Below are 123,835 nucleotides of genomic sequence, written 5' to 3'. Positions count from 1 at the left end.
ATAGCTGTCTGGTAACCTACAGTGAATTACAAATAGTAAATGCTATGGTTTATTATAAATGTAATGTAATCAAAACAAATTACTGATTAGTTTGTCCAGTGAGAATGCTACCTGTGGTATCTCCTAGCAGCAGATATTCTCAGCTTCTGTGGGCATGGTTGCACAGTTTGCACAGGAGCACCTATCCAAAATATAGAGAAAAATGGTAACATTCACCAAAATATAAAGCTTGTGAAATTCAAACACTGACAGACAGTGGAGCTAAGGTGGGTAAGAAGTAAGCTTGGCTACATATCAAGCGCATATAAGCTTAGTCTTTGACTAAAGATTACTGTTGCTGTCAGACATGTTTATGCTGATTTACATCTTTCATTGTAATACACAAAATACATTTACTACATAAAGGAAGATGTCATGATGAGCATCTCTGCTCAAAACATGGAAAAAATGATTTACTTTGTCAGCATCTATTAAAATATCTGACTAGTACTGACATTGAACACCTGTAGCAGTTCACATACAACAAACATTTTCATAGACTGTAAAAGTATATCTAAGGAGGCATGACAGATAACTACATTACACTATTCACAATAGTGCTTATTTACCAAAAGAGCTCCCAGTAATGACGAGACAGTAACGGTTAGCATTAGCTACCTAGCTACATGTTAGTAACTGTGTGCCAACACACATCAACAAACTGAAAATGTAATGTCAAAATACACAACATTGGTTACCAACCATTCAGAAACGTCCTGCTGCAGTTGTAGAGTTTGAACTTCTTCAGCAGCCTCTCCCTCTGGGTCAGATTCTGGATAAAAGTCGTGTGGTTGAACCAAATCGCTACTGACGCCAGGTCGCCGGTCACGGTCACCGTAAACATCAGAGCATGGTGCCAGAAGCCCGAACGGCATCCCCTTCTGAAGAGGGGCGTGGTCAGGCACAGCTCATTTGCATTTAAAGCTACAGACACAGAAACAGCATTTTCTGAACAAGGCTGAAAAAGAGGGGTTTACAGGCATGCTGAAATATAGGATCGGAGTGGATTTTTTAGCAAGAAGCTTCAAAGACATGTTTTGGGGACCTCTGAGACTTATTCAAACTTGTTGAAAAGGAGCATAATATGTCCCCTTTAAGTTTTAACCTCTCTTGTGGTCGCAACTCTTCTCTTGTTCCCTCTCTGTGCATGTACGAGCACTCTGATCAAGGTGTTCTGGAAGAGAGTCTCTAAGGTGGTGACTCAGGCTCCTCAGGTGAGAATGGAAATGGTAGATCGCAATGATAGCCCAAAACATGTTGAAGAATATGAATTTGAACCCTTTGATGATTGGATGCAGCGATTAGGTACTGATGACATCACTGAGAATGATGACAGAGAGAATTAGGAGAAACTGCATCCAGAGATGAAAACATTTTAGCAACCAAATCAGAGGTTGAAAGTAATTCCTTACTCTTATACTGTGTTGTTGTTTGCACTAAAAACCAAATCACAAAAGAAAAGGCCCCATTTCTCCCACAGTCACAACATGGCAAAGCCACAGAAGAGGAAGTCACACATTCCCCCCCCAGAGGAAGAACTAGTTATTGCAGGTAGTCAATTGCTACCAGCTGAGGACAATCAAAAATCACCTCACCTGAAGTCCTCACCACCCCTTTTAGTGAGGCAGCTCCAGAGAGAAAGCCATTCCAACAAACACTGTTGTAGGAGACTTGCCTGCTTCAGTGTGCTGTGCTAAACCAACTGCTTGCAAAACTCCAGAGCGACTGCCGGTGAGAAATTACATTGATTGTTTATTGTAGGCCTTTGTTTCTCTTTGTTTGATATCTTTGAAAATCAATTGATTGATTGTTGATAATTGAGTTGGTTGTTACATAGGCTATCATTTTGTAAGAATGTTTTGTTTGTATATTGTACTGCAGTATGTAATAACTGCCTATTATTTCTACTTTTTCAAAGGTTTTTCACCTAATATAAACTAAACCAATGTGACAAAACAGATCCTGAATAAAAAATAATAGGATAAAGAAAGTTTGTGTCTGATCATTGGATGAACTGAGTGAAGTCACAGTGAAACTCTGGGCAAACAGTTGGACCTTTTCAAGTTAGGGGACAGCACAAGTAAACATCACACATAACTTGACATATACTTAGCAGTTAAGTTTGATTTTTTTGTGATTTGTGTAATTTCTTTGATACGTTTGAATAATTTCATATAATCTGAGGTTGAATGATTACGTTATAAATTATTGTTTGCTGTATTCTATTATAATACTCTTAGTAGCATGTAACTTAAAAACCTTGTGTTTGATTGATTTCATGGGCCTTTAAAATGCTGCTAATTGAAGTTTTACTCTGATGTAATGACATAATCACAACCTCATAGCACCTATATTCATCGCTTGATTTTTAAAGTATATTTTTTTGGGGCTTTTGTGCCTTTATTGGACAGGATAGTAGAGAGAGATGGGAAATGGGGAGGCAGAGAGAGGGGGAATGACATGCAGTAAAGGGCCATCCGATTCGAACCGGGGCCGACTGCAGCGAGGACTGTAGCCTCTACATATGGGGCGCCTGCTCAACCCACTGCGCCACTCGACGCCCCATCGCTGGATTTTTAATTGTTCTGTAACAATGTGAAGGAAATCATGATATACAATAGGTTAAATATTATCTCAATGATTAAAAGAATACACTGAAGGTTAATACATATCTCAACAATCACATGGAAACAAGAAGGATGGTTCTGCATGATGGATTCCATACCACCATGCTTCGTAAGTGCTTGTAACCTCTTCATGGTGGTGACCCTCTACTGATGGATGTGTATTGATGTGGTAAGATGGCGCCAGTGTGCGTGGCCTGCAGTCTGTCTCTGCCAGCGTTATGTGTGTTTGTGCTCTATCTGTCACTTGTCAGTCTAAATGTGTACTCGCTACTGGTGTATGATCGCCAAACACTGTTGGACATTCAAGTTTCTGCCAAAGATCCGGTGGGGTCTGATCATGGTGGACAAAAGTCTTTGCCCCCTTTCCTATCGGAGATCCCAGCTCACCTCTGCCGCGCCCCGGCTCTATCCCTCCGGCGTAAACGCCACCGCCCCCGGGGTAAACGCAGCGGTTGACTGGTAAGGCTAAAGGCCTGTTTATCGCGCACTTCCAAGGTTTCTTGGACTAGGTATGGAGCGGTGCCTCCGCTCGTTATTTCTCAACGGCCCGGATGAGACGCTCCAGCCCTGCGGCCCCTGCTCTCCTCGGCCTCGTTGGCGCGGGGTGAATTTGTTCAACCTACGGCCTTTGTGTCGGGCCCCCCGGACGGTTACTACTGTGGATCCGCTGATTCCTGCCAGGTTTGGGCTCGTAAATGCTAGGTCGCTAGCGAACAAAACTTTCATCCTGAAGGATTTCCTTACTTCCCGAGGTACTGGATTTTCTCTGTGTGACTGAGACGTGGCTAGCTGTTGGTGAGTCCAGCGCCCTCACAGAACTTTTACCTGGGGATTGTTGCTATTTTAACTCCCCCCGGACCTCGGACCAAGGAGGAGGAATAGCGACTATTTATAAAAGTCATTATAAATGTAAGCAACTGTCTCTGTCGTCCTCCTTCACCAGCTTTGAGCTGAGTTTATTTGAGCTGGCTCGCCCTCACACAGTGTTGTGTGCAGTGGTCTACAGACCTCCCAAATACAATAAGGACTTCATAAGTGACTTTTACGATTTCTTGGCTGAAATTATGCCCAAGTATGACCGTGTCCTTATTGTTGGGGATTTTAATGTTCATGTGTGTTGTCCTGATAAGCCTATGGTGAAGGACTTTCTTAACCTCATTGACTCTTTTAATCTAGTACAGTCTGTTTCTGGTCCCACACAAGAACGCGGACACACACTCGATCTCGTTTTATCATATGGTTTACCTGTTTTTAACTTGGAGATCTGTGACTCATTGTTTTCGGACAATATGCCTGTACTGTTTGATGTTGTTGTTGCCGGTAACACAGTTAAACCTCGCGCTGCTGCTGCCCGGTGCTTTCGCGTCATTAACCCTTCCACTGCTGGTCAGTTCTCGGCCGTTTTTAATCAGAGCTGTGTCGTTCCTGAATCAACGTATAACGACACGGACGAGCTTAGTTCATGGTATCACTCCTCCTGCCAAATTGTTTTAGACACTGTGGCTCCATTAAGAATTAGGCTGCCTAAAACTAAATGTGAACCCTGGCTAAATGACACTACTCGTGCTGTCAGAGGCCAGTGCCGTAGAGCTGAGCGCAAGTGGAAGAGAGACAAACTGCATGTGTCTTTTCAAATGTTATGAGAGTGCTGGCGTAACTATCAGACAACTGTGAAAGATGCTAAAACTAAACATTTCTCTGATATTATTTTGTCAAACTGTCATAAGCCTCGTGTTCTGTTTAAGACTATTGACTCCGTTCTTAATGCTCGACAGACCGTCGGTATTGAGGCTTCGCCTGCTGTTTGTGAAGACTTTCTTAACTTTTTTATTGACAAGGTTGCTGGCACTAGGGCTCTAATCTCACCGTCTGCATATGACCCTTCAGTCTCTGTCCCCTGCTCAGCTGTCCTTGATAGGTTTGAGTCTGTGCCTCTGTCAGATTTACAGGACACTGTTGGTCATTTAAAGCCCTCAGGCTCTCCTAATGATGCTGTCCCCTCTCGACTATTTAAAGAGGTTTTTCCCACTGTGGGTCCATCTGTGCTTGCAGTTATTAACAGCAGTTTGTCCTCAGGTGTAGTCCCTAAAAACATGCAGTAGTGCAACCTTTAATTAAAAAAACAGGTATAGATTCTGCAGTTCTGGCAAATTATAGGCCTATTTCCAAACTGCCCTTCCTTTCAAAACTCATCGAAAAGACAGTCTACAATCAATTAATGTCCTTTCTGGAGGACCACAATATTCTTGAGGTCTTCCAATCTGGTTTTAAATCACTGCACAGCACAGAATCTGCACTTTTAAGAGTTTTTAATGATATTCTTTTAACTTGTGATTCCGGTGAATGTGCTGTTCTTGTACTTTTAGACCTAACTGCTGCATTTGACACTGTAGACCATGACATTTTAATTTCACGTTTGGAGCAGTGGGTGGGCATCAGTGGCATAGCACTGGAGTGGTTCAGGTCGTACTTGGCAGATCGAACTTTCTTTGTGGGTCTTGGTGACTCTGTATCCTCCTCTGCTCCTCTGTCATGTGGTGTCCCACAGGGCTCAGTCCTAGGCCCTCTTCTCTTTTCTTTGTACCTGCTCCCGCTTGGTTCCATACTTAGGAAGCATAGTATTTTATTTCATTGTTATGCAGATGACACTCAGGTCTATATGCCTCTTAAAAAGAATCAAGCATTCTCTGCCACACCCTTACTTGAATGTCTTGCCGACATAAAGGCCTGGATGGCTCTAAATTTTTTAAATTTTAACGAAAAGAAGACAGAAGTGATTGTTTTTGGTGGCAGCTCCGAGACCCTCTGTCTAGATCTAGGTTCCTTGGCTCAATACCTAAAATCCAGCGTCACTAACTTGGGAGTTAAGGTGGACTCTGACCTTAGACTTGACCATCAGATCAAGACAGTTGTGAAGTCAAGTTTTTACCAGTTGAGGCAGCTGGCCAAGATAAAGCCAATTCTTTCAAAGCAGCACTTTGAGAAAGTAATCCACGCCTTTGTCACCACACGGCTGGATTACTGCAATGCACTTTATGTGGGGGTTAGTGGGTCCTCCATCAACCGTCTCCAGATGGTACAAAATGCTGCTGCACGTCTTTTAACTGGCACACGAAAATATGGCCACATTTCCCCCATTTTAGCCTCACTTCACTGGTTGCCCATACATTTTAGGATTCATTTTAAAATTCTTTTATTTGCTTTTAAATCTCTCAATGGTCTCGCCCCTCCCTATCTCTCTGAATTGCTGCAACCATATTCACCCACCCGCTCTCTCATGTCAGTTGATCAGCTGCTCCTGAGGGTGCCAAAAACGAAGCGCAAGCTCAGAGGGGACCGTGCTTTCGCTGTGGCAGCCCCTAAAATGTGGAACGATCTGCCTCTGCACATTAGACAGGCATCTTCCTTGTCTGTTTTTAAATCCCTTCTTAAGACCCATCTCTTTTCCATGGCCTTTGACACCTTGTAAGATGTGATTTTATTTTATTGTTCTATCTTATTTTATGTTATTTTATTGTTTTCTCTTATTATATATCTGTTTTTATTGATGTTTTATGTCTTTTAATTTATCTTGTGTTTATCATTTTTATCATGTACAGCACTTTGGTAACTTCTGGTTGTTTTTTAAAGTGCTTAATCAAGCTGGATTGGATTGGCTTGGATACTGTACACGGGTTGAAGACACGGATAACTCAGCGTGCATTTGCTTGATTTACATATGATTCAAAAATTGATTGATTGCTGTATTTTGATTAGAAGCTGATTGTTATGATTTTATGTTACTCATGTTTTGAATAAGTTTTAAGAGTGTGTTTTGCTATTAATACTACTTAAAGTTAATCAACTGTATAAAGTAATTCTTTACATTGATAAGGATACATTTGGACAAGATAAGGTTCAAAATAGGTCTTTCCTCCTTGTCATTGAGGTTTTGGCCGTAGACCCATCTCTAGGTTTGTCCCTCTTTGGTCGACATAAGAGGTGTTTCTTGGCTCCTGTGAGTAGGAACATGTGATTTAGGACTTCCATCATGACCTCCTTTAACACTTTGGTGCTTCATTCCTCAGAGGGTTTGCCTCAAGTGGCCCTTGTTGGCTGGAAGGCAAAGACTGTCCGATGTGGGACTTGAACCGGGGCCAACTGTAGCCTTTACACATGGGGCGCCTGCTTAGACCACTACACCACACGACAGTAGTGTAGTGGTACGGGTAGTGTTTAACTTGCTGATACTATGCAATGCTTTAAATACAGTGATTTACATTACCATGTAAAACTTATATCCATACATGTTTTTTATGATTCCACTTACGTGTATTGTAATGTATAATGTCTTTCCATTCCTGGAGCATTCCCTAACAGGTTTGGCTAAATTTTAAATTATAGTTAATTGGTATTGATCTTATAATCAATAAGAGGGGATTGTGAGGGAATTTTCTCTTGTCTACCTAATGAATGACTGACTCAGGGTAAAAGGTCAGTGTGAGGCCCTAGGCCTCTGTGCCCCAGTTACTGCACTAAATCTTACAAACCTTGAGATGCTGAGGCGGCTCCTCCAGAGGAAGCTGTGGTTTGATGCTGATACTGATTGTGCCAGGGCTGAGAACAGATACCTTGGATGGTCAGTAACAAGTGGCTGGGTATTCTAAGAATCAGCACTTGGGCGTGTATAGTCATGTTTCCTTGTTTATGGTTAATGAACCAATAGTGTATTCACACATCCCTCTTCTCCCTCTTCCCTCTTGTATAAAGACTATACCCAGGGATTTCTGCTTCATAATTGAGGTGACATCATGCACAGAAGCCTATATTGATGAATCCTCCTTTTTCCTTGATCAAGCATCAATAAACATCCTCAGCATAAGACATCCTGGACTCCAGCACTCTTTCTTCACCCCCGATGATAAGAATTTCCTTAACAGAAGTAAAACTGCTTAAAAATATCTTTAATGCACAATGAACTGCTTTGAGCAAGTGTAGGGCACAAATGAACATTCCAATGTTTTCAGAGTAAACTGAGCACAATCTGCAATAACAGCATGTTTTTCTTCATATTCATCATAACTGAAAGTTGGCCACCCAGGAAAAATCATTCTGAGGCTTTCCTGAGAGAAATGACAGTTGATGTGAAAAATGAGTATGAATGAAATAAATATGCTTAAACATATCTTTAATGCAGATTGAACTACTTTGAGCAAATGTAGCGCACAAATTAACATTTCAATGATTTCAGGGCAAACTGAGCACAATCTGAAAAAATAATGTTTTTCTCTATATTCGTCATATTTGAAACTTGAACAGACAGAAACTCAGCCACGCAGGAAACATCATTCTGATGCTTTCCTGAGAGAAATGACAGTTGATGTGAAAAATTAGTTTGAATGTAAGTAAGTAAAAACAGCAGAACTGTTGTTTAATCTTTAATGCAGAATGATCTATTATGAATTAATTTCAACAATGAGCTAATGGACACATGAATTTCACTTAGGGGATAAATGAAGTATCTATCTATCTATCTATCTATCTATCTATCTATCTGTCTGTCTGTCTGTCTGCTCTCTGTCTGTCTGTAAGAGATTAGTTGGCTATTCCAGTGACTGTATAGGACTAATCAAGATAACTGCCAACTGATTATGGCCTACAACTACAAAAGACTAATTATCCTGTAAACAGCAAATGGACTGAATGATTACAATTCAGTGATAAATAAATGACACCAGTTATCTCTTTAAAGGTTGGATGGGCATGAAATGTTGTCTATTTGCAATGTATAAAATCCAGCACCCTGCTTTCATTCCCTAAGTCCACAACATGAATGTGTACTATTGCCATGCAATGGCACCTGTTGTTAACAGTTAACGTTAGCTTAGCTTACATATTAACAATGAACCGTTAACATAGTCCACGTTACTCATTGCAAAGCATTTTGGGGAAAAAAAAAAAACACATGGCCATACTACTGATAACTTTTTTAAACATGCAAATCCCCACACATTGGCCACCATTCCCATAATCTGTGGCAATGAAGTGTTTTGCAAAGCATCCGACACATTTCTCCAAAACAAAATCACTACTGTATCTTCACGCTGTCACGTGCGCAGGCCCTCTAATTTTTTCCTGAGGAATAAGATAAAAAAATGTCTTATGCCCCATTGAGGCTTTGTCTACCAGAAGCCTCACTGACCAGCCTGTTGCTAAAAACTCCAGTCTTAAGAGGACCCTCAAATTTGGATTCCTGAACATTAGATCACTGTCTAGTAAAGCATTACTATTACATGACTTGATTCTTGAGCATAAGCTGGATGATTGGTCTCTGTGAAACATGGCCTAAACCAAATGTTATCCTTCCTATTATTGAGGCTTCGATACCTGATTATACTGTTGAAGGAATGGGAGTTTATGCAATTGTTGTTATTATTTGCTGATGTTTAATTATTTGTGGTTACCCATTACAGTCCCTAGTAGTTGGAGGGACAGCAGTAGAAGATTATAACCATTTGTTAATATGAACGGTACAAGTCTTAAGCTGCTTTATTAAGAAAACAATGACAAAAAGACCAAAAACAAAGATGTAAGAATATGTCAGAACAGCACCCACCTGAAAAGTTTAAGAGGTTTAAGTTTTGGTATAAGAGGGTCTTAAGAATGTTGAAAACTGTAACTGGCTTTGTCTGAACATACATGAAATGGCTGACAAGTGTGACACTGACCTGGCTTAAAATGGCTGATAATAACAACTTCTGTCACTGTGTTCCAAACAAGAAGTGTGAACTAAGTTCAATCATAGTTCAAACTGTCAAGCGATGTAAATCAAGTTCAATCTAGTTCAATCTATCAGGCGAGAGTTGGCTCAGGACCCCGAATGGGGACCTCTGCAGGTGTTTCCTATGTACATGTGAGTACATATTTACTCATGTGTAATGTAGAATGGAACAGAGTATATAAACAGGCACTTCCTGCCACCCGTGAGTCTCTCTCGGAGAGGGTGCGGAGGCGATTAGACTGTTGCCACTCTTTCAGACTTTAAAACTGGTGAAAGTTGATTGTTTGTGAAAGTGAGTGCCTCATTCGTGGAGTGTTCCTGACTTATGCCGGTCCTGAGGACCTGGTCCTGATTTTTGAACGAGGCATTCCTTGTGAGTAATTGATGTCAGACAGATTTTTAATAATATGACGAATGTAACAAAAAATTTAAAGGTCACCTTTCTGTCTGTCATCAGCCTTGACTGAGGTTAAATGACAGCATTTAGGTGCTGAACATAGCCAGTTCAATCTTTTAATTTTTATTTTATTCTCTTGTGGCATTGCAAAAATAAATCTGTTCCTGAGGAAATTAAATTAGTTTAATAGCCCTTGTTGGTTGGTTTCATTCCGAGGCAACACCACTGATGATCTCAGGCCACACACACACACACACCACACAGCGTCGGGTAGAGAATCTGTGTAAGGACTCCTCAAAATCCAGAATGATCTGCTTTTATACAGTATGCAATCAGAGCGGAAGAAGTAGATGATGAATGGGGGGATACAGAACGAGCAGCTAACCCCTTGGTACCCAGTATCACATGAAGAGGCCAGATACACAGCTGCAGCCCCCCTGCCTCTTTGGTTCTTAACCAACCTTGTATTCCCAAGACTTGGAAGGAAGTGTACCTGGCTTCTGGCTATGACTTGTACAGAGAGGGCAACATAGATGAGGCAGTTCAGGAATACCTGACTCCTACAGAGTTGAAACTCAGTCTGATTTAGTTCCTGCCTCAGGATTAGCACTGACATCCACCAATCAGATAGCATTAACACATTCAACTAGAAGTAGTTACCCAACCCCCTTAGAAGCGAAATCCCTGCCAACAGTTTGGCAGGAACGCTCTTCCATTTTGTTACCTAGTACTCCACAGAAATCAGCAAGTTCCCCAACGGCTTTTAAGCCTGAAAGATCTTAAATATCATGTCCCAGAAAGAAATCCCAATAAATCTGATCTAGAATTTTTCATTCACTGCAAGGAGGTAGGAGTCTCGTCTCATATTTTAGCAAATCCTGCAAATGTAGGTTTTCCTTTTTTTTGACATCAGTAGGAAATGTAAACTGCCACCGGGAACAACTCCATGGTCGGCTCCAAAACCAATTTAAATTTCAGATTCAGCACAGGCACGGCAGCATCAAATACCTCAGGGCCAGAACTGGGCTCCTACACTGAGTCAATCTCAGAGACAGGCTCCCACTCAAGGTCAGAGACCTCCAGGAACTCATCCCTCGAGAGGTCGATATCCCAGACTCCCTTGAGATACAAATACAACCCTGAGGCCTCACGTCAACAACGAGACGTTCAAGAACATGACTGCAGAGTGGGATCAGAAATACAAACATCCTCAGACAGACCAACACTAGAACTCTTAAGAAAGCATACCTGGGGAAGAGAGGGAAAATGTTATGCAGATTTTAATGGCAAAATTTATAGGCTTGACACAGGAGCAGATGTTTCTATTCAACCTGATGGAATTGAGACAGGCAATAAAATTTTTGTAGAATTAGCAGATGGCACCTCAAAAACTCTACCTGAGATTGATCACAAAGGACTTGTAGGTCTGAGAGGCCCTGAAAACTTGATTGCTATAAAAGATTTAGCAAAAAGGTAGCATAGCTTAAAGAAGTTGACATTGAAGCTCAAATGGTTGAACAAATAGAAAAAACATCTATTCGATAAACAAAAACTTGAAGCTGTCCTTAGTCAGGGTAGTTGGGCTGATTGGTCCACAATATGATAGAACTGAACAAACGACTTGCACTGACGCCAGGCACTTGATTAATCTTTCCAGAACTGTGAGGACCCTCCTGAAGATGCAGTTCAAAACAATTTTGGACCTCAGCAATGGCTTTTGGTCCATCCCTATAGATCCACAACCTCAGCTCAAAATGTGTTTTACTTGGGGAGTAGATGCTTACTGTTGTAAGAGCCTTCACCAAGGATACAAAAATACCGCTAATCTTTTTCAGATTGCAGTTATGAAAACTTTGGAAGGTCTTGCTGTGGAAATTTATATAGATGATGTGTATTTTACACATGACTGTCCAGATAAAATTTGAAATGTTTGGAACCTCTTCCAAACCACATTCTGACTAGATTGGCTATTGCAGGATTCAAAATTGGCCTTAAAAAATGTGAGATTGGTAGAACAGAACTCATATATCTCGGTTTTAAAATCTCCCCTCATGGTTAAGAGATAACAGACTCATATAAGCAAAAGATCAGTGATTTCCCGGATGCGAATTCAGTGACCGATTTGGAGCGTTTCTTAGGTACATGTGCGTACGTGAGCAGTCATATCCCTAGGATGAGTGAAAAATCTGCCCCTCTCCACAAAGGCCCCCTAAAAATATTCCCTTGACAGAGGGACCTACAGCAAAGATAAGGTAAATGTAAATAAGCCTAAGCCCTACTGTCCCCACTGTAATGTCAGAGATCATTTCCTTGGTTCATGTACAGAGTCCTTTCTCCACTGTGTATCTCCACAGTGGAGAAAGGACCCTCGCAACTCATGCAGTCCTTGATGATGGTGCTGACAGATCTATTGTGCTCCCCCAAGCTGCCCAGAGTCCCCTATCATCCAGCCAACTGAGAGGTATGTTATCCGTGGAGCATTCACTGCAGAGAATCTTGGACTGTCAGAGCACACATACCCTGTGAAGCAACTCCAAGAGCAGTATCATTATCTCAGAGGTTTTCCATTACAGTCTATTGACCATGCATGCCCTCTTGTCCTCATCGGCTCAGACTATGCCCATCTTATAACAGCCACAGAGCCCATAATCATGGGACCCCCTGGTGGCCCATTGGCACATACCAGGCTGGGATGGGCTCTCCAAGGGCCAGCCAGCTTAGTTCAAACCCAACACACTGTCTCCTTCACTCTTACTTGTTTCAAAAGTGAATTGCTAAGGAATGTGGAAAGACTCTGGCAGAGTGACGCTTTGCCATATGTGAATGAAAAGACAGCCACAAGGTCAAAACAGGACAATCTAGCTATCACTCTACTGCAGTCTACAGTTAGAGCAGAGATAGATGGTGTAATGCGCTATGCCACTCCACTGTTAAGAGCTTCCAACATCCCTGTCCTTAAAGCTCCAAAGGAAGCTGTCTTGCCCCGTCTCTGTGCTACAGAAAGACGCCTGTCCAAAGATCCCAAACTTTCTGATAAATACGAAGAGGAGCTGCATAATTTTCTCCAGTCTGGATATGTTCAAAGGATTCCCAGTGAACACGTAGATCAACCACAGGAGACTTGGTATTTCCCACATCACACTGTTGAACATAATAACAAACACAGAATTGTATTCGACTGCTCCTTTGAATACATGGGACAAAGCCTGAACAACTGTCTACTACCTGGCCCAATACTGGGTCCCTCTCTCCTTGGAGTCCTACTCAGATTCCGCCAACATGCCATTGCCATCTGTGGAGACATCAAAGGCATGTTCCATCAGGTACGCCTGTTAAATGAGGACAAACCCCCTACTGCGTTTCATATGGAGAAGTATGCAGCAAGACCAGGAGCCCAGCATTTATGAATGGCAAGTTTTGCCATTTGGAACGACTTGTAGCCCATGCTGTGCCACATATGCACTCCACAGACTTGTCCAAGATCACTGTGATGGAAATGAGGAGGTCCTTCAATCTGTCCAACATTGTTTTTATGTCGATAACTGCCTCCAAAGTTTCCCTTCCCCTCATGAAGCCAAATCCCTCATTGACAAAATGAGACCTTTGCTTGCTGATGGTGGGTTTGACATCAGGCAATGGGCTAGTAATGATCCAGCTGTAATACACCATCTTTCCCTTGATGCAAAATCGAAAACTAGTGAATTGTGGCTCTCAGACAATGGAGACCCCAAAGAGCTGACACTTGGCCTCCAATGGAACTGCTTTACAGACGTGCTGGGTTACAAGAATAGATCCATCACTTACCATCAGCCTACGATGAGGAATATATATAAAGTGCTGGCAAGCCAATATGATCCTCTGGGCTATGTGACCCCTTTCACAACCCATACAAAGATCCTGGTACAAGATCTATGGAAGCAGGAGAGAGGATGGGATAACCTTATCAGAACAGATAGCTTGTTGGAGAAATGGCAAGCATGGGAGAAGGAACTGAAAAATCTCCCTGACATTCACTTTCCTCGCTGTTATCTGCCCCCTTGTACCAACGCAGCTATTTCAGACACACCATAATTCAAAGGAATATAAAATAACTACTTACATTGAAGGTCAAGTCAAAAGTCACATGGCAAACACCTGCAAACACCTGACAAACAAAGGTGTTTGGGAACAAAGAGGAGGAAGTGATCCTCAGGCCTCTATTTATAAGGTGGGAGGTACCACCATCCTGAGCCACCACTGGGTGCCTCCTCCTAGTGGAGAGGAGGAAACAAACTGGCACTTTCTAACACCACTGGTGGGTGGGCCTCAGTCTCAATAAATCAGTAAACTCAGTACAGTATATTCCAGGTTGTCCTGGCGACAAGATCACTGTAAACTTTCTGAAAACCACTGCATCATTCTAAACATTGTTTTTTCCCTCAAGCACATGAGCACCCAGGCTGTGTGCCTCTCTCTCTCCCTTCTCCTTCTCTATCTCCTTCCTGTTACTCTCTGCATGTTCTCTCCGCTTCCAGAGCTGTAGAGTCTGGATCTGCAACTGCAAACCACCTACTGCCTCCATGATCCTGTTTAACACCTGCTGCTAAACCTTCTAAAATTTACTAAAATTAATAATGATAATTATTATAAAGCTGTTGTTACTATTTTTATCTGTAGGAGCACTACAGTTACCATTACATTACTATTGCTGTTACTGCCGCTAGTATCACTATTATTAATATTGCTATCATTGCACGTTCTTATTATTTTCCACTGTGCTCTCTCTTGCTCTCTCTCTCTCTCTCTCTCTCTCTCTCTCTCTCTATCTATCTATCTCTCTAACCCAACGTCCGAGGCAGATGGCCGCCCACCCTGAGTCTGGTTTTACTAGAGGTATCCTTGCCACTGTCGCCTAGTGCTTGCTCTTGGTGCTTGCTCTGTAACTAATATCATAAAGAGAAGGTCTAGACCTGCTCTTTTTTGAAAGTACCTTGATATAACTTGATATAACAACGGAAAGTTTGTCTCAAAACTCTGTGTGTAAAATGGAAATCCACAAGCGTAGAATTGAGATCCACAAATGCTTTTTTGCTTTACAAATAGAAAATTGATTTACAAATGTCTATTTGAAAGCTGTAAATATTTATATATTTACAAATGCTTTTCATTTATTTCTAAATTAATTGAATGTATTCACAAATAATTTTTTAATCTTTGTATATTGTTTGTGTATTTGCAAATCCGTTACATTTGCAATATATTTTTGGGAATTTGGGAATTTGCAAATATCTTCTTAGTATTTGTATAAGGTGAATTTTATTCATAGATTACACATTTACGCATGGATTATTAATCTGTTCACAAAAATAATATTTAAACAAATCTACCTCCATACTTGAAATAACAAAACTGATTAAAAGGATATGAGGTTCCTTATACTTATTATTATTATTATTATTATTATTATTATTATTATATATTTAATTTAATTTATTTATTTTTGGAATATGAGTCAGTTACTAGACATTGTGATCCACACTCCATTCCAGTTGGTGGCGGTAATGCACCAATTCGTTGTTTGCCAATCGCCAATAAATTTCAAAGCACAATAAGAGCTAAGAACTACATCACCCACACTGCATAGGGTGTCAACGTCATCATAACAGGAAGTCGTAACGGTCGTTGTAGGTGAATGAGTTGAGCAGTGTGGCAGTAAAAAAAAATAGTGTATTGTAAATCACTGTCTGTCGGAGAAACGGTTCCCCATCTGACAGCGCCCATGGACGACGCCCAGGAACAACACAACCACATTAGGAACAAGTAATTTGACGGGTGAGCCTTTGTTCCCTAGCTTCATCCTGGTGGAGCGTTCACCTATGATGGAACGGGCGATGGAACAGCTCAACGTACAGCTCAACCGGCTGACCCGTTCCCTCCGCCGGGCCAGGACCGTGGAACTCCCAGAAGGTAACGATATAGTCTTCGAAGCTTGACCCGCGAGCAACCAAAGATGGTCTTGACGTGCTCCCACAGACACAGAACCCCGCGTCGGCCTCTGTCAGTCTCACCGATAGTAAAGACTAGTCCAGTCGAGTCTGTGGAATTAGTTTTGATATTCCTTGTTTGTATTCAGTTTGTGACTGCCAGCTGTCAAAGCATACAGGAGTTTCAGTCTGTCAAGTCAGACTGAAACTCCTGTATGATAGGATTGGGGGCTCTATTTTTTTTATAATTAAAAAATATGCTAGTGGAATGCTTAAAACTGGACTGCTGATGAGAAAGCAGATTCCTGTACAATGTCTAGTAGGTGTTTGCAAAGTTTTTAGTCTGAAATATGACAAACTCATGTCTTCTTAATGTGTTCTTATAATGACTCATTTACTGCTGCTTATCCATTCTAGTTTATGTAAGATTAGTTTGGGAATTACATAGCATAAACATGATTGCTATGAATATTCCCAGAATTAAAAAAAAAAAGTTAGCTTTTAGTTCAGCAGTATGAGTAATGAGAAAATAGAACTCAAAACACCCTTTTTGATCCCCCACTTCCTGTTGTTGCTTTATAAAAGCATAATTCAACTCCTCCAATACTGTGATGTACCCTTGTGTCTTCACTATGTTGTTTCTAATGACAAACAACAACAACAAACTTACCATCAATCACAAAAACAGAGCCATTGTACTCATGGTTCTCTCATTCCTCTGTTCACATACATCAGTCATGTCACAGATACGAGCTTTAAAATAGAAGTGGTACATTGTAGGGTGAGGGTCCATATTGTTTGTATAGGCCTTTTCACAGCACAAATTTTGTCTTGTCATAGTAGGAAAAGCACAGGTGTTGCTCATAATATTAACAATGGCTCTGTTCTATTCCAGTGTCCCAGTAAACCATGATGGCAGTGTGACAGTGAGCCAATAATAATAGAAAACCAGGCCCCCGAAACTGAAGCAGCTGCATGGAAAAGAGTAGTGCTGCACAATTAATCGAAATATAGTCAAAATCGCAATATCCAAATCGCAGGAGCTGTAATTATTTGGTAAAATGTGTACAATTTTTATTCTCCAGACATAAAGGAACATGCTTGTTTCGTATGAGACCCATTTTCAGTGAAAATGAAATGCAAAAACTATTAATCCAACTGACATTGTGACTCATATCACGATCACAATATCTGTCATATCAATATAATTTTGTTTTGCATATCGTGTGTAACGGGGTTCAATTTGCTCCTGAATATTTAGTTTATGATATCCCATTAAATCTCTTTTTCAACATAATAGTTACAGTCTCTGCATTGTGTAGTAGTCAGTGCAAGTAATAGCTGGCAGTTTGGTTGACTCCAACGCTCCAATGAAGAGACACAGCTCCGATGTCGATTCACTGATTTGCTCACAAGCACTTCGGGATCTGGGGGATACAAGCCCGGTCTCAATAAAACAATTTAATATATTCACTGTCTCTCTTAGATTAGATACATTAAAATATTAATATTTACAGATATCATTCACAGTCACTCACTCACCTGGGGGATACAAGCCCGGTCTGACTTGTTCCCCTGGTAATGGACTTTATATAGATGTATTGTTACCTTGGTAACCTAGCTCTATTTATGAAATTACTAAATAACGTCAAAAAAATATATAAGAATGACAAAAATATGTATACTTTACACAAACTAAAGAAGATAAATATACTGACAAAATTTAATTCTATACAAGGTTATTGTTGCGTATTGAATGTAACATGCTAGATCGACATGTTACACGTGCTGCCCTGGAAGAGTCATAATTCGTTTTGATATTTACATCTTTGCTTTTCTGTCTATAACATAAAAATATGTGTGCTGTGAGAAAAGCCTGTTGTGTGTATCTCTGTGTATTCCATGTGAGACATGTACATTTGCAGGCATTTTCCCACTCTGGGAAACATAAATGTGGGACACCCAGTTTTTCCACAGAGTTTCTGCTGTGGAGCACAGCATACCAAAAACAAACACAGTATATCAGACAACATGAAGTGACTGTGTGTGTGGGTTTGAAGAAATCCACTGCTCACTGTTGTACTTATCTCGTAATTGTTCATGTGAGTGTTTTGGGGCGTAACATCCAATAAATCAATCACAGGTCAGTTGATCATATATTTTGACTGACCAGTTAGAGCAGTCCTCGCACATGCATGCAGCAGCTCTGTGCGCAGATGCAAAGAAGGGCTGAGCGAATCAATGTGCTGTTCGTGAATAGATCCTCAGTTTATTATGAAACTGTGGTGGACAAAAGTAAGTGATGAAAGAACGCTTCTCTGTAGAGTCTCGTGCAAGAGACATCCATATGAAATATGACACCGTTATATAACACACAACATGTCACAAAGATGCTCCGACCCTCTGAGGCTGTGTTATAATGTTTCACCTGACTTATCCAACATCTAAGAGCATTTTCAGCTCACTCTGCTTGTGTGTAACAGGCAGAGTGTACGTGCACTATGCGTGCGTGTATGTTGGCACATATTACTCTCTTGACAGTGCTCCTTAAAATTACAGTGCAATACTGCGCCACTGACTTAAGACCAGGTTAGCGCAATGACTTTCCACTTTCTCAAGATAGCAATGCGCCAACAACTCACCTGACCACATCTAATTTTAAGACCAACACGCCCATGGGCACACAGATAGGCACAAGTGTATTTGCTATTTAATCAATGTGGGTGCTGGACGGAAAAATGACAGCTGCGTTGGTCTAACACTAGCAAAGACACTTGCGTTACGCTTTGTTCTGGGTGTAAGATAAGGCCAGTAGTGTCTATTAAATTTTGTCAAGTTTTGTCTGATAGTTTCATTCCTCTTCTGGCTTGCTCTCCACAGACAATGAGACTGCAGTGTACACACTCATGCCAATGGTCATGGCTGACCAGCACAGGTAAGCTTGTGGCATGTTTACATATTTTTACCAGTAGTAACAAGTCTCATTGTGTTTTTCCATTCATCTTTATGTCTCCTACCATTAAGTAGAGGTATAGTGAATTTGTGTGTATGTCTTTAGAAGAAATAATTTACTTGTTCCATCCTGTGTCTAAAAGGTCAGTGTCAGAGTTGCTGCTCAACTCCAAGTTTGATGTGAACTACGCCTTTGGACGGGTGAAGAGAAGTTTGTTGCACATTGCTGCCAAGTAAGATATTTTTCACTCACACCCTTTCAGGACTCTCTCTCTCGTCCAGCATATTTCAGAATTTGTTACAAAGAGATGTTGAGTAGTTGGGAGGCAAATGTCTGTATGACATGTAGCATTGTGTCTTTCCATTCCTTGTCCAGTAGGGCTATTTACTATATACCAACACTACCATGACACATCACAACTGATGGTCTCAAACACATAAAGAAGACAAGAGATCCCACTAATTTACTCTTGATGAGGCACACCTGTTGATATTAAAGACCTCATGAAGCTGGTTAAGATAATGCCAATATTGTGCAAAGCTGTCATCAAGGTAAATGGAGACTAGTCGAAAGTAGTAGAAAAGTAGTAGTAAATCATCAGTTATGGAAGTTGTAGTTTGACAAAAAAAAAAAAAAAAAGCTGAAATCAATTAGATTTTTCTAGTGGTTTTGGAGAAAAACTCTCCATAACAACTGACTGGACCCATTTCGCTTAGGTTAAGTTTATATATATATATATATATATAAATATTTTTTGGGTTGAAGGTAATTTGATTTGGGAACTAATGTACTACAAGGTCTATTGATACGGCTGAACCTAATGATTATTTTTAACATTGAAGAATTTGCCATTTTTATGTAGCTGCAAGATCTACAGATGGGAAAGTAATTGAATTTTAAAGGTATGGGCGTATATGGAGATCAGAAACATCAGTATAGAGACCAAAAATCTAGTTTGGTACATCCTTATCCTCCTGATGACAATTAAAAATGTTAAATACATATATTATTATTCCATGTAAGTCTGTGTCTTGTATATTACCCAAAAGCAACATCATGTTTTCACACATAACTATATTTTCAGAACACTTTGAAATCCATGTGTTCTTTTGGTTCATACATTAAGCTTTATTTTGAAAAACATACACACCTGCTCACTCAATTATTCATATCATCCAGACTTTTCTCATGGTCATCAGTCATGCTCATCTTGATAAGTGTCTGGGGTCAGTCTATCCAAATTGTGAAAAACATAGGATTGATAATTGGGGTCTTTTTTTTGAGTAGCAATTAGTAGTTAGCTATTAACTTAGTAGTTGGAATGAAAACTGTGTCTAGTCAGGTCTATGGATTATCCACAGAGGAACAGTGTTTCAGGAAAGAGATGTCACTATTGAATTCTTCAAATGTAATTTTTCAGTGCTAGATACTTCGAGGGAGGGAAATTGGAAAGTAGATGAAAACACTGTTTGTTGCTGATAACACTGACCTGTCACATTGAGAAGAAGGGAGTATGCAGGACAGCTAAGTTGCCCTGTATTTTCTCTTTACAGCTGTGGATCAGTGGAGTGTCTCGTTCTGCTACTAAAGAGGGGAGCCAACCCAAACTACCAGGACATCTCAGGCTGTACCCCTCTGCACCTTGCTGCTAGGAATGGGTATGCGCCTTGTAATACATTTCATATCTATTTAAATGTTGGTGTTGTGTTCAGTTTTAATTCAGTTTTAGTATACATTTTTCTTGTGACACTTTTGAGTTCACTTTTGGATATTCCAGGGTTTCCGAGCTGTTATTTTCTCTTTGTACTGTAGGTGTAACAGCAGGAGAGCTGCCAGTGCTTTTAGGACTAGCTTCCCTGCCATGAGTAGCAGAGCTGCTAACATCTTCACCACTGTTGCCACTGATTGCGTTTAAAACACAGTGGTTTTGCCTGACTTTCAGATGATTGATGTCTGTCCGTATTTGGTTTTAGAGGGATTTATAAGGATTTATTTTAATCGAAAGCTTTTATTGCACCTAACGTTGTCAGCCTGTCTCTCACCTGCTCTGCTCTAGAGGAGAGTAGAAAAACTGTAAATGACAGAAAAACGCAGCAGAGACTCACATTGAATTGAAATTAAAGAAGGGCACATAAATAAGGTAAAGAAATATTTTGTTTTTTTTAATTTAAAAACAAATTAAATTTGATGGTTTTTTGGGGAGCAAGGTGTTGCATTTGGCTGAATTTGAGCTCCCAGAATCCTACTGTCTACCTCTACATTCATCCTCTTGCTTCTGTAAACAATTTATAAACACCAATGTGCTAATTCCATCATGAGCAGAATGTTAAGACCGGCATACTGTGAGTTGTGCCCTACCTGGAGACCCTTGGCTGGAGCCCAAGCAGCTGAGGTTGATTGGTAACCTTGACAACAGTCACTCTAAGTGGGACCTCTCGGAGGCGACGTCGTTGTTCCCAGGATAACCAGCTCTGCCGATGTCTCTGAACTTTAGTGGCATTTGCCAGCAGACTTTCCGTCTCAGGCACTCTTGCTTACTGGTAGGCTTCTCTGCCGGCAGTCGTGGTCAGATATGTTATTTGCTTGAGGTTTGATGCAGAATAAACTCTAATGCACTTAACTTTTGCTAGATAACTTGGCCGGCGTTGACCAGATGACTCCAAAACTGTCAAAAATCTTAAAATTAAAATTTGATAATAATTAAAAGTTACAAAATTTACTCTGAGGTACTTCTGCTGTTTTGGTTCCATTAGTTTGGACTTGGCTTATAAAATGATAAATCGTGCTAGACAAAAAGAATGTTACTTGGAGCACGTGGCAGAGAAAGAACAAAGAACATGGACAAACAATTAAGTGCAAAAGGGCAAAAAGCAATGTCTAAGAGTTGTGGCTAACAGCCTATATGTAAGAGCAGATGGCTAAGAGCAATATGTGAAATTATCACAACTGTTTTAATCTCCTGGAGGCTGGCGCACATTTCAGAGGCATCTCCTTTGTTTCAGCTTAGAGAAGAGAGTTATTTTCCACAATAATTTAGAATTGTTCAATCAGTTTTCCTACAAAATGTGCACATCCGTCTTCCACCATGACTATAAAACATTGAATGGCACAGCTGATCAAGCAACATATGTGACTGCTGGGCACTATTTAGAATTGGAATGTGGGTTATAGTTTCTGACTCTGGGGGAGAGGGTTGTGTGTGTATGTATTCATACATGGCACAGAGAGTCCAGAATTCACACTTTAGTGATAATAAGTCCTGTCAGTGTTACTTTTCTTATATAAGAAACAATCAAATATCAATACAGATACAGTCTTATTGTTACAAAATGGAGATTTAAATTATATTCTCCAATTTGCCTGGTTGTCCATTGGTTGATCCTTTGGATCTGACCCTTTGACCCATGATCTGGCTGTTCAAATCTCTGACATGCTCAAAGCTGGTCTGTTTATGAGAGAAGGGTCCTTTGTCTCTGTTTCTTATCACTTTGATAGTTTGATAGTTTGATAGTGGGAAGAGTAAGAAAGTGTCAATTTGGGGTCAGTAACTCAGCATGTCTTTACTGTGAACTTCTTTAATGGCTTGTGATTGATACCAGACCAGGTATGTCTGCTACACCTCTTTACTCCTCATATCAACAGACAATTCGCCCCTAATATAAATGGTTACTCTCAACTCTCAATCAGCTCTGAGCCACGTTAGCCCTTTTGTGCATGCTGAAACAACACACAGCTACCCAAAAAACATGCACTCACTGAACACTTATTAGGGACTTTTAGGTCTTTTTTAGGTCTGCAATTACAAAATCATGTGGTAGCAGTTAAATACATAAAATCTCGCAGATGATCCAAATGATCAGATCAGAATGGAGAAAAATATGATCTCAGTGACTTGATGATTGTTGGTCTCAGGCTGATTTTAAGATTTCTGAAACTGCTGTTCACCTTGGATTTTCACATAGAGTTTACTCAGAATGGTGCAAAAAAATAAACATCTAGTGGGTGGCAGTGCATGGATGGGAACGCCTCATTGATGAGAGAGATCAAAGGTGAATGGCCAGTCTGGTTTGAGCTAAGTAGATGTTTATGGCACAACTTCACTTACTTCCAAGGTGCAAGGAGAAAGGAAAAAGTCTAAAGAACTTCCACCAATTGATCCAAATGCAGTCATGTGTACTTTATACATTGAGTCCTTATACACAAATATTCACCACCAGCAAGGCCTAGACACATTGGAACATTTCCTTAGCACCTGACGAGTGAGAACACCCTCTACCACTTTCCTTGTTAATTTGGCCTCTTTTGTTCTTAAGAGAAACTATTTCTTTTTTTAACGACATACCATACCTCCACACCTCCACCTAGTCCTTTTGTCAGTCACCTGGAAAAAGAGATATTATACAAACCACAAAAAACCCTTCCTCCTTTTTATAATTTCTTTGAAGCATTATATTGATGATGTGTTTTACTTCGGCGCACCTCACAAAAAGTGGAGATAAAATAACAGTTGCGCCAGTTGATTCTTCTGGAAGAGCTAAAAAATTGTGCGCGCTTGGTTTCCACTTATTTAAGTGAGCAGAGAGCAAAAATTGTAAGGGATGCTGCTGTAATGGCTGATGAATATGTTTTAGCCCATAGTGATAAGTTCCAAACTGAGGTTAAAACTCACACACCCCTGCAGCGTTCTCGCTTTTCTAGTAAGATTCCTTGTAGTAGTTCCTCTCCCTGTGCTTTTGCTAACAAAGTCTTCAGCTCTAAAAATGGACGCTCGAATACGATTTGTTTCTACGACAAGAAGCCAGGCCACATTGTAGCTGACTGCTCAGCTTTAAATAAGAAGCAGAAATCATTATCCTTTGGTTTTCTTGCATTGAATGTACAACAGTAACCAGAGGCTGATGCATTGGGCCAACATTGCCATCGCCATAAAATGTTGGGGCTGATGCTCTGCCATGAGTGTATGAATAATGTCACATAAGTGCCATCTTTATGGGGGGAAGTGTTACATAGTGTTGGATTCTGTTTTATTTTGGTGTTTCGTGTTGATCCTGATGCTGATCCCTCTTGGTGGATCGCCTCATTGACACACACTTGTGCTGACTAGTGGGCTGAGTCTATTTAGGCCGGCCCTTAGAGTCAGCTCTCTCTTTCTCCCTCCTGCTGCAGCAGCACCTTTGTGCAAGGTATCTATTTTCTTTTCAGTTTCCCCCATCTATTTTCAATAAACTTTCATGCAGTAAACTTCCTTCTGGTGTTGTGTCACCAGCCGTAACATAAGCCTTTTCTAGTATCGATCCTGAGATGTCAACTCCCTGGCTAACAAGTGTGATGAACTGGAGGCTCTTGTGAAGAACCAGCGAGCATATCACAAGTGTAGTCTCATGTGTTTCCCGGACACCTGGTTAAATGACAATACTCCTGACTGTTTACCTGGCTTACCAGCATGACTGGACAGACGTCAGCGCAAATGGAAAGAAAAAAGGTGGACTGGTTCTGCTTGTGAGCAAAAGATGGTGCAGCCAGGTCATATCACAGTGAAGGAGAAGATCTGCTGTCGGGATGTTGAACTGTTGGCAGTTGGTCTTGGACCATACTATGTACCAAGGGAGTTCTCTCACATTGTCGGCATTGTTTGTTTACATTCAACCACGAGCGGAGCCTGTAGTTAGCTGTTGACTGTCCCACAAGGGAAAATAAGACACTTGATCATATTCTGGTTTTTCTTCAGCCTTCCTACAAACCCTGTTTACTGAGGCAGGCTGCAACCATCCACTCATTCAGGAGCTGGACCCTGGAGGCCAGTGAGTCTCTAAAAGACTGTTTTGAGTGCACAGATTGGAATGTCCTGTTGGAGTCACAGTAAAATACTGCCCTTCACCTGTTAAATTATCAACCTAATTATAACCAACATCTAGTACATGTGGCCTCCTCTGTCTCTCCATGCAGTTGCTAAAATGGTTAAAAAAAGGTTTATATATATATATATAAGTTTATATATATTTATAAATATAAAGTTATATATAAAGTTCTATATTTTTTCATGCCTATGTCATAATCATATATCAGTTATATATAGTGTTGCTATTATCAGTATGACTATCAACAAATGTTTCCCTGTCTATATCTGCTGGGAACCACTCAGTCATGAGTGAAAAACAGGCTGTGCATCAAAGGGTTAAATCATGTATTTATGATGTTCTATTGAAAGTAATAAATTGCCACTTTTTGTTACATATACATCTGTTTCAGTACTTTTCATTGAGATAACAGTATTATATAACGATATATATTTAGAAAAGAGACCAAAATATTATTCAAAATACATTTTTAATCTTTTGAATATTCAAAACATTGCGCACATGGACAGTGCCAGTACCAGTTAACCTCCTGTTCTGATAACAAATGACAAAATTCAAGGAAAATTAAAAAAAAAAAAAATAGAACAGAACAAAGTAGATCAGTGCATGATCTTTGGTCTCTTGTGATAAAGACGTCAGAGCAGTCACGGCAGGTTGAGTGAAGAGATGCTCGGACTGAGCCCGAGACACTGATTTGGAAACAGCGTGACATTTGCTTCCTTCGTGCTCTCGGATGGTCTCGAGTTTCATCGTTTTATTGCCAACCACAAATGAATTGGTGCGCTGCTTTTCTTTAGCATATCTTCTACAAACTGATGATACCCGTCGCCTCCACACTGCGCGGGCTGGTTTATACTACTGCGTCAAGTCACGACACAGAGACTCTGCGTGGACGTGAACCCCCGACACAGAGCCTCTGCGTCCGTCAATGTGCACCTCCAAAAATGTCTAGGCATTTTATAGCAGCAATTTTTTGCTATATTGTGACAAACATTTACCTGCCCCATGGCATGTAGCCCTCCAAAATTAAGTCGCCAGGAGAATATTGTAGTCGCATTTGGCGAGTGGCGACCGTTAGTTTACAGCCCTGTTTTAGAATATTGGGATATATATCGTGTATCGCGATATAGCCTAAAAATATTGCGGTCTTACTTTTAGGCCATATCGCCCAGCCATAGTGGTGGTCCATGGTTTGTTGTTTGGAAAGCAGTGTACAGTGTCCATACAGAAGTTAATGCAGTCCGTGGTACATTCAACCATTCTATCAAGGTCAGTGTCCTTGCCATTATCATTTTCCTGTGACTCCAACAGTACTTTCTAATTTGTGCACACAAAACAGTCCTTGAGAGACCAATTGGCTTCCAGGGTCCAGTTCCTGAATGAGCGGGTATTCATGTAGTATCCATTATTTTATTAAATGAAAAAGGGCACACCCTTGAAAAGTTCAACGGTGTAGCCCGACAGAATGATTCACTTAACTGTATGAAAATTGCTTGGTATGTATAACACATGGAGATTTACAAAAAGTTTCTTCAAGCCATAACGTAAACCCAATTGGAAATCCGCCATTTTGAAATTAGTGTGCAATTTTGGCGCATTTTTTTTTCCATTTCACGTGCTACAGTTTTAATCAGATCAACTCAGTACAACCATATGACCTTTGAAAAAACTTTTTCAGGCTCGTTCTGTGGCTGCCTGCTGAATTTGACAACAGGAAGTTATTGTAACTCCAATATACAGTACATTATCCAATCTGCCCCAAATTTCATAAAATGCATAATGCCCTCATGATGCGTCACTGTGAAAATTGTGAGTTTTCAATGAATGGCCTAGCTGTGGTGGTTTGGCAAACTGGATGCTTCACCATGAAACCGGAAGTTGTTACAACTATAATATACACTCATCGGCCACTTTATTAGGTACACCTGTTCAACTGCTCGTCAACGCAAATATCTAATAGGCCAATCACATGGCAGCAACATGTCAGCACATGGTCAAGACGATCTGCTGAAGTTCAAACAGAACATCAGAATGGGGAAGAAAGATGATTTAAGTGACTTTGAATGTGACATGGTTGTTGGTGCCAGACCGGCTGGTCTGAGTATTTCAGAGACTGCTGATATACTGGGATTTTCACGCACAACCATCTCTTTTAGGGTCACCTAAAATAAACAGTCAGGGAGAAAGGGGTGTATAGTCTGGTACTTTTCTCTATACTGATATGAATGGCAGACCAGAACTCCTTAATTTTTTGGCAGCCCCAAAGCATGTGTACTAGAGTACCATCTCCATCACGACACCTCCAGCACTCTGAACTGTCCACCAATCCCACCTTATGCAGCCTGGATGGTGTCCAATAGACTCTATAATTTTGATTTTAGAAAGGTCCCCATGTTTTATTCAGTTTGGCAAATGAACCATTTATGGCTCAGAAACTTACAGACTAAACATTATAGTTTACAAAAAAGGACTTGGGGACAAAAATGGGTATGCATTGAAAAATCTAGGATAGTTTGGGGAGGATGTTCATCTTTACAGAGTTAACCCGGGCTACAACCCGATACTTTCAGGGGGCAAGAACCACTGTGCCATATGCTGAGAGTGAAAACATGATGATAAAACAACATGTTAGGCACCACAAGGCCTCCCGTGTCAACTGGCCTCTGCGGTTTCTGGAGGTTCATTTGTTGACGTTTATTGTTCCACAAGAATTTATTACAAGATTGATCAAATTGTTCAAAGTAGTGTAAAGGAATTCATACTGTGAGAGCATGCAGTAGGTAGTTAAATTTTGGAGTGCAATTAATTTTTATAATGTTTGCCTTTCCCAAGAGAGAGGGTCCCCCTGCCTTCTGAGTTCAAATAGAGGAGAGATGATGCCGTTGGTGAGCACAGATGCTTTGGGATGTATCAGACTAATCCAATCTAGGAGCTTTTTTCTGAAACCAAAACATTCCAGGGTGGAGAAAAAATATTGCCACTCAACCCCTAACAAGTGCCTTTTTTGCCCACATAATATCAACAAATCTTCTAATGTTGTCTGCTGAGGGGTGGGAGCATATGAATCCAACCTGGTCTGGATGGATCAAGGAGGTTATAACCCTGTCCAGGTATTTTAGATAGTATCTCACTGTCACAGGAGGTTAAACTAATGGGTCTGAATTTCTTACAGTTTAAAGCAGGAGTTGGCAAGTAAGTTTGGCCATCTACTGGTGGGCCATAACGTAATCAAAGGCTAAATTCAAGAAATGAATGATAAAAATGCCACTGGATTTTGCGACGCACTGTTTCTTGTTGTAACTGCTGGATAAAAATAACTCTGTGAATGAAATGAGTTGATAGATAGATAGATAGATAGATAGATAGATAGATAGATAGATAGATAGATAGATAGATAGATAGATAGATAGATACTTTATATATCTCGTAGGTGGAGTTCATGTGTCAGTTAGCTCATTGTTAATAATAACAGTTAATAATAATTAAACAATAATAATTAAATTAGTGCACTTCCTTTGGCTGAGTCTTTGTCTTGGAGGTATTTACAAGGAGTCAGTTCTTGTTGCTCCATTCATTGAAGTCCATCGTCAGATCCCTGTACTCCTCTTCCTGCCCATTCCTGATACGCGCCACAATATCTGTGTCATCCGAGTATTTCTGGATGTGGCAAGACTCAGAGTTGTATTTAAAGTCGGCTGTATACAGGGTGAACAGGAACAGAGCCAGAACAGTCCCATGTGGAGCCCGGGTGCTGCTCATGACTGTCTCTGAGACACAGTTACCCAGCCTGACCTACTGTGGTCGTCTTGTCAGGTAATCCACAATCCAGGACGTGAAGCAGGGATCCCCCCCTCCCTTCCAGTTTGGATTTAGGCATGGGGGGTTGGATGGCATTACATGCACTTGAAAAATCAAAGAACCTAATCCTTATGCAACCACTTGGCTCATCCAAGTAGGAATGGACCCGGTGGAGCATGTAAACGACAGCATCATCCACTTCAATATGTTCTTTGTAGGCGAATTGTAGGGGGTCTAGTGCATGTTCAACCTGTGGCCTCAGAAGGTGGAGAAGTGGCCGCTCCAGGGTTTTCATGATGTGTAATGTGAGGGCCACCGGTCTGTAGTCATCAGCCAGTCTTCCTACTTTAGGTACTGGAACAAGTTATGATGTTTTCCACAGGACCAGGACCCTCCCTGTGTGTAGACTTAAGTTGAAGATCCTCTGGAGAGGTTCAGCCGGTTGGACTGCACAGTCCTTTAACAGCCTCGGACACACACCATCCGGGCATGTTGCTTTTCCAGGACGTAGCCTCATCTCCTTCACTGTAAAGGGCAGGACACTTGACCCCAGTGTGGAGGGAGTTGCAGCTGCATTGTCAGGTTTTGAGGGAGATGCCGTAAGAGAAGCTGCAGCTGAAGCAGTGGGAGAGAGAACAGGTGAGGCTGTGTCAAACCTGTTGTAAAACAGTTTGAACTCATTGGCCATGTCCACATCACCTGATGTTGCCTGACTGTTCTTGTCTTTATAGCAAGTGATGGTCCTCATCTTCTTCCACACCTCTCTGGTTTTGTTGTGCCGCAGCTTCCTCTCTCATTTTCTTTTGTAGTCCTCCTTCACCTGCTTTAATCTCCTCTTCAGCTCATGTTGCACACACCTGTCTCCATCCCTGAAGGCCTCCTTTTTCTGGTTGAGGAGGGTGTTGATGTCACTGGTGATCCAGGGTTTGTTGTTTGGAAAGCAGTGTACAGTCCAGCTGGTATTACAGTGTCCATACAGAAGTTAATGTAGTCTGTGTTACATTCAACCATTCTATAAAGGTCAGGGTCCTTGCTGTTTTCATTTTCCTGTCATGTTCAGGAAATTAAGGTCATCATCATTAATGGTCATGAAATGCTCTTAAGACCTGTGTTTTAATTCCCTTTACACATTGTGAATAATTTAAGATTTTAATTTTGAGAATGACTGACAGCTTCTTTGTTACAAACTAACTTATTCTAATATTTTGTTGACATACTTTTACTCTCAATTATTTCTTTGGCCTCAGTGACCCCCCTCCTTATGAACAACATAGCTTCTTTTTCTAAATCATTTGCGTTCTGTATGTATGCTATTACATTTAATGTAGTGGAGTTAGCTAAACAATTAAGCTAGCAGGGTAGAGAAAAGGTCGCTATCTGAAAGTTTTAAGAAGAGAATTGACAGTGAAAATATGGCATACAAAGAAGAATGGAAAGACAACACTTGCTTTCACGATTGCAAAGCTTGTGTCTTATCTGCAATGAAGCTGTCACTCTTTGCAAAGAATATATTAGACGGCATCATGAGATGAAGCATGCCACATTCAAAGTGGCCTTTCTACTCCATACAGAGGCACGAAAATGGAAAATTGAAGCACTGACGGCATGCTATAAACATACAGGAGCAGGATCCTATAGGAAGGTCTCACAGCTCAAGAGAAAGTGACAAGTATGTTGCTGAAAGCATCTTAGTTGCTTGCATGGCACAACAGGCATTCACTGATGCAGAGGTTTTCAATGGAGGTTATGGTGACAATTTTGGAGGAACTGGCAACTGACAATTCGATGGATGGTATCATTGCCTCAGTGAAACAGGTGCCCCTTCTGCAAGGTCTGCTACCTTCTGCAGAAACCCTGTGCACAAAGTTATTATTAGTGGTCTCAGCCAGGCCAATTACTTTTCCCTTGCAATTGACAGGAGCTCTGACAGCATGGATGTGTCACAACTGAACTAAGACTTGAACCCAAATGCACGACTCCAAGACAAAGTACCAATCAACAATATTTTAATAAGTAGCAAAGGAAAATCACTCTAACAGAGGAATATATATTCAAAGTACCCAAATAAAAAAATCACACTTTCGAGGAAAACCAACAAAAAATTCAGGACACAGGTAAAGAAAAAGTATCAAAATAATATACAGAAAGACTATGGCAATACGTAACATCGAATTCAAAACCTGGCGTGGGATAACGTGGCTGGCGTGGTTCTCCGGCAAGACGAACTGGCACAGGACAAAGGGAAACGCAGACTATATACACACAAGGTAATGGGAAACAGGTGGAAACAATCAGAGTGGGGCAGACAATCAGACCAGTGGGAAACACACAAGGGAAGGAGGAAGTTACCTGAAACGAGAGGAGAGTTAGGTTTTCAAAATAAAACAAGAAGTCACGAGACAGACAAAACTAAACATAACTTAACGTCTCTTCATGGACATGACAGGATGTAGCCCAGATGTGCGTTGATGTTAGATATTTTGATGGAAAAGAGTTCAGGGAAGAGCTGCTGTGTCTTATTCCATTGGAAGAGCACACTACTGGGGACATTATATTTACTAAACTGGAAGAGTTTAGCCTGCATTCGTTATCATTTCAGAATATTAACGTGATCATGACGGACAAGCCTCCAGCTATGGTGTGAAAGCACAGAAGTCTGGTGAGTGGTGCGTGTCATTAAATTTGTCATACGTACCTCAAGCACCCAGCACCACCTATTCTGACAACTTGTAGCAACTTCTGGAGTCAGAAGAGGCCGCCCATGATGACCTGTTCATAATGACGTGCGCTAGATAAAGCATTGGACCTGTTTTCTGTGCACTACTGGATAAGGTCAGGCGTTAATGCAATAAAGATGCATGAGAGGAATCGTTTGGCGCATAATGTCCTTGGGAAACTGCCTGCGAATTGCAGTGACATCCATATCACCAGACATTCAAAAAAATCATGACCAGTGGGACATGCCAGTTGAGTCAGTGGCAAAGTTTGCACCCAGGCTCATCTCTCTCCCCTGCACCTTCACCCAGCTCTCCCGCTGCTCTGCTCTCCTCCACTTTGTTAACAACTCCTCCCTGTCTAATGTTACTTGTCTAATAAGATTACATTAAAAGTGTGAGTAACGTAACGCTAACAGTGTTATATAGTTTACACTCACATCACATCTGATTACAAGTGTGAACATTAAGATACTATTTGTTACCGAGTCAGTAAATGAATTAATGAATTAATGTACAATGATGTGAAAAAAAAGTTCAGTGACTTGACTGACAAAATGTGAGTCGAACATCTTCTTGATTCATGGTCTGTGATGATACTGGTACTAAACACTTTCCTTTACTGTTTCCTCAGACAGAAGAAGTGTATGGGCAAACTATTGGAATATAATGCTGATGTCAACATCTGCAACAATGAGGGACTGACTGCTGTGAGTGGACTCTAATCCTGGTTCATGTTGTACTGAATGTCTCAAAATCATTGTACTCATTATTGCAGCATTACCGAGGTGACTGGTGGTTAATCAACTCCTGTAGTCAATATAGTGACTGTCCATTTGAACCTGTGCTGCAGATCCACTGGCTGGCAGTGAACGGGCGGACGGAGCTCCTCCATGATCTGGTCCAGCATGTTTCCAATGTGGATGTGGAGGATGCCATGGGACAAACCGCTCTACATGTAGCCTGTCAGAATGGACACAAAACTGTGAGCCAACTAGAAAGTACACAGTATATATAATATATTAGAAATATTGTGTATTGTGTATTTTTTAGCAGAGCCTTGACTTCAACCATAGCCACTGGGTAGCCTTAAAGTTGGCTGGTTATGACTGGCTGTGGAGACAAAACACGACTCGGCTATGGCTGTAGCTGTGATTGTGACTGGCTGGATAGAAAAAAGTAAAATTGGGCTAGACAGGGTTGTAAGACAGGATTTAAACTTTATACCTCTATCAGATATGAAAGATTGTGTTTTCAGGAACGACTTCTCCACAATGCAACCACATCCCTTTCATTTCACTGTACCTGCTCGTTCATATTTTGGTAAGAAGCCTCGTTTTGATCTGCTCCCATTTACCCTGCTGAAGTTTGCAGTCACTTTAAACAAGGCAAGCCTTGTTTTAATCTGCTCCCGTTTGCCCTGATAAAGTTATTGCATTATGAGGCTAATACAAACCCAGCACTAACTGTAATTGTTTCAAATAACCCTAACCCTAAAAGCCTTCCAGTGTTTTTATGGACAGAAACCCCCCCATATCTTAATAGGGCTTTTATGGTGAAACATTTGCACATATATGCAACAACAGCCACTCATCAAAAGAATGAATGACTCCCATTCTTTTGATGAGTGTTTTGCTGTGCTCACAGCTAGTGGATGTAGCTATTGTCAGAGCTTGGCTTTATGTGAAAAAGAGGGAATTCAGAATTCCCTTTTTTAAAGGTGGATGCAATATAATGCAAATGTAATATGTGGGAATGCAAATCTACAACAAAACACTAAAAATTCCCATTGTGAACTATAAGTTTTGCTGTTTCCAAAACTTTTTCCTCAGTGTCACAGAACACATCTGATTTTAAGAATAATGATATTTTTTATTTATTTTATTATTTTTGTAGTTTTAGCTCTTTTAGTCTAGTAATTCTGAAATCTCAACATTTACTTTGGTGAGCTCAGTATTAATCATAACTGATAAAAAAGATTACCCAAACCACAAAAATAAGACCCAGTTTGTAATAATTATCCTTTGAGAGAGATTTTCTTTGTTTTATAACCTTTTATCCTGAATGTAGAAAGGAGACACCAAGATAATTTTGGTAAATCTTAAAAACCTAATTCGAATTGTTGATTGTTGACACCAGTTTTTTCCTTGTTATTCTGTGTGTCAGTGAAATATTTCCCAGCATGTGATGTGTTGTGTCCGCTCAGACGGTGTTGTGTCTTCTGGACAGCGGAGCTGACATCAACCGGCCAAACGTCTCTGGAGCCACGCCTCTTTACTTTGCTTGCAGGTGTTGTCATCAGTGATGTCATTGTAATGTTGGTGATTAATTGCCAGTATTTGGCACTTCATTGCTACAGTTCTGTTCAGTTTTACTGAAACTTGTCTTTCTTCTGTAGCCATGGCCAAAGAGACACGGCACAGATCCTGCTCTCTCGAGGTGCCAAATACCTTGCTGACAAGAATGGAATCACTCCTCTGGATCTCTGTGTGCAGGTGAGGATTTCATCACCTTTTGACCTTTCATGCATTTAACTCCTTTTCCTTTTTGTGTTTTGTTGTTTAGTTTATACTGAGCTCCTGTGGTTCCTGTTCCTGCTGTGTGTTTTTAGGGTGGATATGGAGAGACCTGTGAAATTCTCATCCAGCACCACAGCCGACTGTTCCAGACCCTGATCCAGATGACACAGAATGATGAGATTAAGGAAAACATGGTATAACCAGATTTTATGCCACCACACTGGTGATAGCCAGAGGCATATTGTTTTAGGGTTGTCCGTCTGTCTGTTCGTCCATCCGTTCGTCCATCGCTCTGTCCGTTGGTCTGTCCCATTCTCGTGGACACGATATCTCAGTAACACCTTGACAGAACTTCTTCAGTTTTGGCACAAACATTTACGTGGATTCAAGTATGAACTGATTAGATTTTGGGGGTCAAAGGTCAAAGGTCAAGGGCCTGGTGACCTCACAATACACAGTTTTGGCCTTGTGAACACAATATCCGAGCACGGTTGCAAATGGTACAAAAGTGAGCTTCAGCTGGGACTCTTTTGTTTTAATGCCTCCACGCCGGCAACAGCCAGGGCCAGAGGCATTATGATTTCAAGTTGTCCGTCCATCAGTCTGTCTGTATGTCTCATTCTCGTTAAAGCAATAACTTAGTAACGCCTTCACTGAACTTCTTCAAATTTGGTAGAAATGTCCACTTGGACTCAAGGATTAACTGATTAGATTTTGGGGGTCAAAGGTCAAAGTTACAGTTACCTCACAAAACAGTTTTGGCCTTGCGAATGCAATTTCTCCATAACTCTTTAAAGAAATCCCTTCAAATTTTGCACACATGTCAACTTAAAGCCAAGGATGAGTTGATTAGATTTTGGTTTTCCAAGGTCAAGGTCACAATGACTTCAGTGACCTTTTAGCCATTACTCAAGACTTCAAACAGCGAAATTTCATACAAATGGTTAATATTTTATGTGATTCAGGATAAACAGGGATTTAACCTGAAACTAGTTTAGGTGGCAAAGGCATACAACCGTGAGGCGGTAATTCTAGTTCTCTACATTCATTGATGAGGCTGTGTGTGTGTGTGTTAAGCTCAGGCAGGTTTTGGAGCATGTCTCTCAGCAGAGTGACAGTCATTACCAGAGGATCTTGACCAGTCTTGCTGAAGTGGCTACCACCAATGGGCACAAGCTTCTCAGGTGTAATTGTACCTATTTACTACAATATTTGACTTGCTTCCTTTTTCAAATGTGTTTTATGTTGCATGTATATTGATCTAACTTTTTCATTCATTTCTGTAAATACAACGTCCATTCTAGGTTTTTTCTTTTTCCCTTTCATTTCAAAAAGCATTGTTATATCATCCGTAGGTAATAAAATGGATATACAAACCATGAGAAAAGAAAGAAAAATATACATTAAGATTGACTCATAGTCCATTTCTTTTCATCTTCTAGGAAAAACAATACAAAAAGCAATACAACTATATACATCCAGAGAGGGAGAGTTAAAGGAAAAAATAAAAAATTGAAAAATGATAAGTGTTCTGTCAATTCATCATCTTAACAACATCAAGTCTCAGGTCTCTTAGACATTCTTCTCAGTGATGTATAAAGATGGTCTGTATTGGATCACTTTCCAGTAATTCTGAATGTTTTGGCATTACTGAGAATGACAGCCACAATATATTCATCCAATTTATGCTCTTTTATTAAAGCTTTTGAAAACTGACTTCACTCTAGTTTTAATTGTACTTATTCATAGTTTTATAGGTAGAAATCATCTAACAATTTGGATAATCAGATTATTCACTTTCTTTCTGATGGGTTAGGGTTAGGGTTAATATAGATTGATATCAGTCTGATGTCTCTTTTCTCAGGTACATGAGCACACCAGAGTCTGGATGTGGCTAGCCTTGCTTAGCATAAAGACTGGCAGCAGGAAAGAGCCTGGCTCAAAGTCACAAAAGGAAAACATTTCAATATCATGTCTCCCTACATTGCAGCTATCTGTGTTAGTATGTTAAATTTTTTGTTGTTATTGCAAATGGATTGTTGAGTACTGCTAACAGTCCCTCTTTTTCCCTCTGTCCCTTCTCAGCCTGTCCAGCAGTTATGAAGCTCAAATGAAGAGTCTGCTGAGAATTGTTCGTATTTTCTGTCATGTTTTCCGCCTTGGGCCTTCAACACCGAACAATGGCAACGACATGGGCTACAATGGGAACAAGACGCCTCGCAGCCAGGTCTTTAAGGTTAGTAGGAGGTCTATGCACACAGGGTTCCCATGTGTCCTAGAAAAACTGGAAAATCTCTTTTATAGTCTTAGAAACCAAACAGAAATTAGGAAAACTGAGAGTAAACTGTTAGATCTTCACAAAAGGTTGCAACTGCAATTATACTATGTCCAGGGACCAGATGGTTAGAATGGCAAAGGTGAGAGTATATTTCACAAGCAGTGCTTCATTAAAAGCAGCTGCTCGCGTGTTGTAATCATGGTTATATGCAGTTATATACGTGAAACAGGCAAATTAAGTTTTGTATTAATTTAATACTACAAATAATAAGTTACTAGATCAATGGGAAAACAGTCTCAGTGTGCTATTCATGAATACAAAAAAAGTTGTATAAAATTACCATTGCACAGATCCCCGGGGTCAACGGAGAAAAAAAATCAATGTGAAAATCTGTACTCTCAGTTTACATCTCCATGCGCATGGTTTATAAACCTTGCTCTTGGATTTGTAATCTGTAAAGTTTAATCTTAAAATATATTATTAACTTAACTTAACTTCTGAATCCATAATACTTGAAAATAAACAATATTCACAATGTGGCATGTGCATTGTTATTCTGTTGTTGCAGGCTATCTGCATCTCACCACATAGTATAAGAGATAACTTATCTAGGTTTGTCAGTGCTATTTGCATTTGTAGAGATTAGGTGCCTCTATCACAAGAGTGTTCAAATGGCTCACTTCGGGGTATTTTCCTTCACAGAGATTAACGCTAACCATCCTGGATAACTCGTATCAAAAAGCTGTCAATCAACTGGCTCTGTAAAACACACACTACATAACTACTGCTGCCAGACCTGGTGGTCTGCGAGTGACCCCTTGTGGTCCACGAGTAAATTTCTTAAAATATTTTATATTTGTTTCTCAAATTGTGTGCAAGTGACCACAAAGCCTACCAGAAATACATTAACAATATTAAATCCACTCATATGTAAATTCAAACATTATTTTCTAAATTGGCTGTTATGCAGTGTTGTTGAATTACAGCAAGGTAACCGGACCATTTTGTGACACTGCCTATTAATGTAGCTTCGCCAGTTTACAGTTTATGTTTTATGATTTATGTCAAAAACGATTGTGATGTTTGAAAGTAAATGTGGATCAAGCTCATGATTAGCCTGCCCTGGGATTGTGCTAAATTACACCAGTTCAGTAGCCTACTCACTATCAAACATGGAAAACTGACAAAATCATGGACAGTGACTTAAGACCAGGTCAATCAAATGAAACCTCTGACACAACAAAAAAGCTTCACCAGTAATGTAGTCACCACGCCTGAGACTCGTAGTGTGTTTGATGACATCCGGCCAGTGTTCATACATGTGGCAGTTTTTAGCTGCAGTCCAAGACACTGGTCAGTCTTTCCAGTTACAGTCCGCCCATGGAATGAGAGACAACCTGAGGCCCGGCGTGGGGGGGTCAGCTGGTCAGCAGCATCTATACTTTCAAAACACTTACATGCATCACCTCATAAATAAATAACAGCTTTTCCAAACGGATACTCCATATGAACTAAACAAAAAGTGTGATTGGTTGTTACACAATTTGTAACCGCATTGTGGTTGAAGAATAACGAAGAGCAAACAAACATCTGAAAAAAAGCATTAAACTGGCAGAAAGATATTAATCACAACTTCCGGTCAGGACTTCAATGAATGACAATCCAATCAGAGTGGAAACAGAATGCAGATCGTGATTAAGATTGTGGATTTGATTCTACCGAAAAAGATTGTCATATGATGTTTTTGCCAGATCAACCAACCCTACCAGGGGTCTCGCAATCAAAATGATAACAAACAACAAAGTAATGTGGGATCATGGGAGTTGTCTTCACCACCATTGCCATCATTGCACTCAACTTCTACTGGTCAGGATTCCTTCTGTGTCTATCGTTTAGGAGTAATCAGAAGGTCAGTGGTTCAATCCTACCTCCTCTGGTTCTCTGGATACTGAACCCCAAATTGCCCCTGATGTATCATTGGTGTATGAGTGTGTGTGATAGAGATGCGCTGTGTATATAGCAAGTGCTGTGTGAATTGTTGAATGTGAATCGTAGTGTAAATCGCTTTGAGTGGTCATTATGACTAGAAAAGCGCTATATGAATGAAGTCCATCTTCATCTCCAAAACAAAAAAAACAAGGTGATTAAAACTGGTTAAAATACTGAATGAATCAGTTTCACCTTAAAATAAGAACTTTACAGGGGGGCTGCGAACCAAGCTGCCATTCTGCTCAGCTTGTTATTATGTTTTGTTATGGGCAAGCAATCACAATCGTGCCGACCAGGAAGTGAATGAAATTTCATACGATTAGTGCTGCTTGTAATGAGACATCTTTGTTATAGACTATCCTTGTTTCTGCTGGTTTTTGATGCGAGAGAGCAACTATAACCGAGAGTATAGCTGCACTTATACTGTGAATTTATTAGGCTCTTGACGTCAAGAAGGGAGCAACATCTAATTGGCATGTTTGTGCACACTTTTATTGAATGATGGTGCTCGATAAAAACATAGAGGATGGTCTTTTCTCAAAGTTTGAGTGTCTGTAAACACACTGGGGACACATATTTACAGTATATTTAAAAGATATGAAAAAGTGCATTTTGTACCTATTTAAAGGAGAAGTAATAATGACATTCTGGTCTGACACAATTGCAGATTTCTTTGGCAAGAAAAATCAATTGATCCACTTTATGGACTTTCAGACTAGCTCTGTAGAATCTGAAAATATCGCCACCTGTGCAGAACACTCTTTTTGATGCACTGGTTGCTTGGACAGAGCAGAACTGTTGTCTCTTTAGAGTAAGTTAATAAATATTTAGTTACGTAACTAAATTTTTTTTTTTTTTTTTTTTTACTTAAAATAACAAAAGTGGTCTTAAGGCAGAAAAAATTTGTTCTTGATCATACAGTATATGTATATTCCTATTTTAGTATTTTTTTTCATATAGCATAAGGCTATTTTGCTTTACTCATCTGTGGCTAGATGCAGTCTAGCCATAGGTGACCAAATCACAGCAGGTGAGTGCAGTTGTTGAGTTGCAAGTTGCACCATATTTTCGCCCTAAAACAAACAAATATGACGAACAAAATATGCACTTTAGGGCATTTTTCCCCAACAAAATCTAGCCCAGTCTTGACTGGTAATCTGTGTTTTACAGTCTGATATAAAGTCTCCAAAATAAAATTAATACAAGAGCTTGTTCAAATAAAAGGACTGTAGTGCAAACTACATTTAGCAATCCAACAGAAAAATAAATCCCACCCCAAGATGCTTGTGCTTCAAGTGCTCAAGCATGGCGGTAATGCAGTCGTAATAAGCCATTTCTTATTTGCAGATCTTGCAGAGCACCATGTTGTTCGGTCTCTGCTTAAATACTCCCACATTTTAGATGATTGTGGGCAATTTGGCTACAGCTTGCTCTTTTGTGGAGTCCATGCTCTGACTAGGCGCAGCCATTTACTTCCTCCTTGTGATGCACGTTACGTAAATCGTCATATTTAAGTAATCGATTACGTTGATTGCACCGAAGCGTCGCCCCAGCCCTACACAAAAAATTCACTTATTTGAGCAGCAATCCTTTTTTGGCATTTGCTGTAAATATGGGGAATGGTGGTGTATATTTATGACTTTACGGATTGTACCATGCATCTAAAGTGTGCATCAGTATCTTAAATCCATGTTGTCCACAACTTTGAACAGCCTGAGTGAAACACTCCTGGCTTATTCCTTTGAAAGCTTTTTGTCATATTACTTCCGCAAGCACCAACATTTACCGACAAATTTTACAGATAACTGTGCTTTGATAAGTATCTGAATGTGCATAGCCACTGCTACACTTCTGACTTGAATCCTTTTTTGGCACCAGCTCATCCCCCATTCTGTTAGCTCATGTTGAATTGCTTTTTAAATACGTCATCCTGAAAGAAATCCTATGACAGAGACACATGATATAATTTGGCGGATCAGCACAGTCATATATTATGAATATATATATATATATATATATATATATATATATATATCGACTATTTTAATCTTCAGACATGGTGACATGATCAGTCAGGATCTAATGTTCTTTGCTCCTTGCAGGTCCGCTGTTACACACACACAGTCGAGGTTCATACAGTAAAATAGTTTGGCAGCCATCCTCCTGAGCTCCGTAAGAGCTATTGAAAAAATTACAATTCATAAGCTAAAGGTTTAATTCGATGTCCCCTTGAGAGTTTCCTCAATCATTTTTATAACTGCAGTTTTTAGTTTTGCTTCTTAAATGTCCCATGATATGTGCTGCAGTGACATTGCTGTGTGCATAGAAAAGTTTATAATCTAGCTTCTCTAATCTTTTGTCATATATCAATGTAACATACACGAAAGACATCACCTGAACAGCTTGCACTGTTCAGCATAATTTAAAAAGCAATATAGCTGACCTAGAGGGACTGGTGGAGGTGGAGTGTAATGTCTACAGTAACTGGCATATGTCAACCAGGTCATGAGCCATGCATCTCAAGCCTGGTTCTTCTGCTCATTCCACTATCATAATGGGTATCATTACATTATTCAGGTGCAGTCATACAGTAGGTAGCCTCAGTAATCCCTGTTGTCGATGACGGCCTTTAACATGGTTGAGTTTAGCTTTGCAGGACCCACACTTTACCAAACAGAAACACAGACATTTATTAAATTAGTCCAAACATTTCTTTGTTCTGTACAGTTTGCATCGTCACACACGATGCTGGTAACACACGATGCTGGTAACATACACATTTGTTAACATAAAGACCACATAAGAGCTTGATAAATAAAAAGTCAGTGCAGCCGTTACAGCTGTGATGTTAATGACCAGGCTAACTCCTACAGTAAATGTAGACATTGTACACAGCCTTACATTGGTGAATACCCTCTGACATGCAGAAGAACTGACAGTAAACAAGTAATCTAAGCATACAGCTGTGTGTCAGCTACAACAATTAGCTTGCAGTTTGCCTGTCAACCAAATCATTTAAGTAGCACCGGCTATCTGCTGTAGCTAGCTAACGATTAGCTATGATTTTGGGCAGGAAAATGAAACGCAAATGTTATAATGTCATGCACACAAGAAGACCACAAACACAGACATAACTTAAGAGTTAACTCACATACCTGTAAATCACTGTGCTTTTATTGTTGAAGTCAGTTAGGACGTCACCTCCTTGTCACCTGTTTGTCACCAGGACAGCGGCTTCTGTCTCCTCTGCTCCGTTCACATAGTTTTATCACCAAAGTAATAAATATAGGGTAATATATAAAAGTTATTATTATCCCACCACTTTATGTTGTTGTCAGGTCAAAAAATTAACATTCCTTTTATTATGTGTCTGCAGTGCAATAGCATTGAAGGCATATATTATTATTCTGTATACTTATTTGTCTTATTCCTCTTCAGTATCGTCTACCTTAGCACAGAGACTTACAGAATTTGAACATGAGATTCAGAATGATGGGAGAACCTGCCACCTCTCTCATCGACTGCAATACAAATTCAGGAGGTGATTTCCCGAGAAATGCATAAGTGAAATTTTTCTGTAACTCGCTACTTTGACCACATTTTTGGCTCTAGAAACAGCAAAGCCAGATATGCAGTGCACAAAGGTCTTGTGCCGGCCATGGTCCGCTCATGGTTCTGATAAGAGTTTGAGAGGCTCACCGAGCCCAAATCACACCCAGATCTAAGTCAGACACACACAGACACACACAGACACACACACGCACACACACACACACAGGGAGAAAGCTGTTAACAAGTTAGTGCTCGCAGAGAGAGAGATTACAGTTCAGACTGGACAGTACAACAGTAGATAGATAGATAGATAGATAGATAGATTCTTTATTTATCCTCTAGGGGAAATTCATGTGTCCATTAGCTCATTGTTGATAATAACAATAATAATGATAATAATAATAATAACTAGAAAATTCCAGGGAAATTTTGAGTGCCACGGTGGCTACTGCCGGGATGAGTACATGATTTATTTTCAGTGTTCAGAAGTCACCCTGATCATATTCTGGTTTTGAGAAATGTCTTGATATAAAAGACTCTGATATAAAACAATATCACATCCCTCCACCATGTATTATGTGGGAAATATCTCATATTCTGTGTTGTTTTTTTTAATAAAACAAGAGGCAACATGTCTTCAAACTGGCATTTAAAGGGTTAAAATCCTGAAAACTAATAATCATTTGGTAAGTTTGAGCAGAACTGAAGTGGTTTAAGAGATTTATGCAAAAAAAGCAGAAAAAAATATTGATATATGATAATTTTATAGCATTTTCTTTGTGTGTCCTTTTTTGGACGCAAGGAACCCCAGAGGGTACAAAATGTGTTACCAGTGTATAATAGACCTGTAACAGTAACTGACATTAGATTTGAAAAATATGTCAAAAAAGACACTTTCTGGCAGAAATCCATACCTTCAGCTGTAACACAGCCAAAATGATCAGCAAATCAAAAAAGAAAAGTGAAGAAAATGTCCAAAAAAGGACAGAGGGACCCCTGAGGGTTAATAAATCCCATGAACCGCTATTTAAATTACCACTATTATGTTTTTTTCTGTGCTAAATTTAACATTACTGGGGAGGAGAGCAACGCGACTAGAAGTGACAGCGAGAGAGGGCTAGTAGCTTCTCCTCTCCTCTGTCTCAGCGGAGACCGTCACAACTTCATTCACTCTTTTAACAAAACAAAAAAAAAAGCAACGAAGGAAGCAGTAAATGGACTTACATATTTAAGACCTAACTAAATGTAATTTAAGACCTAACATGCGGCTAATGTAAAGCTAGCGGAGCTTGGAGAACCCGAAACAGAAGATTAATAGATGCCTCAGCTATTCTAGCTGTAGAGGAGTGCCTCGGAGCTGAGCACCCGTGGCACTAATTAGTTTAGTCCACTTCTTTTGGCTTAGGTGTTGTAAAGCCTGATGGCAGTGGGAACAAAGGATCTCCTGAACCTCTCTGTTCTGCAGCACAGTGAGATGAGATGTTTGCTGCACCTGTAGCTGCTTCTCCGCCAGAATGTGGATAGGATAGTTGGTATTGTCCAAGATGGTCTCCATTTTACATTTCATGCATCTCTCCACAACAGTCCTGGTGGGTCCAGACTCACCAGGACATTGTTCATATGCACATGTTCATATGTGACATGCTGCCCCGGCAGACTGCAGCAGAAAAGAGTATACTGACCACCACTAACATGTGCAGCATTTCACTGCAAACGTCCTGAGCAGGCTGAAGGGTTGGCCTAGACCTCCAAAAGTCAATGACCATCTCCTTGGTCTTGGAGGTGTTCAGAAGGAGGCCATTCTTGCCGCTCAATTCACTGAAGACCATCGTCATATCCCTGTATTCCTCTTCCTGCCCATTCCTGATACTTGCCACAATAGCTGTGTCATCAGTGTATTTCTGGCAAGACTCAGAGTTGTATTTAAAGTCGGCCGTATACAGGGTGAACATGAACGGAGCCCCACAGTCCACTGTGGAGCCCCAGTGCTGCTCATCACTGTCCCTGAGACACAGTTACCCAGCCTGACATACTTTGGTCATCTTGTCAGGTAATCCACAATCCAGGACTCGAAGCAGGGATCCACCCCCATCCTTTCCAGCTTGTCTTTAAGGATGGGGGGTTGGATGGTGTTAAATGCACTTGAGAAATCAAAGAATACAATCCTCATGTAACTACCTGGCTCATCCAAGTAAGAATGGGCCCAGTGGAGCATGTAAAGGATGGCATCATCCACTCCGATATGTTCTTTGAAGGCAAACTGTAGGGGGTCAAGTGCATGTTCAACCTGTGGCTTCAGAAGGTGGAGAAGCGGCCGCTCTAGGGTCTTCATGATGTGTGATGTGATTCCCAACGGTCTGTAGTCATTTATCTCAGCCGGTCGCCCTATTTTAGGGAAAGGAACAAAAAATGACATTTTCCACAGTACTTGAACCTCTCTGTTTGTAGACCGGGCCTGTTGCCTTCGGGGGCCTGTTGCCTTTCCAGGACATAGCCTCTTGAGCTCCGCCTTTACCTCCTCAGTTGTAAAGGACAGGAGACCTTCCTCTCTACTTTCTTTTTGTAGTCCTCCTTCGCCTGCTTTAATCTCCTCTTCAGCTCATGTTGCACACATCTGAGCTTCTCCCTGTCTCCATCCCTGAAGGCCTCCTTTTTCTGGTTGAGGAGGGTCTTGATGTTACTGGTGAGTACAGTCCTTGCTGGTATTACAGTGTCCATACAGAACTTAAAGTAGTCTGTGGTACATTCAACCATTCTATCAAGGTAAGGGTCCTTGCTGTTATCAGTTTCCTATGACTCCGACAGTACATTCCAATCTGCGCACTCAAAACTGTTTTTTAGACACTCACTGGCCTCCGGGCTTCACTGAAAACAGACTTTTCCACTCAGCTACGTGAAGTTCTTTTGTCTAATCAGAGATAAAGGAAGCAATTGGTGTTTTTTCCGAGAGGCTAACGAGTAGAGACGCGCATTAGCAAAGCTGAAGACGACATCTCTTTGCTCACTAATAAGGAAATATTCCTTTGAAAGAAAGTCCAAGAGCTCACACTGAAGCTGGATGACCTCGAAAACAGACATCGGAGATCAAACCTACGGTTAATCGGTTTGCCTGAGAAAGCCGAGGACAGAGAGGCGGTCATATTCCTCCAAACATGGTTACCTGAAACCTTTGGACCAGACACATTCCCGAACCCCGTGTTTATTGAACGTGCCTACCGATTACCCGGCCAGCAAGTTCCTAACGGTCCCCCCAGGACTCTCATCATGAAGTTCTTCACTTATCAAGACAAAGTTCGGGTGATGAGAGGTAAAGTGATGTACTGGGACCACCAGGTTATGTCTTTTCCGGACCTGTCTGCAGAGTTACAGAAACAACAAAGACAATACAGCTGCATGAAGCGGCGACTCCCGGACTTACACATTGACTTTGGACTTATCTTTCCAGCCAAGATAAGGACTTCCCACCAGGGCAGCCGACACCTGTACCACACACCAGAGGAGGTTGAGGTATTTATTCAGCGTGTTTGCCAAAAGAAAGACAGGTAGTCAATTGCCTGCCAACCGTCACAGCGCACACGTCTATATTCTTCTTTAATGAGCAGCAATTAAGGACAGTGCCTTTTCATTTAAATGCTTTTCATCATGGTCACAGGTGTTTCTGTTTTTGCTATTTACATGCATTTTCTGCTTTGATACTGAGTTGGGTGATCTAATTTATTGTCACCAGGGTCGGAGCAACTGACCGGTATATTTAAAGTAGGATGCTTTTTTCTTGCTCCTTTAAAAGGATCAGTGAGTATAACCCAGTTATAGTGGGGAGGGGGTAATCTGTGTAAATTCACTCACGGGGGGGGGGGGGGGTTTGATGTGTTTTGGTTGTTATGATTTTTATATTGCTCTGTTCTTTGAGTTGTAAGGTGCATTTTTTCACAGGAAAGGCAAAATTCTATCAACAGGGCTTTACCATAATGACATTGTCTAGTGAATGAGTAGGAATCTTGAGATAATCTCTTGGAATGTTAGAGGCCTTAGGAAATTAATTAAATTAAAACAAGTAATGAACAGACTTTTCATATATAAAAAAAAAAAAACTGATTATGTTGGTTAAAATATTAACTATATAACTATTTTCAGTTGAACTCAACTGAAACATCCGCCTCAATAAGATGGGAGGCTTTCAAAGCCTATATTTGGGGTCAGATGATGGGCTACACACGAAATAAATCAAATAGAAAATATTTGCAGATTTTAGAGCTGGAAAGGGACATAAAGGAGCTTGAACTGGGAATAAGTGTTGACAATAATAGAGAGAGACAACAAAAACTAACAATTCTAAGAGCAAAATATATAAGCTATCCACCAGTAAAGCCCTAGCAGGCTTAATTAGACTGAAACAGACCTATTACGATCATGGAGAGAAGGCAGGGAAATTACTGGCATGGCGTGTAAAAACACAACAAATTGAGCAAGCAATCACAGAGATTATGTCTGCAAATAGAGACAAAATTTCAAGTACCCAAAAAATTACACACTTTTTGAGTCATATTACACACAGCTATACTCATCAGAATATTGAATGACTCGTGAAACTCTTCAAAAAATTTTTAATCAACTAAAGCTACCTTCACTTAGTGAGGAAGCCAAAGCTTAACTAGATTCCCCAATTACAACAGCGGACATATCGGATGCAATTGGCAGGATGAAAAGGGGCAATGGCCCTGGGGCCCAGATGGACTACCTATCGATATACAGTAATAATAATAATAATAATAATACATTTTATTTAAAGGCGCCTTTCTTGGCACTCAAGGACACCGTACAGAGTTACACAAATTGAGATTAAAAACACATTAAGAAGAAGCAACAATAAAAATGAAATATAAAAATAAAAACAATACAACAGTATATACATTTTTTTTAAGAACAAGTTACTATCCCCACTACTAGACATATTTGAAGAAAGCATCAATTAATAGATGGTCACTGTTGCCAATTTCTATGATAGGACGTATCAATATTCTTAAAATAAATGTTCTTCCAAAATTTCTTTACCTCTTTCACTCCATTCCTCTGGGTCCTCCCACTCATTTCTTTTCAGAAATGAAAATCATGTTTTGTAAATTCATTTGGAACAATAGGCGGACTAGACTTTCGTTTATTCTTGCTTTATCTCCCTTATGATAGAGGAGGCCGGAAACTCCCAAACCTTCAATGGTATTATTGGGCAGCCCAACTCGCTACTGCCTCTTGCTGGTTCTCACAAGAAACACCACTGTCCTGGGTGAGCAATGAGAGAAATCTGACATTCCCTCTCCCACTCAATTTATATTTGTTTTCAGCTAAATTAAAAGAATTAAAGAGGTCAACGAATAACGAACAACAAATACAATTTGGGTGTGGTATGAGGAACATAAATATAGAAATGCAACACCTGTAATATCCCAATTTACACCAATCTGGGGTAACAGTGATTTTACACCTGGTAATCAAGACATGGGCTTCAAAAATTTGTCTGACAAAGGCCTACACAAAATTGCAGATTTATTTGATAACAATATTCTCATGTCATTTGAAGATTTGAGACGAAAGTACATACAAATAAGAAACTACATATCTAAGGCACAAAACTATTTATATTTACCTACTCTCACCTCCATGGAAGAAATAGCAGTAAAACAACACTCTAAGAGCGGCCTGATTACAAGTCTTTATAAAGCAATCATGGATGGCTCACGGGTCTCCTCAGATAATAAAAGACTGGTATGGTGTCAGGACTTAAACACTGATATCTCAGTCGAGGTCTGGCAGAAGACATGCTTGAAATCTCAAACACAATCAATGAATACCCATTTTAAATTACTTCAATATAAGTGAGAATTTAAATAACACCAACCCCGTTAAATAAAATCAATCCTAATCTTCCAAACACGTTACAAATGTGGAAGAAAGGACCCATTATATCATTGCCTATTGGACTGTCCACAGGCGTTCTGGATTGAGGTGCTGAATATGCTTTTACATGCCACAGGTATAAGGCTATCAAGGTGCCCTAAACTGTCTATTCTTGGTATTTTTCCTGTAGACTGTAAATTGAGCAAGGCAAACAAGAAAATGAGCATATATGGCTTGTTACAAGCAAAACATACAATAGCCAGATTGTGGAAATCCATTAACAAACGAAGCTTATAAGGCTGGCTTGCAGGACTGTCAGACTCTCTTATGCTTACTGTCTAACTCACATTTAAGATGAAGGGTAAATATTCTATTTTTGGTACGATGTGGAGATCTTTTATGACATTCTTAGAAGGGGAAAAAAGTATTAGAGGCCTGCTCGCCTTGAACATCAATCAACAGTATTATTTTAAGTTTGTATTTAATGTGCTTTTCTGTCCTTATAAAAGTGAACCACTAGTATAAAGATATTACACCTCCAGATAATATTCATTTTGGAGTTGGTTATATAACTCATTGTATTGCCCTGTCTTTTCAGTGTACTTAGGATGAGCCTTACTGTAACTGTTCTGTATTGCACCTGTCTTGTTTGTTGTGTGTATTGTTAAAACTATAATGTGAAAAAAACTAATAAACACAGATGTTTAAAAAAACAAACTTTAAAGCCAGGAGTTCTTCCTTTGTGTGCATTATTTTCTCCATCATCGGGTGAAACAGCGACGTTGTAGTACCTCAAGGAGGACCAGTCCCAGCCTGGTCAGATGCGTACACGAACTGATGAAGCCTCTTGGATGAGAGGTGAAACGTCTTCCCAGACAAATAATAAAGTCCAGTTGTTTTTTCGATTTAAAACTCCTTTAGGATACTATGACCTGGACAAATGAGAATATACACAGGTCCAGGCACAAATAGTTCCAACACAGACGTAGAATAAAAAACATCGGCAAAAAATATACCAATATAAACAAATATATTGCAAAAACTACGAGCTTTGCTGACTTGCTGCCACTTGTTGCAAGTGCATCATTTGAATACAGCAGCAGACATATTGAATTTACTTTGAGCTAAAGGAACTGTCCAACCATCATAGTAGCTCTCCCATAGACTGCAATACAAATTCAAAAGCTGATAGCAAACAGCAGGTCTCAGCAGGTGCTACTAACACAGTATCCGGGCAGAAATTGACAAAGCTGAAAGCTGAACTGTCTAAAACTATTTTAATAATAAATTGCCAACTGAGTATATTAGTAATTATCAGGTGTATGCTCAGGCTCCAAAGTGCCTAACTGCAGTTAATTGCTTGGTTTCATTGTTGTTTTCACCTGGGAACTGATATATCTGGTAAGCTAAAGATGTTCTTCAATTTTATAGTTTTAATATAAATAAATAATAATATAAATATTATTTTTACCATCCTATAACATGTTTTACCCCTCCTTCCCCATTTTTAAAATGTAACGCGGTAACACCTTTACTCAGAAACATTTTAACTGACTTACTTTGTTCTTTTATCTTTGAGCACATTTTTACATAGTGATTTACTTCTACTTCTACGTCTTGCCATTAATACTATCACGTTCTGACATGCTGACGTCAGTGTGGTGTCCCTTCTCCTGTCAGTTTCTGTTACTGGTAGAGTTTATTGCTGCTCTGTCTGAACACAGTTAATGTTGCTGTTTTCTTCATCACAGAGTCTAACTACCTGCTGTACATTTAAACTTACACTAGTTCTGCTCCAGCACCCAGAGCTCTCTGCTTCTTTTAGCTACTTTCACTAACTCAGCAGTTGTTTACATACTACTCAGACCTTTGCAGTTAGCACTAGCTTCTCTCTCTCTCCCTCTCTGTCGCTCACTCGGTGTGGTGTTGTTGTAACTGTAGCAGACAACACACACACACACACACACACACACACACACTACTAACACAGTATCTGGGGAAAAATTGATAAAGCTGACTCTTATTGGCTAATTAGACTCATTACCAATTAATTGGTTGATTTCATTGCTGTTCTCACCTGGGAACTGATATATCTGGTAACCTAAAGATGTTCTTTAATTTTATTGTTTTATCATATATTATTATTATCATGGTATAACATGTTTTACCCCTCCCTCCAAATTTTCAAATGTAAGGCAGTAATACGTTTATTCAGAAACATTTTAATTTGGATAACCTTAAAAATAAACGATTCAACATGGTAAGAGGGAATTAATGGCTGTTTTACAAAACCTTATGCTATTTATACTGCCAAACACAGAAGCACAGACACTTTCAAAATAAGAGTCTCAAAAAGGAAGGTCATAAAAGTTTGATATTAGAAGCTATCCTCGATATGGGGATATATAGTGGTTTAGCTTTATTGAAGATCAACTTCCCTTAGGGCATGTGCGTGTGTATACATGTCTTGCTATGGTTGTGGGGACAAATTTGGGTTTGAAACCATCAGTGTGAGTTTATTTTGGCCAGTCGTGACAGCTTCAAAAATCTTTTTGAGGGACACCTGCAGTGACCGAGAGGTGTACACACACCAAGCAGCAGGCACATTCAAAAATTTTTCCAGGAATTTTCTAGTTTTCACTATAATTCCATCAATAAGTAAAATAATGACAGACAGACAGTTTTCATGGATGCCTATATTTTCTCTTTGATTTTATGTACCTTTCACCTCCTGTCTTTCTCTCTGCAGCCATTGGAGTTACTATGGCACTCTCTGGATGAGTGGCTCGTGCTTATCTCCACAGAGCTGGACAGGAACAGGAAGAACCCCTCTTCCTCCTCCTCCAGCAGCGAGATAGCCTCTCTGCTTCTCAAACAACGGGAGGTTGACCATTCTGGCTCCACACCAAAGCTTCCCTCCTTGCTGGACCCTCAGATCGTCATGGACACGGAAGTGTGCGCCGACGGGGAAGACGTCATCTCCATGACAGCCAATCGGCTCAGTGCTGTGATCCAGGCCTTCTATATGTGCTGCTCCTGTCAGATGCCACAAGGGTTTGTGCTCTGCTTCCATCTGTCAGCTGTCATATCTTTCTCATGTCTAAAGAAGCATCATTTAACATAGACAGCATGAAGTTTCAGCTTTGGTCAAAACAGACCTCTGGCAGCCCATACTGTACCCAAAATCACAATTTTAATTTCTGGGGGCTCACTACTGCTAGTATCAGACCCACCACTACAAACATGTACTACTGCTGACACTAGTATTACCACTACTGTACTACTTCTGACATACTGCAACTGCTATAACCACATCTACAACTATAACTACAACAGGTGGTACTGTTAGAGCCATTGCTGCTGCTTCACAACTGAGATTAGTACTACTGTCCCTACAACCACTGTGCTACTGCTAACACACTCATGACTACTACTGCTGCTCTACTGCTGGTACTATCAGTTTTATCACAGCCACCACTGGTTTTGATGGTGCTACTACCACTACTCCTACTGCTCTTATGGTGACAATAGAATTACTACCACATCTACTTTTGCTGCTACTGCCACTTCTACACTGCTGTTACTAATGTGAAGCCTGCATCAAGAGAAGCTCTGTATCCTCTGTAGAAACCAAGTTCATCTCTGTTCTGCTGAGCTTCATGTATACTTGTGAGCAGTAAAAAGGACATATAAATACCTTATTTGCAAATGTCTTTATAGATAATGATTTCATGTGGCCATCTAATACAATTGGCACACTGATTGCTACTGCCACTACAGTTGCGACTACTACCACAACTACTACCTCTACTACTTTAGCTACAGCTGTTACTGCTTCCCATAGACAACCAGTGAAGTGTGATTCATTGATGCAGTAATCATGTAATCTTTCACATTCATATTAGGGATGCAACGATTATATATTTTGATGGTACGATCAAAGTCAGAGCAATAATCATGGTTTGATGAATATTATTAATTTCTTTATATTTGACTACTGATGTATTAAATCACATGAGCATTCTTTACAGATTTTAATGTGTTATTTACTGCTTCCATTTGAAACAAAAATAATACAGCAACCAGCAAGATTTTTTAAAGAAAAAAATATTATTACAAATATAAGATTAACTTTAATGATCCCCCATGGGAAAATATTACAAATGTGGGTTATATGAGCTGAAGAAGCCGTAACGCGGATGCAAAGCCAGGGCTAAGCTAAAGGCTAGGAAATAGAGATATAAGCCTTTCCTTGCATCAGTCCTCATGGGAGCAAAGGCTGCAATTACACTCGTGACATGACATGCAAGTGGGAGTAGAACAGCCAGCTAAAACAGGGAGCAACAACTTGGCAAGCTACACCTGACCTGTTGTATAATGGCCTCAGACACGACAGAACCTGGCACTGCGGAAACTTTATTGTCAAAGAGGAGCAGTACGCCGATTGTGTGAAACTATTTTGGCTTTAAAAAAAGAAGATTCTGCACAGTGTCAGGTATTGTACAGAACCTGCCTTACTACCGTTGCTACCTCACGGGGCAACACTACTAACCTGTATCAGCACTTAAAAAAACACCACAAAACCATGTATGATAGTTGCATTGCTAAAATACCGACCATCAATGTGTCAAGTAAGCCAATTAACACCCGACAAGGATCACTGACCGAAATGTTTAAACGCATAACTCCATATGAACGTAATTCAAAACAGCACAGGGAAGTTACTCAGGTAATAAAAGAGTTCATAGGGAAAGATATGATGCCTCTCAGTGCGGTGACCAAGCCTGGGTTTACAGCTTTGATAAATGTTGCCATACCGGAGCTTGATAAAAAATGCAAATTGAGATTCCCAGCGGAGTTGAAAACAGTGGCTTTTTCTGGTCAAGCCGTACAGCGGAGCCCTATCAGAGTCTTACGGTGCATTTCATTAATGAAGACTTTGACCTCAAAGCTCACTGCCTTCAAGCTGCCTTCATGCATCATCTTATTTCATCATAAGATATAGGCCTAGCTTATAAGAAAGAACAGTTTATGTTTAATCTATCTAATATTTTGTTAGTCATAATATAGAATGATTTATTGCTTGTGTTTGTTGAATAATACAAAAGATAAGGAACTTAAAAAAATAATAGTATATTACATCGCAATCACAATATTGAAAAAAAAAAAAAAAAGCTGTTACATTACATTCCCAAATTGTTCAGCCCTACTAAGAAATATGTTGAACTGGAGGAACTTGTGAACAACCAGCGAGACCTGGTTAAACAACAACACTCCTGACCGTTGTGTGGATTTACCCGGCTTCACTGCAGTACGAGCGATCAGAAATGCCAGAGCAAGGGAAGAATAAAGGTGGAGGACTGGTTCTGCATTTGAACAATAGATGGTGCAACCCCAGCCACATCACAGTGAAGGAGAAGATCTGCTGTCGGGATATTGAACTGTTGGCAGTCAGTCTTGGACCGTACTATGGGGGAGTTCTCTCACATCATCATTGTTGTTTACATTCAACTAGGAGCAGAGCCTGTCGCGTGTGACATCATTCATGAGACCGTTGTGAGAGTACGGACCCAGCACCCTGATGCATTCATTGCAGTATCGGGGGATTATAACCATGTGACTCTCACCTGACAGTTGAATGCAAACATCAAGGAGATCTACACTGCTACCACCACTTGGCAGATCAGATCATAATCTGATTTCTTCAGCCTTCCTAAAAGCCCTGTGTACTGAGGCAGGCTGCAACAACCCACTCATTCAGGAACTGGCCCCCGGAGGTCAGAGAGTGTCTAAAAGACTGTTTTGAGTGCACAGATTGGAATGTACTGTCGGAGTCACAGGAAAATGATAACAGCAAAGATCCTGACCTTGACAGAATGGTTGAATGTACCACAGACTACATTAACTTCTGTATGGACACTCTGATACCAGCAAGGACTGCTTTCCAAACAACAAACCCTGGATCACCAGTAACATCAAGACCCTCCTCAAGCAGAAAAAGGAGGTCTTCAGGAATGGAGACAGGGAGAAGCTCAGGTGTGTGCAACATGAGCTAAAGAGGAGATTAAAGCAGGTGAAGTAGGACTACAAAAAGAAAGTAGAGAGGAAGCTGCCTCACCTGTTCTCTCTCCCACTGCTTCAGTTGAAGTTTCTCCTTGACATCTCCTCCACAACCTGACACTGCAGCTGCAACTCCTTCCACACTGGGGTCAAGTCTACTGTCCTTTACAGCTGAGGAGGTGAGGGCGGAGCTCAAGAGGCTACGTCCTGGAAAAGAAGCAGGCCCGGATGGTGTGTGTCTGAGGCCGTTAAAGGACTGTGCAACCCAGCTGGCTGAGTCTCTCCAGAGGATCTTTAACTTAAGCCTACAAACAGGGAGGGTATCGGTCCTGTGGAAAACATCATGTCTTGTTCCGGTACCTAAAGTACGAAGACCGGCTGAAATAAGTGACTACAGACACACATCAGAGCTATTGTGGCGAGTATCAGGAATGGACAGGAAAAGGAGAACTGTGATCTGACGATGGCCTCCAGGGAATGGAGTGACAAGAACTGCCTCCTTCTGAACACCTCCAAGACCAAGGAGATGATCATGGACTTTTGGCGGTCTAGGCCCACCCTTCAGCCTGTCAACATTTGAGGAAAGGACATTGAGGTGGTGTACAGTTATAAATACCTAGGTGTGCACCTGGACAGTAAACTGGAACTGGTCCCTGAATACTGATGCCATCTACCTGAAGGGGTAGAGCCAGTTCTTTTTCTCCTCAGGAGGCTCAGGTCCTTTGACGTTTGCAGTGAAATGCTGCAAATGTTTTATCAGTCAATGGTGGTCAGTGTACTCTTTTATGCTGCAGTCTGCTGGGGCAGCAGCATGTCTGACATTAACACAAAGAGACTGGACAAGCTGGTAAAAAAGGCTGGGTCTGTGCTTTGCAGGAGTCTGGACTCACTCAGGACTGTTGTGGAGAGACGCATGCAATGTAAGATGGAGGCCATCTTGGACAATACCAACCACCCTCTCCACAACATTCTGGCAGGACAGAGAAGCAGCTACAGCTGCGGCAAACATCTCATCTCACTGCTCTGCAGAACAGAGAGGTTCAGGAGATCCTTTTCCCCACTGCCATCAGGCTGTAGAACACCTCAGCCAAAGGAACTGGACTAATTTTATTATTATATGTTTATTATTTTTTATAATAATAATAATAATAATAATAATATAATAATAATAATAATATTATTATTAATTAAATATGATTTTATTATTATTATTATTATTATTATTAATGAGCTACTGGTCACATGATTTTCCCTTACGGCAGGTGTTCTCAACCTTTTCAAACCCCCTGCCCACTTGAGGAGAAGCTGTCCATCAGCACTACATAAAATGGGCTGCCTGCAATAGGCTAATTTACAAATAAATTATTTCAAATATATAATAGACAGTATGTGTGTGCGCGCTTTTGCACTATATGCAACATCCACTGCTGGCTCATACAGCGGCTTTCATCCCGACACACATCCACAGCTGATTTATGAAAAAATTACACTTTTTAATCAAATTGATAAGCCAGACACAAATTCAATTTGATTATATTGTAAATTCAGCGTGTAAGCATAACTAGAAGAAAAATATTTAAATAAGTAAAGCAACAATTGCAACAAAACAAAATTAAAACATTGCACTCTCACTTATTGATAACTATAGAGCTGCAGTGGATCGGTTCAACAATAGGCCAACAATATGTTGACTCACCTAAGGAGAAGGCTGATGTTGCATAGCGGCCACCAAATGATTATTGTCTGGCACAATGGGTGACAGTGGGTGACAATGGTTCTCAATCGAAGATCTGGCTCCACATTCATTTTATTTCTACATTTAGTTTTAAATGCCACAAGCACAGAAAATCTAGTCTAACAGCTCTGTCGGACAAATCAGGATACTCGGAAGCAACATGAAGCCAGATGTTTAACAGTGAACAATAAAATTGCAATATGTAATTTAACAAAATAAATATCAACACCTACAGCCATACTATCAAAGACCTTCAGGATGTGCGGCTTTGGAGTCCACTAGTCTAGAATCTAAGTCTAGGGAGAAAAATCCCCATAGTATAGACAATATGCCTTATAACCACATTTATAATATTGAGACTGTCTCCCTCCCCCGCCATACTACTCAAATGTTATCTTTCCTCTTATTGAGACTTCCCCACCTGATTATACTAATGTACATGCTGCTCAAGCCACAAAGCAAGGTGGGGGTGTGGCTTTAATCTATAAATCAGATTTCAGGTTAACGACTAAATGGGAAGTGACCTTTAACTCTTTCGAGGCTATTATACTGAAATCTTCTTCATCAGCTAAGATCAGCCCTCTCCAGGATGACAGACTACAACCATTTCATCTTGTGGTGTTTACAGACCGCCCGGCCCTTATTCACTGTTTTTAGATGATGACAGATTTTAGATTTATGCAGGGTTTTTCAAGGTACTTGGCAGGTTGTTCCAAGCATCTTGGTGAACTTGCCACAGTTCTTCTGTGGTTTTAGGCTGTGTTCTCTGTACATGTAATCCCAGATTTACTCCATGATGTTGAGATCAGGGCTCTGTGGGAGCCATACCATCTGCTGCAGAACTTCTTGTCGTTCCTGAAAATAGCTCTTTATGAGTCTGGCTGTATGTTTGGGGTCATTGTCATGTGCAGAATGAATTTCTAACTGAACAGATGCTTCTTTATAGTGTAGAGTGCTGCAGGAATGACTCCTAATACCCGATTGATTTTTTTTTCTCACTTTTTCGTTAGATACCTGAAAAAATGTCTGCAGTTAACACAAATTCAAGACCTTTTCACAGTTTATTCTACAACATGTAATACCTCAGGAAAGTTGAAGTTTAGTGGTGATGACATTGAAGTAATGTGACCGTGGTGCAGTTGGTTTATAGCCTAACAGCTTTTTACATCTGCTGATTGTATTAAGGCTTCAGGCCTCATAAAGTGGTGTTCATTAGTGAAGATTATCCTGCTGAACAAAATGTGTCAGTATCATATACTTTTGTTCATCAGTTTATTTTCTACGGTAATCCAAAAAGCCAATATAAAAATCCCATTGGCTGTTCATTGAGGGAACCAGGGTGATGCTAACATCTGGCCTATAAAAATACATCATCGCTGCAGCACACTATTGCATGATGGATAAGAATCTAAACATCTAAATTGCCTAAAATGTTTTCACAGTACTGTATATCAGAATGATCCAAGGTATAACTCTATTTCTCAGTACCTAGTTTGCAAGAATATGAGACAGCTCCCACTGTGACCAGCCATGCCTTATCTACCTCCTGTTTGCTCCCAGATTTATCTCTTTGTTCATTCCCAGCTATAAATTCACAATTAGATAATTAAAGATGTGTAATTAACAGCCGTTATTGTGCTTGCTCTTTTAACTCTACTTTCATCAAAATTCTATGATAAGTGGTGTCTTCTATTATTTCTGTTTGAAGCAAAATCTCTTCACTGAAAATGATGTTGGACCATGAGTGTTCCAATTGTAAAACACATGCTGTTGCTGAGTTGTTGCTGCTGACTGTCTCTTTTATTCTTTCACTCCATCTTCTTTACTCTTCTCCTTACTCTCTTCCTTACCCAGAATGACATCCCCTCGCTTCATTGAGTTTGTCTGCAACCACGACGATGTGCTCAAGTGTTTTGTAACCAGGTGAGTCATGGTGGCCCTCTGCCATACATCAACCTCCTCACACAGTACCTAGAGGCTGGGTATTGATCCAGTACCTTCTTTCCTCTTAATTTGTTTGCACTTTTGTTTCTTTGCTCTCTCACTTCCTCCTGTCTTGTTTCTTTTTCTGTTCATCTCTCTGCATCCTCTTTTTCAGGAATCCAAAGATCATCTTTAACCACTTCCACTTCCTCCTGGAGTGTCCTGAGTTAATGTCTCGCTTCATGCATATTATTAAGGGCCAGGTAAGACAATGAATGGAAACTAATTTCAATGCATTGTGGAGTGTCAAAGTACAAATTGAGTGGCCAGAGCTGGAGGTACATTGTTTTCAGGTTATCCGTCCGTACATACGTCCATCCAATTCTTGTGGATGCAATATCTTAGTAATAGTATGATGGAACTTCTTCAAATTTGGCACAAACATTGACTAAGATTCAAGGATAAACTATTTAGATTTTGGTGGTCAAAGGTCAAGGTCACAGTGATCTCACAAAACGCAGTTTTGGCCTTGTGAACGCTATATCTCTGTAACACCTTGAGGGTATTTCTTTAAATTTGGTAGAGACATTCACCTGCACGCACCTCACGGTGACCTCACAAACCATGATTTTGGCCTTATGAACACAATACCTTGAGAACTCAAGGGAATCCCTTCAAATTTGACACAAACATTCACTTGGACTCAAGGACGAACTGATTACATTTTGGTCATAGTGACCTCACCAAACACGGTTTTGGCCTTGTAAACATGATATCTCGAGAACTCTTCAAGGGAATTTCCTCACATTTGGCGTGAGATGGTAATTCTAGTTTTAATGTGGACAAGAAAACTGTCAATTATTTTTATGTTATTATTTAAAATAGATTGTGGTTGTTCATAATTGTAACTTAGATGAAGATTTTGGGATATTTTAAGACAAATGTATCCCTAAATGGAGATAAAGGTTCACTTACTTTATATGCTAACTTAAGTGTAACAATAATACATTTACATAACAAACAGAGAAAAACAATTAATTGAATTTATTAAATGACCACGATCATTTCAACACCATACCCCAGCATGCATAGCCCTGAAATGATCAGTTAATTAATTGATTAGTTGGTTGGTAAATAATAATAATAATGATAATAACAGGCAACCTTTTTGATAATCAATTAATTGAAGTAATAGTGATTCCCCTACCACTGCCTCGGGGCCTAACGGCACCCCCAAACAGCACCCCCAAAAAATCTAAGAAATAACTTTTTCTTTTTTAAAGTAAAAGAAAAAAACAAAATATTGCATTTATCTTATTAACCTAATTTATGTGCACTCATTTCATTTTAGTGCGAGAGTCTAGTTTTTGTTCGTTTTACTCTCAGCCTTCGTATGAAAATGTACCCACAGAGCATTTTATTTGGAAATCTATATTTATTGCTCTCAAAATGGCCTCAGTCTTTGTGGTATGGATTCCACAAGATGTTGGAAACATCACCTTTCAGAGTCTGGTCCAGTGCATTACATCATTTCTGCAGATTTGTTAGCTGCACATTTCATCTCTCCTGTTCTCCTCATCTTTAGCTTTTTTTTTTAAAGTATATTCTTTGGGCTTTTTATACCTTTATTGGATAGCACAGTAGAGAGAGACAGGAAATGGGGAGGCAGAGAGCGGGGGAATGACATGCAGGGGCCGACTGCAGCGAGGACTGTAGCCTCTACATATGGGACGCTTGCTCAACTCACTGCGCCACTCGACACCCCCTCATCTTTAACTTTTTAACATGGAGCATTATCATTCTGGAAGTAGATATTAGAAGATGGGTAAATTGTCACCATAAAGGATTATGCATGGTCAGGAACAACACTCAGGTGGGCTGTAGCCAAAGAGCCAAGGAATAATTCCCAACAACATTACATCACCACCAGCCTGGACTATAGACACAAGGAGAGCTGGGTCCATGTATTTGGTGTTGATGCCAAATTCCAAGAAATCAAGATCCATCAGACCAGACTATGTTTTTCCAGTCTTTAACTGTCCAGTTTCTGTGGGCATGTAAAGCAACTGCACTCAAAGTGCTTTAAACTACAATCCAAATTCGCCCATTCACTCACACATTCATACAGTGCTTTTTCTAAGGATTCAGAGCCAACTGCGGGTCTCACATTTCAGTTCTTGGCTCATAGGAGTGGAACCTGAGGTAGTCTTCTGCTGTTGTAGTCCATCCACCTCACGGTGGGGCGTGTTGTTCACTCTGAATCTTTTCCGCTTACCACAGTTGTAAAGAGTGGTTATGTGAGTTACTGTAGCCTTGCTGTCAGCTCCAACCAGACTGGCCACTCTCCTCTGATCTCTCACTTCTGAACACTGGATGTTTTTTTGTTTTTGGCACCATTCTGAGTAAACTTCAGACTGTTGACAATCTCAGGAGATCAGCAGTTTCAGAAATATGCCTGTATGGCTCCAAAAATCATGTCTGAGATCATATTTTTCCCTCATTGTGATGTTTGATGTGAACATTAACTAAAGCTCCTGACCTGTATCTGCATGATTGCATTGTACTGTTGCTGTTGCTTCTTGTCTCTCAGACTGTCAGTGGGCCGTAGATGAATTTAGTCCTAATCTGTTTCATTCAAGAGCCAGTATTGTCTGTCTGTCTCTGTCTGTCTGTCTGTCTGTCTGTCTGTCTGTCTGTCTGTCTGTCTAATGGGGTAGTGCAACAGGTCAAGCAGGTAGGTAAAGTTATGAACTAGAGGTATTTTGGCTGCAGTGTTTGATTCCACAGATGTATACAGGTTGTTTAATAAGACTTTGCTCTGCTGTGAGTCGTGTGATGTTCATTCACTCTTCAGTAATCATATTTGACCTGCAGCGTTTGAGCCTTGTTATGTTTTAATTGTGGAATTTAACCTGGTGAATTTGATTTCATCTTCTCATTCTTCTTTTGGTATGCCCTTCAGCCCCTGGGGAAAACACCTTTATCTCTCTTCCACACTAATCCTTCACTCTACCGCTAATGTTTAGAGAATAAAAGCATATATTATGAAAATAGACGTTGACTTAATCTTTCTATTAGAGACGACTGTAGCACTGAAGGCTTTCCGAGCTGTCAGTTGAGGTGGAATCCACAGTCTGAGCATTAAAAGCAAAGCAAAGTAGTAATTAGTTCATGAAATGTTCTGTGCATGAAGTCTTGTTTTCACTCTCAGCCCTTTAAGGATCGCTGTGAGTGGTTCTATGAGCATCTGCTGGCTGGCCAGCCAGACTCAGACATGGTTCATCGTCCAGTCAACGAGAACGACATCCTCCTCATCCACAGAGGTACAAACTGTCCTCACCGCCATAAACTTCTACTGTTCATGTATAAAGAACACACCAAAATCCATTTGCAGATACAATTTACTCTCCAATGTAATCATGCCTGGCTTGTTGGGAAATGCACACAGAATAAGTTTCTCAAGGTTAATATGTGCCAGTTGTTGGTTTAGGACAACATTAATGCCAAAACCCTTCACCGCAAGACTTAAAAGCAAGGGGCTGCATTAGTGTGGATGTGTTTTTGCAGATATTGGTAAGACTATGAAAAGCATTTAACATATATCTAAGATTGGCCAATTTTGGCAGCCCCATTATGTCAATGCAGTGGTCTAATGGAAATGAATAAGTTCTTTCGGTCTAGACAACTGATGGTCGTGGAGTTCATTCCTGATTTGTTTGGCAACACCTGTGGTTACTGTTGATAACTGCTAGTTTAGAGTTCTGTTCAGAATAATATTGACGACTGAAAACAGCAAACATGCCTTAAGTCCTTCTCTGCATCATGTCCAGTACATCATTACATACATGCATCATTTCCTGTGTCAGTCCCATGTAGAAAAGGCAGACTCTGCCAGTAACAAAATAGACAGGCAATTACAGAAAATGAATATGTTGAAAGGCTATTGCTGAAAAGATGCCAATCATAAATAATATCAAAAATCACTTTTGATATAGTGAACATGAGGATTTAAACAAAGTAACTAGTGAAAGACCTTCATCATCACCAACTTTCAGAGTTCAGAAGGTATGAATAGAAATCTTGTGACTCAAGATTAGTAAAAAATTATAGTGATCAAGAAGAAACTTGAGACATTATAAGCGTTAAATTTCATTCCTTATCCTTTCACATTTTTCCAGCAACTTCCACTGTGGGTGATGGTTGTGAATGGTAGAAACCAACTGCAAAAGTAAAGATGCTGCTTGTTGCAAATTGTGTGATAAAGATGTCAGGTTCTACAGTGTATGGAATTTTGCCAATAAGTAAGATAATAAATTTTTAATCTCACTTCCAGACTCCATATTCAGGAGTAGCTGTGAGATGGTGTCCAAGTCCACCAACGAGAAACTCAAACAGGGTATTGCTGTTCGCTTCCATGGCGAGGAGGGGATGGTGGGTTTCTGAATTCATGACACTGCATGAGTATCACTCATTAAAACTCCTTTTCTGTTGGCCTGTTTCAGCTGTCAGCTGATGGATCAGCAGTTCTCTAGTTCCACATCTCATTTAATCCAAAGTAGAGTCATCATGTGGTTTGTGTTGAACTTGTGTTTCAGGGTCAGGGTGTGGTTCGGGAGTGGTTTGATATCCTGTCCAATGAGATCATCAACCCAGACTATGCTCTGTTCACTCAGTCAGCCGATGGTACGTGATGTTTTCCTTACTGCACCAACATTAATAGGACAAGCTGACTCTTTAAAATGTGGAAAATGAAGGTGTGTTTGTGTGCATGTGTGTCTGTGTGTCTGTGTGTCTGTGTGTGTGTGTGTGTGTGTGTGTGTGTGTGTGTGTGTGTGTGTGTGTGTGTGTGTGTGTGTGTGTGTGTGTGTGTGTGTGTGTGTGTGTGTGTGTGTGTGTGTGTGTGTGTGTGTGTGTGTGTAATTTACAGGTACCACTTTTCAGCCCAACAGTAACTCCTCAGTGAATCCAGACCATCTGAACTACTTCCAGTTTGCAGGTCAGATCCTGGGTTTGGCTCTGTACCACCGACAGCTGGTGAACATCTACTTTACCCGATCCTTCTACAAACACATACTGGGTAAAAGAACACAGCCATATGTGTAGATAAGGGTCAGACCAGTGTATTGGTTGAGAATATATGGAGGCATCTATCTTTGACCCTACACAGTTTACATTAAAAATCATCTCTACTCAGTCAAACTTGAATGTTCATGTATCATATACACACTGTGTATAATTTCACATCACAGATTATTTTCTGTAGTATTAACTGTAGTTCAGGTGATTGTTGTCAGTATATGGGCAGAGTTCACACAGGATCTGCTTGTAGCTAATTCAGCATGACCATTCGCTGACCCAATTGAGATTGTATACTTCCAGTTTACATCACCTGAAGCTTCTAGGAATATCAGACTCTTGGTGATAAAAAACAGAAAAATGACAAGTACAAGGATCAGAATATCCTATCAGCATGGTTATAATTTCAGTCGAACACTGACACGCTACATGTCCATTCAGGTATAGATATTTTCCCTGTGTTGAAAACTTGCTTACATACAGGCAAAACAGCTGAATTCACAGCTCAGTCTTTGTCTTTCATTTATGTGTTTGGTGATTTTGTCAGACAACATTGTGGTTATAAAATCAGGATTTGACCACAGGCTATCCAGCTATATACTAGGTTTAGACGGTTGATATGCAGCAAAGGGCCACGGGTTGGACTTGAACCCGGGCTGCTGTGGTTAGGACTACAGCTTCATGGTGCACAAATGACTGTGAATTACTGTATCAATGAACTAAAGATACAACACTTACTGCTTTCCGCTTTGGTATGTATTAAAAAATGGAGCATTATGTATCTGAGTTCCTTCAGGTTTAGGAGGTTTCTGGCTCCAGTGATCATGATGTTCCATACTATATTTGATATTTTTGTGTTCTCCAGGTATCCCAGTGAACTACCAGGATGTGTCGTCCATCGATCCAGAGTATGCTAAGAACCTCCAGTGGATCCTGGACAACGACATCAGTGATCTGGGTCTGGAGCTCACCTTCTCTGTAGAGACAGACGTGTTTGGGGCGATGGAGGAAGTACCACTCAAACCCGGAGGGACCAGCATCCTGGTCACCCAGGGCAACAAGGTCAGTCACCACAAACCCAATCAAAGGCATGATACCATACAGTGTCAATATAATGCAAAATGCTTGGGTTAAAGGACAAAGCTCAGTGCTAGGATAATGGTTTATGTTACATTTTTTTCTAATTCTTGTTAAGGTTTTGAGTTAATGAAGTTTCCTGCAAAAATTATAATTTGAAACTAGAAAATTCCAGGGAAATTTTGAGTGCCACGGGGGCTACTGCCGGGATGAGTACATGATTTATTTCCAGTGTTCAAAAGTCACCCTGATCATACTCTGGTTTTGAGAAATGTCTTGATATAAAAGACTCTGATATAAAACAATGTCACATCCCTCCATCATGTATTATGTGGGAAATATCTCATATTCTGTCTTGTTTTTTTTAATAAAACAAGAGGCAACATGTCTTCAAACTGGCATTTAAAGGGTTAAAATCCCGAAAACTAATAAACATTTGGTAGGTTTGAGCAGAACTGAAGTGGTTTAAGAGATTTATGCAAAAAAAGCAGAAAAAAATATTGATATATGATGATTTTATAGCATTTTCTTTGTGTGTCCTTTTTTTCAAAAGGATTCAAGGTACACACTGACTTTTCACCTTTCTTCTTTGGGGCCAAAAATAATTATTTCATTTTTTTTCTGTGTTCAGCTGTAGAAACTTTTGGCACATCCACACAATCACCGCCTGGTGATGGTGTTATGTAGAGTTGTGTGCGATCTGCATAATTATGGTGAGATATTATAAATGAGGTGTTGGTTTTGTGAGTACCAACTGTGTGACTTCAGTAATGATAAATGGATGAACCCTTAGGTGCTGATTCTATGGATTTGCACTCCACAGGAATGATTGGTTTCTGAATCTAATTAATCACACACTCTGAACATGCCACTCGTTTATTGCAGATTATGATACTGCTACATGCAGGTGTGTGGTTTCTATATAAAAGAGAAGAAACAGAATATGTTCAAAATTATGAATAAGCAATAATAATAAACATAAACAATATGACCTACATACACAGTGAAAGAGTAAGGTGATGATAAACAACACAAATTAATGAATGAGAAGTCCTCGTGACCTTTAGAGAGCATCAAGGCTAACAATATCTTGGCTCCAACTTATTCCTGAGGTAAAACACACAGAGATTTTAAAAACGTTCAATAACAGCACAACTGCCCTTTAACTTATTCTTCTTCTGGTGAAGCCATTCTTTTGTTGATTTAGGTTTGTGCCAAAATTGACTGGTATTTTGACTGTTCATAATTACCTCAACCTTGATTAAAGCCCTAGTTCCAGCTGAAGATAAACAGCCCCAAAGCACGATGCTGCCACCACCATGCTTCACCGCAGGTATTGGGTTCTCAACAGTGTTGTTTTTGTGCCAAATATAGCTACCTTTTGGAATTATAGCCAAAAGGTTCAACCTTGGTCTCATCAGACCATATCACATCTTCCCACTTGCTTTTGGGAGACTTAATGTATTTTTTTGCAAAATTTAGCCAGGCTTGGATGTTTTGGTTTCTGACAAATTGGCTTCCGTCTTGCCACCCTACCCCATAGCCAACACTTTTGAAGAATATGGGAGATTGGTGTCACGTGTAGTACACAACCAGTACTTGCCAGAAATTCCTGCAGCTCCGTTAATGTTGCTGTAGCCTCTTGGCAGCCTCCCTTACCAGTTCTCTTCTTGAGTTTTCATCAATTTTGGAGGGACGTCCAGTTCTTAGTAATGTCACTGTTGTGCCATATTTTCTCCACCCATTGATGACTGTCTTCACTGTGTTCCATGGTATATCTAATGCCATGGAAAGTATTTTGTATCCTTCTCCTGACTGATACCTTTCAACAATGAGATCCCTTTAATGCTTTGTGTGCTCTTTGTGGACCATGGCTTTTGCTGTAAGATGCAACTAAGTAAATGTCAGGAATATCCTACAGGAACATCTGAACTTTATTGGGGGTTAATCAGAGTCACTATTTAACATGAGTTTGAATGTGATTGGTTAATTCTGAACACAGTGACATCCCCAATTATAAGAGGGTGTGCACACTAAGAAATGAAAGTACAGGAATGGACCTAAAAAGGTAAAATGGCTTTGTTGCTCCAGCTGTACCCTAACAGGGTACTTCATAAGGTACCCTACTAGCTGTACCCTAGCAGGGTACAGCACTGTACCTTTGAACAGTGGTACATTTTTGTATCTTCTTGTTTGTACCTCTAAAAGAACATTTCTGTACCCCTAGTGACAAAAATATACCTTTATGTCCTGGTAAAGTTCTAAAACGATTAAGATTACGTCACAAAAACCTGGCTTTTTAACAGGGGTGTTTAGACTTTTTACACTCTACACTCTGCCTGTTACACACAAGCAGAAAGTGCTGAAAATGTGCTTCAGATGTTTGGATAAGTCAGGTGGAAAATTACAATACAGCCTCAGAAGGTCACAGCTTCTTTGTGACATGTGTCGTATAACGTAACGTGTCATGCGTGTCTCTTGAACATAAATGAGGCTCTGCAGAGAAGTTTCTTTCTTACTACCTGGTAAATCCTCCACAGTGTTCCCCTTTCATCACCTTGACTACTGATTTATTCACACTTCTCATCATGTAATTTAAAAGAAGTTTAACGCTGTGATGTGATGTGCAGAGCATTGATTCACTCAGCCCTTCTTTGCCCCTCAGGACACAGAGCTGCTGTGTGTGTGTCAGGACTTGGTTCACTGGTCAGTCACAATATGTGATCAACTGACCACAAATAGAATGTAACTCTGTGTGAAACACTGCGCCATTATAATAGCAATCTGCAAAGATGCCAGCGCGCCTAGCTTTGACAGGGAATGGGAGATGGCATTGTAATTGGTTTAATGCATGTTACAACCAAAACACTCCCATGAATTATTATTGAGTACAACCTTTTGAACCATTTGAGCCTGGTGTAGCAAATCACTGCTAAATCCACTTGCACTATGGGCTTTAGATCACTGTGCTTTGGACTGTTAAAATAGAGCCCTTAGATTTTATCTGTCAAAAGTCTGTGAGAATATTTGACATTCAGTTTTCATTATATTCTTAAAAGTTTTGAATATTTTTTTGGTGCCATGTTGAAGCTGTGTGGCTGAAGGTGGCATTAATTAACATCCCACTTCATTCATAGTTGGTCTTGTATGATCGATTGATCTTTCTCCTCCAGGTTTTTGTCTGGAAGAGTCCTAATTAGAGAGTGCAGTGCTGTAGGTTTCCTGCAGATGGCACTGTCAGGTAAATTAGAGAGCAGTCCAACAGGAGCAGAAAAAATAACTATATGTGAGTTATGCGTGTTTCTCTTGTCTAACACTATATTTGAGGGATTTGATGGTTCTGTGTGTATTTCCTCTCTCAGGCCGAGTACGTACAGCTGGTAACGGAGCTGAGGATGACACGAGCCATCCAGCCTCAGATAAACGCCTTCCTACAAGGATTCCACACTTTCATCCCCCCCTCACTCATCCAGCTTTTCGATGAGTATGAATTGGTTAGTCATCCTCTGACCTTCCTGCCTGTCTTTACCTTTCCTTCTCCTCTCTTCCATCATATTTCACAATTGGTATTGTGTATATATATTATATATTTGCTCCTCTGTGCCTACCAGCCTGCTTGGGGGCAGGGGGTGAGGATTGTCCTGTAAATTTTGGAAAGCATCTTATTTCTGATGTTTTCGGGGGTGGCTCTAACATAGGTGATTTAATGTTGATTTTTGCCTTTGAGTTAGAGGAACTCTAGAAAATATGTTTTCCGTGTGGGAAGTGTGGGAATGAGACCATGGTGTTGTTGTGAAAGATATGTTTGAGGTGTGTGATGTGTTTGCTGGTCCATGAGGGAAAGTTGATAGGTTTTCTGTTTAATAAGAAGTCAGGATTGTTCCAGATGGGAGTGTGCATGGTAGGTGAGATTGTGGTGTTTGTTATTTGGGGAAATTACCACTAGGCTGTCAGAGTTGTAGCTATGGTGGGGTTTTTGAAGCATGGGTGGTGTCTGATGGAGCGGCTAATAAATGGTAAATCTGAGATGAGGATTTCTTTGCATAATGTTTGTTCTGTCTATGCAGGGGGTGTCAGATAGATTGGGGTTGGTTCATTTATAGATATATTGGAGTTGGTGGGCAATGAAGTAACAGAAAGTTTGAGTCTAGACCTCCATGGGTTTTTAGGTTTTTGTAAGGTAGATAGTTTGATTCTAGGTGTTTTGTTTTTCCAGTAAAACTGTGATTGTTGAGTTAAGAGATTTAAACCATAAGAGCGGGGGCTTGAAGGGGATCATTGAGAATAGGTAGTTAACCCTGGGTAAAATGGTCAATTTGAATAATTTACCAATATAATTTATCAATATCCCTCATATCCTGGTAAATTCATGCAACATCAACATTTTTATATAAAAAAGGCCTACCAGTGTTGCAGTTCCCCTTTTCCCCTTGTTCTCACATTTGAAACCAACTCCTAGCTAAAATAGCACCTCAACCAGCTACAGCAGTAAAAGGCTGTTAATCCAGTGACATAACAGTATTAACAATCATTATCATCATTATAATTAAATTAACAATAATATAAGGGTGATGACCAGGCTACTAATGTCTTCATTTTAAGGACAAGGCCATTTGATCACAGGGCACCCCATCTAGACTACTACAGCGGCCATTGGTTTGAGTCTGACCCATGGCCCTTTGCTGCCTGTCATCCCCTCTCTCCCCAACTTTCCTGTCACTCTCTCACTGTCCCTATCCAAATAAAGGCAAAAACTGCCCAAAATAATAACTTAAAAAAAAAGAAAAGAAAGAAAGTAAGAAAGAAAAAGAAAATTTAGATCACAAAGACCACATGCCAGGGCACAAAGGGCATTGAGTTATTTGATTCCTATAAATAACTTGACTTTATGATTTTAAATAAATAAATAAATAAAATAATACAAATGACATGAAAATCTGAAATTATTCACTTTTTACTATGAAAAAGGTTTTTTTAAGATGCAGTCCATTATTATGTATCAATTAAGATGCATCATGTTATCACATATCAATTTACCAGCATCTATGAATATGTAAATATAATTAATTTCAGAGAAACTTATCACTGTCAGTTCATTTAAATTAGACATCAATAAGAATTGTTATATATACAGTGGTATGAAAAAGTTTAGGCACCCCTGACAATTTCCATTATTTGCATTTATAAATCATTGGGTGTTTGGATCAGAAATTTCATTTTGATCAATCAAATAACTGATGGACACAGCAATATTTCAGTAGTGAAATGAGGTTTATTGGATTAACAGAAAATGTGCAATATGCATCAAAAAAAAATTAGACAGGTGCATAAAATTTGGGCACCCCAACAGAAAAATCATATCAATATTCAGTCGAGCCTCCTTTTGCAAAAATAACAGCCTCTAGATGCTTCCTATAGCCTCTAATGAGTGTCTGGATTCTGGATAAAGATATTTTGGACCATTCCTCCTTACAAAACATCTCCAGTTCAGTTAGGTTGCTGAGCATGGACAGCCCACTTCAAATCATCCCACAGATTTTCAATGATATTCAGGTCTGGGGACTTGGATAGCCATTCCAGAACATTGTACTTGTTCCTCTGCAAGAATGCCTGAGTAGATTTTGAGCAGTGTTTTGGGTCGTTGTCTTGTTGAAATATCCAGCCCCGGCGTAACTTCAACTTTGTGACTGACTCTTGAACATTATTCTCAAGAATCTGCTGATATTGAGTGGAATCCATGCGACCCTCAACTTTAACAGAATTCCCAGTACCGGCACTGGCCACACAGCACCACAGCATGATGGAACCTCTACCAAATTTTACTGTGGGTAGCAAGTGTTTTTCTTGGAATGCTGTGTTCTTTCGCCGCCATGCATAATGCCCCTTGTTATGACCAAATGACTCAATCTTTATTTCATCAGTCCAGAGCACCTCATTCCAAAATGAAGCTGGCTTGTCCAAATGTGCTTTTGCATACCTCAAGCGACTCTGTTTGTGGCGTGTGTGCAGAAAAGGCTTCTTCCGCATCACTCTCCCATACAGCTTCTCCTTGTGCAAAGTGTGCTGAATTGTTGAATGATGCACAGTGAGACCATCTGCAGCAAGATGATGTTGTAGGTCTTTGGAGGTGGTCTGTGGGTTGTCTTTGACCGTTCTCACCATCTTTCACCTTTGCCTCTCCGATATTTTTCTTGGCCTGCCACTTCTGGCCTTAAAAAGAACTGTGCCTGTGGTCTTCCATTTCCTCACTATGTTCCTCACAGTGGAAACTGACAGCTGAAATCTCTGAGATAGCTTTTTGTAGCCTTCCCCTAAACCATAATGTTGAACAGTCTTTGTTTTCAGGTCATTTGAGAGTTGTTTTGAGGCCCCCATGTTGCCACTCTTCAGAGGAGAGTCAAAGAGAAGAACAACTTGCAATTGGCCACCTTAAATACCTTTCCTCATGATTGGATGCACCTGTCTATGAAGTTCAAGTCTTAATGATCTCACCAAACCAATTTTGTGTTCCAATTAATCAGTGCTAAGTAGTTACAGGTATTCAAATCAAAAAAATGACAAGAATGCCCAAATTTTTGCACAGCCTATTTTTCACGTCTGATTTAATTTCATACAACTTAATATTGCTACACTAAAAATCTTTGTCTGGAAAATACCCCAGTGCTCAGCTTTTATTAGAAAATGAATGGCATGCCACTGTGATCATTTTCTGTGAAGACAGAGTAAATTATTATGCAGCCTCAGAGGGGTGCCTAAACTTTTTCATACCACTGTATATATTGCACGCATGCAAAGACGTGTGTGGAAACTGAAAAAAATAAGCATTAACCTCTTAAACCCGACTGACCTGGTACCGGTTCAGCAGAACGGTGCGATACATAAGTGCCTGTAAAAAGTTGATGGAACGCTGTGATGGTCTCTTTTTTTTAATGCTTCTAAAAAAAGAGGCTTTAATGCTACCAAAACAACAAGTGCAAGTGTATTAAGTCCAAAGAATATTTGTTTGGCAATGTGACGGTACATGTAATACGCTCGCTCCATCCGACCATGCTGGGTGTCATATGAAACTAGAGAGCCTACTTGAGTTGAGCTACTAGAGTAGCCTGAGCTAACTCATGTCAGCCGCAAAGCAAATACGGGCCAAATTTCTCAATTTACAGTCCACATGTCAAATTTTGGGTTTAAAGCTAAATATTTCATCAACTCCCAAAGTGGTTCTGATCAAAAGCAACAAATATTGTTTCCTTACTTTTTTGTGGTCATTTTAGAGTCCTTACGATACGATTTCCCAGTCAAGTCGGCCAAGATGGGGACCCTATCCAGGCAGAGACTGAGCCCCAAGCCTGAATTTCATACACTGTCTTTTGTTGCCATCTAGCACGCGTTTGTTGGTACTGCCGTTTAAACTCAGCGCTATCGTTTTCTACATCTCGCAAGGTTTTGAACAGTATGTCACACTCCTATGAGACATGCTTCCTCACGATACTACACCTGTGCGTAAGGACAAGAGATTTTCACCGCAGATTGGGATTTCACGCGTGACACATGTAACTTTGTATATAGTATGTTTTATGTTTATTTTTCACTTAAACCATGTCTACGAGGTAGAATCAACATTATATAGCAATTTAGATGTCCTGGAAGAGAATCAGTCAAAACCGAGACAAAATGATCGTGCACAATGGTAGAATCTGATGGTGCACAGGGTAAATGATATAATGTAATGATGCTATATATATTTGTATATATTAGTTGTTTTTTTTTTGTTTTTTTGTCAATTGATGTTTGTTTTTTGGGGTTTTTTTTATTCTACATCGTCGTTTCGACGATTGAGAAAATAATGTACACAAAGGAAGAACTCCTGGCTTTAAAGTTTACCAGATATGGCGTTAAACATCCCATACATGCAGAGCCGGGGCTAAGCTAAAGGCTAGGAGATGGAGATATAAGCCTTTTCTACCATCTATCCTCATGGAAAATGTCAACTCCCTGGCTAACAAGTTTGATGAACTGGAGGCACTTGTGGAGAACCAGCGAGTATATCGTGAGTGTAGTCTCATGTGTTTCATGGAAACAACACTCCTGACCGTTGTGTGGATTTACCCGGCTTATCTGAAATATGAGCGGACAGAGAGACGCCGTTGAAAGTGGGAAGAATAAAGGTGGAGGACTGGTACTGCTTGTGAACAATAGATGGTGCAACCCCGGTCACATCACAGTGAAGGAGAAGATCTGCTGTTGAACTGTTGGCAGTTGGTCTTAGACCGTACTATGTACCGAAGGGTTGTTTACATTCAACCACAAGCAGAGCCTGCAGTCGGGTGTGACATCATTCACAGACCCAGCACCCTGATGCATTCATTGCAATATCGGGGGATTTTAACCATGTCACTCTCACCTCTCACCTGACTGGCTTGTTGACTGTCCCACAAGGGAAAATAAGACACTTTATCTGTTGCATGCAAATGTCAAGGAGGCCTACACTGCTTCAACTCTACCACCACTTGTCAGAGCAGATCATAATCTGGTTTTTCTTCAGCCTTCCTGCAAGCCCTGTGTACTGAGGCAGGCTACAACCAGCTACTCATTCAGGAACTGAACCCTGGAGGCCAGTGAGTCTCTAAAAGACTGTTTTGAGTGCACAGATTGGAATGTATGACCCTGACCTTGATAGAATGGTTGAATGTACCACAAACTACATTAACTTCTGTATGGACACTGTAACACCAGAAAGGACTGTACACTGCTTTCCAAACAACAAACCCTGGATTACCAGTAACATCAAGACCCTCCTCAACCAGAAAAAGGAGGCCTTCAGGGATGGAGACAGGGTTAGGTGTCAGGTGTGTGCAACATTTTATGCTGCAGTCTGCTGGGGCGGCAGCATGTACGACATGAACACAGAGACTGGACAAGCTGGTAAAAAAGGCTGGGTCTGTGCTTGGCAGTAGTCTGGACTCACTCAGGACTGTTGTGTAGACACGTATGCAATGTAAGATGGGGGCCATCTTGGACAATACCAACCAGCCTCTCCACAACATTCTGGCAGGACAGAGAAACAGCTACAGAAGCAAACGTCTCATCTAACTACACCGCAGAACAGAGAAGTTCAGGAGATCCTTTGTTCCCACTGCCATCAGGCTATACAACACCTCAGCCAACGGAAGTGGACTGATCTAATTATTGTTTATTTATTATTATTATTATTTATTATATTAACTGTTAATATTATTATTATTATTTTTGTTATTGTTATAATCAACAATGAGCTAATGGACACATGAATTTCCCATAAGGGAAAAACAAATCTATCTATCTATCCATCTATCTATCTGTTGGGTCTGAGCTCTACCTCATGAGCTGGACACCAAATATGTTGGATTTTGGTTGTCTATCAATTTATTGGCTATCATAAATTAAGAAAAATATTAATATTAAAAATATTAATGTTAAATAATAACTCAGTTATATGGTTTTAGTCTCAATTTATTACCATTAATCTGGAACTCTGATTAACCATTAGCTTACTAACTATAACCAAATTACCATATCAACAGTAAGTTAAAGTTGAAGGATTGGAATTCTACAAAGTAGAGGTTGGCAATATTCACACTTGTGCAACATTAAACACACCAATAGTTATACTTAAAGACATTTATTTACAATGGGGCAGAGTAAAACACAATGTCTTATGTAGTATATACAGGTGTGTGTATGTGTGTGTGTAGGGGTATGTGTGTGTGTCTGTTGGGACACAAACAATGGCAAGATGGCCGATTCAAAGTGGTCACTGTGACCACCTGACCTGAACAAAGAAGACTAGGACAAGATAGCGGTAAACAAAGAAACTACTCAAAATGGTGTGTGTGGGAGGGAAGGTGTGAGTTTCTTGGTTAGCCTAGCTCATGTAATCTAAAGGTACCAGGTTAGAGGGAGGAGGTTAGCTTCATGCAGGTTCTAGAACTGAGACGTACTACTATGTGTGTGAACATACGAGTACCCGATTAACTGTATGACTGACCACAACCTAAGCAAACATTACAACAACAAGCCATCAATCAACAAGTACATTAACAAAGTTAAGACTTCTGCTGCTTAGCTATGCTGTGCTGGGAAAGGTTAGGCCCAGTCAGTTAACATTACCCAGTCCTTGGAACAAACAAAGAGGTCCTTTCCAGTGTTGTTGTAAAGTCCATTGAGTTTGGAAGCATCCTGGTGGAGTAAATTTCTGTCTGGTTGTGTTGCTTTGCTTTTATCTCCTTTGTTCTCCTCAAAGAGTTAGCTGTTCCACGCTAACTCTGCTATGACTCCTGTTGCTTGGAAAATCAGCTGCCCTTGTGTCATAGCTGCTGATTCTGAAAAGAATTTGGTTCACTCTCAGTTAATCCGAAGCAGGTTGATGCTGTTGAGGAGAGATGAGAAGAGTGATGGCAGGCTACTGTGAGCAGGCCGGCGAGAGAGCTGGTTTCTCAGGTAGCAGAGCTGACCTGGGCTGGGGCCTTGTTGCCCTTTGAAGAGCCGAGAGGAGAGAGCTGGAGCTGCTCTCCAGAGCAAGCCGAGAAGAGAGAGAGAAGAGGGCCAGAGATCTGGTTTTGTTTGGTGACACCCTTGGGGGTCACATGTCACACGCTGACCCACACTGGCTGGCCAGTAAGGTCAGTGGGGGGAAGGGTCATCCCCAAGTGTGAACGGTGAGGAACTGTGGAGTGTGAGTTCCTTTGTCCAGTGGAGCAAAGAAACATCTGGTCTCTTGAATGATGAGTCCCAACATATCTATCTATCCATCTAAATGAATTGGTTGAGTGTTGTATTTTTGTCCACATAGCCTCCTGTAGTTGAAATCATTAATATTTTGTAGCCAGATTTCCTTTCAAGAGGTAAAAAATGCTTTTGGCGCATTTTGGGTACCTTGGCTATCCAAGTGTACAAATGGAGAGTCCGCCTGGCCCCATCCTTACTAAAATCTTTGTAGAATTTGTATGCTTTGTGTTATTTCCACCTACTTTGTTACGGTTGTAGTCTTGCAGTTGCTGAATGAAATCAGTGGCAGTGGGATCATTGTTATCATGGTGTTGGGTCCGGTAGGAGCACGTTTAGTTACTAACTATGAATTCTGAATATCGCTGAAAAATCATTGATTTACTACTTTAAATTATTAACAATTATTATTATGGTAATTAATATTAATTAATAATGCGGGGTACCACCCGGAAATCGGGAACAATAGCCAAACCAGTTTATAGTCTCATAACTTTAATAGTTAACTCAGAGTAATGTGTCTCTAGGGTCAGTGGCCACGAGTATCTAATGAAGGATTAAGTTCAAGCTCTGACCCTCTCAATCAGTCACGGTTAACAATAAACATAAACAATAATGACCAAAAGAGCGTCTCTTTAAACTACAATAATGTTTATTATAATCTCCACAACAGTTAACAAAGTTAACCAAAGTCTTGATTAATCACACTATGCTACCAACCAACCAACTAACCATCCAAGAATAACAGCTATACAATCAACCTATACAAATGAGGCGTGTGTGTCTGCGTGTGTGTGCCTGTCAGTGGCGATTGCTCTAAGACTGCAAGGGAAGCTCAGCTTCCCCTAAAATGTCAACAAAATAAGTGGTCAAATATGTTCTGTTGTGTGAACATTTCATTGACTAAATATGCGCTAGAACACGTTCATCTTTTGTTCAGAATCAGCTACTTATCACAGGTAACCGACACGACTTCTTCTCATTCATCCCCACAGCGCCACAGAGCTTTACACAGTGTAGACGCCGAGCGTCTCCTGACTTCAATGGGGAAGCAGAGAGTGGGTTGTTCTACTGCAGCGAAACTAGACGGTCATTGGATAAATGCTGAGCTTTGTCCCGCCCATCGGACGCTCAGCGTCTCTGGGGGTCTATGGGACAGTGGGCTGGCCCGGACGCTCGGCTTCTGCATGATGATTGGATGATCTGTCTGAGGCTGAGTCCCTTTTTGATTGACAGCGAAATGAGCGAATCAGCGATCTTGAAGTATAAGCATCCACCGGAGCAGTTTTTCATTCCGTTGTTCGGAGTTGATCTGGAGACGTTACTGATCCTCAGCGACTTTGTCTTTGTTAAAAACGACTAGCGTTGTGTTTGGCGACTCTCTTCTGTCACTCTGCAAATTTACATATAAATAAACAGACACATTTTATGATGTAGGCTGAAAATGAGCTTCCCCTCCTTATAAGACCAGCAGCCGCCACTGGTGGCTGTGTGTATAGGTGAGTGTGTGTGTATATCTGTATGTGCGTGTGTGTGTGTGAATGTGAGTGAGGCGAGATGGCGGACGTGATCCGTAGTTTGTGTTCAGTTAAACATGGGGGGAAATCTCAACTCATCCAGCGAGGGGAGAATCTTCAAACTCTGCGGGGGGAAAACACACGTGCACAGGGTTGGTTACCTCCTTCAGTAGACTGGCTGACAGAGAAAGCGGGCTATCTCTGTTGCAGTTACAATGGAAAGGTCATGGTCAGTGTGTGCAGTTGACCTTTATAGATGCAGTGATGTCATGGCGAAGTCGCCGGGGTCCCCTGCTTCTCTGCCAATGAGAAGCGTGTGTTTGTGACTCACTTTGTGAACCGCAGAGCCTGCTAAGAGTTGGAGTCTGTGAGGGGCGGTTTTTGGCGATCTTTTTTTGTTCAGGTCTGGGGCAAGGAATCAGGCTCTGAGGTCAAGCTTCAGAGGATACAGCAGGCCGGAGCAGGCCTGCTTTTGGCCAACCACATGTTCAGGCCCAACAATGGTGTTATCCACTGCCAAAATAAAAATAAATTCTAAGCATGTAAAATAAAATAAAATAACAATAATCCTTTGGTTTGTCACAATTTAATCAGCTATCCATAGTGACCAAGCTCTTGCAAATGGAACTGATGGTTGTGGAACTATTGATCCATTTTGGGTATGTCAGTCTATGCGAGGCATACCCCCAGCATCCCTAGGGCTTAAGAGGTTAAGAGGTAGCAGTAACATTTAAATGAGAAAATTACAGTGATTTATCATCTCTGAGATCTGCAGTAAGTTTGAGACAGAATATTGTTACAGGAGTGGAGCAGCTCCTTTGAGGAACAGATAAGTACATAGGTTGTGTGAGTGGCGGGCGAGGGAGAGAGAGAGAGAAAGAGAGCAGTGATGCTGGCTGCCGGAGTAGAGTTAGCTAGTTAGAAGTTAGCAGAATAGTATATGCGAAACCATTTCAAGCTGTGCAGACTACAGCTGTGACGCTTTTAAAGCAACCTCTAGATTTTGATAGTAAAATGATTACATTTAATGATTTTCAGCGCAGATATTGGTAGGGACATTTGCAAACCTACGCCCTTGGTTGTTCTCTATGGTTTTGGAAAGTGGCTTGAAGTTAAGATTGACTAACTTGGACAGCCAGGAAGAAATTTGAACTCAAACTATGTGATATTACCAGTGCATAAGGAGAGTGGTGGTGTCTGTCACATCCCAGCAATCAGGGGTGAGTGAGAGAATGATGGATTTGAATCAGTTGATTGTGTAGTCTCATAATTGAGCAAAAGTGTTTATGAGATAAATAGTTTCCGGTAATGAAGAGGGCAGATTTTGTAAGTAAAGTAAAATGTCATCTGCATGAAGGCTGATTTTATGCTGGGTTTTTTCTGTTTGATACCTATGATCTTTCTGTTTTGACAGATAAATACTGTGAGTGGTTCAATGAAGATGGTGAATAATGATGGAGAGATTGGGCATCCTCGCCTAGTACCCCTGTGAAAAGTGAAGCATTGCAATATTAGTCCATTGCTGGTGATTGTGGCCACTGATGATGTGTAAAGAACTCTAACCAAGTGAATAAATGATTCACCAAACCCAAGTCACCAAAAGTGTTGAAAACAGAAAATCCCAATTTACTTTGACGAAGGGTTTTCTGCGTCTAGTGAGACAATGGCTCTCGGTGATTTAGTTTGAGATGTGTAGTGCATTAAGTAAAACAGTCTTCATAGATTGTTAGATGAGTGTCGCCCTTTGGTAAAGCCGGTTTGGTCTGAATGGATGATTGATGGAGTGACTCATTCAATATGTGACACTAGGGCTTTGCTAATGATTCTGTGTCCCTATTGATAAGTGATTGGGGGCAGTGACTTGATGGGGAGCTGGAATCTTTATGGGTCTGAGAGAGATATTGAAGCTGTGGTAAGTTTAGATCTTTCTTTAATTTCATCCGCTACTCTGATGAAAATGGGGTCTAGAATATTCCAAAATTGTTTTTTGTAGAACACAGCAGGGAAGCCATTGGGTCCTGATGATTTATTGTGGGGATTGAGTTTGAGTGCATTGACGAACTCTTCTATTGTAAATGTTTTTTCTAATTAATTTATCAGATCATTTGTTAGTTGTGGTAGGTCAGTAGTATTTAGGAATGTGTCAATGTTTATTTGGCTTGGTTTTTGATTTGATGAGTATAGGTTAGAATAGAAATCTCTGGAAGTCTTGTTTCTTTCCTCTTCTTCCCTGCTGACTTCATAATCATTGAGATCGTTGTGCTCTCTTTGTTTTGCTTGATTTGATTGGCCAGGTATTTTCCAGATTTATTGTTGTATTCAAAATGTTCATGTCTGAGTCGCCGCAGCATGAATTAGGTTTTTCTATTTGTGTGTTGATTCAGTTGTAATTTATATTTTCTGAAATCATTTTGGTTCTGTATTGTAGGATTGTTTGCGTTGATGTTCTCTAGTTCATTAATCTCTTTTCCAAGTAAATTTCCTGTTCATTGTCTTTCTTTTTCTTGTTTGTGGAGTATGAGATGATTTTTCCTTTTAATACGGCTTTGCCAGTTTCCCAAAACAGTGATGGTGTTATGGTGAATCATTTATTTTGAGGAAGGAGGTCCACTGTCTTTCAATATAACAGTTAAAGTCAGGGTCATTGAGGAGGGATGTGTTAAGTCGTCCAAATGACGAAAAACAGTATAAGATTGAGCAAAATCAACAAAAGAGCGTAATACGATAGCCATTAGTTTATTTTCATATAATATATAGCTTCATATTGCACAGCCCTATTGGAGGGAGCAACTCACTCCCAACTTGAAGGAAGCAATCCACCAGTAAAGCTGATGTTTTATTAGCTGTTTTCTTCTCTTTAAGCATCTGTCTCTCAATTTGTAGTTTGTCTTCAAGCTGTGTGTGTGTGTGTGTGTGTGTGTGTGTGTGTGTGTGTGTGTGTGTGTGTGTGTGTGTGTGTGTGTGTGTGTGTGTGTGTGTGTGTGTGTGTGTGTGTGTGTGTGTGTAGGAGCTCCTGCTGTCAGGGATGCCAGAGATCGATGTGCAGGATTGGTGCAGGAACACTGAGTACACCAGTGGCTATGACACTCAGGAGCCAGTCATCCAGGTGGACTCTTCTTCTATGAACCTGACTTGGAATGAATCCTAAAGACCACACAATTATGTTTCACTTGAATCATCTGGGTTTTTAGAAATGTTGATGTTTACCAGTTAGATTGTCCAAACCTTAGGCAAAGGTTGTTACCTTATTGCATTTACAGATTAGTTTTAAAAGAATGCAAGGAAAGCTAAATTTAACAACCAATGACAAGCATAAGTATCATTATTTTCCATTATAATAAATGTTTTAAATATCAGACCGTAAAGAAGAGTTAACTGATATTTTCCTGGATAATTCTTGTTCTGCACTACAAGAGCATAATTATTCATGTCATAAGGGATGCAATATCTCATCAAACTTTAAACTATTTCTAATTTTCAATACAATTTGTATTTGTTGCAAGCATCTTACAGAAGGTAAAACATAGGGTTGCCTGCATTCTTCTTCCTCAGTCTTTACCTATGCATATACACTGTTGCTCATAAAGTTGGAATAAATATTCCAATAATAATAAATATTTTTTTTAGCGCCAAACAAATGTTATGCATGAATTCATTTCAACTGGGTATTTGGGACACATAATGTAATCATTGCACCTGGTCAAAGGTGATAACTGATGCATTTAAATAGGAATAAACAGAGGATTGTGACTGAAAAGAAAATTATTCCAACTTTATGGGCAACAGTGTATTTTGAGAATCAGATTTGCCCACACGTTGGATCTTTGCCACTAGGGGAAATTCATGTAACCAAGCTTGCAATGCTTAATTTTTAACTGATTAATTAATTAATTACATTCCAAGGTTCCAGTCTATATTGGATTGGAAAACTCCAGTTTTTCATCCTCCGTCATGCTTTTGTTTCCTATTTTCATTTTAAGTGCATGAAGTAGATATATAATTTCCTCCCAGCACTTTGAATGTTTGAGCATTATTTTATATTTTGAACATAGTTAAAAAAAAAAGTTTCTGTACCAGTGATCAAATGTTCCCAACTTGAAAGAAAATACCAAATCTTTCAAGAGTAATTAATTTTCTTGGAAAAAATATGAGGAGGATGAAGAAGATGGTTGTTTGAGGAGAAATAGTACCCCAACAATAGTCAGTTGCAGGACCTGTTTTACTCTACCACAGGTTAGGCACCAACTTCTTTATGGATAAACAAAGCAACCTAACCCTCTGGTTTATCTGATTCTGTTTGTCTTTCTGTTAGCCATCAGCTAATCATTCTGCATTTTTTGCAGTGGTTCTGGGAGGTGGTGAAGAGCCTGACCCAGGAGGAACGGGTTCTTTTGCTTCAGTTTGTCACAGGAAGGTTTGTCTGCTGGACATTATACACTTAAATGAGATAGAAATGTGTAAATGTCTATTGTAATAAAGTATCTTTCTGTATCAGTTCCAGGGTTCCTCATGGTGGCTTTGCTTACCTGATGGGTGGCAGTGGTTTACAAAAGTTCACTGTCGCTGCAGTGCCATACACCTCCAACCTACTGCCTACCTCTAGTACCTGGTAATTACCCTATTCCTCTCTCTGGCATTCTCTTTCTATTGACTGAGTTCTATACAAGCCTGTATTATGCAAGCCTGGTCTTGGTTTTAAACTCTTTGACATGTTCATTCTATTATCCTTGACTTGTCTTGACTGAACCCAGCCCTCTTTGGAGCTTTACTGCTGCGTCATACTTCAATGCAGAAAAATTGTTGAAATGTTAAATGGGTCACAAGACTTGAGACTCTTTCGGGTTAAATTGGTAATTTGACAACTATTACAGTTTGCACAAAATTGCAGTTTACGTTTTGTATAATTTTTACACCATTACAGACTTTATAATGGGTGTGTATTGCACAGAATGTTCAGAGCTAAAGTGGATGACATCATCGCTAGAGTGGGAGAAGCTCTAGAAAAAATTTGGTGTAAATCGTCCTTACAGCCACATATTTCAGACTTCACACATCACGGCCTCCTCGATAGTTGACAAATTCATACTATTTTCGTAGAAAGTGTCCAGCTAAGCACAGGGACTTACAGAATTTGAATAGTGAGCCTAAAAGTGATGGGAGTTCCCGCCACATCCCCCACTGACTGCAATACAAATTCAGGAGCTGATTTCCAGAGAAAAGGAGAAGTGACTGTTTTTTGTAACTCGCTCCTGTGGCCACATTTTTGGCTCTAGAAACACCAAAGCCAGACAATCTGTGCTCAAAGATCTTGTGCCAATCATGGTCAGCTCATGGTTCTGATAGGAGTTACTGTTCTGTTCAAAAATAGCAGTTGTTTGAGAGGTTACAAACACAGCTACACAGACACAGACACATACACACACACACACACACACACACACACAGAAAGCTGTTTACAGTTAGTGCTCATAGAGAGAGATTACAGTTCAGACTGGACAGTACAACAGAAAATACAGGAGCAGACATATTGCATTTACTTTGGGCTTTGTGCTACAGGAATTGTTCAACCATCTTAGTAGCTCTCCCACAGACTGCAATACAAATTCAGAAGCTGATAGCAAGCAGCAGATCTCAGGTCTCAGCAGGTGCTACTAATGCAGTGTCAAGGCAGAAATGGACAAAGCTGATTCTTATTGGCTAATTGGACTCATTAACTCTTACCCCTTTTACTGTCAAGTATGAGAGCATGTATAAGGCAAATCAGCACCGTGCATTTGTGTGTGCTTGTATGTGTGTGTGCTTGTATGTGTGTGTGCTTGTATGTGTCAAAATTTCTCCAGGAATTTTCTAGTTATTATTACCAATGAGCTACTGGACACATGAATTTCCCCAATGGGATAAATTAAGTATCTATCTATCTATCTGTCTATCTAATCACTTGCTACTCTTGTAGCTTATAGTCAGCCATCAGTTCCCCATTACAAGTGCTGGTATTGCATATTTTTCTTTGTGTGTCTTTGCCATGTAATTACAATAATAATTTCTTCGTAGTTTTTCTGAAAAGAAAAAAGGAATTATAATTTGGTAAAAATTAGTTGTCGGAGGAACTTCTTTAAATTAAATGTTAAAATCTTGATGAGCTAGCCTGTAAACAAATTTAACTTTTTTTGCATATTTAGCTGACTTTAAATTATAATTTTTTAACTGTAATTATTTGGAAATAAATATTTGGAAGTGCACCAATTGTACCAATTGACACTGTCTTCATATTTCCTGCAACTCTTATGAAATTACATTTCCATTTGCAGGACCCTTTCAATGAATTACAGAAACTAAGCTCTCTCCCTAAACTCTGTTTAAGATTAAGGACTGAGTAAACAAACACAGCACTAGTCACTCTACAGCCTTAACAGTTGATGAATTTTACTGAGCACTAGAGGGCAGTATGTTTCTTCAGTGTATACAGATGGCTCTTTTGAAAAAAGGGAGAGATCTCTGCATAGCAGAATGTTTATCAGGTAATTCATATCAGCACTCCTACATTGGCCAGATATTAGCCATCATAACAACAATGTTACACAGTGTTGACCGTGCCAGCCCACCCCTTTTTTGTTTTCTCTCCTATCTGCAGTATCAACATGCTGAAACTACCTGAATACCCAAGTCAGGAGATCCTGAGAGACCGGCTGCTGGTAGCTTTACATTGTGGGAGCTACGGGTACACCATGGCGTAAAATATGTTCCTGCTACTGTGAAGGTCTGCAGACTCATGGAACACTCCCTCCTCCACAGACAATTTTGTAGTCAGGCACTGCTTCAGACAAAAAGGAAATCCAGATTCTTATTAATGACCTGCTATAGAGGCAGAACAGACTTAACTGAGGTTCTGGGTCTCTGCTCTCTGTTAGAACTTCAATTTTTTTTTTATTGAAGCTGGTGTCTGGTAATTTATGCAAATCATTAAATTTGACTATTTTCATGCATACATTTATTTAAGCAAAAAAAACCAACCCAAAAAACCCTCTAATTTAAAGCACACGGGATAATAATCACAATAAAAACATTCATGCAAGCTTACTGATAGTCAAATATTTATTCCATTTAAGCAGATATCCAATCAATCAAAGTGCATCATATTCTTATCACATGTTTCGCGGTGCAGATTTCTTTAAAGGGCCCGCATCAGGCCGACGTACCAGCACGATGGTTAAATCGAACAATTTAGTTTTTGCCTCAATTTTAAGTTTGAAATTTTAATTTATTTTATTATCTTTTTTGGGGGGGGGCTTTTTATACCTTTATGATGCACAGTAGACAGAGACAAGAAATGGGGAGACAGAGAGCGGGAAGGGCTGCAGTAAAGGGCTGTCCGATGCGGGATTCGAACTGGGGCCGACTGCAGCGAGGACTGTGGGGCGCCTGCTCAACCCACTGCGCCACTTGATGCCCCAATTTTCATTTATTTTAACAGCCAATTTTAACAGTCCTTTTATTTTGTTTAACAGAACAAAAGAAACTTCTCAGATGCTCCAATATTAAAATATGATGGAGATCATTGATAAATTGAAAATCATGTAGAAACATGAATGCTTTTAGTTAGCAAAAAAAAATTCTTTCTTACCTACTTTCCAGATGACAAAAAATTAAGGAACTTTGGAAAGATTATCTTGGCAAAACCTTTTTTTACATCTGCTCTGAAGTCATAAACACAGGAGAGAAAGCAAGTTGGTTTACTGATTTTTCTTGCCTCTCAGGGCTTCCGTATTTCCCTATGAATTAAAAGTCCACATCAAGTTAGCCTTCTACCATTAGTGACAACAGCCGTGTTTCCACCGCAGGAACTTTCCCCAGGAACTTTTTGAGGAACTATGTGCGTTTCGACTGCAGGAACCATGGTCTAAATTTAGTTCCAGGATAACTGATCCACCCATAAAAAGTCCCTGGTCAGAGGGTAGTACTTTCCTAAGGTTCAAGAACTTTGGGGGGTGTGGTCTGCAGTGCTGAACATTTCTGACTGGTCGAGGACTCGCTGTATTTTATTTCACCAGCCATGTTTAAAAGTTTGCAGAGCAAGTAAACACCAAGCAAGCAAACGCATTTTCCACACAGCCAAACAGGTCTGGGAGAAGGTGAAAAAACTGAAACAGGACCACAATAACCGGAGCATATAGTATGGGATCGTCCTGTACCTATTTGAAAATAAAATGCTGCGTCCTGAATTGAATATATACGGGACACAATTTGTCCCGTATTTTCATTCATGTTATGTCCTCAAAGTGCTTTGCATAATGTAATGTCAAGTAGGCTGCGGAGGAAACACAGACAACAATGGACCACAGGAACCTTTTATTTCATGAAGAAAGTTCCAGGTACTTTTTGGTCGAAACGCGTTTAAGCAGTCTTTGCCTTGACTACATGCAACATTTGGGAAGGCTCAAAACTAGTCAGCCTAGTTTATAAGTTTATATAATAGTTTATAGTTATCCTAGCTTGATAACTGTACCACTGATTCCTACTACGTGTTACCATTTATTCACTTGCTCAGCAGGAATGTCTGATTATTCATTCCTGCTGAGTCAGTGGCAGCTCATGCACACTTACTCCTGTGTTTGTCCAGCATTATATAAGCGAGGGTGTTAATCCAGCGTTAGCTGTCTCTCTCATGGGTCCAGATGTGGTGACAGCAAATGACCAGACCAGAGAGCAAAACTGACCTTTAAACTGCTGGGCTTGAAGTGATATAAACTATTTTAGTACCCTCCCAGGGCCATAGCAAGGGTTAAGGACACTTGAGGTCATGTGTTTTTTTTTTTGTTTTGTTTTTTTTTTGTTTTGTTTTTTTTTTTTTTTGTTTTTTTTGGGGGGGGGGCTCAATTAAAACAAACTAACACAGGATGGGTACTTTGCTGGTTGGTTCCAGACAAAGCAAAGGATTCAGTATATCCCCATCAGAATTCCAGTACTGTGTGTTTGAAGAACAGTTTAAAACAGCATTTAGACCATCATGTAAATAAATTTATGTAAAATATATGTTGTGTGATTTTGGGTGGTGGATTCATAACCGTAGTATTTCTTAAATTCGGACTATGGTTCTGCGCCCACCAACCATGATATTGCACCAATCAAAATACAATACAGACATTGTCAGTTGGTAAAAATTGATGCAGACTGGAGAGTACAAATAAAGGGGGGTGCTGTCACTGCAGGAAAAAAAGGTGAAAACCTTTTTCTTTTGGGTAATTAGAAATTTGACCACATAAGTAAACATATTAAAATAAATGCCATGGATAAATATTAATTGATTTCTTAATAAGTTTAATTTCAGTTTGACTTCAGTTTATCTAAGACTGTACTTATCGAGCTGTGATCGAAAATGTGTGTCTGTCAAGGATAAACTGTAGACTGTATTTAACATTGTTGTTGGTATTGGAGATACTGTATGGCCAAGGTGTCTACCATTTGTCTACATTGCTGCCTGAACACTCCCCTCCATCCCTGTATTATAAAATGCATGTGTCATGTGTTTTATTGTGGATTCTTTGTCATTTAAAGTCAGTATTTTGCTGTCATCTGTATTTGTATTTTGTGGATAACAAGTGATAGCTTTGTCTTTTACGAGGAACTATACAACATATCTACAAATGTTTGGCATGCAGTGCCAAAAAATAAAAGCTGGAACTGTTTAAATACATTCTTTAATTTGTATTTTGCCAACACAACGATGCTGAAAATGTGTTTTAATTATGTCATGAATGTATTTGCTAGCTTAGTTTTCCTTCTTTCAGTTTGTAAAGGGAGTATACATTTAATATGTACAATACTGTTATTGAGCAGTGTTGGTTTGAATGCCTCATTTAAAATCTTTGGTGAACAGATAGTTGTTCATTGAAAATGGAGCATTAATACATACTGTACTTCTGTAAATTTCTTCAGTGTCAAATTATGTAGTTTACCATAAATAAATGTTGTGCTTTAAGATTTTATCCAATAAAATTTGTTTTGACAAACAAGGTGATCATGATTGTGCAGGGATGAAAAAGGGAGAGTGAGGAGAACGTACAAGCAGCTGATGTGCAGCTCTTTGGTGTGTGTGTAATATAGCTGTGTGTTTGTCTGGATAGACATATGTGGCCACAGTGTGAGTGCTGTGTTGGGTCACCAGTTTAGAACAGCAGGTCTACTGCTGCTAAATGGCCCCTAACCACTGTTTAGGGAGTCCAACATCTGCTGCAGCTCTGTCCTGACAGCACATTACACTGTCTGCAACCTCTGCCTTGCTTCTCACCCTTTTACAGTGTCAGACCAGTATTGATACCACTCCAGACAACACCATCAACTGCAAGTTAAACCAGAACCTTGTAACAGAAATACTGATTCTCTGTAAGGCCAGAAAACCTTTTAGAATACTGTTAAAACCGCTAAAAGGTGACTGAGTAAAGAATGAAGTAGCTATGGAAGCAAAAAATACCATAATAATATATAATATCTTATTAGCAACTGAACACTACTATACTTAATATCAAACTGTAATTACCAATTAAATTTTTTTCCTTGAAAAACCATCTACCTGACTTAATGTGGGTTGATTTACATCTCTTTGAAATGTTTTATGGTTCACAAACTGAAATGTTAAATATACATTATATTCAGGGTGCTGTACTGTACTGTAGCTTTGCACCAGTCCTCAGGGAGGACAACAATGAATTGACTAATGTTATCAATCTCATATCGGAAGCCATGACTTCTCCATTCAATGGATCTCATTAGGACAACGGCAGAGTGTAAATAAAGAAATGTATTAACTAAACTACGAACTACAAAGAAAATGCAATGTTTAATAATCATCAAGATGAAAGTAATAAAATTAACTGTGTGATGAGTTGGCAATGGTGGGAGAGAATATATTATGGCTATACAGCTAAGGATCACCACGTCTACAAATGAGATTTGATGATATAATATTGTTAAATTCCGACATCAACCTAATCATGAGCAGAATGTTAAGACCAGCCTACTGTGAGTTGGGCTGGACTTTGGAGAACACTGGTGTTCGCCAGATGACACTAAAACTATCAAAAATCTTCAAAAAGGAAAACGTGATGATAATTAAAAGTTACAAAATTACTCTGAAGCACTTCTGTTATTTTGGATCAGTTGGTTTTGACCTAGCTTATAAGAACAAAAGATTGTTCTTTCTGTGGCACATGCGCCAAGTAACATTTTTTTTGTCTACATGCACAAAGGATGCAGACAAAATGAGACAATATAAAATGGCAAAAAGCAATGACTAAGAGCTTTGGCTAAAAGCTGTTGTTAATAGCAGATGACTATATATGTGAAATGATCACTGTTTTATCCCCTGGGGGCTGACACATGTTTCAGGGGCATCACCTGTCTTCTCCTTTGTTTCAACTTGGAGAAGAGAGTAAGTTTCCACAGAACTTTTGAGTAGTTTAATTCTACAGTTTACCTATAAACTCACACATCCGTTTTCCACCATGACCATAAAACATTAAATGAAACAACATATAAACCTAATGGCACTAATAATGACAGACAGGAACATAACAAATGTGTATTTCATATAACATCTTTCCAAACCTGGAACTAATCATAATACAAGATCAAACAACATAAGCAACATTTCCTGAAGCTAATATTCTATAAATGTGGATTACACAGTATTTGTTTGACTATATTAGTCATAATAAAGACATTCTGGATGTCATGTACTGTCTGTTACCTTGTGTGAAGGATGCTGACAGTACAGTCCAATGAAAGATTTTGTCTTAGAGTCTACATGTTACATTTCAACCATTCTAGAGGATAGAGATCTGGGGATTGACTTATTACATAGAAGAATCACATGGGTTACAGAGCAGTTAGATATTTCATTTTATATTCTTCGTCAGATCTGTGTCAGTGAAGAGTGTTCTGCTGGTCACTACCCATGATTGGAATATGGATTGTAGTTTATGACTCTTATCTAGAGAGGGACAGATAAGGTAGGTTGGTTGGTGTGTGTGTGTGTGTGTGTGTGTGTGTGTGTGTGTGTGACAAAAATGGCCAGAGTGGCGGCCGTAACACTCCCCCCCCTTAAGATTAAACCCACAGGTTTTAAATTGACATTATGTCCAGCTTCCCATACCCAACATAATGTCAATACCTACATCAATATATACACTCTTGAAACTATACTTACAACCTGGACAGCGCATCAGCCAAAACATTTTCTGACCCCTTTTTGTGTTGGATTTGTATGTTATAGTCCTGCATGAGCAGGGCCCACCGCATCAGGCGCTGGTTGTGGTTGTACATACGGGAAAGAAACGTGAGAGGGTTATGATCAGTAAACACTGTTACTGGCAAAGAGCTGGACCCGAGATAAACTTCAAAATGTAAGAGTGCCCACAGCAAAGCAAGGGTTTCCTGCTCAATGGTGGAGTAGTTGACTTTGTGCTTGTTGAACTTGTGTGAAAAGTAAGATACTGGATGATCTATCCCATCAGCATCTTCTTGCAACAGCACAGCGCCGGCCCCAACGGCGCTGGCATCAACCTCTAACTTAAAGGGACGAGAGAGAGCGAGAGCGGCAAGCACAGGAGAATGCCAGAGGAGCGATTTTACACTATCAAAGGCATGTTGACATTCTGGAGACCACACAAAATCAATCTTTGGGCTGAGCAGGTTGGTTAACGGATGGGCCACGGTGGAGAAGTTGCGGCAAAAGCTGCGGTAATAACCGGCCATGCCTAGAAACCGGTGCAGAGCTCTCCTTGTGAAGGGCACAGGGAATTCTGAGATGGCAGAAACCTTCGCTTCCACCGGCCGCACCTGTCCCTGCCCCACCTGCCTCCCCAAGTACGTGACTGTTGCCTTTCCAAATTCACATTTAGCTAAGTTGACAGTGAGTGACGCACCTGCAAGGCGAGCGAATACCTGCTCCAAGATCTGAATGTGTTCCTCCCAAGTGGTGGTATACACAATCAGATCATCCAAATACGCATTACAGTTTGCCACACCAGCCAGAACGGAGTTTACAAGATGCTGGAAGGTGGCTGGAGCGTACCAAAAGCCATAACAGGAATATTGCAGGAAATAGTCAGGAGTTACAAAAGCAGAAATTTGGGATGCACGCTCGGTTAATGGCACTTGCCAATAGCCTTTGAGGAGATCTAACTTGCTCACAAACTTGGCTGTACCCAAATTATCTAAGCAGTCCTCCATCCTAGGCAGGGGATAGGAGTCGGGGACGGTAACTGCATTCACTTTGCGGAAATCTGTGATAAAACGGGGTGAACCATCAGGTTTACCTTAAAGGAGGCACGGGGAACTCCAGGGGCTGGAGCTGTGTATGGCTAACCCGTGATGAAGAAGATACTCAGCCTCCCTTTTCATCAACTCTCGTTTAGTGGGGTTTACTCGATACGGATGTTGTTTGATTGGTCGAGCATTGTTAACATCAATGTCATGCTGAGCGACCGTGATACGGGATGGAACATCACTGAAAAGACAAGTAAAGTGATTGATTAAAACAGTGATGCTCAGGTGACAGGTGAGACAACTGAGATGGCAACACTTTCAACATTTCAGAGTTTGAGAGTCGAGCACTTTGATGTGAGGAGGAACGCACCGTCACATCATCGGGCAGATCGTGGGCCTCTGACACAATTAGCGCGCAGCTACGGGGAGCAACAGACGGCTGTGCGGATTCGGACACTTTGGGACTATCGCGGGGAGCCTCTCTGGAGTGATACCGCTTTAACATATTTATGTGACAAACACGGTTTTTGCGTCTTCTCTCGGGAGTACAAATAACATAATCCGTGTCGCTGAGACGCTCACGGATGTCATGCGGACCGGAGAACTTGGCCGAGAGTGCGGAGCCAGGAATTGGCAGTAACGCCAAAACCTTATCACCCACCTGGAACTGTCGGGGAACAGCGGAGCGGTCAAAACGACGCTTCATCACAGTTTGTGAGGAAGACAAAAACTCTCTAGCAAACGTGTGGGCACGGTGCAAACGCTCACGAAATTTACTGACATAGTCTAACACATTCATCTGTGGAGATGAGGCAGACGACAGAAACTTTTCCTGCAGAGACTTCAATGGACCGCGGGGCGTGTGACCAAAAACGAGTGCAGCAGGACTAAAACCGAGGGATTCCTGCACGGCTTCACGGGCCGCAAACACCACAAAAGGAATTCCCTCATCCCAGCTTTTAGCAGTTTCCAGACAATACTTACGGAGCATCGACTTTAACGTCTGATGCCAGGGCTCTAAAGCCCCCTGGGACTCAGGATGATAAGGACTGGAAACAGCGTGCTGCACATTCAACGTTTCCAACACCTGTTTGAACAAGTTGGACTTGAAATTTGTGCCCTGGTCCGTCTGGATTACACGGGGAAGGCAGAATGTGGAAAAGAATCTGGTTAGGGCTTTGACAACAGAACTGGCAGTGATTTTACGCATCGGAAGTGCTTCGGGAAAACGGGTGGCAGCACACATGACGGTAAGTAGATACTGATTACCATTCTTGGTTCTGGGAAGTGGTCCGACACAGTGTATTATTATACGTTCAAATGGCTCTCCTATGGCAGGTATGGGATGCAAAGGAGCGGGAGGAATGCTTTGATAAGGCTTTCCGGCAATTTGGCAGATGTGGCAGGAGTGGCAGTATTTGGCTACATCTGATTTTAACCCAGGCCAGAAGAAATGTTTGAGGATAAGCTGGTAGGTTTTTGTAACACCTAGGTGTCCGGACCAGCGACTTTCATGTGCTACAGACAAAACATGCGATCGGTACATACTGGGCACAACTATCTTTCTAAATTTCTGTCTGTAAGCTTCAGGGACCAGTTCATAGGCACGCAATATAGCAGCCTTTACAAAGTCATATGTCAGACTGTCTTCAACAGGTAGCGCAGCTACATCTTCTTGAGCTTTCCCATGAATTTTACACTGGAGCAAAAGAGCCCAAACTTCAGGTGGCCACTGCAAGGCTTTTGCAATGCGCTCAAACGCGCCAAAATAGGAATCAACCTCAGTCCCACGGAACGTGGGCACCAAAACAACATTTTTACTGACATCAAATGCACCTGTCTTACTTGCCGGACCGTAAGTGGCACCCGGCATCTGAGCCAACCTCTGAGACTCAAGCTCCAGCTGACGCAGCCGGATAGCTTTCTCAGCTTCTATCTCCATCTTTTTAACTCCGAGCTGATACTGCAGTTCAGCCTGCTTGCCTCTAGCTTTCTCTTGGGATTCCATTTGGAGGCGAGCAATGCAGACTTTTAGCCGAGCCTCCGTTTTGGACCCAGAGCTGCTGAGGATAGGAGAGAGGGGGTCATAGCGAGGAAGCGTTACTGGCGTCCGTGGCCGCTCCGCCGTTTCACCCTCCTCACGGGAAGATACTTCACCACCACCCTTCTCAGGAGGAGCACCCTTAAGTGGTTGGCTACCAGCCGCTTCACCCAGGGTGCCGTCCTCCAGCACAGCTGACTCCATCTGCACCGGCACTTCAATAAGCTCCAATTCCACCAATTTTCCAACAACAAGAGCCTTAAGTTACTTTTTCAAAATCGGTTTGCAATACGTGAGACTGAAGTGATTTGCTATTTGAGCCAACTCGTCTTTGCGACAGCTATCAATCAGAGTGAGGGAGGGGGAAGCTAGGAAGCTATTCAAGTCAAACCGAGACATGACTGAAGACTAGAGGCACCCAGCTGCACTTATGTTACAACCCGACTCACAGGGGAAAGGGAAGCAACACAAAACCCAGTTGGTTAACAAGCTACGAATCTCTGCTATCTTACAGTTCAAACAATACAAATGTTCTCTCAACAAAGAGGCGAGCTGCCACTAACAGTCAGCTGCCTCGACTGACAGGCAGGCCGGAGTTTTATATCCGGGGTTCCTGATTGGGCGGCAGGGATTGGCCGGCTGCAAACAAACCGCACCAATCAGGCCAGAGAGGATGGAGCATCTGGGTGGACGCAGCAGGCAGCTCGGCAGGCAGCCTGGCAGACAGGGAAATTAAACAACAAAAATGGCCAGAGTGGCGGCCGTAACAGTGTGTGTGTGTGTGTGTGTGTGTGTATTCATGCATGGCACAGAGAGGCCAGAATTTACACCTTAGTGATAATCACTCCTTTTGATGTTACTTTTCTATATAAGAAACAAACAAATATCAATAGTCAGAGTCTTATTGTTACAAACTGGAGATTTTGCCTATGCTCTCCAGTTTGCCTGGTGTCCATTTGTTGATCCACTGGAGCTGACCCTTTGACCCTTGATCTGATTGAGCATCTCTCTGACATGTTAACAGCTCATCTGTTTGTGAGAGAAGGGTCTTTTTGTCTTACAATGAACTTTAATGGCTTGCGGCTGATGCCAGTTATGTCTGCTATAGTACTTTGTCATTTTAGAGCTGAAAATTCTCAGGAAAAAAAGAAAGAAAAAAAAGGTTGCAGATCAGGTGAAAAATTGAAAAATTTAACTTTCGGGCTGTGTGGTCGGAAGTAACACATTACTCAGTAGCCTGTTACTTTTCTCAGTAGCGTTATATTGAAACGACTAAATGAAAACAGAAAAGGTGTATTACATGTTAGTTTTGTCCAACAGAGGGCAGCATATCCCTTTCAAAACTAAACACAAAGCACTGTTGTTAGTATTAGAGGAGGTGGAAGAGAGCTTCTTTTTTTGAGATGGAGACGGAATGTTTTATATTTTAACTGTTTTATATTTAAACTGTTTTTATACTTTTAACATGGTTTTCACACATAAAAAGTGAGAAAAAAAAAAACGGGTCTGAAGCTCATATACTCTTACTTCCTGAAACATCAGAGAGACTCAGCCACATGTTTGAGCCTCATTCAGACTCAGATGAGGAGTCTGTTGAGACCAGAATCAGAGCGACTCATGGGGGAACAATCTGTGATTAGCAGACTTATCAGAATTGTTAGCGTAGTTAGCATTTATTATATGTTTATGTTGTTTGTTAGCTTGTAACTGGCAGTGGCTGACAAAGTGTTAGTGGTTGTGCTAATGCTAACTCTCTTTCTCTGTACTGACAAGGTTTCAGGTTTATTTAGCCCCGCCCTCCTTCCCCACAAGTTGACATGATTGGTTTCTTAGGTTTGTAACATATGAACTATCAACACTATCAACACAAACAAAGGTAGCTATCTCACCAACTTCCATGTCTGGTCACCCAACTATGGAAGGGGAAACAGCACTGATGTTCATCTAAGGAAATTCTCTGGAACAAGTTTTTTCAGGTGTCTCAGGACACAGTGGATCAGTAGGACAATGAGCGCAGCTGAAATAGAAGGTCAGAAGTTTCTTTGAACATATCCAAACCAGTGGTCACGCTTGCTCTCCTGTCATCTTTTGACCAAACATTGAACATCTTTCATGAAATTACCACTGTCCAACCATATGCTCGGAGTATTTGTATCAGAATGCACTACATACAAAGCTTGCTTAAGAAGTTAAGCAGACATTTTGATCTTTCTTTAGGATTCGAAACCGGGTCAGTACTGGGGTGTCTGTTTGAGAAAAGGTAACTGTAACTCATGTTTTTCATCACAAAAAACTGCTAAACTTCAAACATGACTAGGTCAAAACCTGGAATATGGCTGGACCATCTATGATAAATGTGTGAAATTTAGAACGGAAAACTGGAACCGTGTCAGCTGATTTCAGCCCTTTGGCTGTTTGCTTTTCTCTACTCTCTGTACTTTCATATCTTAACACAGCTGAATTCACAATAAAGCTGTTCTCATTGACATATTTTTCAGTTTCTGTTGTCAGACAATGGAACAGGTTTGAAATAGTGACTGAAATGTTGCCCAGACTACATGTTAACTATATTTACTTGTAGAATGATCACTCTGAGAGAAAGTGATAGAATATCGTCCTTATTTTGTCTGCACAATAGTGATGCACGGATTGCAGTTATATCTGCAGCCACTGCAGTTACTCTGCAGATCAGGTTAAAATTAATATTCTGATTAACAGCGGATGTGTTGCAGGTTGAGGGCACAATTATAGTGACCAAAATTATCACCGTTATCAGTATTATCGTGGTGTTGTTAAAATGTGCAGAAAACTGCGAGAAAGTAATAACACACAAACTGAAATCTTTTCACCAAGTTTTATAATGGAAACCAAAAATTAATACATCTGTGTCACAGATAAGACAAGGCAATCCCTCCACAATGTCGCAAATTAAACCAATACTCATGAACTTTGCGAAAATGAACTAGTTCTCGTTCATTTGTTCTTTTTTTTAAAAATATATAAGGCCGATATTCTTTTTCAATAGAACCTTCTTCTACCAATCCATCACCAGCTCCATCATTGCCACTCCCAAACTAAATTAATTATTTTATACCACTGAAGAATCACAGACATGAGTTACATTTAAAATAAATATAAAATAAATATAAATATATAAATATAATCCATCTGAGTCTTCCCTTGTTTGTTCATAAAACTGCTTCAAATGCTCAAACTAGCTTCAGCAGTAGTAGATGCGTCTGTACCATCTGCACCATCTGTACTGCTGGGCCATGTTTATGGAGACATTATGCGGCGTGCTGTAAAACTGACATAAAACATGAGCTAAAACTATCGTTAAATGTGAGCGACATTCACACTGCTGGGGTGAACGCTGCTAAACTTGTTCTGTTAAGCGTTCATTAAAGATATCAACGCGTTCAATGAACGCCGTTCATGCACAACACTTCCAGTAGTCTCTGAGCTACTCAGTGAATCAAATCATTAATCTGTAAAGATGAAAAGACAGAAAACATCCTTTTTTCATTCACTGATGAAACTGTTTCATAGACAGAGATCATGGAGTGGAGAGTGGGGGCTCTACGTTAAGAATTCATAAATTCATGAGATTACTATAAAGATCAGCTCTTCCTGTGATTAAGACAGAGCAGAGGAGCATAGTTGCTTGTTTTTTTCTCCTATAAGATTTGGAAAAACAGGGTCACCACCTGCACTGCACTGGATTTATTCTCACTGGTACAAGTTGCCTTCAATTTTTAATGAATTATACAAAAAAAGATGGCGACAAGTTTTTGCAGTTTTATTGTCTCTTGCAGTTTCATTGCAAAAAAAAAAAAAAAAATAAAAACTTTGCAACATGCATCGCAACTTTTAAGAAAAGCTGCTGTGAAATCAGGTGTTTTAGCCCGCAACAATCCCCCAAAAAAACCTGTGAAATCCTGGAGGGTCTGACTACTGACCAGTAGCAGTACTGGGTTTGTTTGCTGCATGTCCACTCTGTAGACAAGGGAATAGAAAATTAATTATTATTATCATAATCATTATTATTATTTTATGAGCTGTGATGTCTTTCAGAGCACAGACACTGCAAACACAGCTGTTACCTTTCCAGCACGGTGCTGTTAAACCAGAAACACCATGGTTACACTGTGCTTAGGGATGAAAGAGTGAGCTGGAGCCCAGAGATAAGTTTCACAAACACACAATCACCAACTGAAGCATCTCACGCAGCAGTTCCGACACTAACAGGAGCTCTAAGTCGGGAATGAGACGCAATGGATCCACTTTATCCAGTTTGCACAGCAGATTGCAGCTCACTCACTCTCCCCTATGTCTGTGTGCATATCCTCTCTGACTCCTTTTCCACTGCCAGCTCAATATGCCTTTCTGTTCAATCGGCTTTTTCAGGGGTTTACCCAAGTTTAGAAAACCCAGCTTTTACCCACTAAATTTGTTTTGTGAAATGATGAGAGATGTGAAGACAAAGTTAGAAGATGGCGAATGAGGAGGAAGAGGCAGGACAAGGTGTTTGGTGGAATTAACAGGTTGCTGTTCAACAGGAGTGCAGCAGCCTGTGTGTGTGTACCTGTGTGTGAGAGTGCAAGGTGGAACAGATGTAATCAGTGTGTGTGGATGTTGAGGCAAAAACTCCACAGGGGAAAGTTGGAGGAGTCAATCTATCTCTGTCATGACAGCATCGAGCAATGAGGAAAAAAATTCGAGCCAGTAGATAAAGAAGTTCAGGCACAGGGATTGGATCACCTGTGTGGGATTTTTCAGCCAGGAGGAGCAGATGGGCACAGTGAGCACAGTCACATTATTTGACTGTATTGTTACATATCTCTAAAAGTCAAAATATGATACCAATAAATATCTCTTCTAATACACTGATGCCATGTGGGTGTGGCTTTCACATACTGTACATTGGATGACAAATAGCATGGGTCATGACACAGGTCCCTCCCTCATGTCAAGCCTGCATGCAATGACTGCAATGACCTATTGTAAACTTCTATGCTTTAATTTATATACAGTGCATCAGGAAAGTATTCACACCCCTTCACTTTCCCCACATTTTGTTATGTTACAGCCGTATTCCAAAACTGATTAAATTCCTTTTTTTTCTCATCAATCTACACACAATACTCCATAATGACAAAGCGAAAAAGGTTTTTTAGAAATTTTTGCAAATTTATTAAAAAATAAAAAAACTGAAATATTGCATGGACATAAGTATTCACACCCTTTACTCAGTACTTTGTTGAGGCACCTTTGGCAGCGATTACAGCCTCAAGTCTTCTTGGATATGAAGCTCCAAGCTTGGCACACCTGTATTTGGGGTATTTCTCCCATTCTTCTCTGCAGATCCTCTCAAGCTCTGTCAGGTTATATGGGAATCGTCGCTTCACAGCTATTTTCAGGTCTTTCCAGAGATGTTCAATCAAGATCAAGTCTGGGTTCTGGCCCGGCCACTCAAGGACATTCACAGACTTGTCCCGAAGCCACTCCTTCGTTGTCTTGGCTAGGTGCTTAGGGTTGTTGTCCTGTTGGAAGGTAAACCTTCGCCCCAGTCTGAGGTCCTGAGCGTTCTGGAGCAGGTTTTCATCAAGGATCTCTCTGTACTTTGCTCCGTTCATCTTTCCCTCGATCCTGACTAGTCTTCCAGTTCCTGCCGCTGAAAAACATCCCCACAGCATGATGCTGCCACCACCATGCTTCACCGTAGAGATGGTATTAGCCAGGTAATGAGCGGTGCCTGGTTTCCTCCAGATGTGACGCTTGGCATTCAGGCCAAAGAGTTCAATCTTGGTTTCATCAGACCAGAGAATCTTGTTTCTCATGATCCTTTAGGTGCCTTCTGGCAAACTCCAAGCGGGCTGTCATGTACCTTTTACTGAGTAGAGGCTTCCGTCTGGCTACTCCCTACCATAAAGGCTTGATTGGTGGAGTGCTGCAGAGACGGTTGTCCTTCTGGAAGTTTCTCCCATCTCCACAGAGGAACGCTGGAACTCTGTCAGAGTGACCATCGGGTTCTTGGTCACCTCCCTGACCAAGGCCCTTCTCCCCCGATTGCTCAGTTTGGCTGGGTGGCCAGCTCTAGGAAGAGTCCAGGTGGTTCCAAACTTCTTTCATTTACAAATGATGGAGACCACTGTGCTCTTCGGGACCTTCAATGCTGCAGAAATGTTTTTGTACCCTTCCCCAGATCTGTGCCTCGATACAATCCTGTCCCGGAGGTCTATAGACAATTCCTTTGACTTCATGGCTTGGTTTCTGCTCTGACATGCACTGTCTACAGTGGGACCTTATATAGATATGTGTGTGCCTTTCCAAATCATGTCCAATCAATTGAATTTACTACAGGTGGACTCCAATCAAGTTGTAGAAACATCTCAAGGATGATCAGTGGAAACAGGATGCACCTAAGCTCACTTTTGAGTGTCATAGTAAAGGGTGTGAATACTTATGTAAATGCGATATTTCAGTCTTTTATTTTTAATAAATTTGCAAGAATTTCTAAAAAAAACTTTTTTGCTTTGTCATTATGGGGTATTGTGTGTATATTGATGAGGAAAAAAAAGGAATTTAATCCATTTTGGAATAAGGCTGTAACATAACTAAATGTGGGGAAAGTGAGGGGGTGTGAATACTTTCCGGATGCACTGATCTGACTGCCCCATCAGCAACAGATTGGGGGTGACCGGGTCCGGGTCTGCTACGTCGGATGATACGTAGCCGAGGGGCTTGGAATTGAGGATACCCTCAATCTCAATCAGGACGGTGGTCAGCACTTCTCCGCTGACAACTTGTGAGCCCAGGGTAGCAGTCAGAGCAGCCTTGATAGACCTGATTTTCCGCACCCAGGAGCCACCAAAATGGGGGGCACTTGGCGGGTTGAAGCGAAACTTGATCTGGTACTATGCCAGCTGGGCTTGGAGAGAAGGATGGAGGGTTTGGAAAGCTTCTTGTAATTCCCTTTCTCCACCTCTGAAATTGGTGCCCTGGTCCGACAACAACTCTGCTGGTCTCCCGCGACGGGATAGGAACCTTCTCAAGGCCATCAGGAAGGAGTCCGTGTTGATGCTGGACAGCACCTCAATATGGACTGCTCTCGTCGTGAGGCATTTAAAGAGCAAGCCCCAACGTTTCTCATTCCGTTGGCCGACTTTCACCTGCATCAGACCCAAACAATCAATCCCCGTAGAGTAAAAGGCTGGTTGGTGTAGCCTGAGCCGTGCAGGGGGCAAGTCTGCCATTTTGGGGTTGACAGGTTGGGCTCTCCATCTCTGACACTCGAGGCATGAGCGCTGCTCTCTTCTTATGGCCTCACGGCCACGAAAGAGCCAGAACTTCCTCCTCAGCTCTGCAAAGAGTCGCTCTGCACCAGGGTGTTTCAGATCATGTTCAACCTGTCAGATGAGCAGCTTGGTCACACCATGTCTCGGGTCAAGGACTAGAGGATGGATCACATCGTCCTCCAGATCCTGGCAACCCCGCAGTCGACCTCCTACTCGTATCAGCTGGAATGATGCATCATATTCTGCTGTCTCTTTGAGCGGACTGCAGGATGCTGAGTTCTGGCTCCTTGAACTCCTCTGCTGTAGGAGTCCCTTTAGCATCAGCAGCCGCCCCATGAAGGTACCCCGCGGCTCACTGAAGGTGCCAAACTGCTAAGCATCAGGTAAGACATGGTGGGTGCTGGTTACCGTGCTAACCAGGCAGGTTGTGGGCCTTCGAAGTTGCTCAGCGATATCTTCACTCGTTGTGACTGGGTGCACTGGCCACTGGTCAGGTGGCAGCTACAGGAACAGGGGCCCATGGATCCAACGATTCTCACCTGAGAGATCCTGCAGTGATTTTCCCCAGGTGAGATCATCTGCTGGGTTCTCTGGGTTCTCGTCTCCATGTCGCGCCAGTCCTGGCTATCAGTCAACCCTTGAATTTCTGCAATACGGGTTCCTGCAAACACCTTAAAGTGACATGATTCCGACTGGATCCAAGCAAGAACAGTTGTGGAGTCCGTCCACATGACCACTCTGGATAGTCCCAATGTGAGCTCTCGGGTTAGCACGTTTGCAAGCTGTGCGCCCGTGAGCGCGGCAACCGTGGCATGGAGAGCTGGCGCTTGGGGGCCACTCGGGACGGAGCTGTCAGGAAAGCCACCTCCACATGCCCCTCTGTGTCCTCTGTGCGTAGATATCCCACACTACCATACGCACGTTGAGATGCATCATAGAAGATGTGGACTTCCCGCTGATTGGTTGCATGGTCCATGGCTGGACTGACGTAGCAGCGAGGCAGTCTGATATTGTCCAGGTACCGTAACTCATTCTCCGAGTCTTGCCATGCCATGAGCAGCTCACCTAGCAGCAGAGGTTCATCCCACTCCCGCTTCTTGTCCCATAATTGCTGAACAAGAACTTTGGCTCTTGTAGTATAGGGCATGAGGAACCCTATGGGGTCGTATTGGCTGGCCATTACTTGGTAGATGTTCCTCATGGTGGCAGGGGAGCGCTCCAGCAACCGTGACTTATACCGCAGCGTATCCGAGTGGCGTAACCAATGCAGCCCCAGGGCAGGTTCTTGTGGGTCCATGTCTGTGTGGTTAAGCAACTGTTCACTACTCTCTGACCTGATCTCCTTAGGCAGGTGGCCGATGACCTCTGGCATGCTGCTGGCCCACTGTCGCAGCTCGAAGCCTCCCTCCAATAACAGCCCCCTCAGCTTGCCTGCAACGTCTTTGGCCATATCTGGAGTAGGGAAGCTCTGTCGCCAGTTGTCCACATAGAAGTGGTTCTTGATAGAGTCACGCACTGCATCCCCTGGGTGTGATCGTGTACGTGCCTCTGTAGTGCGTATATGGCGCAGCAGGGCGAACAGCTGGTCCAAAAGGGAAGAACCTGCCACTTGTACGCTCTAGGTTGGGAGTCTCGCTGTAGGTTGCACCAGAGGAAGCGCAGCAGAGGGCGATCTTCAGGCAGCAACCTCACCTAGTGGAACATTCCCTTTATGTCACTGCTGACAGCAATGGAATGTTCCCTAAACCGCAGCAGGACACCCAGGAGAGATGCACCCAGGTTAGGGCCGGACAACAATAGCTCGTTGAGGTTCTTACCTTTATAGGTGTAGGAACAGTTGAACACGATCCGATTTTTCCCGTTGTGTGTCACCAGGTGATGGGGAATAAACTTTGGAAGTCTTCACCTACTCCTGGCTAACTTCTGAAGGAGCTTTTGCTGTTTAGAGACAAAAACTCTCACCCCCACGGGGTGATTGCAGTGTTCAAAATACTCAAAAGACCGGTGAATGTCCACATCAAAGAATTTAGTTCAAATTGTTCAGTGAATCTTTTCAGCAAGCAATGAACAATTACAGAATTCTGGATCAGATGTGCCTTTTCCTAACCAATAACAAGTGTTGGTCAGTCCACAGTCTGACAACCTAACTTTCCCTGATCCAGTGTATTTATACAAGTACAAACAAAGAAATGTGCATGGGCGTTTTGTCGTCTTCTGATTGGCTCTGCTGGCTTCCTCCTTCCCGTCTGACTCCGACCTCAAGTGTAACCTAAAGCTCAGCACGCTCAAAGGAAGACAGTTTATGTATACATATAAATTACCAATTATCTACCTCTGTTACCTCCGGCTGCCCCCCTACACATGCCCATAGGGTGATCTTTATCAGTGGTTGTAAATAGTTTCCCTGAGGCAGATGTTTAAACAACAACTCACCCTTATCACCTAAATATCCACTAGCATAAATCATTAAACAGTTTTAACTTTAATAGCCTGAAATACTACAACACTTCGGAGGCGTAGCCTGCTTTCTTCAGCTTCGTGATTTCTGTCTGATACACCTCTGCCTTCACTGGGTCTCTACCAAGACGCTTCTCCGTGCTACGTAGGCTCAGGAGTACCGCTTCAGGCTGTGCTGTGAGTATAGGCATGTTACTCACCCGTAACAGTGGGGTGGCGTACCTGAGGACTCCATCCACCTCCACTCTCCTAGTCTTTGCCTCTAAAAGTTTCATGGCTTCTTGGTCTCTCCGTGACCTAGTCACCAGCTTCTCATTTCTGTATGGCAGGATGTCCAGTTGCCAGAGCTTCTCTACCTGATTGAAGAGCGCAGCCGCAGGAGAGGTGGTGGACACGAACAGACACTGCTGTGAGCGGTTGCTCTGTTGGAGAGACTTCACTGGTCCTTGCAGTGTCCAACCAAGCCTGGTCTTCACTGCAGCTGGGCCCCCGGGTGGGCCGAGATGGACAGGTTAGATAGGGGTCACCAGGTGCGGACAGTCAGAGCCTATCAAGAGGAACAGTTGTGATCAGTTCACACATGGCTCTGTAGTCTTTATTTGCCACATGCTACAAGTAACATTCTTTTTGTCTACAAAGGCAATCCTCTGTTTTTATAAGCGAAGCCAAGTCAAGACCAACTGAACCAAAACAACAGAGGTGCTCAGAGTACCGTTGTAACTTTTAAGTTATTATCACGTTTTCCTTTTTGAAGATTTTTTGACAGTTTGAGTCACATGGTCAATGCCAGTCTCCTCTAAAGGTATCCAGCCAAGGTGAAGTGCCTTAGAGTTTATTTTGCATCAACCCACAAGATACGCCAGCAGATAACACATCTGCACGTCCAGCTGCAGTGAAGCCGACCAGAAATCAAGAGTGCCCGAGACAGAAAGTCTACTGGCAAACTCCACCAGAAATGAACCGCTGAGACACCGGCAGAATCCGTCACTGTGATAATGGGCTACGGCCTCCAGGAAGATCCACCTAGATTCCAAGTCTCCAGGGTTACCACGGCAACCTCAGCCACCTGGGTTCCAGCTAAGGGTCTCCAGCTACAGGCCGGTCTTAACCTTCTGCTCATGACTGGGTTGTTTTATATACATATATATATATATATATATATTTAATCATCAGATCTCATTCGTAGACGTAGTATCATTAGCTGTATAGCCATAGTGTATAGCCATAACATATTCTCTCTCACGTTTGCCAACTCATCACACTGCTCATTTGATTATTATTTTCATCTTTATGATTTTTACACCTTGCATTTACTCTGTAGATAGTAGTTTAATTAATAAACCTCTTTATTTACACTCAGTCGTTGTCCTGTTGTGTTCTTTTGAAGTTCAGACTGGAGATCCATTGAATGGAGAAGTCATGGCTTCTGATATGAGATTGATAAATTTAACAATGAAGTAATTCATTGTTGTCCTCCCTGGGCACTGGTGCCCCCTTTCAATGAGAGCAAATTCTAAATTATGGCGTTAACACTACATCAATGCCAAACAAACATAAGTCACCACAGAATTCTAAATTCCAAAGACTCTCACCTGAGATTATGGTTCAGAGGAAAGAACGTTCTGCACCTGATTATACATTAACATATAATTTCTCAGTGGGATATTATATGTGATGACATAATCACTGAAGTAGGCTAGTTAAAAATAAATAAACATTTATTTCAAGTAAAAATTCTTCTTTTAGTACAGTGAAATGACAATAGGTATATAAAATGTTCCTCATACTTTTTATATTATTTCACCCACACCCAGTTGCAACTACAGATGAAACGGTTAATGGCCAGACAGATAGTATTACCATTTCAATTTAATTATCGCTATGACCGTGGTTAATTTAACTCGTTAGCTACTGGGATTGACTAGCAACAGTCTCCCAGGTGCATGTGCAGCAAGTCAAAAGAAAGAAAGCTTGAAATACTACCAAACAATGACGCTGAAAATGTTTGTCCCCTTTGTCACAGTGGCAGGTCTAATGTCTTTAGCTTTGTGGAATGTGCCAAACAGCACAAGAGTCAGACAGGAATACATCTGAGTACTTATACAAAGGTTGTGGCTTTAAAGGGGAATTCCATCCATTCCAGAATCAGTGGCTCCAACAAAGGGTCAGCCAGCTGATTCCTGAGCAACAGGAGCCACAGCAGAGGTACCATGGAACAGCTAAGAGCTCAATCTGTTCAATAATTCTCTCAGGTGGTTTTCATATGTCTTGAACTCCTTCTGATAACTTGTTGAACTCATGGTGGGGCTTCCAGTGATGTAGTCTGTTTTGTCCTTGAGTCTCACCTGGTCACCAGCATGAAGTTCAGGTAGGTCGTATGTTCTTCTGTCATAATAGAACTTTTGCTTTTCTTTTTGCCATTCTTTGAGTCCTTTAATTGTTTTACCTTAGTCCCCGTCCCATGAGGAGTTGTGCAGGTGACATACCACATTTGAGAGGTGTTGTACGGTACACAAGCAGGCTCTGGTAGAAATCAGCTCATCATTTTTCACTAACCCGTTAGACTGCGGATAATGTGGTCTTGAAGTTGTGTGCACAAGCTTCCATTCTTCAGCAAAGTGTCTGAATGTTGCATTGGCAAACTGTGGACTATTGTCTGTGAAGACCTCATTAGGCACCCCATGTCAGGAGTATATGGCTTTCATAGATATCATCACAGCCTCTATTGTAGTGTGCAGTCTATAGACTTCAGGATACAGGATAATACAGGATAATAGTCTGTGGCCACAATGTAGTCTTTCCTATCACAAACAAGCAGGTCAGCGCCATCCTTCTGATATGGCCTGTCTGGCGGCTTCAGTGACTCTGAACGATTGTTTGCTTTATATTTCAGGCATGTAGTGCAGCTTGACACTTTGTTTGTCACATCTTGGTTAATCCGTGGCCAGTACATTATGTTACGTGCCCTTTTCTTGCATTACTTGATCCCAAGATGGCCTTTGTGGATCTTCTCGAGCATGTCCTTTCTCAGACTCTTTGGGATGACTATTTTGCTTCCCTTGCAGATGATGTCCTCCACAACTGACAGTTCTGCTCTGCAGTTCCAGTACTCTGAAATGTCAGGCCCGCAGTCTTGCTTCATGTTGGGCAATCCATCTATCATGATTTTTTTCAGTCCACTCAGCAATTCATCTCTGTTTGTCTTGTGAGCATGTCCACATATCGTTGTCCAGCTTACTGTTCGCCAGCTCTTTCGGGTCAACGGCTCTAGACAATGTATCAGCTGTGTACATGAGTTTGACTGGTGTGTACATGGCATCCAACGTGTAGTGCTGCAGTCGGATCATCATTCTTTGCATTGTTCAGAAAGCCACTCAATAACTGCCCTCTGAGAATTCAGTCAGTCATTCCTTGTTGCTTCCAAAACATTTTTCAGTCTTTTATTGTTCTCAGCTTTTGTGCTCCCCCACACTATGATGTCATCCATTGACATGTCCATACCTTGCAGATGCTCACAGATCATGTGAATTGTCTTGTGATACACTTCAAGGGTTGAAGCAATGCTTTCTGTACACACGTGAAGAATCTGTGCCTCTCAAATGTCACGTTTCTTTTAGGTATACAATATGACTCAAACTTCTCCATTATTTTGACCAGCTTCATCTTATCCTCCATGGCGTCAAACATGAAGTTATTTTGCACCTCCAATGCTTCATCACCGACAACATGCAGGAAAACCGATGCTTTCATTTTTTCACTCTTTTCAACAGCGCCGATTGCCACCAGGTACAACTCAAAAGGTTGCCCAAATTTTCAGACACATTACCTGTCACCTGAAGGCGGGGTGGAGGCTGTTATCCTTCCATTCCATCTCGTTATGTCCACTTTCTTGTTCTATCTTCTGACACAATGTTTTGTTTGTATTATGGGTTCTTCAATAATGAGACCGGGGTAACTTGAATTGAACAAATTTTATCCATGTAATGTCATGAATTCTCTGATTTAGAGGGGTACATACTTGCAGCTCATCTAGATTCTTTCATATGATAAAAGTCCTTCCCTGAACACATACCCATGGTCATATTTGGTAATACTCATAGCGCCACCTCATGGTAATATGCACAATTCTGAAAAAGGAAATGCTTATAACTCTGACATACTTTGTCCAATCCTCTCCAAACCTGGTCAGAGTATGCATCACACGTAGATGATGCTTTCCTGTTAACATTGTGAGTTTTCGCTGAACGGTGTGGACTGCAAAGCACTTTCAATTTTGATGTGTGATCTGTCATCAAAAACCCACCAGCCAAGTCTGCAATCCCACCAGCCAGGTCTTTTTGTATGCCTCCATCTGGTGGATGTCTTTGACAAGGCACACAAAAAAACATTTCTTCAGTGGCTTTAACTCTATTGTAAATTGTCCATTCTTCCCTAAATTTCACGTCTGATGACAGTCTCACACTGTAGACATCTGAATATTTACGTGAATATTCACAGGGCCACTGCCTCCACTTAGTACACAAAATTAAGCATGCATAAAAAAGCTTTAAATCCTTTGCTGCTTTGGGTGGTGCAACCACTTTGGGTGGCACGCCGCGTGCCCCACCGAGTTGCATGGGAGTGCAAGGGCCCGTTCATTACTGCTTGAAGCTTTTATTCGGACCTGCTGTAAATAGTAAGGATAATTGACAGTGGTATTTATGAACCACAATAAATCAGACAACGTACTCACTGTGGGGAGATTCTATTGTATACCCCAAAAATACCACCATGTGATCAACTGGTTCTTTTTTTTTTCACAAGTATCTTTATTGGGTTGTCCACACATAACATTCATTCAAGATAGGACTTTTCACCCAGTTCTACATTGTTTTTTTTTTTTTGTTTTTTTTTGCGAGAAGAATAACTGTTTGTAACCGGACAAGAGCGATGCAATTTAAGATACTGCACAGAGCACATGTTGGTCCAAACCGTAATTGTAACTGGGTTGCTGCAAAGCCTTTTAATACACTTCAGTTTGTCAATAAATAGTAGATTTTTCAGAGGACATCCGGATAAGGACTTCTCAAGGTCAAGCCAAATTGAGTAAGCCTCATCTTTAATCCAATCAGCTATATATCTTAGATGGGCACTTAATTGATATTTCTTAATATCTGGGAGATCCAGACCACCCATAGTGCTTGGTAACTGCAACACTGACATCCTGATCCGTGGTCGACGTTTACTCCAGATAAAGGAACTAAACCAACCATACAGTTTTTTCACTATTTTGATTGAATAAAATGGGAAGCATTTGTATGGGATAAAGCAAACGTGGAAGAATATTCATTTTCAGAAGTGAGATTCGGCCCAGCCATGATATTGGAAGATTATGCCATCTCTCCATATCTTGTTTAATCTTATCAAATAGTGGGCTAAAGTTAGCTTGAAACAACTGATTGAATTTAGGTGTGATACATATACCCAAGTATATGAAACCAGCAGTGGACCACTTGAATGGGAAGGGATTGGGATTATTTTAGTGGGTGCTGTAGATTACCCAGAGGCATTGCCTCTGATTTGGAAAAATTAACTTTATAACCAGAAAAGGCAGCAAATCGGTCAATAATCTGGATAAGACGCGGGACTGATACAGAGGGGTTTAACATGAACAACAGCACATCGTCCGCATATAATGTAATTTTATGTGATTTTTCACCTACGTTCAATCCAGCCATTAAAGGGTCTCGCCTTATAGCTTCCGCTAAAGGCTCGATTGCCAGTGCGAACAAAAGTGGCGACAAGGGGCAGCCCTGTCTGCTACCCCTCTGGACCACAAAATTTGTGGACCTAAGTCCGTTAGTTAAAACTGCAGCCATTGGTTGAGTATAGAGAACCTTCACCCACCTAACAAAGTCATCACCTAAGCCGAACTGATCAAGTGTAAAAAATAAATAAGACCATTCGACGCGGTCGAAGGCCTTTTCCGCATCTAGGGAGATCACAAGACCGTCTATTTCACGCTGTTCAGATAGCTGAATGACATTTAGCAATCTCCTAATGTTGTTATAAGAATTACGGCCCTTAATGAATCCAGTTTGATCCTCCTTCACTATTATTGGTAAAAGACGTTCTAAGCGTCTAGCTAAAACTTTAGAAAGAATTTTTAAATCCACATTCAAAAGTGAGATCGGCCTGTACGAGGCGCAATCTTCAGGGCATTTCCCTTTTTTAAGAATCAGTGAGATATTTGCTTCCCGTAATGATGGTGGAAGGGTGCCACATTCAAAGGAGTGGTTAAACATCATCATCATAGCTCTGATAAAAGACTTTGAAATTCTTTATAGAACTCACTACCAAGACCATCACTGCCTGGTGCTTTGCCTGTTTGAAGGAGTTGAATGGCCTCACGCAGTTCAGCCGCAGAGATAGGGGCATTTAATTCAGATTTTTGATCTTGTGATATAGTTGGGAGATCCAGTTCGGAAAAGAAAGCTTCCATTAGTGTTTTAGCATCGGAAACCTGTTCCGACTGATACAATTTTGTATAGAAATTTCTAAAAGTTTCATTAATTAGTTTAGAATCAGAGGAGCGAGTCCCCGTCCCATCTAAAATTGACTCAATAATTTGAGAGGCCCTTTGCTTTTTTGTCAAATTGGCTAGATATCTTCCTGGTTTGTCCCCATGTTCAAATAATCTTTGTTTTGCATACCCTTTGCATTTCCCCGCCTTTTTTGTTAGTAAGGAGTCTAATGTAGAGCGAATAGCAATAATTTCCTTCAATTTAGCTGCTGTAGGTTTCTTGACATATCCCCTCTCCGATCTACTTAACCTTCCCTCTAGTAAAGCTTGCTGTTCCATATTTTTACGTCTTTTAGTAGCAGTATAGGATATGATCAACCCTCTGGCATAGGCCTTGGAGGTCTCCCAGAGCAGAGATGGATTAACAGAGGGGGAGTGAATGGTGAGGAAATACCTAAATTCTGTAGTGAAATATGATATGAAATTATGATCTTTTAGAATTGAGGTGTCCATTCTCCAATTTGCGGGTTTCTTAGAGAGTCTCTTAAATGCAACATTCATATACACTGCTGCGTGATCCGATATTATAATGTTTCCAATTGAACAGGAGGCAACAGATTCTATAAACTGTTTTGGGGCAAAAAAGTAGTCAAGTCTTGTGTAACAGTTGTGTGGATTAGAAAAAAAGGTGAATTCCTTGTCCGCAGGGTGAAGAGTCCTCCAAACATCTGCATATCCAAAGTCCTCACAGAGACCAATTATTTGTTTTGATTGTTTTGATAGGGATAAAGCACCTAAAGGAAACCTGTCCATCAAAGGATTCATAAGACAATTAAAGTCACCTCCTACAACAGTACTTTCCACCGCAAGATCAGATAATTTGGCAAATGCCTCCACCAAAAAATCAAGAGGATGACATGGAGGACAGTAGACATTTAAGAGAGCAAAGTTCTCCCCATGTAAGGAAGCTGAAATAAGTACAAAGCGTCCATATTTATCTTTTATACACTTTGACACTTTAACTGGTAAATTTTTTCTAATGAGTATCGCCACCCCTCTGCTTTTGGTGGTAAAAGATGAGAAAAAGACTTGATCAAAGCCACACTGCTGCAGCTTCAAATGCTCCTCATCATTCAGGTGTGTTTCCTGCAGCATAGCGATGTCAATCCTTTCCTTTTTTAAAGATAACAATATTTTTTTCCTTTTGATGGGTGAGTGGCTTCCCTTAATATTCCAAGTGCACAGCCTTAACGTATCACAGGACATAACATTTTTTACTGAAAAGATTTAAGCTTCCAGATGTATCACACCCCTCATGCAGACTCTGTACCTGATTGTAACCCAGCTGGACCCACAAAAAAAGACAACAACACAAACAACAAGTAACAGAAGTGCCAACAGCACTGTGGGTGAGTGATAACCAGGGGATTACCATAACCTCTTCCATCACCAAACACTAACTTGGTTAACTTCTCTTACAGCTCCAAGCTCAAGCAACACCACCAGAATGATATTAATATCCGATCTTGAACAAGGATGAGCAGACCAAAAATAAATGAATAAACTAAAAGAGAGAGGGAAAGAGACAAAAACAAAACAACAACAAAAAGAAAAACAAATAAACAAACAAACAAATTAAAAACAAAAAACAAAGAAAAAACAAATAACAAAATGAACAAATTAGTTAAAATAAATAAGTAAGTAAAAAATAAAAAAAGTTAAAGTTAAAAAAAAAAAATCTTTATCCCCACTCCTCCAGGAAAAAAAATAAAAAAATAAAAAAAATAATAATAATAAAAAATAAATAAATAAATAAATAAATGAATAAATAAAAAAATAAAATAAAAAAAAAAAAGTACCCACTATGACATTGGCTTACACCATGTTGTCAGCCACCCATAATCACCATAAACATAAGATAGTAGGGCAAAGTTTGTCATTTGAAATTATTCAGTTTTGGTCCCGTGAGCCATCATACAGATGTATGATCCGCTCATAAACAAAGTTCAAAACAACCTTTAGTCCAGACCGATAACCTGCCCACAAACATAAACAGATCAGCTCGTGACTCACGTGTAGTTCATCTCAGAGTGTCAACAAAGGCCACGGCCTTAGCGGGGGAGTCGAAGCTCCTGGCCTCCCCATCATGGATTATTTTCAGCGTAGCCGGGTATAGCATCATGTATTTAGCTCCAATGTCCCGCAGACGTTTCTTCACATCCTCAAATCCTTTTCGTTTGCGCAGAATCGAGGCTGACAAATCCTGGAAAAACATGATGCTGGATTCCTGGTACTTCACGATCCCTTTGCGTCTTGCGGCGTCCAACACCCTCTGTTTGTCAACGAAGTTGTGGAACCTGATTAGGACGGGTCGTGGTCGCTGGTTCGGTCCCGGCTTTGGAGCTAGCGTGCGGTGAGCCCTTTCAATTTTGACGCGGCCGGCTTTCGTCTCCAGCTCGAGCAGGTTGGGTATCCAGCTCGCGAAAAACTTTGTTGGGTTAGTCCCCTCCACGTCCTCTGGTAAACCAATAACCCGTAAATTTTTTCTCCTACCTCTGTTCTCGAGGTCGTCGATGAGCTCGGCCATTCTCTGTATTTGGTTTTCAAGCCCCCGGACCCGCGCCTCCACCGTGTCGGAGGTGTGTTCGACCGCAGCGATCCTATCCTCTGTCTCGGTGGTCCTCTCCTCGATCTTTTTCAGCTGCTCTGCGTGGGCCTGTACAGTCTGGGACAAAGGCCCCAGCTTTTCATCAATCACCCTGGTTATGTTCGCCGTTATTTCCTGAATAGTTTGGCGAAACGCCGGGTCAAGGGCATCCTCAGTCAGCAGCGGCTGTTGCTCTTCCTCCATCGGGGGCAAGTCAGGCAAGCTAGCAGTAGCCTCCGGTTTGTTCATCTTGGTCGATTTTCTACCTTCTTTCGGTGGCATTTTGTTCTGGCGTCTCAAAAAATACTCATCAATACTCATATTAAAATGCACGACATGGAAATTGTCGCGAAAATGTAATTCGGTGGAGTTATATAGGAAATATCAGCGCGGTGGTGCGGAGCTCAGAAAAAGTCAACCACTCTCTACGCCGCCATCTTGAGTCCTCCCAGTTCTACATTGTTATAAACACAAAAATACAGCACACAAGCCAACCCTCCCACCTCCCCAACATAAGAGCCGTGCTCTAACAAACACCACAGTGTATGACTTTGATTTATTAAAGGGGACATATTATGCAAAATGCACTTTTCCATGGTTTTCTATCAGTAGTATGTGTCCCTGGCATGTCTACGAACCCCCCAAACATGAGAAAAGTCCATCCTCTCCGTCTTTTGCTTTCTCCACCTTTCAGGAGATGTGTGCTCAAACGGGCGAATTGGAGATTTTCCCCTGATGTCGTCAAGAAGGGCGATGCCACCTCCCCCCGGGTGGGTGACACTCCCCTAGCTAGGTGTGTGTTCCGCCCACTGAGTCCGTGTTGCAGACACTATCGTTACCTCCCTCACGAACACTAGCTTTCGGTAGAACAATGTCGAAGGTACGAGCGAAACACAGTAGTTGCTTTGTTGTTGGCTGCACAAACCAACACAGAAGTCTTTTTTTAACCCCTATGTTTTTGCGTTTTAGCTGTCTGTAAAGTCAAGCTGGTAAAATTTGGACTAAAAATAGGCTCTGTAGTGATTAGCATAGGTGTCTGGGCTTGTTTCTTAGTGCTGTGAAAGTTATTATTGAGAGTCATGCCTTATGATGGCCGTTTTAACGTTTATATCATGTTTACAGATACAGTGCCTGTAGGGAATATCTAGATAAGCGCAGAGTTAAGGGGATATGTCCAAGGGGATAGTCTATAATACACATTTTTTGCATTTTGCACATATAGTGAGCTATTTGCAGTATTTACAAGCTATTTACAACCCAATTTACACATAATTGAGTGCATTTGTTGTTATCATTTTTGCACTGCTTGCAGCTGTTGCCACAACTACACATTTGAGGAGATGTTGGTGTAACCTCTGTTTCCTCTGTTCAGGCCAGCACATCAAGTGCATCTATACAGCTTCCTGCAACAAGGGATGTTGCATGCCAGACTGACCCACTGTAGGCACACAGTTATCCTTGAAGACTCTTCAGCCTCACATCAGAAGTACAGCTCTGTAGCCATCTGAAGTGCATCTACTTTTGATAAACCTAACAGTCATTTATCAGTCTTGGAATGCTGTGCAGGTAAATGAAGCTGTGGTTACTTAGCTTAACTTGTGAGAGTGTGTAGGCTAAGGTTTCTGTCAACATTAACATCTTTGATTTTCTCTTTACTGTACCTCCAGACTCTACCTGGCTGCCATGTACTACACTGAAAATGCTGACCGACCACAAGCCCAAACAAAAGAAGGTGAACCACTGTTCAAGGTCCAATTTCCAAAGGCCATGAAGGGAGAATGCAGAGCTACACCAGTTAAGACTGAGCCGACATTCTATAAGTGTTATATTATTTTATATTTCAACCAAAAAATGTTTTGTACACATTGTATTAAGTATTGCACGTATTATGTTATGACAGTTCCATCAACAACAAAATACAGTAAAGAAAATGTCAGGAGGTAGTTAGAAACAGACTTTCAGTCATTGTTTTTTAAAAAAAACAAAATGTAAGCAAAATCTTAAAGGGTATGTGGTGGACCTCATATATGAAAAAGTCTTTGTTGACCTGGGACCGTACACAGAAGCTGCTTTGGCCATCCCCATCCCAGAGGACCTCACTGCACAGTTCTAGTGGCCTGAGAAGGAGTAGGTCAACTCCTATATGTCCCAGTTATAACATGGGGCAGTCTAAAACCCACGTACTGGCATGTGGCGTCAGGAAACTCGGCATGGATGCGTAGGACCAGGCAGGCTGGAATGACGACCCAGATTCTGCGACCAAGGAAGCCCCAGCACCCATAAAGCTCCTATAGGCTAGATACCTGTACTGACTAAAAAAACTGGACAGGGCATTTAGTCTTGCAAACATATATCTATGATGTGTCTCACAATTTTTTTTTTTATGGATCCAGTGAATCCTACAGTTTTTTTATTATCACTGATTATAAGTCGTTCATTTGATGTAAATAAATGCTTTATTGTTACTAAAGATATATGAGTCCTCTGAATTCATATATTATATGCACACTATCTGCTGATAGAAGAACAAATCAAAGATCAGCTAAACTAATTCATTTGAGGGTGTGTTACTCCATTTGTGGTGTGTTATTACCATTGTAAAATTATGTGCACTGAAGTAAAACAAGACTGCCTAACATCTTTTATTTAGATTGAAACTATGTTTTTACAAAGAAGCAAAACTTACTGGTGTATTCCTCTCAACCGTAAAGGACCATAGTCAGTGCGGTACATGTTGCAGGCATTCTGGAGGGAGTACACATTGAGGCAGAGCGGCTCCAACCCAGGACGGTCTACCATACATGGTAAATCTTCCTCGATCTCCCATAGCCGTCTGGTAACCTACAGTGAATTACAAATGGTAAATGCTATGGTTTATTATAAATGTAATGTAATCAAAACAAATTACTGATTAGTTTGTCCAGTGAGAATGCTACCTGTGGTATCTCCTAGCAGCAGATATTCTCAGCTTCTGTGGGCATGGTTGCACAGTTTCCACAGGAGCACCTATCCAAAATATAGAGAAAAATGGTAACTCACCAAAATATAAAGCTTATGAAATTCAAACACTGACAGACAGTGGAGCTAAGTTGGGTAAGAAGTAAGCTTGGCTACATATCAAGCGCATATAACATAGGTAATCTATAACATGTCACTTATTGCATATAATGTGGAGCTTGACAACAGTGTAGTGTAGAAAACTGCACAGTTTAGTCTTTGACTAAAAATTACTGTTGCTGTCAGACATGTCTATGCTGATTTACAGCTTTCATTGTAATACACAAAATAAATTTACTACATAAAGGAAGATGTCATGATGAGCATCTCTGCTCAAAACATGAACAAAAATGATTTACTTTGTCAGCATCTATTAAAATATCTGACTAGTACTGACATTGAACACCTGTAGCAATCCACATACAACAAACATTTTCATAGACTGTAAAAGTATATCTAAGGAGGCATGACAGATAACTACATTACACAATTCACAATAGTGCTTATTAACCAAAAGAGCTCCCAGTAATGACGAGACAGTAACAGTTGGCATTAGCTACCTAGCTACATGTTAGTAATTGTGTGCCAGCACACATCAACAAACTGAAAATGTAATGTCAAAATACACAAAATTGGTTACCAACCATTTAGAAACGTCCTGCTGCAGTTGTAGAGTTTGAACTTCTTCAGCAGCCTCTCCCTCTGGGTCAGATTCTGGATAAAAGTTGTGTGGTTGAACCAAATCGCTACTGACGCCAGGTCGCCGGTCACGGCCACCGTAAACATTAGAGCATGGTGCCAGAAGCCCAAACTGCATCCCCTTCCGAAGAGGGGCGTGGTCAGGCACAGCTCATTTGCATTTAAAGCTACAGACACAGAAACAGCCTGTTCTGAACAAGGCTGAAAAAGAGGGGGTTACAGGCATGCTGAAATATAGGATCGGAGTGGATTTACATGAGAGTCAGCTTTGTAAGGTACTGAAATCTGATTGAAGAGTGCTTTGGATTTGCAATAAGTGATATATAGAAGTATATATGACAGTCTCATCTGCAAATAGTGGAAAGAGAAATTGGAAAGAATTGATTGCAGATCATTTATAAAAATAGAAAATAGAAGTGGGCCCAGCATTGAACCCTGTGGTATACCTCTCGTTGTTGAACAAACAAGTCAGGCTTGCTTCCTTGAAGGACAACACATTGTTTCCTATTATGTAGACAGGAGTTAAACAATAATAGTGATTTTGAGATAAACCAACTACATAAAGCTCATCTAGAAGTAGGAAGTGATCAACCAAGGCAAAAGCCTTCAAAACAATAAAAATACCTCTTGTAAGGTTGCAAGAATCAGATGCTGAGAACACATCATTAGTTAGCTTTAAGAGAGCAGTAGTTGTGAAATGATAAGGTCTAAATCCTGATTGTGAAGGCGGTAGGATAATATTAGTATGAAGATACTGTGATAACTGATTAAAGATTAGTTTTTCAAATATTTTGGCAATAGAGCAAACAGCTGAAAGGGGTCTATAATTATTTGGATTTGGCACTTTTGTAAATTGGGGTAATACCATAGGCACATAATATCATAGACTGTAAATAAAGATGGATAAAATCCTGCCAGTATGTGACCCTGCCAAATGTCTGGCTAATACAAAAATGGGCAAAGAGGAGGGGTGCGTGTCGAGCCTATAGACTGTTAATAAAAATGGACATAGTCTCCATGATGTCACCCATAGGTTTCTGAAGAGTGGTTTTGAAGCTCAGAGTGGGTCGTTCCGTCATCGTGATCTTGCAAGTACCTGACTCCACCAAATGCCCAGCTAATCCAAAAAATGGGCAAAGAGGAGGGGCACATGTTGAGCCAACACTTTGGAGCATGCTGGCAGTGAGAGAAGAGGAGGAAAGGTAGAACAGGAGTAGATCAAATGTAGTATGATAATATTACAGTGTGTGTCCATGTTATTTATCTTCAATGCTATTCCTCAATGAAATGTAATATAATAAGAGTAAATCTTCTCCTGTTGGCCTAATATTCAGTTCAGAGTGAGATATTTACTTGGTCTTGTTTTGGATCCATGATTACTCAGTTAGAGCAGCCCAGATTATCATGGCCTGGATTAAATGCAGATTTATCGGCTAAACATTCATTCTGTGAAACTAGCCTGGGTCTAACTATGGGCATGGGGGGGAGCAATTTCCCAAATCATCCTGCTTCATCCCAACATTAAAAAAATAACTGAAAAGTATTGTGGCGACTTGAGGGGGTTGTCGCTATGATTACTGACATTTCAAATGCAACGACTTATGGGAGTCTTAATGTTCTGTGCTGTGCTCAGGCTTAATGTTATTCATGTTTTGTTATGATTGTCTGAGATAGTGTTTGTGTGGTCAAGACTGTATTGAGTTGTAACTTGCAATGGGCCACCATGACTGAGACTCCTGTAGTGCTTAATGGTGTCTAGCAAATGTTTCTGCTATGTGTTCAGTTCCAATGCAAAATAAACAGCATATCTTGTAATAATTGGGGCACAGGACTTGCTTAAAAAATAATATCTCTGCTTGTCAGTATTTCTTCTATGCAAACTTGCCACTTTGGTGTCAGAGGTGGGATAGGGCACTTAGATAGAAAAATTAAGAAGGAGATCCAACAGCTAGAGCATGCCATTGAGAAGACTCTCTTGCACTTGGAAAACCTGGCATGGCCCACCTGATGGCTCCAGTGCACTGCAGCCCCCACCACCAATTTGACTTGAAGCTACCCCTGCAGTGTTGCAACTTCTGCACCACCCAGAAGGGACCAACTCAGCGCTCCCACTCCCACTGCAGCAGTAGTGGGTGGGAGCCCCAATGGAGTGGGTATGGGCAGACATCCTTGAACCCTTCCCAGTCACCGACGCTGGCAGCTGCTACATCCTCATTATCATGGACTACTTCACGAAATGGCCTGAGGCGTTTACGGTACCATATCAGCGCCACCACAAAAGCAGAGAGTGGAGGAGATGTTCACCTAAGCTCCACCGTGACTGGAGGCGGAACTTCAAGTCCAAGGTCTTCAGGGAAGTCTGCTGGCAGCTGGGAGTGAGCAAGACGAGGAACGAGGAACACCACTTCATCCACAAAGAAATTGGCTAGTGGAATGGTTTAACCGTACCTTGGCCATCCAGTTGGCCATCTTCACTAGACAACATACAACAAAAATAGGTTTCAAGATTATTATGTTGTTTAAGCCAAATTCATTCTCACCTATATAATGTAAATTCACAATAGCAACACAATGGTAACAATAAATAACTTGTTTCCCATTTTTTATTTTAATAATAAAAATACGGGAAACAACAAAACAAACCAATATCTGTTTTTCTCGCTTGTAGCATACAAGGAAGTCAGGATTTGTCTTGTGGTGATATCGCTACTGCTTTATTTAATGGCTAGTTGTGCAGTGAATGCGCTTCATCACAGTTTTTTCTGTTATCTACCAAGCAATGCACCAAAACTTGCGAGACGTTGATTCACTCGTCTTACACACTTTGGGGATAAAACTATTTGAAAGGAGCAGAGGGGACAGAACCAGAACTGTGATACAGAACTGTAATATAAGTGTGGTGATTTACAGGTAAGTGAGTTAGTCTGTGTTTCTGGTGTTGTTGTGTGCATGATATTATAGCATTTGCGTTTAGTTTTCCTGCCCAAAACCATAGCTAAGTGCTATCTAGCTACAGCAGACAGCCAGTGCTGGTTATTGATTTGGTTGACAGGCAAACTGGAAGCTAACTGTTGCTGACACACAGCTGTATGTTAACATTAATTGTTACCACTATCAGCTCTTTTCCATCTCAGAGGGTTTTCAACAAACATAAAATTGTGTGATATGTCTACATTTATTGTAGGAGTTAGCCTAGTCATTAACAACACAGCTGTAATGGCTGCACTGACTCTGACAATTTTTATTTATTAAAGTTCTAGAGTAGCCTTTATGTTGACAAATGTGTATGTTACCACCATCATGTGAGGATACAGACTGTACGGACCAAAGAAATGTTTGGACTAATTTAATAAAAGGCTTGTGTTTCTGTTGGTAGGTATGGATCCTGGAAAGGCTACCAGGGCTGATAGCGCCCTGGTGCTATGCTGGATTTCTGGGGTACCGAGGTGTTTGCGATAAAAAAAATAAATCAGGTTCACGTTTGCGTGATCTGACAATTCCCAAGATCCGAGAGGCACTTTGACTCTAAGCCACACCAGTAGGCATATCCTACTTAAGCCAATCGGTAAAAGGGTAGGGGGTGGTCTTGGGTTTTGGCCAATCAGATTGATTCAGCAGTCACCCCACGTGCAAATGTGTTTTGTGTTTCCCATACACTACGAATGTGTTTCCCACACTGGCAGCGCGAAACATAGCCGAAGTCATGGAGTGCAACTTTATGAAGCCAGGGGAAGACACCAAATTTGTCGATAAAGGTATAAAGAATAAATGCCGTTGGTCTTGGATAGAGGAGTTGTTTCACCTGTGTTCAATCATCCTTGCCTCCCTTGTGTCTATATAGTCTTTGTGCTCCCCTTTGTCTGTGTTGGTTCATCTGTTCATGTCTGGTTTGTCCTCGGTCGGTTCATGTTGCCTGTTCTGTCAGCTGTGGTATCCCCTGTGTCTCCGGTTGTTGTTCCTTCTGTGCCTTCGTGCTTTGGTTTCCTGTTCTGTTGGTTCACCCATTTTCTAAGTTCTTCAGTTAATAAACATGTTTGCACCTCATTCCCCTGTGTTGGCTGCGTTTGGGTCCAGCCTTACCCGCACTGTGACAATTGATTTATTTAATGCCCTGCATATAAGGAAAACAACATTCAAATGGTATTTTTAATGTTACACACACGTTTTTCTTATACTTAAGTAACGTTCTTATACTTGCCAATTATATATAAATATATATATATATATATATATAAATATGTATATATGTATATGTTTATATATATATATATATATGTATATATGTATATGTTTATATATATATATGTATATATATATGTATATGTTTATATATATATATGTATATATGTATATATGTATGTATATATGTATATATATGTATGTGTATATATATATATATATATGTTATATTTCTGTCAATATAAACTCCAATTGCTAACTGTTGTAACATAGGTAATAGGTTAGGTTAGGCTGACCTCATGGAACGTTAAGGGTTTAAATGATCCAGTAAAGCAGACAAGGGTTTTGTCACATCTGAAGAGAATGCAGACAGATATAGCATTTCTGCAAGAAACCCATCTACGTTACTCGGACCAAAACAGACTGTTTAAATCGTGGTTGGGCAAGATCTTTCACTCTAAATTCAATAACAAGTCCAGAGGTACAGCTATTTTAATCAATATAAAAGTCCACTTCTTTCCTACTGACATTATTTCTAACCCTTAGGGCCAATATATTATAGTAACCAGGTCCCTATCTCAAACGCCAGTTATATTGGTTAAAATCTGCTCCCCCAACTGGGACAATGTTGAATTTGTAACCAAGCTCTCTTCTCTATTTCCCATTCTTAATACCCACCATTTAATTTTGGGGGGGGAGGTTAAACTGTGTGATTGACCCCAAACTGGACCACTCCAACCCTAAAATTACATCCCCTCTAAATTTTCCAAAGCCATGTCGACATATATCAATCAAACGGGATGTGTGGACCCGCAGAGATTCCTTAGTCCAAGGACTAAAGAATTTTCATTCTTCTCCCACATGCATCACTCATACACCAGAATGGATTATTTTTTCATTGACAAAGCACCTCGTTCTTTTGTTAAATCAGTAGAATACAAAGTCACTGTGATCTCATACCACGCCCCTCTTTTGTTACAATTTGCCACCCAGCACCCCCTACGGAAGCTAAATAGTTTTTTTTTTTTTATTATCAATCATTTTGTGACAATATATCAAAGTCCATTGAACACTTCCTGGACTAACAAAACTGATGATCCGAAAATGTTTCTTGAAAGCTGCTATCAGGGGCAGAATTATTTATTTCTCTGCTCATGCAGCTAAGCAGAGCAGGAATTCATTTTAGACCTGGATCGACAATACTCAGAAGCCCCCTCTCCAGAGCTACATAAAAAAGAAGTTGGGCCTCCAGACAGAGTTTAATTTACTATCTACTGCGAAATCAGAGCAACAGTTACTCTATGTGGTACTTTCCCAGAGCATGGAAACAACTCGGCTCCTTGCTCATCAAATAAAATGTAAATCTGCATCATGCATGATCTCTTAAATTGCAGACTCCTCAAAACTTAACTACAGACTCTGATATCATAAATGGTACCTTTTCATTTCACTATGCCAACATGTATACCTCAGAAGCCCCTGGTGACACATCACCCATGAATAAGTTTCTTTTTAATTTAGAAACTCCTACTATCAGTACATAGTTAAATCTGGAGTTAGACAAACCTTTTTTATTGAAAGAAGTGGTAAGCTCCATTCAAAATACACAAAATGGCAAATCCAGATCCTAATGGGTACCCTATTGAATTCTTTAAAAAGTTTTCAAATAAATTAAGTCCTCCACTTTTGGAAATGTTTGACGATGCTATTTCTTTAGGCTCTTTACCTCCAAAATCGACCAAAGCATCTATCTCACTTCTGTTAAAACCCGGCAAGGAGCCTACAAACTGTGCATCCTGCCATCCCATTTCGCAATTGAATGTGGATGCTAAAATACTGGCAGAAATGCTAAAATGTCATTTGCATACTAATTAGGTTGATATTATTTCAGAGGACCAGATGGGTTTTATGAAGGGTTGTCACTCTTTTTCCAATATACGTTGGCTCCTCAATCTTATTCATTCTACATCTCCATCAGACTCGGCAGAAGTAGTTATTCCGTTAGATGTTGAAAAAGCATTTGATAGGGTGGAATGAGGATACTTATTTGCAGCCTTGAAAAAATGAATCTCAGTGGTCCGCCTTCTCTACTCCTCTCCACACGCTTGCATCTGCACCAGTAATTTACGTTCTCCATATTTTCCCCGTCAAGGCTGCCCCCCTTTTGTATCTTTTATTCATTCTAGCCATTGAACTCTTCTCCATAGCCCTAAAAGCATCCCCATTGATTAAGGGTGTTCATTGTTGGGGTGCTGAACATTGCATGTCCTATTATGCAGATGACTTATTATATGTCACTGACCAGATCAGAGGGCCTGAGAGGCACCAGGGATGACTGTTGTGGATGGAGTCGCTCACTTAGATAGCAGAGATGTGTTGAAACCCCAACACATACATCCTAAGTCCCTGACTTTACCTACCAAGAGATAGCTGGTACCTGAATCTGGTTTTCACAGAGAAACATAGATTGCTCAATGCAAAAGACTAAGACATAAACATTCCTGGGACTTTACTTTCGATGTTACCAAAAAAATAATATTAATTATTGCAGAATTTGTAATAATGTGCAATAACAATAGTGATGACAGTAATCCAGAGAGGTCCCACAGAATTTAATAATATTTTTTTTTAAATACAATTTCATATCAAAGTTTGAAAAGATGTGTAATGTCAGTGGAAACAATTGTAAACAGAAAGTAAAAACATCCGAGGCACTTTGAATGATTATAATGAAAAGCCTTTAAGTTTGTTTATGTTGCTTATTCAATTGTGATTACTTTATTTGGTTTGTTGTCTCATCATCCCATAGATAGTGGCAAAGGAAATATCCTGACATAATGGTATAAAATTTGGGGAGTTTTAAACAGTGAACATAATTTGCAGCCTTACTTAGTGTTGTTTCTGAAACCGGGAAAGGTTTTGCATAATACTGAATTGAAGTTGCTCTGCAATGAATGCAGCTTCACTGAATGGGAGTAGTTACTGCATATACATGATTACTCATTCAGGTGAAAGAAGTTTTATGTATAATGTCCGTAAGTTATGATTCAACTAGCAAAAACAGTTAATCTTACCCTGATTCTACATTGATCACAGAAAGATGTCCTGATAGAACACTAAGATTGGCAATATTTAGCCTGTTATAAGAGAAACAATCTAGACCTGCTGACCTTCAAGGACGTGCACAGACATTTAGGGGGCAGGGGCTCAAGTGAGAAAAAGGGAACCTCTCACAATAATTTATAAAAAAAATAGTTTTAAACAAAAAGTTCTATAAAGTAGCTCATCTCTGACTTATTAACTGATTTATTTAAATACCCCTACACTCACAGATATATTTAATACTCAACAGATTGCTACATAATTACCAGTTCACACAGAGACAATGGTCTTCTTTAATATTCACTATTTTTATTTTTTTCATAAGAGCAGGCAACAACAAAGGAAACTATGCCATATTGTGCATGTTTTCTAGTCTGCTAGTTTCTAGTATATATTTAGAATAACTGACTGCACCAGGGAGAGGGACTTAGTTACACTGTGTATCTGCAATTCCTTCCTTTCACATTTGAGAGAGGGCTGTCTGTACCATGTCTGCTGTCATTGATGACGATCTATTAGCATACAACAAACCAATAGAATGAGTTGTTAATAAATAAGGTACCTACAATCGAAATGATGCAGTTAATGTTTAAGGCAGGATACTACAGGCAAACACATAGTTTTTTTCATGTACTGGTCAATTATGAGATTTCTCTCTATTTTGCTTCCATGACATGTCTTCTTTCACACTAATGGTAAGAAACGTCTAAAATACACATTAAGGTGGTGTTTGTTTTACTACCCTCTATCTGTTTGCATCTGTAGATTTCTAAACAAGCTAAAAAGCTATGTGGTAATATTGTTTAGTTATTTTGTTGATCATATTCACCTGCAGTGCTTTGGCAAATGTATGCAAGTTGGTACATTTTAATTAGATAACGCCTCATTTCCATATATCCATTTTTACTATATTAGTCTCCCATTAAGTACATTAGCCTGTATGCCTACCATGATAAATCACGATATTAGAGAATATAAGTAGCTCGTGTGTATGTTGGAAAGACACAAGTTAGCTATATTTGTTTTTGTCTTTTGGCTAATTAGCTGTAAACTGGAGGCACTGGCAGCATAGTCTTTCATGCATCACCACTCACCTCAACACAAGCCAAGGAAAACCACCACAACAGGAAAAGTTTTAGCACTGGGAGGTCCTGCCCGCCTGTCTGGCATGACTGTCTGTGACTGTGTGGAGGGAGCAAGGGTAGAGAGGACATCATCACTCGCCAGAGACTCATCTCCCAACCAGATATTTCGATTTTTCATTCAACCAGTATATTTGTTTGACAAGGAAGCTGTTTGCAAATAAGAATATGTGTATTAATTTATTTTAAAGAAAAAGCACCCAAGTAAAAGGGCACTTTCTCTCGAGGAAGAAAAAGGGCAGGGGCTCAAGTCCTCTTTGATGTCTGTGTGTCCACGTGCCAGCTCACCCTCATCTGGGTTTTACCAGGCCCATGTTTACTTTGCAGAGATTTCTGGAAAGTTCTGTATCTTCCTAATGTAGGTTGATTAGCATTTTAGAAAGCATCTTGAATGTTTCACACCTCAAATGCTTGAAGTATTATTATTATTTTCTAATCAAAATTTCTGAACTCTTCTCATTTCCTTCTCCTAACAGGAAGGGGCAAGGAAGAGGCTAAACATACATTTAAACATACAGGCATTTTCTCTGTTGTTTCTTGTGGTTACACATACATTAAAGTGTATTCAAAAAAATTACTACATCATATTTTTATTACAACTCTGTTGTCATTTATGCCCTATAAGTCCTAACCCTACTGGCCTGCACTGGTGCCCACAATGGTTGCATCTTTGCTGTGAAATGGGATCAGGACACTACCCTTATTGTATTGTCACTTATACATTTGAAATTCTTTAACCTTTTAAGCCCAACGGACCCGGTACCAAGTCGGGCAGAACGGTGCGATACATAATTGTCTGTAAAAAGTTGATAAAATCCTGTTGTGGTCTCTTTTTTTTCTTGATGCTTCTAAAAGACGAGGCTTTAACGCTACCAAAACACCAGTCCAAGTGTTATTAGTCAAAAGAATATTTGTTTGGCAATAATTTCAATATTTCTGTTTCAAAATAAGACCCCTATCAATGCAAACGGACAGTCAAAATGAAACACGACAGTACTGTAATCCACTTGTTCCATCCCACCATGCTGGGTGTCTACTCTTTCTGTTGATAGCAAGCATAGTGTAGCCTGAGCTAACCGCTCAGGTCAGCCCCAAAGGAACCATGGGGTTAAACTTCTCATTTTACAGTCCACATGTCAAATTTTGGGTTTATGACAATATATTCTATCAAATCCCAAAGCGGTTCTAATGAAAAGCTACAAATAATGTTTCCTTACCCTTTTGTGGTCATTTTTTCTAACCATATGATTTTCCAGTCAAGTTTGCCTAGATGGGAGCCTGGATAGCTGGGACTGAGCCCCAAGCCTGAATTTCATACAGTCTTTTGTTGCCATCTAGCACGTGCTCGCAGGGCTTCAAATGGCATGTCATACTCCTATGACACTTGCTACCTCACGATACTACAGCCGTGGGACAAGAGACTTTTACAGCAGATCGGGATTTTACGCATTCAACTTTATTGTATTTTGAACTTTGTATATAGTATAGTTTGATGTTTATTTTTCACTTTTACAGTTTTCTACGAGGTAGAATCAACATAATATAGCAATTTAGATGCCCTGAGATTGAGAGGCAAAATGGAAACAAATTTATACAATGTAGTTGTTTTTTTTACACACAATCTGATGATGTACAGGGTAAATGAAGTGCAGGCTATCTGCTGTAGCTAGCTAACACAGTTAGCTATGCCTTTCAGCAGGAAAACTAAATGGAAATGCTACAATGCCATGCACACAACAAGACTACAAACACAGACATAACTTTGAGTTAACTCACTTACCTCTAAATCACCGCCTGTATATTATCGAAATCCCGGGTCTGGTTCTGTCTCCTCTGCTCCTTTCACATAGTTCATCCCCAAAGTGTGTGTGAACGAAGCAACATCACGCAAGTTTAAGTGTACTACTTGACAGAAAACACCAAAAGCATTCACTGCACAACTAGCCATTACATAAAGCAGACAAATCCTGACTTCCTCAGATGCTACAAGCAGCATACTATTTACAATTTTTAGGTGACACCA

At 40.7% G+C, this 123,835-nt stretch overlaps 1 protein-coding gene and 1 long non-coding RNA gene across 2 annotated transcripts; one reads left to right on the top strand and one right to left on the bottom strand.

Annotated features, from left to right (window-relative positions):
• Window positions 1-15,473: 15,473 nt before the first annotated feature.
• On the top strand, window positions 15,474-85,468 carry hace1 (HECT domain and ankyrin repeat containing E3 ubiquitin protein ligase 1). Its single transcript, XM_056380890.1, has 24 exons — window positions 15,474-15,769; window positions 18,667-18,721; window positions 18,882-18,971; window positions 20,293-20,397; window positions 31,744-31,819; window positions 31,963-32,094; window positions 33,316-33,398; window positions 33,508-33,604; window positions 33,721-33,822; window positions 34,706-34,812; window positions 35,714-35,864; window positions 50,089-50,393; window positions 56,989-57,057; window positions 57,233-57,320; window positions 60,269-60,380; window positions 61,391-61,488; window positions 61,653-61,740; window positions 61,985-62,134; window positions 62,999-63,195; window positions 66,573-66,704; window positions 78,493-78,591; window positions 79,829-79,899; window positions 79,981-80,094; window positions 82,117-85,468. The coding sequence occupies exons 1-24, from the start codon at window positions 15,679-15,681 to the stop codon at window positions 82,217-82,219; spliced, it is 2,715 nt and encodes a 904-aa protein (XP_056236865.1). The 5' UTR covers window positions 15,474-15,678; the 3' UTR covers window positions 82,220-85,468.
• A 26,781-nt stretch (window positions 85,469-112,249) lies between these two features.
• LOC130172882 (uncharacterized) lies at window positions 112,250-113,407 on the bottom strand. Its single transcript, XR_008828344.1, has 3 exons — window positions 113,335-113,407; window positions 112,630-112,699; window positions 112,250-112,534 (listed from the first exon to the last, which is right to left on the bottom strand). It is a non-coding gene; the product is annotated as an uncharacterized LOC130172882 (long non-coding RNA).
• Window positions 113,408-123,835: the final 10,428 nt, after the last annotated feature.

This window comes from Seriola aureovittata, chromosome 7 (genome assembly GCF_021018895.1).
Source record: "Seriola aureovittata isolate HTS-2021-v1 ecotype China chromosome 7, ASM2101889v1, whole genome shotgun sequence".
NCBI lineage: Eukaryota > Metazoa > Chordata > Actinopteri > Carangiformes > Carangidae > Seriola > Seriola aureovittata.
Note: the sequence above shows the minus strand (reverse complement) of the source record. Positions and strands in the feature narration are given on the sequence as shown.

What these genes read in the sequence shown, in the direction of transcription:
- hace1 (XM_056380890.1), top strand. Translation starts at nt 15,679, where the DNA reads ATGATGGAACGGGCGATGGAACAGCTCAACGTACAGCTCAACCGGCTG. An exon ending in TTGTTGCACATTGCTGCCAA is followed by an intron (nt 18,972 to 20,292) that starts GTAAGATATTTT and finishes TTCTCTTTACAG; the next exon opens with CTGTGGATCAGTGGAGTGTC. An exon ending in GTCAGAATGGACACAAAACT is followed by an intron (nt 32,095 to 33,315) that starts GTGAGCCAACTA and finishes GTGTCCGCTCAG; the next exon opens with ACGGTGTTGTGTCTTCTGGA.